Source organism: Myotis nattereri (genome assembly GCF_964212035.1).
Source record: "Myotis nattereri genome assembly, chromosome: 6".
NCBI lineage: Eukaryota > Metazoa > Chordata > Mammalia > Chiroptera > Vespertilionidae > Myotis > Myotis nattereri.
Genome location: NC_138081.1, coordinates 3,280,293 through 3,406,543, shown reverse-complemented (window position 1 = coordinate 3,406,543; position 126,251 = coordinate 3,280,293). Strand labels below are relative to the sequence as shown.

Sequence of the window (126,251 nt, the reverse complement as noted above, 5' to 3'; positions counted from 1 at the left end):
AAAGCCTTGGTAACATAACCACTTTCCAAACGTGTCCTCTGACAAGGAGAACAGGTTTTTATTAACGTACGCAAATAGCAATGTTGCCATGAAAATAAGAATACTCACTGTGATTTCTGAATCCTGGAGGAATCAAGTAGGTAGAAAAAGGTCAATGTTTCAATTCTGCTTACAAAGGTATAATTGCTCTAATTCACAGGTTGCTAAAGGAAAAATGTTTATGTCTAGAAAAACAGAAAAAATAAAGAAGCAGCAATATTTCAAATAAGTCATAAAAATTGTAATCATCCTCATCAATTCATTCAGTCCCAGGTTATTAATTCTTGTTGGTTTTGCTCTTTTTGTTAACTTTGAGGAATCCAGTTTTTCTTTAAAAAAATATTTTTATTGATTTCAGAGAGGAAGGGAGAGGGAGAGAGAGATAGAAACATCAATGATGATGGAGAATCATTGATCAGTTGCCTCCTGCAGGCCCCCCACTGGGGACCGAGCCTGAATCCCAGGTGTGTGCCCTTGACGGAATTGAACCCGGGACCCTTCAGTCTGCAGGCTATGCTCTGTCCATTGAGCCACATTGGCTAGAGCTCCAGTTTTTCTTTACAGTTCTGCAAATCCTCATCTAGTCCTAAGGTATAATCTAACAGTTAAACAGAAATATGTATTTTAGAGTAAGTGTCAGAGTCCTCAACATGAATCTCTCTGAAGATGAAACATATTTGCAAAAAAAATCAGAATAAGACAGTGACTCCATAAATGACAGAATGATGTGGTTAAAGATCTGATCACAATGCAATTGACAAATTTGCTTTTCTCTGCAACACACAACATTTTGAGATAAGTAGAATTACATTATACATTATAATTACATGAAAACATATCAGGATATTGTAGATTCCTAGAATTTTAATACAATTTAGAACATTTATTTTAATAATGATATTACACACAAGTATAACACAATTATTGTTTCTTATTTGACAATGCTTCCCATGTAGTTTTAGCAACTCAAATAGAACTAACTCGCTTGTTTTCCTCCTTTTTTTGTTTTTAAATATATTTTTATTGACTTCAGAGAGAAGAAGGGAGAGAGACATCAAAGATGAGAATCACTGACCAGTTGCCTCCTGCAGGCCCCCACTGGGGATTGAGCCCCCACCCTGGGCGAGTGCCCTGACCTCCTGGCTCCTGGGTGACACTCAGCACTGAGCCACCCGGCCGGCTGTTTTCCTCCTTTTATAGAGAGAGAATTCTGAGCATCCTTTAAAATGCGTCATGGATTCTTCTTAAAAATCTCAAAAGTTATCTTTAGGTTAGGAAAGAAAGGGCTCCAATTTTTTAATTTTGGGAAGTTTGTTGAACATTTCAAAAGTTTAAAAGTAACTGGCCAGCTTTCTGAGGGGTCGCGGGCCGGCACTGGGTCCCGCTCACCGCTGGTGTTGGCCTCCGTCGGACTCGGGGCTCCCCGGGAGGGCCCAGGCTGGAGGCAGAGGGACAAGTCTCCGCCTGACAGACAGACAGACAGACAGACAGACAGCCGGCCGGGGCGGCTCTGGCGGGCCGGCCCCTCAGGTCACTGCAGCGGCGCCTTTGCCCAAACCGTGCGGTGTCCTGGGCCCCGCGCTCGCCACCGGGCCGAGAGCCTGGCGCTGCGCTGCGCGCCGCTTGGGCCATGGCGCCGGCCCAGGGGAGGCGGTGGTGGCGACCAGAGGCCACGAGGCAGGAGGGAGAGAGCCCCAACCCGCGCGCTCACCCCCCCTGGCCCAGCGGCGGAGGGAAGCCCCTGCGGCGGGGCCACCGCCGGTCCCGGGCTCGGGCTCCCGGGTGTGCAGCCCGCTGGGATGATCCCGAACGCGTCCGCGCTGCGTGTCTTGTCCCTGCTGTTCGTTCCCTAAGAGGCCTTCAGTTTGCACCCCAGGTCTCCGGCCGTGTGACCCTCACGGGGGGCGGGACCTGTTGTCACGGTGTGCAAAGCCCCGAAGGAGCCGCTCCCGCAGGAAAGCCGCAGGCTGGCCAGCCCGCAGCTGCCTCTGTGCTGAGTAACACTGGCTAGTCGTCACATGCTCATCTATCACAGCTTTGGTTGTTAATGTAAAACCACAAAAATATTAAAATGATTCTTTAAAGTAATAAATAAATAATAAACATAATGGTCAAATAGGATCATAGGTCCCTGTCAAGCAATACCTGGTTACGTTTAATCATTGTGCCGATTAAAGACTTCACAGGCAAATGCAGAAAGTTAAATATTTGTAAACAAAATTTAGCTCTTTTGATATTAAGAAGACTATCTACCTATGCAATTAAAGACCTAATGGTACAGAGAACATAAAATAATTTTAATAAAACACAGAATATTTGCTTTCTCTTTATAATTTACTAGAGTCCATTGCATGAAGCAATTCATGCAATTGGCCTTCCCTTCCCCCGGCTGCCGGCACCCGGGACCCAGGCCTTTGCTCCACCGAAGCCTTCAGTCTTCGCAGCTCCCGCTCCGCCTACGTATGAGAATTAACCGCCATCTTTGTTGGATTAATTTGTATACTCTCCTGATTAGCTGGTGAGCGTAGCAGAGTGACAGTCAGTTTACATGTTTGTCTATCATTAGGTAAGATTAAGAATATACCAATATCCAGACTGATGTCTCTCAGTGGTTGAGCATCAACCCATGAACCAGGAGGTCACGGTTCAGTTCCGGTCAGGGCACATGCCCGGGTTGTGGGGGGCATGGCATGCAGAAGACAGCCAATCAATGATTCTCTCTCATATTGATGTTTCTGTCTCTCTCCCTCACCCTTCCTCTCTGAATCAATAAAAAGAAAATTTAAGAAAGAGTATACCAATAGTATAGAAAAACTTGCTCCTTTTTTTCATTTTTTAAATTTCTTTATTTGATTAATTACATATATGTTCTTATCCCCACATTACCCCCCATCCCCCCCCACTCATGCCGTCACCCCCCCCCCCCCCATTGGTTAGGCCTATATGCATGCATATAAGTCCTTTGATTGATCTCTCCCCCTTACCCCACCCTCCCCTACCTTCCCTCTGAGGTTTGACGGTCTCTCTGTCTCTGGATCTGTTTTTGTTCATCAGTGTATGTTGTTCATTATATTGCATAAATGAGTGAGATCATGTGATATTTATCTTTCTCTGACTGGCTTATTTCACTTAGCATAATGCTCTCCAGTTCCATCCATGCTGTTGCAAATGGTAAGAACTCCTTTTTTACAGCAGCCTAATATTCCATTGTGTAGATGTACCACCGTTTTTTAATCCACTCATCTGCTGATGGGCACGTAGGCTGTTTCCAAATCTTAGCTATGGTGAATTGAAAACTTTGTCCTTTTAACAGATAAAACTACATTTTAATTTTTGATATTTAAATTTATTTACTTAATTAAACTCTTTTTTTGTTGTTGTTAATCCTCACCCGAGGAAATTTTTTTATTGACTTTTTATTTTTTATTTTATTTTATTTTTATTTTTTATTCACAGCAGCTTTATTGGTAATAGCCCAAAACTGGAAGCAACCCAAATATTCACTAACAGCTGAGTGGACAGAAAGCAACTGCAGTATCTCCATACAATGGAATAGCACCCAACAATACAAATGAATAAGCTATTGGTACATGTAACAAGATGGGTTAATCTGAAAACAATTATGATTAATGAAAAAAGCCAGGGCCCCACTCCCCAAGAAGCATAATAATCTAGAAAATGCTTGCTGTTGTTTGCAAATCGTGGGAAAGGGGTTTGAAAGGACTGGGAGGAAAGGGCCCTAAAGGAGCCCCTTGTGCTTTGCTGGACATGTTCACTGTCGTGATTCCGGTTATGGCTCCTCAGGCGTGTGCACGTGCCGAACGTGTCACACTCCTCATATGTGCAGTCTTTTCATGTCAATCACACCTCGATAGAAAACACACGTATTCGCCCTCTCTCTTGCCAGGCCACATCTGCCAGCTATTCCGGTGCTACCATACCCCTCGCCCCATGATTTAAAGGGGGAGCCCTGAAGCGAGGAATGAAGTCCATTCATTTCCAGGGCACACACAGGCATACGGTGCCCTCTCGTCAGCGCTGGTGCAGTGATGGCCATACCTTCAGCAGCCCCGGGAGGAGGAACGCACGAACCTTTACTCCGACAGTGGCCCTGGCCACAGGAGATGCAGATGTCTGAAGGTCCTGAGAATTTCTATACACGGGCATTTGTAGACGACCCCTTTATAACAGACACAGAACCTCTCATTTCCAGTCAGCCCGGCGCAGTGGTCTAAGTATTGCTACACAAAGCATGATTCACACCTTGCCCTGCAGGCCTTCTAGGCGCTGACACCTGCCCACGGATCCTGGACACCAGGGACTGGCTCCCGTAGATCCAGGGGACAGAAAGTCCCCAAACGTGCTGGGGAGGATGGGGCGTCTCCTACGAAAAAGGGACCCAACTCACGGTGTTTCCAGAAGCACTGGCGGTTTCTCAGCATGAACTCTGGCCTCCGGAGAGCCTGGACATCCAGGCGCAGGATCAGGCACACGACCATCTCAGTCGTTTCCCCGCAAGCCTCGGACCGTCATGCAGACCAGGCCCAACTGGACTGAGGTCTGCTCTCTGCCCTCCTGCTGTCCCTTCTCAGGCATATGAAGTTGGTACCAACAAAGGTGTTCCTCTCTTCATGTTGGCAGAACCCAGGTTCCTCTCAATCCATGTCCCAGAGGGAGCAGCCCTCCCGGAGTCGCCATGACGCCCCGCAGGCCTGCACAGCAGCGGACGGAGCGGCGGGCAGCAGTTCCGCTGGTGGGGGACTGGAAGAGGACCGATGCCTTAGCGTCCAGGCTGCTGGAAGGGAGGCCTGCGTGGGAATGCCCAGCAGACTCCCGCTCAGATCCTGTGGCCAGAGCTCGACCACGTCCTCTCAGAACCCCTCAGGGGAAGTGAGGACCTTCCATGGCTCGGAGCACGCGGATCCCTGCCAGGGAATGAGCGCGTGTGCGGGGTCTGCCTTCCCTGAGCTACTGGAGTGATTGACTCGCAGGGGGACCCACAGCTGGAGGCAGCGATGGCTTCTGCCAAAGGCACTGACACTGACAAAACCGTCAAGAGCTCTAGGCAGCTCGGAAAGTGCAGCGTCGCTCATGAAGACTCCCAGCTCCCGGCACTCACGGGAGCGTCCCCCGCGGGCGCACGCCTGTAGGAGGCTCGCCTGCGGGCCGTGCTCCCTCGGTGCCAGGTGCTCACAGAGCTTCCTCCGGTGTGAGGCTGAGGGCGAACACGGAGAGGCACATACCCCGCATTCACAGGCCCTTCTCCAGTGTGAGCCTCCTGGGGCTGCACCAGTCTCAGCGACGCAGCCAAAGGGCCCCCGAAACTGCCGCGGTCGTGAGGCCTCGCTCCAGCGTGAACCTTCTGGTGCCGAGCCAGAGGGGAGCTCCTGCTGTGGGCTTTCCCGCACTCGCCGCGCTGGGGCGGCCGCTCCCGGAGTGAAATCTCTGGTGCTGGGCGAGGGTGTCCTTGCGGCTGAAGGCCTTGCCACAGTCGCTGCACGTGTAGTGCCTTTTCCCGGGTGCAGTGTCCGGTGCACCTTTAGGTGGGACAGGTGATCAAAGGCCTCCCCACACTCCTCACACACAGGGGCTGCTTCCCCGCTGTGAGTGTTGGGGGGGAATGAGAGCCAGTTTCTCCTGGGACACACTTCCGCGGGGCGGGCATCCGACGGCCCCCCTTCCGTGTGTCACCCGCTTGTCCAGCGACGGGAAGGTGCTCAGGAAGGCGTCCGGTCGTCACTGTGGCTGAAGAGCACCCGTGCCTTGCGGTGCCCCTGGTGGCGCCCGGCGCTGGCACGGTGTGGGGAAGACTCTCAGAGCCCAGTCCTCTCGCGTGGGCTCAGCCCACAGTGAGCCGGCCGGTGCCGGAAGAGGCCAGAGCTGCCCAGCAGGTCCATCCCACCCTCCCTGCAGGGACAGGGTCTCCCCAATGTGTGGGCGGCACAGCTCTTCCCCGAGGCCCACCGAGGCCCGCTGCGGGGCGCTCTGCACTGTGCTGCTCCTCGTGCTGGTCAGAGTCTGCACGGCCCGAGGGTCCTCTCCCGCCGGGGCCACGTGTGCACGGCTCCTGCGTGGGGTGTGACCCCTGGAGACCACCCAGGGGCACAGCGTCTTTCCGGAGGGGGTCCCACGCCTCCCACGCGTGGGCTGGCTGGAGCATCGGACCTCGCTCGGGGGGCCCGGCCCGCGACTCGTCTGCAGAGGCGCTCAGCTCGGAAGGGCCGCCTCGAGGTCGGCGTCGCCAGCAACCCAGGGAGGACACGAGGGCGAAGTTCTCCAGCATCAGGCCGCGGTACCAGCATCGCTGGGCCTCGTCCAGGCGCCCCCACTCCTCCCGGGAGAAGTTCACGAGCACGTCCTTGAAGGTCACACAGCCCGCAGTCGGTCCGTCCACGCCGCGGCCGCCATCGGGTCCCCCGCGCAGGCCCGGAGCCGCACCCTCCCCGCGTCCCGGGACCACGGCCCGTCCCTCACGCTCCGCTCCGGGGAGAAGGCTCACCGGGCTCAGGGAGCCCCGAGCCGCCGCCGGGACCGACCCGGACACCTCGGGGCAGGGCCGCCGACGGGGACCCGGCACGTCCCCAGACGCCCCCGCAACCGTCCTTCTCGGCTCCAGTCCAAGGTTGCGCCCCGAAACCCAGCCTCCACGGCCGGAGTGGACGGACAGGCCCGGGCTAAGTCATCATGGCCCTTTTCCATTGATTATTAGAGAGAGTGGGAGGGAGGGGGGAGGCATGGGGAGAGTCAGAGAAACATCCACGGAAGAGAGACACATCGAGAGACACATCGATAGGTTGCCTCCCTCGAGTGCCCTGAGCCTGCAGCTGAAGTCTGTGCCCTTGACCAGAATCGAACCCATGACCCTTCAGTCCATGGGCCAATATTCTAACCACTGGGAAAACCGGCTAGGGCTTAATTAACCTAATTTTAATCTTTTTCTTTATAAAGTGGTTATATATATATATATATATATATATATATATATATACACATAATTGATTTTTTACAGAGAGGAAGGGAGAGGGATAGAGAGTTAGAAACATCGATGAGGAGAAACCAAGATGGCGGCATAGGTAAACACCAGAGTTTGCTGCCTCGAACAACCACTCCAAAAATACAACTAAAAGACAGAATGGACATCATCCAGAACCACAGGAAGGCTGGCTGAGTGGAAATTCCACAACTAGAAGGAAATAGAAAAGCAATACCGAGACTCAGAGGAGGCACAGTGCGGAAGTAAAATACTAAGGTGCAGAGGTGCATGCCGAGAGGGCTGGTGGCTGAGGGCGCGGTTGTCGTTTTCAATCTGGAGGGAGTCTCAGGCTCTGAGCTCCAGTTCCGGGAGAGTCTCTGGGGACCCAGACTCATACGGGAGAAGTGGGACTGTCTGGCATCTGTTGGAATTGGAGGGCAGCTTTCTCTCGGAGGGGCTTGCAGCGATTACCGGGACACTGAGAAGCAAAGCCTCTGAGGGCAAGACTGAGAGCAGCCATAACTGCTAGCCCCACCCTGTTGATGCCGTGGGACCCACCCTGCCCAAGCCCTGCAGGGAGGCTTTTGCTGGATAGCCTAAGGCAGAGGCTAGATTAGCACCTCCCTAGAGATCCAGGAGCCAGGAGCCACCCAGAGGTCAGAGTGGGACCATCCAGTTTGCAGCTCCGTGGAACCATAAAGGACACACTCAGCGGGCTGACTCAGTGAGCACCAAAGCCCCATTGAAGCAAGTCTTGCCCCAAAGGGGTGTCTCCAGCACAGAAGTTCTCCCACTGCAGACACAGCTGATTCTCATAGCCAATTGGCCTGAGGTCAATTCCTCCCAGTGATAACTACAACAATCAAGGCATAACTACAACAAGACTGTGCACAAAGCCCACAAGGGGGTGCACCAAGAGTGTCCTCCTCAGGTAATTGGGGAGGCTGAACCACTGGGCCCTAGAGGACACTTAGCACAGAAAACTACTTTATCAACACAGGGAAGCATAAAAAATGCGGAGACAAAGAAAAAGGACACAAATGACAGAAATGGAGGAAAGCAAACTACTGGATATAGAGCTCAAAACCACACTTTTAAGATTTTTCAAGAATTTTCTAGAAACTGCCGATAAACTTAATGAGACCTACAAGAAATCTAATGAGACCCTCGAGGTTGTGATAAAGGGCCAACTAGAAATTAAGCATACACTGACTGAAATAAAGAATATTATACAGAATCCCAACAGCAGACCAGAGGATCGCAAGAATCAAGTCAAAGATTTGAAATATGAAGAAGCAAAAAACACCCAACTGGAAAAGCAAAATGAAAAAAGAATCTGAGCCAAACCGGATTGGCTCTGTGGATAGAGCGTCGGCCTGCAGACTGGAGGATCCCAGGTTCGATTCCAGTCAAGGGCATGTGCCTTGGTTGAGGGCACATCCCCAGTGGGAGGTGTGCAGGAGGCAGCTGGTCGATGTTTCTCTCTCATCGAAGTTTCTGGCTCTCTATCCCTCTCCCTTCCTCTCTGTAAAAAATCAATAAAATATATTAAAAAAAAAAAAGAAAGAAAGAAAGAAAAAAGAATCTGAAAATAAGAAGATAGTGTAAGGAGCCTCTGGGACAGCTTCAAGCATACCAACATCCGAATTATAGGGGTGCCAGAAGAAGAGAGAGAGCAAGATATTGAAAACCTATTTGAATAAATAATGACAGAAAACTTCCCCTACCTGGTAAAAGAAAGAGACTTACAAGTCCAGGAAGTACAGAGAACCCCAAACAAAAGGAATCCAAAGAGGACCACACCAAGACACATCATAATTAAAATGCCAAGAGCAAAAGACAAAGAAAGAATCTTAAAAGCAGCAAGAGAAAGAAACTCAGTTACCTACAAGGGAGTACCCATATGACTGTCAGCTGATTTCTCAACAGAAACTTTGCAGGCCAGAAGGGAGTGGCAAGAAATACTCAAAGTGATGAATGCCAAGAACCTACAACCAAGACTACTTTATCCAGCAAAGCTATCATTCAGAATTGAAGGTCAGATAAAGAGCTTCACAGATAAGGAAAAGCTAAAGGAGTTCATCACCACCAAACCAGTATTACATGAAATGCTGAAAGGTATCCTTTAAGAAGAGGAAGAAGAAGCAAAAGGTAAAGATACAAATTAGGAACAACAAATACACATCTATCAACAGGTGAATCTGAAAATCAAGTGAATAATCTGATGAACAGAATGAACTGGTGATTATAATAGAATCAGGGGCATAGAAAGGGAGTGGACTGACTATTCTTGGGGGGGAAAGGGGAAAGGGGGATGCGGGAAGAGACTGGACAATAATCGTGCACCTATGGATGAGGACAGTGGGTGGGGAGTGAGGGAGGAGGGTGGGGTGGGAACTGGGTGGAGGGGAGTTATGGGGGGAAAAAAGAGGAACAAATGTAATAATCTGAACAATAAAGATTTAATTAATAATAAAAAAAAGAAACATCAATGAGAGAGAAACATCAATCAGCTGCCTCCTGCACACCCCCTACTGGGGATGTGTCCTCAACCAAGGTATATGCCCTTGACCAGAATCGAACCTGGGACCTTTCAGTCTGCAGGCCAATGCTCTATCCCAGGGGTCCTCAAACTTTTTAAACAGGGGGCCAGTTCACTGTCCCTCAGACTGTTGGAGGGCCGGACTATAGTTTAAAAAAAAAACAACTATGAACAAATTCCTATGCACACTGCACATATCTTATTCTGAAGTAAAAAAAACAAAACTTCAAAAAAAAGGCTCTCCTAACTTCAAAAAGAAAAGGCCCTACTAACTGCCAAATTAAAAAAAAAATAGACCTCTTAACTTCAAAAAAAAAAAATAAATCCTAACTTGTTCTTACCTCGGTCCTCAGGCAGCAGCAGGCTCTGCACAGGCAAGCTCGTGACTTGTCCGATCACACCCGAGACTGAGAGGAGGAGTCGAGAGACAGAGAGAAGGAGGGGAGTTGGAGAGCGCGGCGCACATTCCACACATGCGCACTGCGGGCCCAGGACGAGTCAGCTGCTAAGCAACAGGCAGCAGCGGCAAAAACACCCGGCGGGCCGGATAAATGTTTTCAGCGGGGCCACATGTGGCCCGCCATAGTTTGAGGATCCCTGCTCTATCCACTGAGCAAAACTGGCTAGTGCCCTAATTTTAATCTTATTTAGCTTGACCACACATAAAATTCTTTTCTCAAGATTCCTTTTTCACAAACCTTTCACAACTTTCCTGTCCCTCTTAATTTGTCTCTTCTCACTTATTCAGAAATAACTAACTTGTTTTACTTTTTAAACTTTTTAAAAAATATATTCTTAGTGATTTTAGAGAGGAAGGGAGAGGGAGAGAGAGATAGAAACATCATTGATCAGCTCTCTCCTTCACACCCCCTACTGGGCATTGAGCCTTCAACCAGGCATGTGCCCTTGATCGGAATCGAACTGGGACCCTTAGTCCGCAGGCCAACACTCTATCCACTGAGCCAAACTGGCTAGGGCTAACCAGCTTATTTTAGGAAAAGCCATTTTCTTTTCTTTCTTTCTTTTTTTAAAATTTCTTAAAGTATTACAAAGAGTATTACACATGTCTCCCCCCCTCCTTGACATTCCCCTGGCTTCCCCCACCCCCCAGTGTCTTGTGTCCATTAGTTATTTTCATATGCATGCATATAAGTCCTTTGGTTGATCTCCTACCCCCCCAACCCTCCCCAGGGTTCCCACTGTGGTTTGACATTCTGCTCAATGCTGCTCTGCCTCTGTATCCATTTTTGTTCATCAGTCTATAATGGTCCTTATTATCCATAAATGAGTGAGTTCGTGTGGTATTTTTCTCAGCTTCCCAGGGGCCATCTCAGTTTCACAGGGGCCATCTCAGCCTCACAGGGGCCGTTTCAGCCTCACAAGGGCCGTCTCAGCCTCACAGGGGCTGTATCAGCCTCACAGGGGCCGCCTCAACCTCACAGGGGCCATCTCAACCTCACTGGGGCCGTTTCAGCCTCACTGGGGTTGTTTCAGCCTCACTGGGTCCGATTCAGCCTCACTGGGGCCGTTGCAAGCTCACTGGGGCCATCTCAACCTCACCGGGGCCGTCTCAACCTCACTGGGACCGTTTCAGCCTCACCAGGTCCGATTCAACCTCACCGGGGCTGTTTCAACCTCACCAGTGCTGTCTCAACCTCACCGGGGCCGATTCAACCTCACCGGAGCCGTCTCAGCCTCACCAGGGCCGTCCCAGCCTCACAGGGGCCGTCTCAACCTCACCAGGGCCGTCGCAGCCTCACCGGGGCCATTTCTATCTCACCGGGGCCGTCTTGACCTCACTGGGGCTGTCTCAACCTCACTGGGGCTGTCTCAACCTCACCAGTGCCGTCTCAACCTCACTGGGGCCGATTCAACCTCACTGGGGCTGTCTCAACCTCACAGGGGCTGTTTCAACCTCACTGGGGCTGTTTCAACCTCACTGGGGCCATTGCAACCCCACCAGGGCCATTTCGATCTCACCGGGGCCGTCTCGACCTCACTGGGGCTGTCTCGACCTCACCAGTGCCGTCTCAACCTCACCGGGGCTTATTCAACCTCACCGGGGCCTTCCCAGCCTCACTGGGGTTGTCTCAGCCTCACAGGGGCCGTCTCAGCCTCACAGGGGCCATCTCAACCTCACCGGGGCCGTCGCAGCCTCACCTGGGCTGATTTCAACCTCACCGGGGCTGTTTCAACCTCACCGGGGCCATCTCAATCCCCCCGGGGCTGTCCCACCCCCACCGGGGCCGTCCCAGCTTCACAAGGGCCGTCTCAACCTCACCGGGGCCGTCACAACCTCACCGGGGCCGTTACAGCCTCACAGGGCCCTCTCAACCTCACTGGGGCCATCACAGCCTCACCAGGGCCGTTTCAGCCTCACCAGGCCCCTTTCAGCCTCACCTGGGCTGATTTCAACCTCACCGGGGCCGTCCCACCCCCACCGGGGCCGTCCCAGGCTCACCCGGGCTGTCTCAGCCTCACAGGGGCCATCACAGCCTCTCAGGGGCCGCCTCAGCCCTACAGGGACTGCCTCGGCCTCACGGGGGCCGTCTCAGCAACACGAAGTTTGGCTTTCTGTCCTTCGTTGGGCGGCTCCTTGCTGGACAAAATCTCCAGGCATTCCTGGTGGCTGAATATCTGGTATGCTTGCTTGGATTTCATTTTCTACCAAGTGCACAGATTGCCTGTCTGCCGTCTCCCAGCGTCCCATGTGAGACTGGATCTGGTGGACCCGCCTGTGCGTTTGCTGGTACAGCGGTTCCACGTCGCTGGCTCAGCTGGGTCTGGCTCTGGCTCTGGCTTCCTCCGAACCTGATTCTGCTTCTTGAGTGTGTCCCTTATGTATTCGAGGAGTTGAAATCTGCATTCTGCTGGACTGGGCTGCAAAAGCACTGGTGGTTCTCTTTGTGCCTCTACCACAGCTTGGGTGGGGATGTAAATTGAGTAGGGCGGGGTCCCTGGGACTCACCAGGGTGGAACAAGGGCCAATGGCGTCTCCGACTCCTTGCCTCTCTGCGACTCTGCATCTCACGTCTCCGAGTGATGGCGAGCAGCTCCGTGAAACAGCCACCCTCACTCTCCGGCCCCTTGCAAGGCCATCCCGCCTCTCCCCGTAGGGGTCTGGGACCTCAGGATCCCGCCCTAAACGAGCTCAGTGGATTTGAGAGTCTGCATCCCCTTCTGATTGAAAAAAAACCGTGCATCCAGTTGCAGCCAGCCTGGTGCACAACTCCGCACCTCTATTCTTGGCAAATCACCTGGGCGGGGCCAAGGGCAATGGCATCTCTGTGACTCCTTGCCTCTCCGTGACTCCGCGTCTCGGGTCCCCGAGTGCTGGCGAGCAGCTCCTCGAGACAGCCACTCTCACTCTCTGTCCCATTGCAAGGCTGTCCCGCCTCTCCCCGTAGGGGTTTGGGACCTCAGAATTCCTCCCCAAACAAGCTCAGTGGACTCGAGAGTCTGCAACCCCTTCCGATTGAAAAAAAACACGCATCCAGTTGCAGTCTGCCTGGCGCGCGACTCCGTACCTCCGTTCTTGGTGTCTCTGCACAACCTACTCAGTCTCAATACTCTTCTTTCTTTCCTTCCAGTTGTAGAGCTTCCACTGGGCCAGCTTTCCCATGGTTCTGGATGATAGCTGTTTGTCCTATAGTTGGTAGTCTCGATGTTGTTGTGGGAGGCAGCACGAACAGGTCTGTACCTTACGCCGCCATCTTGGTCCTCCCAAGCCATTTTCTTTTAATTTTCTCAAAAATGCATTTCCAGCCCTGGCAGGTTTTCTCACTGGTTAGAACTTTGGCCCTCGGACCCAAGGGTCTCTCTTTGATTCCAGATCAAGGGCACCTACCTGGGTTACAGGTTCCATCCTGGGCAGTTGGGGTGCATGCAGGAGGCAACCAATTGATGTGATCAATGTTTCTCTCTTTTTCTCTTCCTTCCCTCCCTCCCTCCCTCCCTCCCTCCCTCCCTCCCCCTCTCTCTCCCTCCCCCTCTCTCTCCCTTCCACTCTCTTTTAAAAATCAATGGGAAAAATATCCTTGGGAGAGGTTTAAGGAACAAAGTGCATTTCCATACTTTATATCTTCTTTTCCTGAAAACACATATTATTTCCTTCCATATTCATTAGAATCCTTTTATTTTCTTTAAAAAAATCTTTATTGTTGAAAGTATTACATATATCCCCTTTCACCCCCCCATTGACCTCATATTAATTTGAATTCTTAACCCTTAGAAACTTTAATTTCTAATGACAACTGAAAAGTAAGCAATTAGCACACTTTAGATTGGCAAATTTATGAATATATTTCATAACCTCTAGAAACATAGTTTCTTTTACTGGCAAATATATTTCATAATTTTTAGGTTTGTTTTTTTTAAATTGATTTTTAGAAAGAGGGAGGGAGGGAGACAGAGAGACAGAAACACCCATATCAGAAACACTGATGGGCTGTCTCCCACACGCACCCTGACCAGGGATCAAACCACCACCTTTTGGTGTACCCACAATGCTCCAACTGAGCCACACTGACCAGGCCTATATTTCATAATTTTTAGATACATATGCTTCCTCAAGTATGAAACATGTTCATTAACAGATCCAAATTTATGTTTTAGTTTATCTGTAATAAGAAGTCAAAAGTAGATAAACTTAGACTTAATAATTGATGTTTTAGTATTTTTTTTTTAAATGATGTAGATATTCAATGACTTTAACCTAACTCACCATTTAACTTAACTTGGCAAAACTCTGGGATACAAGTTACTAAAAGATTTTTTTTAAAAAAATATATATACTTTTTATTGAATTTTTAGAGGGAGAGGAAGGTAGAAGGATAGAGAGATAGAAACATCGATGAGAGAGAAACATCATCCATCTGCTGCCTCCTGCACGCACCCCCACCCCAACCCAGGGGATTGAGCCCAAGAGCTGGGCATGGGCCTGACCAGGAATTGAACCCTCGGCCTCTTGGTTCCCGGCTCAGTGCTGAACCTCTGAGCTACACCAGCCAGGCCCAAAAGACCTTGATAAACTATTTAAGTAAACATACCATAAAGCATAAGTATTGCTTAAGACTTTAATTTTACTACTCTCAGTAATAATGTTTAGGGTACCTAAGAACATTTATTATACCAAGTTGTTTTTCTTGCTGGCAGATTTTGCAACAGATATAGCAGGGACTTATCCTGACCTGGCGAGAGCTTGCTGACTAGTAAACCCAGGTAGATGAAAGGGTTACATACAACCCTAAGGATCCGCCGATGTAACCAAACCAAACTGAAACCAGCTCGCCTATAAAATATGCTCCAGATCCCTTGGTTCTGAGGAAGCATTTGGATTAGTTCCTATTATATTTTTGAGAAATTTTATGTAAGTACTTAATTTCTTTCAGCCAATTAAACAGACTTTTCCAAATTAGCAATATTATCTGGGGGTAGAAACTAGCACACAGCATACATGGACACACAGACAGATGCAAACAGAGACCTGGTAGTTTTGTTTTTAAAATTTCAGCCATGAGTTAGCAAAATAAGGCAAACCCCCACGAATTTATAAGTTAAGTTTATTGAGTCAGATGGCCAAGGCCTTTTCTTATTATATTTCTGAATGAGACAGTTAAGACTTGTATTTGTCCTTGGCAAGGAATCTTGGAGTCAGAGCATCAGTTTGTGCTTTTAGAAAATGCTCATTTCCCTTCTTCTTCCTTCAGCCTTAGGAATCAGAGGTAGAGACAGGTGGGCGCTGACCTGCTTCTAGAGCTGCATTTCTGGTTTCCCAAAGATTTGTAAGATGAGGACAGTTGCTCTCAGTACCCCGAAGAGTTGGGTTTTAACTTATGTGGCACCATAGGTTGATCTACCCATCCACATACATCATTCCTAATTTGCTTCTTTCCCTCTGGGCATGTGGTTTTATTTCTGTTTAGGGGAGGAGGCTTTTAAAAAATTCCCAAGAAGGTTTGAATCTTTAGCTTCCAATTTTGCCAGATTTCTGACCATAGACTCATTAAGTTCTTTGAAATATCAGGTTTCCAGGGATGAGGGGAGGCGGGGAAGTCGGGGAGGAGGGAGTGGGTAGAATCAGGAAGAAAAGTTAAAGTACCTGCATAGATGGCCAAAGGTTCCTCAGGACCCTTCTAGAACCGCTTTTAAAATCAACTTGTCTTTTATTTTTTTAATTAAATCTTTATTGTTCAGATTATTACATTTGTTCCTCTTTTTCCCCCCCATAACTCCCCTCCTCCCAGTTCCCACCCCACCCTCCGCCTTCACTCCCCACCCACTGTCCTCATCCATAGGTGCACGATTATTGTCCAATTTCTTCCCTCACCCCACACCCCTTTCCCCCCCAAGAATAGTCAGTCCATTCCCTTTCTATGCCCCTGATTCTATTACAATCACCAGTTCATACTGTTCATCAGATTATTTATTCACTTGATTTTTAGATTCACCTGTTGATAGATGTGTATTTGTTGTTCCTAATTTGTATCTTTACCTTTTGCTTCTTCTTCCTCTTCTTAAAGGATACCTTTCAGCATTTCATATAATCCTGGTTTGGTGGTGATGAACTCCTTCAGCTTTTCCTTATCTGTGAAGCTCTTTATCTGGCCTTCAATTCTGAATGATAGCTTTGCTGGATAAAGTAGTCTTGGTTGTAGGTTCTTGGCATTCATCACTTTGAGTATTTCTTGCCACTCCCTTCTGGCCTGCAAAGTTTCTGTTGAGAAATCAGCTGACAGTCGTATGGGTATTCCCTTGTAGATAACTGACTTTTTTTCTCTTGCTGCTTTTAAGATTCTCTCTTTGTCTTTTGCTCTTGGCATTTTAATTATGATGTGTCTTGGTGTGGTCCTCTTTGGATTCCTTTTGTTTGGGGTTCTCTGCGCTTCCTGGACTTGTAAGTCTCTTTCTTTTACCAGGTAGGGGAAGTTTTCTGTCATTATTTCTTTTTTGTTAATCCTTACCTAAGGATATTTTTTTCATTGATTTTTAGAGAGATTGGAAGGAAAGGAGGGAGGGGGGAGAGAGAGACTTAATTGGTTGCCTCCTGCACGAACCTGGACCAACCCAGGTATGTGCCCTTGACCAGGAATCGAACCCGTGACCCTTCAGTGTGTGGGCTGACTCTCTAATCACTGAACACACCATCCAGGGCAAAATCAATTTGTCTCTTATTTATTTTTTAAAATATATTTTTATTGATTTCAGAGAGGAAGGGAGAGGGAGAGAGATAGAAACATCATTGATGAGAGAGAATCATGGATCGGCCGCCTCTGGCACACCTCCTAGTGGGGATCGAGCCTGCGACCCAGGCATGTGCCTTTGATCAGAAACAAACCAGGGACCCTTCAGTCCACAGGCCGAGGCTCAATCCACTGAGCTGAACCGGCCAGGGCTCAATTTGTCTTTTAGATTAGAAGCTTCTGCATATCAATCAAAGAATTCATTCCAATACCCCCAAGAGATTTGAAATTCTCTCTTTAAGGGAGCGGCCTTGAGGTGGACTTAAAGTTTTCTCTTAATGGCTATTAGAATTTTAAGTTATTTTGGCTAAGTTGGTCTATTTTGTGCCAAAAGGCACATGAGGAGGAACAAAAATGTTTGTATATCTAACTGGCTAGCTAGAGATCCTGGGAGAGAAGCTTTTGGGAATTTTTTAGGGGTCCCATGTTAAAGGTAAGTTCCTCTGAAAGCCGGGTCCAGTTCAGCCTCAAGGTTAGACAATATATAAGACAAGGAGATGTTGTCTATCTTTGAATCATTTCATTTCTTTTCTTTTTTTAAACTATGTATTTTATTTATTATTTTTTTACAGAGAGGAAGAGATAGGGATAGAGAGTCAGAAACATCGATGAGAGAGAAACATCAATCTGCTGCTTCCTGCACACCTCCTACTGGGGATGTGCCCACAACCAAGGTACACGCCCTTGACAGGAATCGAACCTGGGACCCTTCAGTCTGCAGGCTCTATCCACTGAGCCAAACCGGTTAGAGCGAATCATTTCATTTCTTAAAGGCCTCTAAATTCCGACCGAAAAATGCTTCTCATCCAGGTTGTTTAACATCCTAAGATGTAACTAATTTTGGAATTTCAAAAGATCTCTAAAGTGGCCACTGCAGTTCTAGGTTGTGCTTGAGGTCCTTTGGGATAATGATTTGATAGAGAATAAATCCTAAGTTTTGAACATGTAGACAGCTGGTGTTCCAGACGGGGTTGTCTTCTGTAGCAGATTTAGACAGAGGACATCCCATCACAGACACCAGTGTCAGGGAACCCAAGAGTAAAAGTTCTGAACCTCAACCAAAGGGAGTGACTCTGTTATAACAACCTGGTTATTATTAACCGGAACGGAGTAAAGGGAAGACCAAGACATACCATGAACACAGTTTTGCCAGGAAGCTGTAGTTGAACGCTCTCCAAGTCTGCTCCCCATGGTGGCGGAGAAGGGACTGGACACATGCCCAGTAAGGTCTGAGTGTTGTGGGAAGGTGCTGACTTGTCTGTCAGCCGCACCAGGGAACAGGTGATTGGCTGGAATAAGCATGGCCACTGCAAGGTTGAGAAATCTGAATATTTAAATTTCTGAACAAAGGGTGTTCTCTCTCTTGGCTCTTGGTCTTTGGCCCTCAGGCCCTCTTGGGACGCCTGCATTCACCCGCCGGGCCTACCACCATGTGGACTCTGCACAACGGAGGAATGGACTTTAATGAGCTTGAGGCTGAGCTGGACCCGGCTGCAACGTGGACGGAAGCTCTGGACACTGGGCCTCCTCTCGGCTCCGCCGGATCCCCAGCGCACCTCTTTCAGGACTGGGGTAAGGACAGGGACTTTACAACCTGAGAAATGTAACTCCACGCCAGTGAAAACCACCATTCTCCCATGCAAATCTTAGAAAGTTCTAGAGATATTGTAAGAACCCCACTCCCACAAGCGAGGAAGAAATTTGATTCTCTGGTAACAGAAGGAGATTCATAACCTGGAGGACTCACCACTGGAATCCCGGGGCTGCCATGGAGACAACACAGCACAAAGGGCTCGAGCACACACCTTGCTCAGCCCAAGGGGGCAGCCCCGGAGCTGAGGCAGAGGCAGAGTGTCCTTCGGGTCCACGGCTGCCACCGTAACGCTGCCCGAGCGCAGCTGGAGCACGAGGCTTTGGCTAGTAATCACCGGTGAGGATTTATTCCAGGGGCCTAGGAGGTTTACAAACTGGAAACACCGCTAGGCCAGATGCAGAGCGTTCAGAGGAAGAAAGAAGCTGAGGGCTCTTAGAGGAAACAGTACTTTCTTGGGAAGAAACAGCTGTGCATGCTGAGCCTCTGGGTTGGTTCCCGATAGTAATTCTCGAAATGATGGGCAGGCAGTCTGTTCGCTGGATGCCAGGCGGTCTGGCTACATGGACATTCGTCCCTTCGTCCTTCAGGGGCTCAACAGAAGGTTATCAGGTGGTTTGATGTACATCTAGATATTGACACAGGACTGGAAAGTTCAAAAGGTTAAGTTCCAAGACTGGTTAAAGCAAGAATAAAATCGTTTCCTCTGGCCTCAACCTACTTGATTTTAGTAATTTAGCTGCTTGGCTATAGTGACATTTTATTTCTTTGTGCTATTCCTCTGTGGCAAGGAGGAAACCCAACTTCTGAGCCCAGTGAGAGCTCATATTCTCTGCGCCTCCATTTTTTACTTCATATTTGTTTGTGACTCTGTGTCCAGAAGAGCCTCTGGGGGTAGGGGGTGCTTTTCTCTTTCCAAGTCACCCACCTCACATCCCTCCCCTCATCATTTGCCAAAAAATTCAGGGAGACCAAGCTGCCGTGGGCCCTTCCCCCACACCTTATTGCTAGCTTTTTCTTTTCTTCTATCGCATCAGTCCTACCCACTGAGAGGTGGAGGGGATAGAACGGCTGGGACTGGAGAAAGGAGAAAAGTCAGGGTTCACCGAGTGCCCGAGTCACGTGCTGTGCTGGGCACCGCGGCTTTTCTCTGGTGGCTGAGTCTGTGGTGGGCATTCCTCTCTCCATTTGACAGGTGAGGTGCAGTGCTGGTTCCAGTGGGCCAGGTGGGCTGGAGGCCCCCAGGGGGATTTGGAGTCCAGATGGAGCCTGAATGTCTGGGAGCCCTGGGCTGTGGCTCAGGTGCCAGAGAACGTGGCTCCTCCCGGTTCTCTCTCACAACAGCCAGAAATCCCACCTGAGCACCTGAGCGGCAGGACTTCCCCTCTCCCGCTGGAATTCCCAGAGTTGGAAATTCCCACGCCCGAGGCGGAGGTAATTAGGCTGGGCTGCACGTTCCTCTGGGTGGGGCTGTCTGGCTGAGCTCTGTCTCCTGTGGGGTCTCCTTAGGACGGGGTCCAGGTACCCCAAGCCCTGCGGACAGAGGACTCCAGGGAGCAGACCGCACGAACGATGCAGAGTTAATGCCAAGAGACCGAGCTGCTTTTCTAAGCCACTTTATTTCTCGCCACTGACCAATAGGGCGGTTACAGGCACGGCTCCCCTGGGGAGCAGAGGTTCAGCGATGTAGCGACAGTCAGTCACTAAATCAACATTAGTCAGACACCTTGATCAGATAAATATTTTTAAAAACATAAGCAAGGGGAGACACGGAGACCAGGAGGCCAGGTGGGAAGGGCCTAGCGTTCAGCTCCATTTTCACGGAAAACACGTCTGAGCCAAGGCAGCCCTTGCGCTGGGTCTCCCTGGACACCTGACCCCCTGAATAAATACTTTTATTAGCAAATAAATAAATAATAAATAAATAATAAATAATCACAAGTGCAAACATAAATAGAGGAGCGGGCCCTCTGGGCGCTCTGTCTCAGGGAAGCTTCCGGGAACATTTGCAGAAAGGGAGGTAAGATCTTCTCACGGGATGCCCTGAGGTGTCTGGCCAGAACGAAAGGTTCCCCGGCCCCCACACCCGGGTGTCCCGGCTGCATTCAGGCGTTTGAACGCTTGGCAGTGGCCGGGCCCGCTGTCCAGGCCACACCACAGTGCGTTTCTAAGTGTTGTTTGAAGTTTTAAGCTCGGAGCCCAGCCCTGAGCCCCTAATCCCCGTGCTAGCCCAGAGGGGATGGAGCGGTCTGAAGGAGTGGGGAGCACAGGGGCGGAGGTGGACGAGAATGGACACCCTGCTCCCTCAAAGGGCAACGATCCCAAAGTAGACCTGCCCAGACTCCGCAAAATCGAGATAGTCCGGCAGGTTGATCTCGGCGCTGAGCCGGTCACCCTTCTCCAGCCGGAAGACTCCGCCCAGGTAGATGGGCTCGTACCAGGGCATGGCCTCAGCCCCCTCCGGGGTCTCCCGCTGGCAGGGGCTCTTGATGGCAGAGAGAAGATGGATCTTGTCCTTGTAGGAGACAGCAAAGCGGCTGACGGTGTGAGTGAGCAGCAGGGGGGTGTGAGGGCAGCCTTGGCCCTTGAAGAGGACCTGGGAGTAGATCAGGTACAGCCCATTCAATGGCACCACCAGCTGGTTGTCTATCAGGTTGACACCATTGGCCAGGAGTGCGTTGGCCACCTTGTTCTGCCACAGCAGCTGCCCCATAGTTTGCTGGTTTGCTGGAGGGAGGGAGAGGGGAGTCAGGGTGACCCTGTCAGTTCCACTCCCACATGCTGGCCCCTGAGTCCTGCCCACCCTCCACATCCTGTTCCTGTCCCCTCTGTCTGTCTTCCCATATCCCATCTGCCCACGGAGCTCTGAGTATCCCCCCCGAGGCTGTGGTGCTTCTCCTCCCTCCCCTTGAATTCTGTGAGTTCTTCTCACAGGGTCTCCAAGGACTGTCTGCCCTCAGCCTGGGCTCAGCTCCCAAACCCTAGCCCTCCGCAGCCCACCTGCTTCTACGCCCCCAGACCATCTTCAGAGCTCTTACCTACAACATGGGCCACGGGCTTGTCACCTGGGGTTCGAGAAGATAACCCTGAGGAAAGAGGAAAGAAAAAGGTGAGACCCTTAAGTTTCCCCCCAAAATAGCCTGCTACTTTGACCTCCGTTCCTCATCCCTCCACCCCCAGGTGTAAATGTCCCCGCTGCTACCATCCCCGGACTAACACCAACTCGACCCAAACCCGGAAGCAGGCAGGAGGCTTAGGCGACACTCACCGAGGGTGTGGGCCAGCGGGAGGCTGCCCATCTGGAACTGCTGGGGAGAATGAGGGAGCTGCTGGGGAGAAGGAAGAGGATTAGCGTCAGAGCAGTCCCCCGGGGAGAAAGAGCTGGCTGCTTAGGTGGTGTGTCCTCTCTGCCTGATGTGCCTAGTTTTCTCTCGAGCCACAATTTCACTCACTCACCGTCTATGCGACAATCTTTGTTGAGAGCTTTCCAGGAGGCAGACGCCCTATCTTCATTCTGTATTTCTCCTTCCTCCACCTCATTCCTTCATCTCTGCTCATCTCAGCATCTTCATTCATAGCACCTGTTTTCTCCCTAGCTCTCTACTCATGCCCCACAGCTCTCTACACATCTCTCGATATGTGCTTGTCCGCTTGCTCATTCATTCACTCAACACATGTTTAGTGAGCACCTTCTAGGTGACAGGTCCTCTCTCTCCAACCTTCTCTCTCGCTGATCTCTCCACTTCCCTTTCTGCCTCCCCGTCTTTCTCCAGTGTTCCCTCCCCACCTCTCACCCTCTTTCTCCCCATTTCTCTCTTGGTGGTGGGGGGAGCTGAGGCTGGCGAGGCACTCACCTCTTCCCTCTGGGGGCCGATCACCCCCAAGTGCAGCAGGCAGAAGAGTGTGGTCGCTCCTGCCACGAGGAGGAAGGAGAAGAGGCTGAGGTACAAGCACCGCCTGGAGCCCTGGGGGCCCCCTGCCTTCTTGGGGAGCGCCTCCTCCGCCAGCTCCACGTCCCGGATCATGCTTTCAGTGCTCATGCTGTGTCCCAGCGATGCACAGGGCGGCTGCGGCTGAGAGGGTGGAGAGGGTGTCCGCGGGAGAGAGCTGCCTGGCGCTTCTCTGGGGCTGTGTCGCTGAGAGGTCACTTCCCGAGGGTCTGGAGCTGGTCTCTCTCCCGTGTCCTCGCTGAGCAGCTTCTGTTGGCTGCCCGTGCCAGCAGCTGCCTTTATAGCCTGGGGGGTGGAGGGCGGGGAGAGCTCTCATTCAACCAGCGGAAAACTTCCTTGGTGGAGAAACCCATGAGCTCATCTGGAGGAAGCGGTAGTGGGCCCTGCACCTTCAGTCTCGGTTTGGTTTCTTCTCCATTGCGGGGGTGGGGATTTGGAAAGTTGGGGACACCCAGGCATCAAGGATACTGGCTGCCCTCCCTGCCTGGATTTGGAGGTGGCCTTGCTGGGCCAGTCAGTGTTGTGAATGTAGGACCTTAAAGGCTGGACCCCAGTTCCCCTCTGCCCCCCAATTCCCATGGTCTCCATTCCTTTTGGGGACCAGGGCTGTGGCCTGTTTCCCTCTAATTTGCAGGCAGGACTCACATAGGGGCAGCGCTGGAAACGGGAGGGGTTTCAGAGAGCTGAGTCCCGGACAGGAAGAAAAAGGGGAAACCTGCTGGGGGGCTGGGTCTCTGGGAGAGGAGGGGATGGGGCCCCTGGAGGCCTGGGGGAAGAGCAGGGGCAAGCCTGGGCAACCCAGAGAGAGCGAGGCAGCCTGGGAATCCCGAACCCACAGGCAGGCCTTCCCCGTTGGCTCTGACCTCACAGTGCTGTTTCAGTCTTGGCTCCAAAGGCACCCGAGGCTCTGATTTTCGTATGAAGCCCAGTGTGTGGCCACGTGACCCCAAAGAACGCCTGCTCCCTCGGGTCCCTGGAAAGGGCCTAGTTCCAGAGCCCCTGGGCGTGACTACCTCCCTCAAATGTCCCCTGTGTTCCCAGCCCCTCACCTTGGAGGCTTTCAGGGGACCCCATGCTCCGCCCCATAGTCCTGAAGACCCTTCGGTGGGGTCACTTCTCTCTGGAAGCTCCCTGTAACCCCACTCCCCACAGCCTCCACCTGTGGCCATATCTGCCAGGCTCCCCACTCCAGACCTGAACCCACACTATTCCTTTGCCTTCTTAGCTAACCCTTTGGTTCCCTCCCCCACAGCAGGTCCCTGCCTCTCTGTGTGCCCCCAGCTCCCCCCTCCAAGACCTCTATCCTCCCTCCATTCCTTAAACAGCCCTGAGACATCCTTCCCTCCCAGACAGACAGACAGAACCAGAGCATCTCGCAGAAAAAGGTTTATTGGGCCTCAGGGAGGTGCCAATGTCTCCTGGCAGGTGTTGGGCGATGGGGCTCTTCTCCTAGGGCCTGGCTGCGACCACCTGGCCCCTCCAGGGCATCCCGAGATGTCCCCCGCCCCATCGGGTGGGCACACTTATCTGTCTCCTCTCATGTCCCCTATTTCTCCCTTCCCTCCATCCTCCATAAATAAATAACTTATTTTTTTCTCCTTATAAATAATCCCCCTCCCTGCCTCCAGACAGCCACCTGCTCCGGCCGTGTCTGCTCCCCGCCCTCCCTGTCCCCGAGGCCGGGTGCACAGAGCAGAGCTCTGGGTGGGAGCGTCCAGGCGCCCTGAGCGCAGTGGGATCTGGGCGGCTGGGGAGGGGACTCTGGGTGCCCAGGGTGCCTTCTTTGAAGCTCCAGGTGACATGAGCAGGGAGACTTGAGACTGCTGGAATGGTCACAGGCAAGGTGACCTTTGAGATGGTCAGGGTGGAGGCAAGATGGGGAGAAGGCCTTGAAACCAATTTTTTTTCTTTCTGGAATTTTCTACAGTGCGAAAGCTCCAAAGAAGACAGTACTGGGCCCGAGGAGCAGGTGGTCGATGCCGTCGGTGCTGGTGGAGAGCCGGTCGCCCCGGGTGAGCAGGAACACCGCGCCCTGGTACACCGAGCGCACCCAGGGCCCCTGCGGCCCGGGGCTCACGGACTTCTGAGCGCTGAGGAGGGACACGTGGGAGCGGTACTGGGCGGAGAAGAGCTGCACCTCGTGCGCCAGGTAGATGGGGGCGGGGCTGGCCGCGGGGCAGCAGCCCTGCCCCGAGAAGACCACCTGGGAGTAGATGAAGTAGAGGCCGCTGGCGGGGACCAGCAGCGAGTTGTTGCGCAGGGCGAAGCCGTGGCGGAGGAAGGCGCGGTCCGTGCTCGCTCTCCAGCGCAGCGCGTGCCGCGCGCTGGGGTCTCCTAGGAAGAGCCAGAGGTGGGGGTCAGGGCCTTGGGCCCCGAGGTCTCAATCCCTGAAGAAGCAGGTGCCGGCCCAGGTTCCGGGGTGGTTGGGAGGACAGGGAGTGGGAGCCTGTTGGGGGGCTGGGGGAGGTGGAGTGGAAGCTGTTTGGCCCTGAAGGGGGCAGCAGGAGGGCCAGGGGCTGTCTGGGGGGACAGGGGCGGGGGTGTTTACCAACAAGGTGAGCGGCAGGTTTGAGGGTGCCTTGTGCGAAGTGCTTCTGGGGGTGCTGATGGGCAGTCTGCGCAGCTGAGAGGCCAACATCAGGGAGCCCCTAGGGGAGAGCAGAGTTGGGGGCTCTGGGGCCCAAGGTTCGGCTAGGCCACCCCTGCACCCCCTTCTCCTGCTGTCTCACCTGGGCGGCAGGTGGCAGGGCCAGCAGCAGCCCCAGGAGGAGGAGGGGGGCGCCACGCCCCCTCCGCAGGGAGAGGTGTCCCGGTGGTGGCATGGGAGGCCTGCAGGGGGGAGACGTGAGCGGGCAGGCGGGCGCACTGCCAAGCCGGCCTCCTCCCTAGGCGACAGCCGCCAGGAGACAGGGTGACAGGCAGAGACGCAGTTGGGAGCCGAGGTGAGCGAGCAGGAGAGACAGAGACACGGGAGGGAGGTGGGGAGCAGAGCGGGCTGGAGGCAGAAACAGAGGCTGTGACAGACAGAGACGAGAGAGAGAGGAACAAACCACAGCCCCAGGGCCCAGGCCCAGGCAGGAGGCGCAGGCGGCGCTGGGGAGAGGCACGGAGGGGCGCGGGGAGATGGGGTGGCAGAGGCTCACCTGCTGTGCGCCCGGGGGGCCTTTATAGAGGAAGCGGCAGCGGCAGGCGGTTCTAGGCCTGCTGGGCCGGGGAAGCCCCCAGGGCTCAGAGGTGCTGCCGTTCAGCCGAAGGCAGGAAGGCTGAGGCCCCAGGGAACCGCAGGCTGCGCGGACGGCTGGGTTCTGGGAAAGGGTGTGGGGTTAGGGGACTTGTGGGCCGGGAGGGCCAGGGAGTGGGGTCAGGCTTAGGAGTTCCAGAAAAGGACGGTGAATTCGGGGAGCCCAGGGCAGCAGCTGGGTGTGGGCTGGAGGCCTGGCTGCCTGGAGAGCGGTTCCGTGTAACAGCTCGGCCTCTCTGGCTGCAGGCTTCTCTCTGGGCCCACCCCTCCTCTTGCAGCCTGTCTGTCCCAAATGGCCCAGTCCCGTTGTCCCAGTGTGAGCTTTCATGTCACGTTTCCTATCAAGGAGCCTGGGACCCTTGTCCGCTGTCCTGGGAGACATGCACGGTCCCCACCCACACACGATGCCGCATCGCACACCCGGCCTTCCCTTCGGCCCCCGCAGATCGGGTCTCCAGAACCCCCCCACACCCCACGCGGGATGGAGGGGTGTGGCAGCCGAGCCACCAGCCTGGAGGCTGCACTGGAGAGCCGGCCGCTGGCTCAGTGTGAGGACCCGGCGTCTCGGTGTTAGTATGTGAGGGGCTGCTCTCAGACAGCAGCCTGGCAGGCCTCCCGCCTGTTTGCAGCCACGCAGCACCACCCTCACACATTCCCAGGTCCCTCCGTTAGGGCCTCCGAGGACAGCAGCCACTGTGACCTCTCGCCATCGATCAGTTCTTCCTGCTTGTGAACGGCAGATAAATGAAACCACAAGGAGTGCGCTCACTTGTGTGTGGTTTCTTCCGGCACCGCTGCGTGCGAGCGTCAGGACGGCGGTGAGGAGATGTCTGTTGTGTGAATAGACTCTAATTGATTTATCCATGCTGCGGAGGGGCCTTTGGGCTGTTCCTGGAATTGGCCAGCATGAAAAACATTGAACACTCTTGAACATGAGCCAGTTTTCACTTAGCTTGTAAGCTGCAGGTTTTTAAAAAAGCGAGGTTTCTAAAGATGATTTTACTCATGTTTCCTGAGACTGAGAACACAATCTCACTCTCACTAATGTCGTAGGTTTGCATTCGGAGATTTTGGAGGGACTGGCGCTGAGGGTGGGTGATGGCGGCGCAGCCCTCCTCCCTGGGCGCTGGGCGCTCTCCCCGGCACTGAGCCCCGGGGCGGGGTCCTGAGCTCGGTGATCTCCAGGGTGTGCACAGGGTGCTTTCCGCTCCCGCTGCAGCCTGCAGCGCTGCCTTTCCTGCCGTACAGTCTCATCAATTATTTCTTTTTGTTCTCATCCCATATACTTAGTGTTTTCTCTGTCCCACTAACATTTACTGAGCATCTTGCACAAGACCTTGAGAATACAGATGCGAAAGACCTGACCTCCGGGACCTCAAAATCCAGAGTGGGAGACAGGGAAGTAACTGGGACATGACAGTAGGTGTGACAGATCCATGATGGGGCGCTCACGGCAGCCCGCAGAAAAGCATGGCGCTTGGGGAGTGGGCTTCAGGCACTAGGCATCGAGGCAGAGAAGATGGCGAGGGGAGTTCAGACGGAGGGAACCATGTGTGCAGAAGGCAGGGCGTGTGCAGACGCGGTGCGACTGGGCCGGCGGCAGGGGAAGGGAGCGTGGCACGTAGCTGAGAGCTATCCTGCGGTCTGAGACCACGGGAAGGTCTGCATTCCACTGTGATTGTGATGAGCCACCCAAACTGCTAAGTGAGCAGGACACGCCCAGGTTGTACATTAGAAAGTCGAGTCTGGCAGCTCCTTGGAAGTGGATTGGGGTGCGGGAGCTGGAGGGCTGGAGGGGAAACCGGAGTGTGCAGACCAGTCAGGAGGGTTCGCAGTGACCCAGCAAGTGGGTGACAGGAGCCTGATTTCTACAGAGGCTGCAGCAGGAGAAAGGAGGAGAGATTCTAGCAAAACCTCCAGGCCCTGGTGGCTGAGCATGTGTGATGGAGGAAGAGCAGTGGTCACAGACGCGCCTCTACGTGTCGTGGTCTGCATTGCTGGATTCTGCTCTTTTAACCGCACTGTCTTGGGTCACGGTTGGTTCCCCTGGGCTCCTGCCCCTTTCCTTTGCTCTGTGCCCAGCTTTCTCTGGAGTCCGTCCTTCTTCCTGGTGTCTCTCTGCCTCTCTGATGGCAGGGGCTGATGGACAGAGACCGCCGCTCTAGAAAAGTATAAAAGGGCCTCGCAATTACCAGTGAGAAAGAGAAACTGTGAGGTCAGAGAGAAGGCCCGAGCACTGATGGACAGAAAGGGGAAGGTGAGGCGTGGTGGGGAGGCGAGGGGGCAGAAAGGAGGCAAGGCCGCGAGGCCGTCATGGGGCGCTGTGCGGAAGGCACCTCTTCAGATGGGCCAATCTTGGTTTCGATCTTAGTTTCGAGGGAGGTTGTGTGAAATTTGGTTTCTTTCTTGGGGTGGCCAGCAGCTGGCCCGGGGCTTTCCCGAGGGGAGTGCTGGTGCCTGGAGCCTGTGCCCCCGCTCGGGCGTCTCACCGTGGTCTCCGCAGAGGCCAGGGGACTCTCCAAGGCTTCCAACCTGGCCGATGCGGCGCTCGCCTCAAACCTAAACTTGGCCTCAAATCAAAATGGGGATTTAATACCGACTTTGACTCTAACCCAAATTTAACCTCAACCTAAATCACAGCTCAAACCCAACCCTAACATCAAATCTAAACACATCTCAGTAAGTGAACCCCAAACAAACTGATTCTCTAAACTAACCCCACCTGGTCTCTAGAGCTAATCTTGAAACCAGCTGCCACCATGCCCAGCCCTATGGGTAAGCCTGACTCTAAGCGCAGACACAGCCTGCGCCACAAGCTAGAGGGAGGTTTAGCCTGCTTCCCGTGGTTCCTCCCTCCTCCATGGAGTGGGCGCTGCTGCGGGCGAGCGGGAGGGGCGCAGTGGCAGCCAGTCAGACAGGGGGCTCCCGAGCGCACAGCCCAGTGAGGGAGGCGCAGGACGCGCCGAGGCCAGGAGCACTGTGAGAGGCGGCCAGCGGCTGATCAGGGGCAGGGAGCTCCGCTAGACAAGTCGGGAAGGGCCTCTCTGTAGGTGGCATTTAAGCTGAGGCCCAAATGCCAAGAGTGACCAGGTGAAGTTTGGAGGAAAAGCATTCCAGGCAAAGGGGCCAGCTTCTGCAAAGTCCAGGAGGTGGGCGCCGGAGGGTGCGGAGGAACAGAAGGGAGCTGGTGTGGCTGGAGCAGAGAGGAAGGGGAGGGGCTGGGAGATGCAGTGGGAGGGAGGGGAGAGCGTCCCAGATCACGCACAGGGGGCAGGCGAGCAGGTGAAGCATCTGGGTTTAGTCAACCTTGGGACGCTTTGGAAGATTCAGTGTGTGTGTGCGAGACACAGAGAGACAGAGAAAGGCGCAGTGAGGTGTGAGGTGGAGGTGACTGGACTTATGTTTTTAAAAGATCCCTGTGGCCCCTCGGTGTAGACTGGATCGCAGGAGGCAGCACTGAGAGCAGGAACACCGGTTAGGAGGCAATTGCTGCAATCCTGGAGAGAAGATGGTGGCAGCCATGAAGATGGAGAAAAGCAGGCAAATTTGGGATATATTTCAGGGATAGAATTGACAGGATGGATCAGATGGATGGCCAGGTGGGGGTGACGATGGGGACACTGGGAGAGTGTAGGCTCCTGAGGTGGGAGGACCTGGAGCTTGAGGTTGGATCTGTCTGAATCGATTGGACAGACGTCCAAGTGGAGATGTCACTTGGCAGCTGCTATGATCCTGGGCCGCACAGGCCAGGTCAGAGGCAGAGGCAGCACTGGGCACTGTCCCGTGAGGCCAGTGTGCCCTGTGCATCCCAGACCCATCGGAGTGTTTGTCTCATGCACTGTGCACCTTCCACTTCAATCACAAGCAGCAACCTCCTGCTTCCAGAGGCAAAGCCGTCCAGACTCGTCCCTGAATGCTCACCCACTCCACGAGGACGCGTCCACCGACCATCTCATTGTTCTGTGGGCTCCGTGTGTTCCAATCCTCTCTTTTGTTTCTGAAAGCGTCCTCTGGCACTTGCAACCTGGGTTTCTCCTACCAATGCTCCTTCTCTCATTGGTGAAGCCTGCCCTTTCTTCTACCCGTCACCAGGGGCAGGGGCTGGTTCAGGGTCAGGATCCAGGGCTGGGCCTGTCCACACGGCAGTCGTCCTCACCAACATCTCCACCATGCTCCTAACAACTGGTATGCCCAGCTGTTTTCCTCCATCTCACCCCCCACCACCATCATAGAGACTTCAAAGCCACAAAGAGGAGGCTTGCACTCCGACCTCCGTGCTTCAGCTCTGGAATCACTCCCTACCTGATGTTCTACTAAGAAGACCTGGACGTCGTCATTTGGGTAAACATAATGGTCTCCCTCCCGAGTCTTTCTCCTCCACAGCCAGGCGTGCAGGAGTCGTGCCTCCTGCCCCTGCCCCCCGGGCCTTCTGGCCTTCTCGGTTGGCCCGTCCACTGCAGGGATGTGGTCTCCGTGCTCCCACCGCCTCTTTGCGCTCACTTGGTGATGCCCTCACGCTTTCTGTTTTTACTCCTCACCCGAGGACATTTCCCATTGATTTCTAGAGAGTGGAAGAGGGGGAGGGGCAGAGAGAAACATCGATGTGAAAGGGACACATTGATTGGCTGCCTCTTGCATGCGCCCCAACCAGGGCCTGGGCAGGGGAGGAGCCTGCAACCGAGTACATGCCCTTGACGGGATCGAACCCGGGCCCTTTGGTCCGGAGGCTGCCGCTCTGTGCACGGAGCCAAACCGCCAGGGCGTGCTGTCATCCATGGTGCTGAGCGAAGGCCACCGGACGCAGGCTCCTGGCTGCTCCCTCTTCCCTTCACTGCGCTTGGCCTTCCCTTTCTCCCGACTCAGGGAAGCGCTCCTCCTGCCAAGGGGACCCTTCGGCTCTGCCTCCCACTTCCTCTCACTGGACCCTTTCTCCCTCTTACTTTTCTCTTTTCTTGCTCCTCTTCATTTCACAAATTCATTTTTTTTTCTTGAAAATAAAAAAAAAATCCTTCCCGACTCTCTTTCTCCCTTCCATCTCTCACCTTCCTTTTCTGTGTCACTGAGACATCTCACCACCCTAACCAGCCCCTTTTTCGGGAACTGGTAGCATTTCCCTCATCTGTAAAACCTGTGGGTTGAACTAGAGACAATTCTTAGTTTCTTCCGTATTCACCATTCTCTGACTTTGTACCCACTGCCTCCCTTTCCTCACCTCCTACTCATGCCTCGGCCCATGTAAGGTGACTTCTGCCCCTCTGGCAAGTGGAAACTACCTTCTCAAAATCTGTAATCACCTCGTCCCTGAGCCTAAACCATCTTCTCAGCCCTCCCGGCCCGGCCTCTTTGAAGCACCAGAGGCGCCTCTCTCCCGCCGCTCCTCTCTGATCGTCCTCAGGCTCGGCTGCTCGCCCTCTCTTTGGGGATCCTGTCCACTCAGAGGAGTGACCCCCAAATCGATTCCTCTGGCCCAACGCCCGGGGCTGCATCCCTGCTGGCGGCAAACCTCCACCTGCCGGGCCAGCGCCTCCCCCCGCACTCCCCAGTCCACGCCGCGCACCTCCCATGACTGCGTGGTTGTCCCGTGTACACGTGTAGTGTGTGTTTCAGCAGATGGCACGTGCTGAGGGCAGTGACTTTATCTCACTTATGCCCACTGTCTAGCGGAGCAGCTGGCTCCCATCGGCAGCTGGATAAAAATGTACTGATTGTGTCTGAAATGGACTCGCCTTTCCCCACGGCCACGCATCTCCTTTGTTCAGGACATTATCACCTTTCCGATTCCCTAAGCTCAACAATTGGAGTCATCTAAGCCTCCTCTTCCCTCACTGGTACCACCCAATCTGTGTCTTGTCTTGACATCCTCTTGAAGTTTATAAAGTCTGTTCCCTCTTTTGATACCACCTGCAGTATCGGGACCTACGGAGTAAGTACACGGAGCAAGTGAGCCTGATGAGGGTCCCACTGCTCCTCAGCTGTGTGGCCCAAGCGCGTCACTGACGTTGATGAGCTCATCTGCACATGGAGACCCACCCGCCCACTGGACGGCCGCTGGCAGGATTGCCGGAGTTAGGAAAGGGACCTGGTCATACATGGTAGGTGTTCCAACATCACCTTCTTCCCGTGGCGTGTGCACAGCAGGTCGCAGTGCCGCTGCCCCGGACGCAGCCCAGCCCTCTGCTGGCATCTCGGCATCCAGCGCCGCGCCCGCTGCCCACGCCTGCTCCCTCGCACCCGGGCTTCCTCGCCCGCACGCTCTTTTCCTCCACATACTCTGCTCTGGACGCCCGCCTCTGCTCAAGCCATTTCCCTGACCTCTGGTGCCCCCACTCGCCGCACACGGAAACGCTACCCATTGGCCAGCGCCAGCTCACACGTCCGCCCTCCTCAGGGTGCTTTTCTGCACCCACCCGCCGCCTTCCCCACGGCTCACACTGCCGCCACTGGCGTCTCTCAGGCTACTTGCTGTGCGGCTGGGCAGTCCTTCAGGCCCTTTTCCTAACAACCCAGACCTGACTGGACCCCAAACCCCAAACAGACCTTCTTCCACCTCACCAGTCTCGTTCCCAACCCTCTTTCTCTGACTGAAACCCAGACACCTTCCCCGAGAACCGATTCCTGGCCCGTCTCCGGGGGACACGCGCTCTCCTGCTTCACGGGAGGCAGATCACCCCGGGATGCCTGGGCCCCTCCCCGCCCCCACCTGGTGGACAGGAAGCCGCTGCCTGGCCCAGGAGGTCAGAGGAAGCAGGGCCTCTGAGGCTCAGTATTTTTATCAGCCTAGGAAAAAGAGACACTGAAGCGGAAACCATGTGGTCAGAGAAAGTGAACAGCCCTCATCTCAGGGGAACCCCCAACAGGGCTGGGGGCCAGACACCAGGGAGGGACACTGGAAAGAGGGGGGCCGGGAACAGGCCGTGTTGTGCTGTGGTTTATGTAACTTTTGCAAAGGGCCAGCGATGTGCTTAAAACCCGGAGGAAACCTGGATGGAGGAGCAGACTTGGACACCAGTTTCCTGACGCTCACCTGTCAGCTCCCAGTCGGACCGTCACCCCACCCGCCCCGCACCAACCTGAGCTCTTTGCATGCCACTTCCGAAGCCCCCAGCTGTGAGCGGAACCGGACGCCTGGGTTGCTCACAGCCCGTCTCTTCTCTGAATCACAGCAGCTTCCTCTCACAGCCCTTCCTCTTCCTGCCCCAACATCTGGCCGGTGCCTCAAGGCCTTGGGCCTCTTGGCTCTGTCTCCCCGGGGTCTCGTGCTCACCCCACATTCCCATGCCACGTTCAGAGGCTGCCCCTTCCCTCTCCAAGGCTTCCCCTTCTACTCCGGGCTTCTCCCGCCCGCGCCCACGGAGACTGGGCTCCCAACCTGAGAGAGAAGCTTGATGCATCAGCGCCCTGCAGCAGACAAGTGCCCATGGCACTGGCCACCCTGCCCTTTCGTCTCACTTCACTGCTGTGCCTGGGGTGGGGGTGAGGGGGTGGGGGTGCCATGGGGTCGGTGCTGTCTAGTACCACACCAGTCCAGGGGCTGAAAGCCGAGCATGAACAGCGGAAGGGGTGGCGCCCCGTCCTCCGCGGAACCCCAGGCCTTCTCCCTCCACCCTCAGATGTTTCTCTGGAGGCCAGGCCTGGCTGCCCAGCGATGGAACCCAGGCTTCATGGGGGCAGAAGCTATGGAGGGAGCTGAGGCTTGAGCTGTCGAACTAACTCAACGTGTTTGGAGGCTTTGGCTAGAAATACACGATAAAGATTTATTCACAGGTTTGCAAACTGGAAGCATAACAAGAAGTGTTTCCGAGTAAGAAGGAAGTTAAGGGTCCTCCTGGTAGGAGTGCACTCTGGAGAATGGTCGGTCCTGCAGGCTTAGCCAGGACCCACCGTCCGGGAGGGCGCCGTCAGACCCAGGTGGTCTGGTCACACCGTGTCTGGGTGATGGATGTCAGGTCAAGGCGTAGTGAGGCCTCCAGGGGTCATCGGGGGTATTAGGAGGCGCTGACACAGGCCGGGAAAATTCCGAAGTTTACGCTCCCAGACTGGTTAAAATGAGCACAGAATCGTTGCCTCAGGCCTCAGCCAACTTGGCTTTAGTGACTGAGCAGCTTGACTAGAGTGAGTCCATGTTACTTCTTCACTCTCTGCGGGTGTGGGTCCCTGGTTGCCCAAGAACAGACAACCCAGGTTACATAATTTGGCTCTTTCCGCCTACTTCCCCTGGTCCTAATTTTAGCAACCGAAATTCCACTCCCACACAGGGCTCCTCCTGCATCCTGCTCCTGTCCCGACCTCTCACAACCTCCCCGTGGCCCCCAGCTCCGCTGCCCCCCTTGGACCATTCAGTGACTCAGCAAAGGGAAAGCCCTGTCTGCTGGGGAGGCAGTGAGTGGGGAGGAGGATGTGGTTCTGCGGGGGGCTGGGGGGGAGGGAAACTAGTTTTGTTCCCTTTTTTGGCGGGTGTTCACATTCATCTCTTGGGCCCCCCAATTACCGAGGGGAGCCCGGCATAGGGAGAGAGTGAGACCGGAGGGCGCACTGGCCTGCTCAGGGCCAGCCTGGGAATGGGCCGGCAGGCCTCTAGCGTCCAGTGCAGGCGCGGCCGTGTGCGTGCGGGTCACAGGTGTATAGAGCTGTGGGTTCGGCAGATGGGCGGGAAAGATGTCATGGGCGATGAAAACCACCGCAGTGGAAAAAGGCAGGGCCCTGGGAGTGAGACGTGGAACCAGGTCTTATTAGGAAGTGGCAGAGTCAAGGAGCAGTGCCGGTGGCTGCCCTCCCACCCCCGCTCATCACAAGTTTCGCTCCCACCCCACATCCTCTGCTGCACAGTGCCTGGTCCTGCCTCGTCCTCGCCACCCCCACCTCTGATCATGCCTTCCTGCCGCCCTGTCTCGAAGGCTGCGTTCCCTGCAGCTCCTCATGATGTCCCTGGGCTCACTTGAGGGCCTCTGCACGGCGATTCAGGGCCTGAGAAAGGGCTGTCACCGCTCCCATCACGCGGCCTAGCTCCCAGGTCTCAATCTGGCTCCCAAACCGCTGCAGGAAGCGGTCCGGGTGCCAGCGAACCTGCTGGACCCTCAAGTACCTCCTCAGAGCCTCTTGCTCCTCCAAGGGGGGACCCCTGGCCACCAGGGCTGCGGCCATGGCCTCCGGGTCCCCCCCCCCAGGGCAGGGCCAGGGCACGTCATTGAAGCGCCAGAGGTTGCCCCTCCCTGCTCCCCTGGGGGGCTGGGCCCTGTGAGCCTCCTGCGCCTGCTCCTGCGCCCGCCTGGCTCTGCTCTCCCGCAGTTCCTCCTCCTTGGCCCTGGCCCGCTCTTGGAAGAGTCTCCGCTCCTCCTCCTGCCGCCGCCAGCTGAGACTGGAGCCCTCAGTCCCGGCGGGCCGGCGGGCTCCCTTTGCCTTGCGCTGCTGCTGGCACTTCTGGGCATGCTCCCGGGCCAGGCGATCTGACCAGGCGGAGAAGGACTCGGGTTCCTGGGCCTCATAGTCTGTTTGAGGGGGGGGGTGGTCGGGGAGAGGCCATGAGAAGGTCACAGGGCAAGAGAAGCGGGTGGCACAGGGGACGGGGTGCGGGGGGGGGGGGGTTGGGGGGGGGGCGGGTGCAGGCAAAGCAGCAGCTGGGAAGGGCAGCTGTTGGGGAACGGACTCCTTACCTTCCAGCCGGCCAGTGACCTCCTGCCACTCGTCCTCCAGCTCTCCCAGCAGCTTCTGCCTCCACTGGTGCTCCCTGGACGCCTCGTCTTCCCCCTCCTCTTCGGCAGAATCCCAGGGGGGTCCCCAGCCCAGAATTTGCCCGGGGGTCTCCCCATCCTTGTTCTTTATTCCCATGGCAAAGGGACAGCGGCGCAGCAGCGGCAGGAAGAAGTCCGTGTAGGCTGTTGGTGGGAGGGCAGGGGGTTAGCTGGGCCTCCTTGGCAGGGCGCATCTGGGGTCCTGCCGGCCACGCACACCCTTGTCTGCCCACCTAGACCTGACACACACTTACTGACAGTTTACCGCAGTTTAAAATATTCTGACCCGTGTCCCCATGAACTACTTCATGTTTTCCAGTCTGCCTCCAGCCACCGGGCACCGTCAGAAACCTGACTATGGATTCCAGTTTTGGCTGGAAAATATTGTCACGGCAGCCCAGCCGGCGTGGCTCAGTGGTTGAGTGCCGACCTATGAACCATGTGCCCAGTCAGGGCACATGCCCAGGTGATCCGCAGTGTGAGGCGTGCAGGAGGCAGCGACCAACGATCCTCTCATCACTGATGTCTCTCTCTCTGAGATAAAAGGAAATATTGTCACCTAATGCCTCTTCCTGTGTTTCTCACCCCACATTATGCTTCAGATTGGTACGATATCTGAACATTCTGCTCTACCATTATAAATATGCAAATATCAAACAGGTATCTTTTTATATTACTTTTCAATAAACTGGATAAAATAAATGTTTTGGGGGGAATTTCCCTCAGCCAGCCTTCCCCAGAGCATGCTGGGAGGGGTGGAGGTCGAGGGCCAGATAAGCAGAGTTTGAACCAGAGAAATGCTCCAAGCAACCAGCAAGCTCTTTCCAATGACTGCTGGCCTGGTGGGGGGGTGGGGAGAGGGCTGAGAGGGGGTTCCACCCAGGAACCCCCCTTCCTGAGTCCTGACTTCGCTGCACTGGCTCCAGAGTGGCCATGTGCCAGGGCCGTGCCGCTCACTTCACTGCTCACCCAGGCCCCCAAGCACCTCGCTCCTGGGACCAGGCGCGTGCATGAGGTGCTCTCTCGCTGTGGCCTGCTTCCTCTCGCCAGGGCAGGAGGAGGCGGCTGGCGGCCCTTCCATCTTTATCTGTGGCACTGGCTATCTAGGAAAAGCATGGGTGAGGAGAAGGGGTGTTCCCATTGCCAGGGCGGCAGGGAGACAGGACGGGCCCAGCCTTGGCCAGCCAAGGCCCGCGGCCCCCACGCATCTCCTGGCACACTCGAGTACCCCCGACTCCAGACCCCGTCAGGACCAGGTCTCATGGCAGGGGGAGGGTGGCAGGTGCTCAGGCTAGGACGGGAAGGTTTTAAGGAGTAAGGCTTCCAACCATAAAATATAAGTAAAATGTGACACAGGATATTAACTAGTAACTAAGCATGATGTTTGTATGTGGAAAGCTGGCTACAAAACTGTACATGGGACCGGACTGCAATGGTGTGAAAAGAGAGCAAGTGCTCTGGCTGGAGAAGGTGTAGAAATATAAGGCTCTGGCCTCGGGGTGGAAGGACTGTGGGTGGCTCCCCCACTCCTACTTGACATTTTAAAGTGCATGGATGTAACTAACTAACGGTAAATCCCCTTTCCTCTTAAAGAATGAAGAATAAATGTAATCGCTCTTCCCACTTTGCACTGTCTTTTCCAGCCCCACCTGGGTGATGTAAACGCACAGAGCTGACAATTTCTGCCAGCGATACATGACCGCACTGTACGTATTATTTGGCAACTTGCTCTCTTCACTTAGCGTCTACTTATATTTTCCACAGGAGTGACACGCTGGCCTTTTTCATGACTGCGCGGTGTTTCACTGTGCGCGGAACAAACTCACCCCTCCCCGCAGGCGACAGACTTTGTTTCCAAACTGTTTGGCTTCCTACATGTCTCTGTGGGCTCGCTGTGGTATTTCTGCGGGGTTGCTTCTCAGAAGTGGAATCTCTGAGTCAAAGAACATGTGAGGTTTTGCCAAACAGCTCTCTTCTGTGCCAACACACAACCCTATGGAAATCTGCGTCGTCCTTTACCAAAATTTAGTCTCATCAACCTTTTAATTTGGCTCATCTGACAGATTAAAAAAAGATTTTAATTATAAAATTTTCTTTTTCATATGCTTTTTGGCTCTTTGTGTTTCTGTTGTGAATGACCTGTTCTTATTCATCTACATTTCCCTCGGAAACGATAATGTAGAGACGACAGCCCTTTATATAGTACAGAGATCAACCCTGTGTCTGTGTTACATGTATTGTAGGTATTTTCTCCCATTCCAACAAGTTTTTGCCAGGGTGCTAAGTGGTTGGGTGCCGACCTATGAACTAGGAGGTCATGGTTCGATTCCTGGTCAGGGCACATGCCTTGGTTGTAGGCTGGATCTCCAGTGGCAAGGGGGAGGGGGAGATGTGAAGGAGGAAGCCGATGGATGATTCTCTCATTATTGATGTTTCGACCTCTCTTTCCCTCTCCCTTCCTCTCTGAAATCAATAAAAATATATTTGTAAAAAACGTTTGTAGTTAAATCTGCATCAATAGCTTTTGACTTTATTTCATTAGGAAGGTTTTCTTCACTCCAAGATTATAAAATGATTCCCCTGTGTTTTTCTACTATATTTACTTTTATTTTTAGAAACCTAAAAAATTCAAAAAATGTAGAAAGTATAGTACAATAAACACCTCTATTCCTATCACAGGGTATGTTAACATATTGTCATTTTTGCAACATCATTTCGTTTTAAAGAAATAAAACCACCATGGATAAATTTTTCTTCAATGCTGCCTTCTAAGTTTTATTCCCCCAGGAAACCCCTCCTATGAATTTGGTATGTGCCCTTCCTGCCATATCTAGGTGAGCTGCGGGTCCCTCACTAACTTACTTTTAAGTCAGGAATGGGGGAGGACTCTGCTGTTCCCTGGATGAAGCAAACGCTCCGGTATCCCTGGTTAAACAGCTCGCCTTCCTCCGGTGACCGGAGTGCCAGCGTTACCGCCAGTGAGCACAGGACCAACTTTCCCCAGTGTGCTTCTCTACTGGGGAATAGGTATGAAACCATTCTGGAGTAAAAACAGACTTTGTCTTAGTGATGACAGCACTGCTTTTCTCCTCCCCATAAGATGATTTCTACCTTAAAGCAAAGCTCACACTGACTGGCACAACTCACTGAAGAAACACCAGTATCAGAAGCTTATGTTGAGGACAACTGACCGAGGAAGGCACAGAGGAAGAAAAGGTCGTCGTGGGCAGGGTGCTCCAAGAGGGCTTCCAGGCGGAGGTGGCTTATGTTGGCCTGGGAAGGGAGAGTAATTTAGCAAAGCAGAAATCAGGCAGACGGGAAAGCAACAGGCAAGAGAGAGGCGGGCTGGTGGAAAACATGCTGGGGGACACTGAGGACAGAGCCTCGCGGGGAGCTGCAGCTTTGGGGTGAGCCGTGGGAGGTCAGGCTGGAAAGGCAAATGGAACACAGACCCATGGCTCAGCCACCTGTAAACAGGGCCACAGCCTACTTCTGCGGTGCAGATCGAGTGGTAACGGACAGCGAATGTCTGGCACACAGAAGTGCAGTGAATGTCATATTAAAAATAATATATCCGAAAAAATATCAGGATGGCTCTCAATTTTATTCTTTTTGCAAAGACTGTGAGAAAAACAACCCCATTTCTCAGTGTTCGATTATTCTTGCTGTAGAATGGTTACTTGCAGAGAATGGTTACTGTCAGACTGAGGTGTGTGTACACAGGGGTCTCTGACAGCTGAGATAACTTCCCCACGAGGTGATGGGTCCGAAGAGAAGATACCAAAAGCCCAAGGTAGGGGCCATTTACCAGCATGTCACTGGGTGTGACAACCCAGCCCAGCCAAACCCAGCAGAACAGGCAAATCCATCGGGCCTGGGCCTGCCTGGGAGCTGAGGGGAATGCACCTCCTCAGGGATCCAAGATCATTTCATCAGCTCAAAGAGAACATTTGCATTTAAGGCACAGTGGTTTCTAAAGCAGCTGGAGACGAAGGAGACCCGCCTTCCTACCCAGGAGTTAGAAGGCCCCCTGGTGGCGACTGGCAGGGACTGGGAGGAAGGAAGGGCTTGGGTGTGACCTGAGTGTGGATCCCCCTTGGGAAGAAAGTTCCTGAACCACCGGGAAGGTGGGGTTCAGTGGTTGAGGGTCCACCTATGAACCAGGAGGTCCTGGTTCGATTCCCAGTCAGGGCACATGCCCAGGTTGCGGGCTCGACCCCCAGTGTGGGGTGTGCAGAAAGCAGTAGATCAATGGTTCTTTCTCATCACTGATGTTTCTCTCTCTCTCTCTCCTTTCCACTCTGAAATCAATAAAAATATATTAAAAAAAATAAAGCTCCTGAACTTTCTAGGCCCTCTTTTCCTCACCTGTGAGATAATAATATCAATCCTGCCGGCTTCTTGGGATTTAATACAATGAAGAAAGCACTTACCATGAAGAATATTTTTATTACTCAAATAGCCTTAAGTAATATCAGAATAGAACACTACTCCTCATTGAGTTAGTGCTAGACTGTCCCAAGTGCCTGCCCCTTCACTCTCACACCTGCATTTTAGAGGCACATCAGGCTCACGTCCCTCACCCAGCCCAGCCCAGGACCCCAGTGGCCAGGCCGGAACCTGGGTCAGGGCTCAGCTTTTGCCACCGGCAATGTCAGTTGTTCAGTCAGCCACCTGCACTTTGCAAACCTCCTTTCTTTGTTTTTAAGTTTACAACCTCCCCATATGCCGGCCTATCTCACTTATATTAAGAAACATTAAAGAAAGGGGTAACTTCTTTACTATTAGGGAAGGTGTGGGGGTGGAGATGGGTTCCTATGCTTGGGGCACTGGGGGAGCAATCAAACTGAATGAAGGGTGCTCATCCCAACCTAGAGGTCTCCTCAGATGTTCTTACTCTCGAAGCAAAATCTCCTGAGGGCAAATCTAGACAGCTGCCTCCACTGCCCACAGGGTCAGCAGGTCCGCGTGGGAAAGCACAGCGGCCAAGGCTTTGCAAATGTTCTGGGGTTTGAGAGCTGATCTGAAAGTACACGCATGTACTGCGTAGCCCGGGCAGCCCCCGGGGCCGGACACGCGAAAGCTTCTGAATTTTGACATCAGCACGAGAAAAACAAATGGTAGATGGCCTCACTGCAGTCAGGTTAGGCTCTGCCACAGAATGAGTTGGGTGGCAGGCTGATGTAAATGCTCACCTCTCAGTGTTTCTGTTTCAGAGTCGTTGGTAGGGAGTATGGATATGCTGACAACAGGCAGAACAGCGGTGAGTACCTACCGAGGGCTGGCCATGTGTACTGCTTCGTAGAGTCTTAGCACTCGCCCCAGCATGGGGTGCTGAGCACAGGCACCATCACAGTGTATTTCTGCAGCAATTCTGTACCTGTCACAGGACAGCGCCCTGGCCGGGCTGCCTGGGTTACAATCACTGCTGCACTATTTTGGCAAATTACTTCTCTGTTAGTACTGACACGGTTGTTGTGAGGATTCAACGAGTTACTTTGTGAGAAGTGCCTGCACATAGCAAGGGTTGTTATGATTTAATTTTGCACGTGGGTAAATGAAGTTTGGGACCTTGCCCAAGAAGTTCCAGCTATTAAGAGCGCGGCTGGGATCTGAACCCAGGCACCAGCTCTAAAGCCTGCCCTCTGTGCTACCTTCTGCACTTCAGGCAAACCACCACTCGAGAGGCAAAGGAGCTACTAATCTAGAAAGCTGTGACCCCGAGTGTTGGGCTCCGCAGACAATGGCAGTTCGGTACGGTAACGGCACAGGTGACAGCCAACGCCAACTTGTCATCTACGCCCTAGGTCCCAGGACGCTCCGTGCTCATGAGCTGTCCGGCGGGCACACTCACCCCCAGGCCCCCGGCGGGCGGCAGCGTGCAGCGCCGTGTTTCCGTGGCGGTCCCGGCGGGCAGGGTCAGCCCCGAGCCGAAGCAGCAGGCACAGGGCGGGGGCATCGTGGCGGGCACAGGCCCGGTGCAGTGGCGGGGGCCGCCCAGCATCGACATCCAGGCCGGGGTGCCGCTGGAGGAGGGCCTGGGCCCGGGCCAGCCGGTCCGCAGACAAGTACCGCCGGAAGCGACGCTCTCGGCGCCGGCGGCGGGCCGCGGAGGCCATGGGACTCCGGCTGAGGAAGGAAAAGAGGCATCAGAGGGCCAGCCTCGCCGGCCCGCCCGCCAGCCCGGCCAGCCCGCCCGCCAGCCCGGCCAGCCCGCCCTCCCTTCGGCCGGGTTCTCACATCACATTGCGGCTCATTAGCAGCGCTAAATCTTAAATAAAGAACTTTGAAAAGGGGGGAAAGGGGCTGATAGGGGAAATGTTTATCAACAGATATTAGAATTTTAAAGTCATGGACAATTTCAAGTAGTGGTCTAGAAATTGAATATAATGCACCCGCCCTGTCGAAAGATGCAAAATAAAGGCTTCTCCCTCTGGACGGGGGGGGGGGGGGTAGGGGGGGGCCCTACTCATCAGACCTGCCCCGGCCCCCCGAGGAACCAGTCGCTCGGAGCGAGGGACGCAGGAAGGCGGAGACACTCTAGACTGGCAGAAACGGCGCAACTGAGACGCAGCCGGTAAAGGGCGGAAATGACCTAAGGCGCATTACCGGATGTCGTTCCTCCCCGAGGACGCGCGGTGGTGGGGGGCGGGGAGGTGTGTTTCCGCGATCTGGCCTCCGGGGGGAAACTAGAGAACTTAAGATAAAGGGTCTACCTGGAACCGGGAAACTGGAGGGTAGGCGCAGAAAAAGGAGGGCGGCCTGGAGGTTTACCCCGACTCCCCAACTGGGAAGAGAGAGTAGTGGTTCCGAGATAGATGAAAAGATGAGAAAAGAGAGAAAACAGGAGAGATAAGGGAATAAAAATCACAGTGAAAAAGAAAAACAAAACCACATTGAGGCTGAGAACAGGGGCAGATCAAAAAGAGAAAAACAGGCATGAAAACACATAAAAGGCAGGTGAGATGGGTGCAGAAGTTTGGACTTGGAAAAGATAGAGAAGAAATGGAAACGGGTGGGAGAGAAAAGGGAGGAGATATTGGCCGAATTCAGAAGTCCAACGTACTCTTCCCAACGCACCACGGACGGTGACTTCCTTACTTTCTCACGCAGTCTCAACCCCTCGCGCCTCCTCCTCTCCTCTCAGCCCCGGCCCCCATTCCTCGACCTCCCGACTGGGCCGCTTTGGGCCTGGTCTCTGCTGCCCCCGAGAGGTCCTCCTCGGTACTGCCAGATGGAGAGGTGGCAGAGAGGACCGGCCACCACCGAACGGGAGGATCAGTTTGGGGGAGACACCGGTGCAGGCTAAGCGAAAGGGGGAGCACTAAGACCCAGGGATAGTGGCGGACTGCAGCAACGAGCTGGAAGAGAAGTAGGCGGTGGGTGGGGGCTGGGAGCCATCTGGTGCCTTGGTAGCATCCGAAACAGAATCTGCCATAAGGACAGAAATGGCCAGTCAATCCCAGGGTATCCAGCAGCTCCTGCAAGCAGAGAAACGGGCGGCTGAGAAGGTGGCAGATGCCAGAAAGAGTGAGTCTCCCCCTTCCTCTCTTAGAAGTCTGGAAAGAAAATTGGGGGGGGGGGAGGGGGCGGGGCGGTGTGGACAGCAAACATTTGAGTCCTGAGGTACCCAAGCCTCCTGGGGAGAGAGCTGGGGTTGGGGTGGCTAATTGGAAGGGAAGAAATGGGTGAGTGTTAGAATCTAGCACCTGGTTGGCTGAGCGCAGAATAACTTTCTGGAAAGGACTGACCCCCACTATCACATTTTGTGTCGGGTTCGCCCACCCCCATCCTTCTTTTGCTTCCAGGGAAGGCGCGGCGTCTGAAGCAGGCAAAGGAAGAGGCACAGATGGAAGTGGAACAGTACCGGCGGGAGCGGGAGCTGGAATTCCAGAGCAAACAGCAGGCGGTGAGTCTGGGGAGGACTGGGGATGGCCCCCCAGAGTACAGGTTGCATCTGGTGAGGGTGATTCTACGATAAAATAAGATGGTCAAGGACAGAAGGGGATCCTGGTGGGGACCATGTGACATTGGCCAAGCTTTGTGATATTTAAGAGTCTGGGCATTTTGAAGGCCTTGAGCAGCTTGTGGAGGAGTTGCCACAGTCTGTCTGGAGTATGATGACATTTGGGTGGAGGGCAGAGTTCAGTGGTCATGGGTGGTGAGTGTGGGGGTTGTACAGTCTGATGTTGCATGCCAGGTCTTGGAGGAAAGGGGTTGTGCCGCTGTCCTGGTGTCCGGCTGTTTCCGCGGGATGGGCGGGTTGGAGGGCCTTTCTCTCTGGCCTTGCTCTAGGATCTTTTCCTCCACATGCCTGGACCCTCTTTTCTCTGTCTCTTCCGTTTTCTCTTCTACCCCTTCCTCACCCTCCAGGCCATGGGCTCCCAGGGAAACCTGTCTGCAGAAGTGGAGCAGGCTACCAGGCGCCAGGTGCAGGGCATGCAGAGCTCCCAGCAGAAAAATCGAGAACTCGTCCTGGCCCAGCTTCTTGGCATGGTCTGCGATGTCAGGCCCCAGGTCCACCCCAACTACAGGATTGCTGCCTAGGACAAACCCTAGCGCCTAACTCCTCCTCAAAAGAAATCCCCAAATCAGAATCGCCTCCCATCCTAATCCTACTCTCCTTTTCCATTCCCTAGAAATTCTAGGAGGCAGGACCCAATAATTCTCCTGTGAAATATAGATGTCCTGCTCAGACCCGAATCTCCTTATTGTTTTTTAACCTTCATTGAGACCTTATAAACTCCCAAGTCACCCTCACCCAACCCCTCTGTGAAATTTGTAGCATGAAAAAGCAGGGATGTAGGAAACATCCTCACTCCAGAGCCCAGCAGGCTTAGATCCCTCTCCTGACCCTGCTACTAGTTGACAGGCAACCAGAACAAGCTGCTTAACCCGTAGCCTCACTGCCTCCCCTGGAACAACAATGCCCACCTTTCAGTGTTGCAGCAGTAATTAGGCATCATTCTGTCCAGAGCCTGGCATGGTTGCTGGCACGTAATAGTTATGATTTGATTAATGGCAACCCCGTGATATTATGTCCACCTGCCAAAACCTAGACACAGCTGTTTCCTCACTTCTGTCTGTGGCCCTAACTCTACTCATTGATTCTGTGACCCTAGTAATTCTCTGAAGAATTGGTCCTTCCCACCTCTCTTTTCCCAGGCCTTATGACCCCTGAAAAGATAAAATGATGATTTCATTTCGCCCCTTTACTGTAGTTCCAGAAAGATGGTGCATTTTTTACCCTCTCCTTCATCTCTCTTAAGTTGGTCTTTCTCTTTATTGGTTTTCTCCCATTTCTTATTCCCCCAAAGACCTAGCGGATGATCGCTGCTTCCTGAGAGTGAAAGTGAAGCTTGTCACCGTGTATGCATGGACTTCCTTTGTAACAATAAAAACTCTCAATAAAATGATTATGGGCAAATCCTTTTGTTTCATCATTTCTCATTTAGCCCCTCTCTTGTGTCTTGTTTCTATATTCTCCAAACACCCAAAAGGGATGCCCTTTGAAACTTGTTGGAGAAACATAGCAAATAACATATTATTATTGCCTAGCCGATGTGGCTCAGTGGTTGAGCGTTGATCTAAGAAACAGAAGGTCACAGTTTGATTCCCTGTCAGGGCACATGCCTGGGTTGCTGGCTCGATCCCAAGTAGGGGGCATGCAGAAGGCAGCTGATCAATGATTCCCTCTCATCAGTATTATATTTCCCTCTCTCTTCCTCTCCCTGAAATCAATAAACATATATTTTTTAAAAAGAAAACCCTAAAAAATCATATTTCTCTAAAGTGAGAAACATAAGCGATTCCTAGTTTGGGAAAATGAAGGTTTTAGATGGCGACTGTAGAGAAAGCTGAGGTGTAGGAACAAGCATTTTGCCCCTTCATTAACCGAAGAGGCTCAGGCTATAATGAGAACAAAAGACAATTATTTGAACAAAATGACTGCACTACCATGATGCAGATTCAGGTAACTACTCAAACTTCTCTCTGAGAGAACAAAGAAAGGCAGGATTTATAAAAGCAAAAACCACGAAGTGCAATTCTTTCATGTAAATGAGGGCTCACTGGCTAGGGATTGGTTGGTTCTAACATGCAAATAAGGGAGGCAAAAACTATGAGGAGCAGGTAAAGTCCATGTGTCCCTGAAGCAGTTGTTCCAAAATGTTTATGACTCAGCCTTGAACTGAGTTGTGAGCAACTTCATAGCAGCTCCGAGCACTGCTGCTTCCCCAATGGCCTCTGACTCTATGTAAGGTGATTCTCTTAGCAGTGCCTGTTCCATTTTATTTTTTCCATTATCATCTGGCTTTATTTTTCTTCATAGCACTTACTACTACTTGACATATTTGTTTGTGCATTGTCTCTCCTGTTAGTGAACTCTGTAATGACAGGGCCATTCACTGCTATGTCCCCAGATCCTAGAATAGCACTTGGGACAGAGTATGAAAGATAAATACTGTTGAATAAATTGATACATAGGGTTGGAAAAACTGCCCTTCTATAACACCATCCTGGGATCCTTGGATGGATCACTTACTGCATTTTTCTTGGCCACAGAAAACAAGCCTCTTAACCAGACTCTCTAAGCAGGGCGGCAGGATACATCCTCCTGTATAATAAAAGACTAATATGCAAATTGACTGAACGGTGGAATTGCTGGGATCCAACCACAGCAGGTCCAGGGGTCCCCAAAGGTGTGGACGGAGTCAGCAAAGAAGGAATGACATGGAGACAGCGTTCAGTTGATCAGCAGCCTAGCCAGGATCTCCAGTGAAGTTCTGGTTAGGATCTCCAGCCAGGTTCTGTGTCCATGTTCTCTTGCTAGGTTCTCCAGCCAGGTTCTCTAGGTTCTCCAGCCAGGTTCAGTCACCAGGTTCTAGTCAGGTTCTCTTGCCATGTTCTATCCAGGTTCTGTAGCCAGGTTCTGTCTCTAGGTTCTTCAGCCAGGTTCTCTCGCTAGGTTCTGTCTCTAGGTTCTGTTGCCAGTTTCTGTCCAGGATCTTTTGCCATGTTCTCTCCAGCGAAGTTCTTCTGTCTCTCGGTTCTGTCTTATAGGTTCTGTGTGGGTTCTGTCTTCTAAGTTCTGTCTTGTTACATCTGTATTTATACCAGTTGATTCCAATCCTATCAATCTCTATTCCAAAGGTTAGGGCGTTTCTTATCTCCATTCCAGGGAGTAAAGATTATGTAGCTTAAGCATGATTGTTCATAGTTAAAGTGATTAATTACCCGCCTGGCACTTAGTTAAGAGGTTTTATTCCCTCCCTAACTTCAGGGGAAAATCCCTACCCGGGGAAACAACCTTTCTCAGAGACCTTGGTTAAAACACATAGTGCCAAGGTGAGCAAACATATTAAGAACAGTATGCCATATATGCCAGGTCCCTTGAAACAGCAAGGATGGACCGGCTCCCGGCATGGAATGACTGGTACTATGATGCACACTGACCACCAAGTGGCAGACGCACAATGCAGGAGCTGCCCCCTGGTGGTCGGTATGCTCCCATAGTGGGAGCACTGCTCAGCCAGAAGCCCTGAGCCAGGTTCACGGCTGGCCAGCACAGTAGTGATGGCGGGAGCACTAAGGATGTCAGACTGTCAGCTTATGCCCCGAAGGCTCCCCGACTGTGAGAGGGATGGGCTGAGGGACTGCTTCCCGCCCCCCCCCCCCCAGCAGGAATTCATGCACCGGGCCTCTAGTAGAGAATAAGAGGTGTTCACATCCTGGCTCTGTCACCTTACTAGCTGCACTACTTCCCACATGTTGCTTTATTCTCTTCACTCTGGGCTTGTTAATAGAATAGGAATAATGGTCTCCACTCCTTAGTGTTAAATGATTAATAAAAATTACAGGGCCAAACGTTTGTTGTCATTTTTGGCAAGCAGCAGACATCAATCCTGGTTTCTATAGCATATCAAAGACAGGGCTATCCGATGCTTCATTCACGAAAAAATCCAGGCTGGACAATGGGGCTGTTGGGGTGGGGCTCAGAACATTGTAGTCGCATTAACAGTGCTTAAGGAATGTTGCATAACCCTCAAGCCCTATCACTTAACACTGGGGCCCAATCTAGACCCCGCTCCACTCTGAGTTCAGAGCGCCTTGACTCGCAGCCCCTGCCCACCAGCTTAGGCCCCTGGGACATGTGCTATATGGGCCAACACTACTTTTGGGCAAATGTCAGGCCCCGGTCCCCACGGCTGCCTAGCTCCAGCGCGGACGCCCCGGGTCACCTTGACTACCGGGCCAAGGACCCCGTGGGAACCCGCAGCCTCGCCAGCCTCGCTCGCCACAGAGGGGTGCCCAGAGAGAAGGCCTGCGTGGCAAGAACCTAAACGAGGAGGCGCGGGGCGTGGAGAAAAGTGGAACAAGAGAAAGGGGATGCTAGTGGAAGGGGATGTAGTTTCCTTTATGTCTTTTGCTACTGGCAGTAGCGAAGGAGTTAGAAGTGACTTTTTTAAAAAAAAACTTCAGACAGGCAGTTTCTAAAGGCAACCCCGGAGCCCCCGGAACTACAGAACCACGGAAGGTCCTTCTTCCGGTCCCTTGAGCCTGACGCTAGCAGCCGAGAAGGCGGGGGGCCGGGGTAGAGGGAAACTGGGAACCGGAAGTGAAGGCAGATTGCCTCCTTCGTCGCTGTTGCTGCCGCCATACGCGTTCGCCTTGCTCAGGTAAGATTTGGCCTTCGGTACCATCCATTTCCATCTGCGTCTCCGTGCAGCCATCCTACTGAATGGAGCCCTGATACCCCTTCCACAGGCGATGGCCTGGTCGCTTGGGCCTCGTTGGGTCGTTATTTTCATCACTTGCATCCTTTTCGAGAGCAAAGAGCTCCCGCGGGGAGGTAGGGAACTAAAAAGGCTCAATCCAAGATGGTGGCCTCGCGCCATTGTGTCCTCTTAGTTCTCTGCTCCTCCGGCGGCCTCGTTTCCTAGAGGCCCCAGCGATGGGGAGAGCCCCCGCCCTCGTTTCTGGGTCCTCTCGGCCGGCGTGGGACTCGGAGGAGCCCGCTCTGGGCCTTGCGGGCCTCCCCCGACTGGCCCGCGTTCACTTGGAGCGCTTTGCCAGTGCTTGCGGGAGCGCTCGGCTGAGGGTGAGCGGCGGCGGCGGAGGCGCGCGGCCAAGGCTCACCCGCCGGCCGCGCCGTCCTCCCGCCTCCGACGCGGTGTGTGATGGAGAGATGGTGTTGCTTTCGGCCGAGCCACCCGCCATCGGTTAACCGCGCGGAGTTTGAAGCCGCAGGTGGGGTGGCTGAGCGGGGGTGGGCGGCAGCCACATGATGCTTCCGCTCTGGAGGTGAGCGCTCTGCGCAGTGATGACCTTCATCTATCACCCTGGACTGATGGCTGCTGCGCCGGGAGCGCGGGGCCCGGGAGGGTTTCGGCCGCCTCGCCCTCGCCCTCTCCGCTCCGAGGGCGTCTGCCGCTCCTCCCCGGGCCGCTCCTCGCTGCTGGCGGAGCTCCTCAGCTGCTCTCCCGGCTGACCCTGGCCTTGCTGGGCCCGTGCCCTGACCACCCCCCCGGGAGCCCCTCGGCCCCTGGCTCGTGCCTGTGTGTGTTACCTTCCCACCCAGGGAAAGGTTGCCTAGTTTGGGGGAAGTGGGCGGGGCGTGGGGATGGAACAGAAGTGGCGAAGGCTGCCCATGACTGATGTCCTTTTTTTCTGTTTCTGTTTCTGTTTGTGTTTTTTTGTTGTTGTTTTCCTAGCTCTCTGTCAGAAACTAGTGTGTCTTCTGTTCCTTAAGCCCCCACTTTCCTCCTTTGTTTTCACTTAATCTGCGTGAACCCGTTCCGAGACCCTCCCCCCTCCCCGGCCGGCCCAGCTATGGCGGAGAACGATGTGGACAACGAGCTCTTGGACTATGAAGATGACGAGGTGGAGACCGCAGCCGGGGGAGACGGGGCCGAGGCCCCTGCCAAGAAGGATGTGAAGGGCTCCTACGTCTCCATCCATAGCTCTGGCTTTCGGGACTTCCTGCTCAAGCCAGAGCTGCTCCGAGCCATTGTTGACTGTGGCTTTGAGCATCCATCAGAAGGTAAATTCCTCTTGGGCTTAGGGTACTCATGAGGCCCTTTAATGATCCTGAAACAGATGTTCCTGGTCCCTCAGTGGTACAGACCTGTATTTAGGATAGACCAGGGAGTAAGGAAGTACCCCGAGTCCCAGAAACTATTAGCATTGGAAGAGGTTTGTATAGGTTCTCTTTTATTTGTGACTAGAGGCCTGATGCACAAAATTCATGCCCCGGTGGGGGGGGGGGGGGCTCCTCAGCCCTGCCTGCAGAGCCCCCGGGGGATGTCGGACTGCTGCAGAGGCGGGAAGGCTCCTGCCACTGCTATTGCTGCTGCTGTCCTCACTGGTCAGCCCTGAGCCCGGCTTCTGGCTGAGTGGTGCTCCCTCTAGTGGTCAGTGCACATCATAGTGACCGGTTGTTCCACCATTCAGTCGATTTGCATATTAGCCTTTTATTATATAGGATAGGATAGCATGAAACAAAGCAATTTACTGGTCTGCTGTTCATTTTTGTGACTGTGTTTTCCCCTTGTCTTCTAGTTTTGGATTTTGTCACTTTAACTTGTAATTTTAAATTTTCAGAGAGGAGTTGGTTGTACTTTTAGTTCTCTTTTGGACCAGGCCAACTCTGGTCTCTGGAAACCTTTATGGCTGTTCTAAAGGTGGTTGGCTTGTGGGTCAGGTACCAAGTCCTTCATTTAGTGCAAGTTGCAGGGTTACATGATCCAAAGGATGGCAATCTAAGCAGGAGAAATGGCCCGCAGCGGGCACACAAATGCCATGGGTTGTTTAAGATGAAGGAAAATAAGGGCAGCCAGAAGCACCAAAGTTGGGCTGTTGGTAGATGCAAATGGGTGGTTAGGAGGGTGGCGTGGGAGGGGGCTTGATTGGTGCTGAAGGAAGCTGAAGTTAGAAGGGACTAGGAGGGTCTGATTTGGAGATGAATTTGAAGGAGCATAGAGGTAGAAAGTGTGTAGAAATTGACAAAACCCACTTAATTTGGTGGCATGAAATGGGTGTGGGTGGTGAAAAATGTTATCTGGAGACTGAAGCCCAATTTATCTTTTTTCTTCTGTATTTAGTTCAGCATGAGTGCATCCCTCAGGCCATTCTGGGAATGGACGTCTTATGCCAGGCCAAGTCGGGCATGGGAAAGACGGCAGTGTTTGTGCTGGCCACACTGCAGCAGCTGGAGCCAGTTACTGGGCAGGTACAGTTGGGGAGAGTGTTGGGGAGGGCGTTTGGGTTAGGAATGTTGGGGCAGAGTGTTTTTAGCTCAGCTACATGATGTATTCACAACCATGGGTGCTTGTTGCTCAGATGACCTCTGTCGCCCTTGAGGCCATGGGGAATATTTTGTAGTAATCCTGGGGTTAATGATTTAGATCTCAGAATTGAAGTAATTTATGATCTGCCAGGTATGTTTTTGTGATAGGCACTTCCCCAGAGGGGTAGTGAAGGGATACACTGTCTTTCTATCTACTTACCCCTTAAGGTGTCTGTGCTGGTGATGTGTCACACCCGGGAGCTGGCTTTTCAGATCAGCAAGGAGTATGAGCGCTTCTCTAAGTACATGCCCAATGTCAAGGTAAGTCAGGGTCAAGAGCCCGGGGAGCCTGAGGGTGTGGCTAGTTGGAGGCATTTGGGACTTACAGGCCAGCAGTCTTCATGTCCCACAGATGTTAAGTTCCAATACCTATATGTGAACCTCAGTGACATCTAATAATAAGTTCCTGCAAACTTTTATTTTTATTGATTTCAGAGAGGAAGGGATGGGGGAGAGAGATAGAAACATCAATGATGAGAGAGAATCATTGATTGGCTGCCCCCTGCACACCCCGTACTGGGGATCAAACTCTCAACCCAGGCATGTGCCCTGATGAATTGAACTGTGACCTCCTAGTTCATGGGTCAACTTTCAACCACTGAGCAACACCAGCTGGGTTCCCCTTGTTTTACTTTGTAACACAGTGTGTAAATACGCTTGTGCATTAGGAGACTGGGTGGTTGGGCTGTGGAGGAAGTTTCCACAGGACCACCCTTTTGCTTACTGCTTTCTTAAGCTCACGCTTTGGATCATTTCAGTGTGCTTTGGGTGACAGTTTGAGAATTTGGGGGTGTATGGCAAGAGAATGTGGAAACTCCAAAATGGCCCTAGTATGATGGGAATTTTGAGAATTATTTAAAAGTGGCAGAAAATTAAAAGATGTCTGGGGGCCATAACAAAGTTGGCTTAAGTTGCTCTCCATGGTATAACCTTGATGTTTATAACCTCCAATCTTCCTGGTTAGGATGGTGTGAAGAATAGTATATTTTCCTCAAAAAATTAAATGTGGAACTGCCATTTACCCAGTGATCCCACTTCTAGGAATATATCCTAAGAAACCCGAAACACCAATCTGAAAAAATGTGTGCACCCCTATGTTCACAGCAGCACAATTTACATTAGCTAAGATCTGGAAACAGCCCAGGTGCCCATCAGGAGATGAGTGGATAAAAAGCTGCGGTATACCTACACCATGGGATACTCTGCAGCTGTAAAAGAGAATCTGCTACCCTTTGAGACAGCATGGAGGGTGCTGAGTGAAAGAAGTCAGAGAAAGACACGTACCACATGATCTCACTCATATGTGGAGTCTAAGTAACAAACTGATGAGCAGAGTGGATACAGAGACATGGAAGAGAGTGGGGAATCTCAGGGGAAAGGGGTAGACAATAAATAGGGTGATGAAAGCCTGGGGTGGGGGGTGGGGGTGGGGTTAGCCTGGGGGGGGGGGTCAATGGGGGAAAAGGGGAACATATATAATATTTTTAACAATAAAGAATTATTTAAAAAATTATATCAGTACTAATAAACATACTGAGAGAAGCTTAAAAAGAGAAAAAAACTATGTTTGAAAAATGAAAGCTGCCTTGGTCTGGGTTGCGGGCTGGATCCCCAGTAGGTGGTGTGCAGGAGGCAGCTGATGAGCGATTCTGTCTCATCGATCTTCCTGCCTCTCTCCCTCTCCCTTCCTCTCTTTGAAATCAACAAAAATAAAACACAAAACAAAAGAATACTTTTGTTCAGATTGTTACAATTTTTCTTGTTACATATACGCGTTTTTAATTGATCTTTTTTTGAGAGAGAAACATTGATCAGCTGCCTCTTACATGCCCTTTACCAGGGATAGAGCCCGCAACCCTGTTACTATAATTTAAAAATAACTGTAGCAACTTAAGTGTGGTGCTGGTGGTAGCTGCATGGCGAGAATGCCGCAGGGATCTGCAAGGCCTCGCAGTGAGAGGGTTTGTGTTCTCCCGCCTCTGACCCTGCTGCACAGAAGTGAATCATTGTTGCCCTTTTTTGAAAATTCTGCTGGTTCTGTAACAGGAAGTGTTAAGCACTGTTTCCTCAATTTGCCAATTTATAGGCCTTTTTTACTCAGCTCACTTACATTGGTTTTTTTTGGAACATGAATGCTAATTTTCTAAGTATGTTCTGAATGCTGTATGTATGTAGGTGTCCATATGATGTATGCCTCTGTGTTTACACCGTCTGTGTCAATAGCATTGACTTTCTGTCCTTTCTCCAAGCAGTCTTGTCTAGGTTGATTCTAAAACTTGGAAACTAGGAACGAGCTTCCATTGTTATAACTGTAGGAGCGTTTAACTGAGCTCTGTGGTGAGCTAGGATTGCACTTCTCCTAGCCACTTGATTAGGTGTATAGGTCCAACTCATCACCTTTGTGCCTATATTCTTGGTATCCAGATCAAATACAAATTGTCATGACACTTTCTTTTGCCCAAAATTACGCTACAGTGACTTGAAGAGGCTGGGCCAGTTCTACAGAATGTCCTACCTCTGGATTCCTCTGGTTAACTCTTTTAAGTCCTCACCTGAGGTTATGTTTTTCATTGATGTTTTTATTTTTTTGAGAGAGAGGAGGGGGGGAGAGAGAAACATTGATGTGAGAGAGACAGCCATCCGTTGTCTCCTCTATGCGCCCTGACCGTAATCGAGCTCGCAGCCTTCTTGGTGTATAAGACGGTGCTCCAGCCAACTGAGCCCTCTGCCAGGGCTTGTCTCCTGACTCCTTATGGTAGTTAGCTTGTACTTTTCTCCCAACATTTCCTGTAAATAAAGTTTTGGGCAAGAATTCTTCATGGGTATCCTGTGTACCTCCTGCTTTGTTGTAAACCTGGGTGTCCCACATTTAGTGACTTTAGATTTACTATAGGACAAGGGTTATGATAGCCTGATTCCTTGATTGACCTTCCCCCCTTGAAACTAGAAAGCAGTTTTTGGTGTTGTGTTGTACTAAGTCCCAGATCCTCAGTAGCCATTCCCCTAATGGTGTTAATAAGGAGTGATGCGGTTCGCCTGAATCAGCCATTTCATAGGCTTGTACAAAGGGGTTTAGGGTGAGTTAGGGAACCTTGATGTTCCCTGAGCTTTGTGGTGGCCCTTGACCTGGTGATTCCGGCTGTTCTCGTTCTTGGAGCGAAGCCTGGTCGGAGTCCTGGGAAGGAAGCGGCTAGGGTAAGGCGGGGGGCTGGGGGCCTGTCCTGACTGCCCGGGTCAGCCCTGCAGCCTCAGGCAAGTCATGGTGTCTCCCTCAGTGTGTGGGGAGATAGTAATTTTAGGTTAGACGGCCCTTCATGTTCCTTTTAGCTCTGAAATGTTCAGAAGTGGTGTAGGTGAAGCTGCGAGAGTGGGACCTGTGGCGACTGGAGCCATTGCTTCATTGTGAGACGCTCTCCCCCGCTGGCAGGTGGCAGTGTTTTTTGGAGGTCTGTCCATCAAGAAGGATGAAGAGGTGCTGAAGAAGAACTGCCCGCATATCGTCGTGGGGACCCCTGGCCGCATCCTAGCCTTAGCTCGAAATAAGAGCCTCAACCTCAAACACATTAAACACTTTATCTTGGATGAATGCGATAAGATGCTTGAACAACTCGGTGAGTGGCAGTGCTGGGCCTGGGCCTGAACCAAGTGCTGTTTGGTGATACAGGACACTGTCGTGCAGGACGACCCTGCATCTGCCGCCCTCACGATGGCGCTGGCTCCCTTGGTTGGCCTTTATCACGCTCTTCAAGCAGCCCTCGTGCTCAGGGAGGAGGGTGTCCTGTTCCGTTCTGTGCTGGGGTTTCTTTATCTTGGAGGGGAGGGACCTGGCTGGCAGAGGGCCTCCGTTACATCACCCTTTCCTTGACAGATCCCTCTACTGGGTGTCTTAGGGGAGATGCCCAACTGGAGGAGGGGGCGGTCTACCCTCTGACATCCTCGCACAGCATATATCATGAGACTTTCTAGCTGAATAAATATGTAGACTTAAGTTCTAGGGTTAATATGTAGGGTGTTGCTGGGCATTTGTGTGGCTTGGTATTCTAGTGTGCTAAGTGGGGTCACAGAACATATTCTCTAAGAACTCAAATTTGGTGAACGGGAGGCGACGGGTGGACATAGCCTTAGGGGTGAGTCATTCCAAATGATCTTTGGCTGTTCTGGATGGCAAGCTATGAGGTGGGCTCCAGGTAGAGATGTCACATTTCCTGACTGGTAGGAAAGTGTGAGCCAGAGGAAGCAGGGAGCACTCTGACAGCTGGAATATCACAGGTGTGCCCCAAACGCAGGTAGGCGGGGCTTGGGGAGGGGCAGGGAGAAAGGACTTGTAAAGTGTTCTCACAGGTCTCATCCTTGGGGCCTTGGTGGTGGGCTCTCCCTGTTCCTTAGTTGTAGGCTCTGGGGCTTCATCATATTTCTTGCCCGCTTAAGACACACACACACCTGGATTCCGATCCCAAATCTTGATTCCAAATTCATTGCTTTTTCTAATGTAGTAGTATTATTACTATGGATGTGATTTTGTGAGGGTTAGAGGAAATAGAGTAGAGAGAGACCTGAGGCAAATCTTTGCTTGAATGGACCCTGCTTACCCGTTCCCAATGGTCTCGACCTCATTGGGAGGTCTTCATGACACATGCTGCTTTTTCCTTCCTGTAGACATGCGTCGGGATGTCCAGGAAATTTTTCGCATGACCCCCCACGAGAAGCAGGTCATGATGTTCAGTGCCACCTTGAGCAAAGAGATCCGCCCCGTCTGCCGCAAGTTCATGCAAGACGTAAATACCTTCTCCCTTCTCTCCCTCCACTCCCGCCCACTGCCTCCTCCCCTGCGGGCCCGCTCCCTCCAGACTCCCTGTCCTTCAAGCACCAAGAAGGGCACGCGCCCATCTGGGAGTGACGGCTCCTTGAAGAGACGCACAGAGGCAGAGACAGCTAGCGTTAGGGTCTGCGCGGGTGCCAGGGAAATTCCGGAAGACTTGGTCGGGTTAACGTGAGAGCGGGTAGTGTTCGACTTTTTTTTTTAAATCACAGCATTTTTGAACCTCTTCTCCCTTTTGGGGGAGGGCAGGGTTTTCTGCCCTACCACCCACCCGTCGTCTCCTACACATCCCCTACAGCCACGCACCCTCAAGGTGGCATCGAGCATACAACTGGAGCTTTCTGCTCCCCAAAACTCGTAACCTCCCGGTGGCAGGAGAGCAAGAGAGGGACAGACAGATGGCAAGGCATGTGCAAACGAAGAGCAAACAGCACAAATGAATCCGCCCCCTCCCCACCTCCAGGGGTGGGGGCCTTTGGCACCTCAATCCCCGATCCCCTACGCCTTCCCACCCGAACCTCCTCGCACCCACGTGGAACCTCGGTTGATGTGAGCCATGAGCCAGCAGCAGAGAGAAGCACTGTGGCGCAGCGGGGGAATTCAGACGGCACCGGCGTGGATGGCGGCAGCGGAGGCCGCGGGGAAACCTGACCAGGAAGCTGAGGACCAAACCAGCCTCTTTTTCTGTTCCCGGTTTTTTTCCTGAACCAAGGCGTGCCGTGCTCCTTGTTTCCCCCATACGTGTGGGGTGGGGAGGAGTGTCCTGGATGGGGTGGTAGATTTTCCCCCTTCCATGTAATGCTCGGGAGAGGGGAAGGGTACAGTGAGGCGCTCCACTTGATGTAACCAGGCGGGTTAGGGGTTGGGTAGGCGGCCCGCCGTGCACGCAGGGGAGTGTGTCCTTTGCCTCCCTGCTCTGCTCCTCCCGTGGGATGAGAGCTCCGTGTCTGTAGCTGGACTTGGGCTGCAGTGAGTTTGGAGACCACAGAACCTCTTTTTGGAAAGCCTCCCTCTGCGACTGGCTTCTGGCTGTCTCCTGTGACGCACACCCTTTCCCAGCATCTTGGCCCCTGGGTCTTAATGTTTATGCTCCCAAGGTAGTGAAGAGTGCTAGGAAATTTGGGCTCTAGAGTTGGGTTTTGTCTCAATTTCTATCTTTAAAATTTTTTTTATTTTATTTTAAAAAATTGTCTTTTTTAATGTTATCTTCCTCCCCTTCAAGGGTAAAAACATAAGTGCATATCTGCAGCTCTGAATTTCTTTTAAAAAATATTTTTTTGATTTCAGAGAGAGAGAGAAACATTAATGATGAGAGAGAATCATTGATCAGCTGTCCGGGGATTAAGCCTGCAACCCCAGGCATGTGCCCTGACCGGGAATCGAACGTCGACCTCCTGGTTCGTAGGTCAACACTCAACCCCTGAGCCAGGCAACTCTGATTTCTTGGCACCACTTACTGGTGCCTTCCTGTGACACTGCCGATGGCTGAGTCTTTGCTCAGAGACCAGGCTCCTCGGGAGCTGTGCCCTTGTGGTTGAGGGCAAGTGGTTTCTCAGTTTGAATCGTTGCTTCTCCTTTCACGGCATGTTGCTCATGTCCATCGAGGGTTCCCATCCTCTTTACGAGGATGTGACTCCCAGCGGAGGGAGCACTCATGGAGCAGTCCTTGTCCTCCCCGCATTCTTACACTGGCTTGGATGGAATTCTGACGTCCAGTCAGTGTTTCCCTGCTTTCCCAGGTGTTAGGATTGTGTTTCCCTTCGAGAATCTACTGACTTTTCTTTCCCCGCCTCCATTTGAGGTCATGGCATCTTGCCGTGGGGTGGTTTCTCTGCTCCTTTCCCTCCCTGCAAAGTTCTTCCTCTGCCAGTTTTCAGTTGGGCATTGCTAGAACTCCATTGATAGGGAGGAAATTAGGTGAAAGGTGGAAGAGACCATGTGAAAACGGGCATGTTTTTGGGAGCGGGGTGAAGTTTTCAGTCTTCTCTTCTCCCCATTCCCCCCATGGGGTGTATTGGAGATCAACTTCCTCCACCCCCCCAGGTTTAACCCCCCCACTCTGCCCTCCTCCCGTTCCCCACCCCTCCCTCCCCCCTCCCCCTCAGCCAATGGAGATCTTCGTGGATGATGAGACGAAGCTGACGCTGCACGGGTTGCAGCAGTACTACGTGAAACTGAAGGACAACGAGAAGAACCGGAAGCTCTTTGACCTTCTGGATGTCCTTGAGTTCAACCAGGTCAGTTGTTCCAGGTCCAGTGGGAGGATGAGCACGTCTCCAGCTGTAGCCGAGATCTGTGTTCAGTCCCCGGTTGTAGGGGAAACCACATAGGTGATGCAAGAGGATGGGGGAGACTTTCTCTCAAGTGAAATCTTTTAAGTCTTTACCTGAGGATATTTTCGTTGACTAGAGAGAGAGAGACATCAATTTGTTGCCTCGCTGTGTGCGCTGCAACCAGGGATCCTACCTGTAACCTACCTGGGAATCGAATCACAACCTTTCTTTTGGCGTACTGGACAACGCTCCAACCGACTGAGCCTCCAGGCCAGGGCTTAAGTGAAAAAAAATTTTTTTTAAATATATTTTTATTGATTTCAGAGAGGAAGGGAGAGGGATAGAGAGGAACATCAGTGATGAGAGAATCATGGATGGGCTTTCTCCTGCACCCTCAACACTGAGGATTGAGCCCGCAACCTGGGCATGTGCCCTGACCGAGAATCAAACTGTGACCACCTGGTTCATAGGTCAATGCTCAACCACTGAGCCATGCTGGCTGGGCATGAAATTCTTTTAAAGATAAATGTCTTGGGGCTGAGCACAGGCAAGGTGGGAACTGCTGTTCTGTTCCATTGCTGGCACAGACAGGTACTCAGTACATAAAAGCAAACCTCAAAATAAAATCCTTAAAGGGTCTTAATAAGGTTGTAATGGTTCCGAAATGTCTTGATCATCCTTTTAGGTTTTTAAATTTGTTTTTCGTGTACTATTTACTGAGGAGATGTGTTTCATCACTTTACCTCTATGTAGGATATTTTTGTGTGTGTGGTTTTTTTTTTATTTCGGAGAGGGAGAGAGAGAAATAGTGATGAGAATCATTGATTGGCTGCCTCCTGCACGCCCCACACTGGGGATAAAGCCCGCAACCCAGACATATGCCCTTGACCAGGATCGAGCCCAGGACCCTTCAGTCCACAGGCCGATACTATCCACTGAGCCAAACCGGCCAGGGCTATTAGTTTATTTGCAATAAAATTTATCTAGACTTGGGGTACGTTACATTTAGAGCAGGAGAGGAAACATGCTAGGGACTGAGGAATTCCTTTACAAGAGTAATGACTGAAAACTCCTTTTTCATAACAACATCACACTCGCATGGACCTACATCACACACACGCACACACAGGTGGTGATCTTTGTGAAGTCTGTGCAGCGCTGCATCGCCCTGGCCCAGCTCCTGGTGGAGCAGAACTTCCCAGCCATCGCCATCCACCGCGGGATGCCCCAGGAGGAGAGGTGAGTTGGAAATGGGGAAGATATTTTGTGCTCTCGGGAGGAAGAGACTTGAGAGAAAGGATTCATCGTTTTCTAATTTCCTTTCTCACAAAGGCTTTCTCGGTATCAACAATTTAAAGATTTTCAACGACGAATTCTTGTGGCTACCAACCTGTTTGGCCGAGGCATGGACATCGAGAGGGTGAACATTGCCTTTAATTACGACATGCCTGAGGACTCCGACACCTACCTGCATCGGGTAAGCCCCGCACCCTCTGGCCATTCAGTGACCTCGCCCGCCCCTTATTTCCTGTCTTCATGGCATACATCTTCATCCCCCTTGGGTGTTGTCTTCTTTTGGATCCTCCTGTCCTACCTTCTGTCTCCTTCCAGGTGGCCAGAGCAGGCCGGTTTGGTACCAAGGGTTTGGCCATCACGTTTGTGTCAGATGAGAATGATGCCAAGATCCTCAATGATGTGCAGGATCGCTTTGAGGTCAATATTAGTGAGCTGCCTGATGAGATAGACATCTCCTCCTACAGTGAGTACTGATCACACTGACCAGCCCCCCCACCACGTGTAATTCTCCTTGTGCCTTACTGTGTTTGGCTTAAGTCCCATCATGTGGGCAAAGCCCCTACATAATGGGCACCTGACTAGCTCATGCCCCCTGAACACGACGCCCTGTTGGGATGTTTAGTTCACGTCTGCTTGGGATCTCTTCACGCCCCCAAGTCTGCCCTTTAGACCAGACACTGCACAGACACCTGCATGTATGAGCATGTGTTTCTGCCAACCTCACCTTCTCTTTCTCGTGTGTTACTCTCTCTTTTTTTAGAGAGAGAGAAACATCAGTGATGAGAGAGAATCATTCATAGGCTGCCTCCTGCACCCCTCACACTGGGGATCTGCAACCCCAGTGCTGACTGGAAATCGAACTGTGACCTCCGGGTTCATATGTCTGTGCTCCACCACTGAGCCACACCAGCTGGGCTCTCCTGTCGTATTCTAACCGCCACATCTTCTTTTCAGTTGAACAGACACGATAGAGGACACGTCGCCTGTTCTGGAATGTGATAGTCTGTCCCTCTTCAGGAGATGACACCAGGCGTGGGGGTGAAGGAGACACTACTGCCCCTACCCCTGACAGCCCAGCCCCACCCCATGCCTTCCCTCTTTTGCATCACCACTTCTAAATCCGTTTCCTTATTTGTGAGAACTTTTTTTAACAAAACAAAAAACATGCGTCTGTGGTGTCTAAGTGCTCCTTTTATTGAATTTGGGGTGAGGTTATGTGGGGCCAAGGTTGTCAGCAGGAGGGGTCACGGTGGGGGCACGTGGCTCAGGCGACTGCAGAGGTCATGGTTCCCGCTGCTTTCCAGTCTGGCCCTCTGGAGGGGTCTTCTGTTTTTCTTAGTGGCCCGAGGGAGGCTGGTGTGTTTCCAACCGCCTCCAGGCAGGTGGTGTGCAGTGTTGCCCGTGTTGGAGGTGAAGTGGGCACCAGAGCAGCCTAGGTTCCTCCTCCCAGGCTCTCTCGGAGTCTCCTCATCTGCTCCTTCAGCTTCTGGGTCTTGAGCACCAGGGCCTGGGCCTCCCAGGCCCCCTCCTGCCCTTCCTGCAGGGCCTGGGCCAGCTCCAGCTGCTGCTCCAGCAGCTCCTCCGCCTGGGCTAGCTCAGCAGGGAGCCCAGGACCCTAGGGGAGGGATGTGAGGAGGGTGACATCAGCCACGGCAGGGGGCTGAGGCTGGCTGGGAGTCCAGTTTTTGACACCATTCGTTGAAGAGTCGCTTCCTGTCTTAGCCATAGGCCTCTTGGTAAGCACGAGGTAGGGCAGATAGAGATCACTGGCTCAGGGGCTCTAAGGACTCAGGAGGAAAGACTGCCTGCCCCTTCCCCCACCACCCAGAAATCATTAACTTAATGAGGGGAAATGCCTGCTCAAGGACAGTGGACTGCAAGCTGGGAGTAAGCCCTGAGGTCTGGAGGAGTGGGGGTGGGGAGCATACTGGGAAGCTGAGAATTGGAACTGGGCAACGGACTTGAGGGGTCTGGGTTGGTGTCTGCTCTAGGCCTGTGGTACAGGATGGGATTGGGGATTCCCCCAGCACACATCTCCCCCACACCTCCCACCCTCACTCTTGGTGCCACTTACTGCGGTGGGGGACCTCTTCCCGCTGCCGGTGGAGCTGGCCTGCTCCTTTGTGCTTGGCTTGGATCTCTGGGAGCAGCATCTCTGGGAGCTGCCAGGGGCCAGCAGCCTGGAAGGCAGGAGGAGGCAACGACCGCAACACCGCGAGAGCCAGGGCAGAGGGAGGACCATGGCGGGTGAGGCCGGGAGCTGCCAGCTGCCCAACTGCCACCAGGAACTGGCTTCTACCGGGCCTTTGCCTTTGCCTTCGTCTTGCTTCAGTGCTTGGCCCTGCCCCTGCGCTCACCTCCCTCCCAACCTGGCCCTAGACAGGCTCCTGTTCCTGATGTGAAAATACTGCAGCTTAGGCAGAGCTGGCTTTAGAACACATGCCCAGCCTACCATGCCTCGTGTCTGTTTCCTTAGCTCTGGCTTTTCTTGCTTCCTCTCCATTCCGTAAGTAAGGAAGTACAGTCAAACCTCGGTTCTCTGTCTCCAATCTAGACCAGGTCACAGAACAAGCTTTGGTTTTCAACCTGACAACCCGTTTATACTGATATAGTGGCTTGGTGCACAAAATCCGTGCTTACATTAAAAGGGGATTAATTAGAGGAAATACTTTAATATTGCTATTTGCCCTTTATAATAGAAGTGTCAGAGGTGAAAGAGAATTAGTAAAATATATATGAAAATCTTCCTCCTGTCAGAGTTGGGCACACCACAGGACTCGAGTCAAGTCCCCACCCACCCACATGTGCCTTGGAATTGCACGAAACCCAGCCCCCCCCCACATTGGGCTAGATCCAGACCCGGGTGGTCTCACCCTTGTTAAGTCCCACTGGGCAGGGGACGTGGCCTGAGGTCCCCCGTCAAGCCCCGCCAGGCGGGGGATGCAGCCTCAGGTCCCGTGGCCTGGCACTGGGAGGGGGCACAGCCTCAGGTCCCCTGTCAAGCCCCACTGGGGGGATGTGGCCTGAGGTCCCCTGGCCCAGCACTAGGGCAAGGGGGTGCACTTTGAGGTCCCCCGTCAAGCCCCGCAGGGGCAGGGGTTGGGGTCGCAGCTTCAGGTCCCTGCTGATCGCTCATTAAGGCTCATTATGGGAAATTAGCCTCCACTGTGGGTGCAGCCATCTTGTGTTATGGAAACCCCGCCTCTGCTGTGGGTGCGGCCATCTTTGTGGCAGAGTGTCAATTTGCATATTCCCTCTTTATTATATAGGACTAGAGGCATGGTGCACAAAATTTGTGTGCTGGGGGTGGTGGATGTGAGGTGTGTGGGAGAGGTGTCCCTCAGCCTGGCCTGCACCCTCTCCAATCTGGGACTCCCTGGATGATGTCCAACTCACCACCTGGGACTGCTGGCTCCTAACTGCTCACCTGCCCGATTGCCCCTAACTGCTTCTGCCTGCCAGCCTGATTACCCCCTAACTGGTCCCCTGCTGGTCTGATTGATGCCTCACTGCTCCCCTGCCTGGCCAATTGCCCCCAACTGACCTCCCCTGCCAGCCTGGTGGCCCCCAACTGCCCTCCCCTGCTGGCCTGATGACCCCCAACTGTCCTTTGCTGGCCTGGTTGACCCTAACTGCCCTCCCCTGCCGTCCCGGTTGCACCCAACTGCCTGGCCCTGTTGACCTGGTCCCCTGCAACTGCCCTCCCCTGCAGGCCTTGTTGCCCGTAACTGCCCTTCCCTGCAGGCCTGGTCCCCCCCAACTGCCCTCCCCTGCAGGCCTGATCACCCACAACTGCCCTCTCCTGCCGGCCATCTTGTGGTGGCCATCTTGTGATGACATCGCACGAGGGCGTCTCGCGACACCACCTAGGCTTTTATTATATAAGATGTCAGCATGGCAAAAATCTCAGGCCACAAAAAATACACCGATGTGAGTCAGTTTACCATGCTAACATTTCAGGAAATTGTGCTGTGAATATTTTTTTGTGTGTGTGTTTATTGCTGACAATATGGATGATTAGCACAATTTTAAAGCAAAGAGGCCATCAAGAGGGCTAATGTTGCTAACGTGTGAAAGAAACTGGTCACAGGCGATTTGGTTAGCAGGTGACAGCAAGTGGAGATGCCCCACACTGAGCAGAAAGACACCCTGGACCAAGTGCTGAAAGTGTCTCTTGAGGCTAGTAGGGGTGGGTCGATACATTTAAGAAGTGTTTGTTTATAGATTAGACAGCACATTTGGCATACACTGTACATAAGAAAGATTAAAATGGAATCATTTGGGGGTCTGGAATGAATTCATTTTACATTATTTCTAAAGGAAATGGTTTTCAAACAGATCGCTCTTGAACAGCCTTCCAGAACGAATTAAGTTGGAGAACTGAGGTTCCACTGTGTCTGGTTTTGCGGGGAGGAAGCTGGCTTGGAGGGTTTCATTCAGCACTCATGTATCCAGCAGGTGTCTGTGGTGCACTCCAGGCCCCACAGCTGGAGGGTTCATACCTAGGTCTACCTGACTTGAAAACGACCCATTGACCTGGCTTTAGTCTTAATTTCCCCTTAATTTTCCTTTCCTCTTGCTGGCCCAGTATGACCTTTCTTGTCCCTGTTGCATATGATATTGTGGGGGTTTGCCTTTGGTAGGTCTCGGCACTGTGGTTACCACTTTAAAAAAATGTTTTTATTGATTTCAGAGAGAGGAAGGGAGAGGGAGAGGTAGAAACATCAATGATGAGAATCATTGATCAGCTGCCTCCTCACGCCCCCTACTGTGGATTGAGCCCACAACCCAGGCACGTGCCCTGATTGGGAATCGAACCGTGACCTGGGCCACACCAGCTGGGTTACTAACACATTTTTAATATATTTCTGTGTTTACTGTCTGTACCTCCTTGAGATTATAAGCTTTGTGGCCAAGGACAGGGACTCTATTTTCACAGCTCCATTTCCATTGTCCCAAAAGGGCCTGGTTGTTGATTTTAAAGCATCTGTTGAGTGAATGCATGAGTGAAGGCACCCCCAGACTGCCCCACCAACACAGACACTGCACCCACAGGGACACACCCACATACACACACTGACATACTGACACACATTCTCACACACACACTGCTACACCCCAATACACAGATACCATACCCATGGAGACTCATACACACACACGTTCTCAAATGCTCACACTAATATACATTCTGACACACACTAATATTCTCATACACTCACTAATACACATTCTCACACTGACACATATTCAGACACACACACACACACACACACACAAATACAAATAATTAAAGCCTACTTTTCATTGAACATTATCTTGTGAATGTTTCCCATGTCATTGTGCATTATTATTTAAAAATTTTTCTCCAAATTATTGTGAAAAATTTCGGATACTTAAAGTGTGAAAGAAGAACACAATGGTCACCCTGGTTTAATCATTTTAATATTTTGCCATATTTTCTTTATGTAATTATTAGAGGCCTGGTGCACGAATTCATGCACCAGTGGGGTCCCTCAGTCTGGCCTGTGGGATCGGCCCCAAACCGGCTCTCCAACATCCCCTGAGGGGTCCTGGATTGCGAGAGGGCGCAGGCCAGGCTGAGGGACCCCACCAGTGCATGATCCTGGGGAGGGATGTGGGAGGTTGGCCAGCTGGGGAGGGACCCCTGCGGGAGGACTCCAGGGTGTGTCCGGCCCATCTCACTCAGTCCTGATCGGCTGGACCCCAGCAGCAAGCTAACCTACCAGTTGGAGTGTCTGCCCTCTGGTGGACAGCGTACGTCATAGCGAGTGGTTGAACAGCCTTAGCATATCAGTAGCATATGATCCTTTAATTGGTTGAACGGACGACTGGACACTTAGCATATTAGGTTTTATTATATAGAATTTCTATAATTTTGGCTAAAATATTTGAAAATCACTTGCCAACATCATGACCTTTACCCCTACACATTTCAGTATTTGTCTCTTTAAAAATAACTTTTTTTCTTCCAACACTATTATTAGAGTGAAGAAGATAGTGGCAATTCCCTAGTGTTATAAAATTCCAGTGACATAAGACTGTGTCATCCTGCGCCGCCACTGTTCATTTGCAGTAGAGCGGCACTCCAAGAGCCCTTCCGCTCAGGGTCCCAGCCCTCCCGGCAACCCCTCCCTCCATCCCCTCATGGCAACACCTCGGGGGGCTGAAGAGTAGAAACATTTTCTTCTGCTCCCTATTTCTGTGATTTAACTCAGGCTTTGAAATAAGATCCTCTTATTTGGAAACAGCATCTCCCTGTCCACACAATATCCCACAGTGTGGGCAGGCACTGGGCTCCCCGGCCTCTGTTCCCACAGCAGGACAAGAGGGTCCCATGCAGGGTCACTCCTGGTGCCCCAAGGTCACACCACTGACACCAGGTGCCATACTGACCTGGTGTGAGCACAGTCCCCCACCCTCGGGGGTAAGAGTGGGCTATGCACATCCGCGAAGACCCCTCTGTCCCAGGCACTGCACCCCATAGCGAGGGGTCAAGAAAGGCTCCACACACAGGAACTAAGATGCGACCACCCAAACCTCATTCCCATTGCCAGAGCCCAGTGACAGCCCCAGCCCCCTACTCGTCCCACCCCCTCACACACCACCATCTGCCCTGAATCCACCAGGACTGACCTCATTCTGTCCTTTTCCCTCTTTGTCTGTCATCCCCGGTCCCCAAACACCCTGCACACTCATCTCCACAGGCCCACACATCCCTCCTCTGCCTTCTCTTCTGGCCCCTCCCACTGCACCCCCAGAATTCTCAGCTCAGGATCAGCCAAACCTGCCCAGCCCTCCCCAGGAGGTCGCTGCACTCGCAGCTCTGACAGACCCGGCCTCCCTGAGGGCACCCTTCCTCTGAGGTACTCCCATGGGGTCTCCTCTCCCTCTGTCCTTGTGCCGTGGGGCCTGCGGTGGGTGGGGTGCTTGCTCCTCAGCTGCTTTGACCCTCCCTCTTCCCTAACACCCCCTAATCCATCGTCAGATTGGAGCCCCACCCCCTCATTGCAGGGACCCCATTCCTTTTAGCTCCCGCCGCTGTCACTCTCCCCAGGGTGCTCCCTCCTCGGTCCGATCCTCGGTGCTTTCAGCACAAGCAGACGCGGGAGGCCGGACAGACGTCCAGCCCAGTCCTTGGAGCCGGCGGGCAGGGTCCTCACACGCAGAGACTGGGCGGTGCATGGCGGTTCAGGACCTTGGACAGGGAGCGCCGGGCGAGTGGGCCGCAGGCACCACCGGAACCCGGAAAGCAGAGCAGTTCCTCCGGCTGCAGTGGGAGATGCTGCAGGAGAGATGGGGGGCAGGAGGTCAGGGGGGTCCACGGGGGAAGGATCGGTGCCGCCGGGCCACGCTCCAGGGCCCAAGCCGTCCTCGAGGAGCTCGGGGGGCTGCAGCTGACAGCCAGCAAGGAAAGGGGACCTCAGTCCAGCTCCGCAGGAATCTGCATTCAGACAACCAAGCGACGGGCTGGGCAGTGGTGCCTCCAGAGCCCCGTGAGGAGCGGGGACCTGCCGCGCCTAGTTCTGGCCCCGTGAGGGCCGGGGCTGTGTAGCCTGCAGCCGCGAGATAATGAATGGCCGCGTGTAAAGCCACTCGGGTGGCGGTGATTTTACAACAGGGACAGGGCACGCCCAGCGGAAAGGGTGCTCTCAGCCTGCGGCTCCCGGCCCTGAGCTCCGCTCCTCCCTGACCTTCCGCTCGGCTCTCCCGGCCCCACTCCCTTGCCGGCCCCTCGCCCTGGTCATTGCCAACAGCCCGCCCCTCCACCGCCCGCATTTCCGCTCCCACGCTCTGCCACCACCTCCCCAGCATCCCCCTGGGCGGCCTAAGCTCTGGAAACCGGTGCGATGGGGGATCGGGTCTGGTAATGTAGTATCGGCAACCCATTCATCACATGTGCCTGCTTCCCAGGCCAGAGTCCATCCTGTGCTACACTAACCCCAACAATCCTTTGACCCCACGGGATCCCCACTTATTATCCTGCCATCCATTCTCTGTCCTCACCCCTGGGTGTCCTCTCCTCATTCCTTAAATTCCATGATGTACCATTTCAAGCCCTCCCGTGGCTCTCCCGTGCTTTGCCACCCACTTGGAAAAACTACACAGCCGGTGACTTCTACCTCTGCCTGGCCTGCACCTGCCCCACGAGCTACGAGAGGCGGAGAACCACACAGCCACGCCGACGCTGCCATGTTCACATCCTGACCCAGACCCCCCGGGGGCCACACTGCTGCCCACAGTCATCCTGGCCCTGCAGGCTCCCTCAGTCTCCCCCATCCTCCGCTGGACAGCCACCCTCCTTCCCATCTCTTACTGCTGGTGCCCTTGTGCCTGCTTCACTGACACAACTAAGCACATTAGAAGGCAATTATTACAGAAATCTCCAACACCGTCTATTTGGAGACCTTCCCCACAGGCCGCTGTCCACACTCCTAGCCTGAGCCAGTCCCTGCTGGTGGCCAGGCCTCATCCCTCTCCTATACTGAGAGGTGTTGGTCCAGCAGTTCTTCCTCTTGGCTGTCCTTTATTATTACTTTTTTGTTGTTGTTGTTAATCCTCACCTGAGGATATTTTTCTTTCTTTTTTTATTAAATATTTATTCAGTTTTATTAAGTTATAAAATATATCAATATTCTGAAATTCATATCTATCTATTATCTACCTATCTATCTATGGATCTACCTATCTATGGAAAAACAGCAGGTACCCAAAGTGGCACCAGCACTCCCAGCATCTCTTACATCACATAGCCATAGTACAGACTGAGGATATTTTTCCATTGATTTTTAGGGAGAGTGGAAGAGAGAGGGAAAGACAGAGAGAAGCATTAGTGTGAGAGAAACACACCGATTGGTTGCCTCCTGCATAAGCCCAGACTAGGGCCCAGGCCGGGGAAGAGCCTGCAACCAAGGTATGTGCCCTTGACCAGAATCAAACCTGGGACCCTTTGGTTGGCAGGCCGACACTCTATCCACTGAGCAACACCGGCCAGGGCTATCATCCTTTTTTATTCTTAAATAGATGCACATGGACACCATGAGAATGCACACCCCAGTCCTTAGGTAGAGGAAGCATAATTGACTGATGGTTTCAGCTGGGACCGTCCGAATTCTATTGCCATATTTATGCTGAGGCCACACCTCCATTGGCTGATCTGGCCAGTGAGTGAGAGCAGCAGGGAAGCTAAGGCAGGTCCATTGCTCCTCTGAGGCCTGAGTTGGGCTCCAGGCTCCCTGACACGCTCTCTGAACTTTCCTTACTCTGCCCTGGGTCCAGGACGCCTCCAGCCCACCTTCCTCCTTTCTCTCCTCCACTCGGATGCAGACTTGCATTGAGATTTGATGGTTTCCCCCAACCTTTCTGGCTCCCTCCCATTTTCTCTTGCAGGTGTTTTCTCTAATAATATCGCACACATTTAATACTATATTAGTGTCTGCTCTTTGCACTAACACAGTGGTGTCAGGAGTGGTCCAATAACACAGGCCAAAGACGGGGATTGGAGCTTATTTCTCCCACTGCCCGCAGGCCAAGAAGGTGTCGTCCAATTGGTAGGTGGGGCACATGATGGCAGCTGAACAGCTAGCTGTCACTGGTGGTGAGCGAGGAAATGTCTTGGTTCGGGGGAATGCTCTGGAAAGTGTTTATGATAGAAGGGTTTGTCAATAATGAGAGTGAGGCAGTGGAATGCCTGCTAAGACAGCAGAGTTGGCTGGTTACTGCGAGCTGTACTGATGCCCTAGGAAGGAGGATGAGAATCTGAAGATTGTTAACAGATCATTACTGGTGAGTGTGAGAGCTTCTGCAGCAGTTTATAGAGAAGCCTTTATCGCATGTACAGGGCAGCAGGTAGAGTTGAATGGCAGCTGAGTACATGATTCATACACTCTAGATCAGGGGTGGGCAAACTTTTTGACTCGAGGGCCACAATGGGTTCTTAAACTGGACCGGAGGGCCGGAACAAAAGCATGGATGGAGTGTTTGTGTGAACTAATATAAATTCAAAGTAAACATCATTACATAAAAGGGTACGGTCTTTTTTTTCAATAGTTTTATTCATTTCAAACGGGCCGGATCCGGCCTGCGGGCCATAGTTTGCCCACAGCTGCTCTAGATGTTTGGACACTCAGCCACGTCAGGTTCATCAGGTAAAAGTCAGGGCCTTCGATTCTACAGATTGGAACAGGTGATTCTGATGGATGCTTTCTGGACCTCCTGGGCTTTTTCATGATTGCCCTTCTCTAGGAATGCTTAGCTCTTCCACTCTGCGGGCAGATACTGCAGCAGCCTCACCTCTGTGGATATCCCACTCACTAGCTGCCCCCCTCTCCTTAGCCCAATAACTAGGGCTAAAACCCCAGCATCATCCAACAGGGACATAGTAGAGTTAGTAAGGGGGGAAAGAGGCTTTACCTATAACTAATTGCAAGAACTTAGCCAGCATGTACATGTAGGAGCCCAAGGAACACTTCGAGGTTGGATTTTGAAAGGCCGGTATACCAGCTAGAGAAACAAAATTTGATTGGCTTTCTCAAGGCATGGGTTTATGAAGTACTCCAGGGAAGGAGGCTGGGGTGGCTCTATGTAGACTAAAAAAACAATGTCCAACTCTCAATAAAGTAGACATGACTTAATTGCCCTGGTAGCTGGTAGAGCAGAGGATAGAGCCTGGGGGAAGCTTGCCTATGAAGTGGGCCATCGGGTCATGCTCCACAAGAGGGCCCAGAGGACACCTTTTTCACTAAAGGTATCAGGAATGTGCTGGTGAGAGGCACTGGCATCACCAGGAAGGTTGGTAGTGTTGTGCTCTGAAGGCCCGGGATGATGGTAAGAAAGTGGTCATAGAGGTGGGCTCATTAATATTGGTGGGAAAGGTATGACCCTGAAGAATTCAAGGCTGAGTGGTGGGTTGGTTTTGTCTATTATCTCCATTAATGCCTAGAATTCAGGAGGCCACAGTAAGTATAACAACTCTGGAGGAGTAGCCTCGAGAGCCTGACTTGCAGGCACTTGTGGAGGAGACTTGTAGAGCATGGTGTCCCAAGTGTCCAAACCCTGGGGTAGTTGATGTTGAGGGATAGTCAATATGGTTGCTGCTTAACGTCTACAATTTTAAAAATCAAGAATTGGCCGAAGCCGGTTTGGCTCAGTGGATAGAGCGTCGGCCTGCGGACTGAAGGGTCCCAGGTTCGATTCCGGTCAAGGGCATGTGCCTGGGTTGTGGGCACATCCCCAGTGGGGGATGTGCAGGAGGCAGCTAGTCGATGTTTCTCTCTCATCGATGTTTCTGGCTCTCTGTCTCTCTCCCTTCCTCTCTGTAAAAAATCAATAAAATATATTTTAAAAAAAAATCTAGAATTGAGGAAAAGGAGGCTGCAGATTGTTGCATCCATAAAATATCATGATCCCTTTCTCAGTTGCCAGAACTGAGCCAATTTTCATATTCAAAGTCCATTGATTGAAGAGATATTCATATCCCCTAGAGGAAGGAATTGGAGCACCATGAAGTATATATTATGACAGTTTCCCCAGTCCTTGTGGGAAAGAGCTTAGCACCATTTACTCAGGTGACTGTACCCTGGAGAAAGGAGAATAACCATAAATTTCAAGGCCTATAAGACATTATATTTAATTGACATTGACATCCACAGCATCAATCAAGTCCCACTATTATAATGGGGGATTTCAGAGGTCAGGTAATAATGGAGTCCCGATCAAGTTCCAGCTCAAAAACAGACCACGTTTCAGAACCTCCTAGTACATAAGTAGGCATATTAAGTACCTTGAGTCATCTTTCCATTCCCTGAGTAGATAATTGCATTGATATACTTTGCAGTTTGAGTAACCTTCATATTGGGTCCCTGGTCTGTGGAGTAAGGACTCTAACAAATGGAAGGGCTAAGAGGAAGCTTTGAAACTGGCCCCACCCTGCTCAAATCAGAAACAACAGTGTTTCAGGAGGTGGATCTTGTGAAAACTAGGCTCAACGTTGGAGACACGATGCAGGGTGGTGTTGGGTTTGCCTATTATTGCCATTTCATTAAGCAATCTGTCTCTGTAGAATCCTGATGAATCCTAACAATGAATGAGATCACTTTAGACTTAACCAAGCAGAAGCACCGATTACAGCTGCTGTGCTGGGTGTGCTACCACAGCTGGAGCAGACCAGAAGGCCTAGCATACAGTAAGCAGCTGCGCAGTTGGTGAATATATTCTTTTACATTTCAATTAGAAAAGTGCATGTGGGGTGATTATATTCATGTGGGACAAACCACAGTATGTATTTATAGCTTATCTCAGTGCCATTTAAAACATAGTCCTTGGAGATAGGGTCCATCTGAACACCTGCAGAATATTACATCAGTTCATTACATTGACATCACATTGATTGAATTGGGTGAGCAAGAGGTGGAAAGTATGGCGGAGGCCTTGGTAAAAAAACCTGCATTCCAGAACGTGGAATATAAAGCTGGCAAAGATTCAGGGTGCAGGAGAGGAGTTTTGGAAGATGGCAGAGTAGGATATGCCAGGAATCCTGTCTACACATCTAGACAGCAATTGTACTGGCAGAATTTGTTTGATGTAACTAATTTGGGACTGTGTAGTCTATGAGAAGACATGTAACTTCCATGGAAAGGTTTGAACAATATGTCATGGTCAATTCCAGCTCTTTGTGTGGCAGATGGTACCACCCACCACCCACCAGCCTATGGCAGGCAGCCCTGCTCAAGTTCTTGGAGCAGCTTGCAGATGCAGGAGCTAAGGGAGGCCATAAGGACCCTATCTTTCAAAATAAGGGCTCTATGTGCTGACATATGATTACTGATTTGATTGCAGAGGTGTAGACACTGAGGTGGGCTACTACTCTTGCAACCCTCACTGATGCTGTTCAAGTCCATCCTCTCTAGCAATTTTCAGGGAAATGAAAAGGCCAGAAATTGTCCCTTTTGGGAGCCAGACATTTAAGGACTGGAACATTAAAAAGCAAATGCATACGTGGTGGAATTTAGAAAGTCATTACCCACATTCAGAACTTAGGGGAAGGCCTCAGTTCAGCAAAGACACGAGAAGGAGCAGGTTTACACTTCAGGCTGGCTCCTAGCACATAGCCTACAACAATAAAATGCAAATGTCCAGTTTTCAATAAAAATTACAAGATGTACAGAGGAACAGGAATATATGGCCCATTCACAGGGAAAAGAAAATAGAAACTCTTCCTGTGAAAGAGCAGATGATTGACTTAGTAGGTGACATTTAAAACAACTCTCCAAGAGATGCTCAAAGAGTTAAAAAAGAAATGGAGAAAAATCAAGAAAATAATATATGAACAAAATTAAAATATTAATAAAGTGATAACAAAAATATACAAAGAAACCAAAAAGAAATTCTGGTGCTGAAATGAAAAATTCATTAGAGGGTTTTAAAATTAGCTTTGAATAGAAGAAAGAATTGGTGAACTTGAAGATAGCACAATTGAAATGATCAAGTCTGAGAAAGAGAAAAAAAATTAAAGACAGATGAACAGAGCCTAAGGGAGCTATGGGACACCATGACAGCCATGCTGTCTTCCTCTCCTTCTGCCTCCCCACCAATCTTGGTGCCTCCCCATGTGGCCCTGTGTGGTGTGCTGGCCCCTTCCTCTTGGGAAATGTGGTAAGACAATCTTCTGTCGATGGCATTAGTCTCTCCCAGCATCACTCAATCACCTTTATAAATAAAGGCCCCGCATAGATCATACATGGTACCAAATTATACTCCTATGTGCTTCTTTGGACTGAAGGTGTCTAAGACTCACACAAACTCGGCTCCAAATAAATAGTTTTAAAATACAAAAACCTGGAGTCTTGGTTTGGGAACGTGAAACTTAAGAGCTTTGTTTAGTCATTGCAGAGCTATTTAGACACGTTTATATGTGAAGGGTAAAACCACAGCTTTACAGATTAGCTTGTGTTCCCCACTGCAGTTCATAGACAAGGGGTTTCTAAAGGTGCCCTCTGGCACTGGTGCCCCTCAGGCATGGCTGCCCAAGGTTTACTGTTTCTTCACTGACTTTCCCAAGGCCAGCTTCGTATTGGCATCATATTCCCTGGGAGTGAGTGTTCTTCCACGAGGGTGCAGGGGGAGTGCCGGAGGCCGGTCCATCCTTGTTGCTTGACACAGTTGCTCCAGGGAAGAAACATCTGCACAGAATATGTTTCAAGGGACCTGGCATACTGTCCTTAATATGTTTGCTCCCCTTCTTAGCCCTATGAGGGCCACCTCCCCGAGAAAGGTTGTTTCCCCAGGTGGGGATGTTTCCCTGGAGTTAGGGATTAACAGGACTAAGGAAGGGAATAAATCAGTAAAACCCCTTAACTAAGTGCCAGGCGGGTAGTTAATCACCTTAACTATGAACAATCACGCTTAAGCTACATAATCTTTACTTAGGATAATCTCCTTCAGTTACTTCCTTGTAGCTTAACAGAACAGTAGAGTAGTGACCTTGGAATGGAGAGAACAAACTAGCCCTAACCTTTGGAATAGAATGGATAGGATTAAACTCAACAGAACTAGATGGAAATGGGATTTTTGGCAAGGTTCAGATAAACTATGGACATGAAACAAGGAATTACAGAAGGTCAAGGGAGGACCCAAAACATACCATGATGTGACTATAGAGGCATGCTTATAAGATCAAATGGTATAAATACAGATGTAACAGGAGAATAAAGAGAGAACCTGGCTATGCTGATCATCTGAACACTGTCTCCGTGTCCTTCATTCTTCCCCGACTCCGTCCACACCTTTGGGAACCCCTGGACCGCTGGGGCTGGACTCTGGCAGGGGAAAGTTCAGGAGTAGGAGTACAGCTCAGGTAGAGGGAATCCAGAGAGAGAAGGGGAGGAAAAGGGGCTGGGCTCAGCCTGGGGGTTTCTCCCTGGTTTCCTCAGGCAGCCCCTCAGCCAGGACTCAGGGAGACAAGGCAACAGAGAGCTCTCCGTGTGGGAAGTGGGGGGGAGGGGAGGGCCAAGTCCCAGGTTTCCAGGCCTGGCTCTCAGGGTCTCTGCCCGAGGGCGGAGAAACTAAGTGTTGGGGAGTCCCATCTCCTGGGGTTTTACTTCTTTCTCTCACAACTTGTGTGGGGTCCTCCTTCCTGGATACTCATGATGGGGGCTGTTCTCACTCCCATTGGGTGTCAGGTTTCTATTGAAGCTGATCAGCGGTTCTGTGTGGTAAAGTCCTCACCAACTACTGGAACTCATTCTCCTCAGACCCTCAGGATCTGGGTCATGGGACCCCGAACCCTCCTCCTGCTGCTCTGGGGGGCCCTGATCCTGACCGACCCTAAGCAGGTGAGTGCTGGGTCGGGAGGGAATGGCCTCTGTGGGGAGGAGTGAGGGGTCCCGGTGGGGGCGCCGGACCAGGGAAGGCACTTCTCTAGTCTCCACCTGCCTGGGTCCAGACCACAGAAGCCATCCTCCCCCTGCCCCCGCCCTGTCCTCTCAACCACCAGCCCTTTCCATCTCCCGGGCCACTTCCCCCATCCCTTCCACTGTTATGGGTTCACTCAGCGAGATAGACCACTGACTCAGAATTTAAATTTAAGAGCCTTTATTAAGCTGGCCAGCTGACCACAGTCACAGCAACCTGCCGAAGCAAAGGCTGAACTACAGCCCTGACTGCCAGAGGTACGGCATTTTTATTTGCAAAAACCACAACGTTACAAAGCCTTGTTTACACAATTAGTTCCAGACACAGTATAGCATCATAACCTTCCTATCTATGTGTTTTAGGAACAGAGAGTACAGCATATGGAGAAGGGGCCATGAGACCATATCTCAAGGCTTGACCTGATGTCAGTACCTTCCTATCTATGTGTTTTAGATAGGAAGCGCGCCCCGTCTGGCCGAAGTGCCAGATATGCAGCCCAGTACATTCCCTACTGGTCTTATTGGGAATCAAATCTTTGATTCAGCGTCCTCCTCTAAGATTCTGGAGTTACATTTTATTCACCACGGTGGGCCCAGGGAAATGAATTAAATTCTAAGCAAAGCCACAAGCAGAACTTCCCTTTCTATGGAAGAGCCAGCCCTTTGTGCGCTTGGTGGTGGTGGCCTTGAAAATTACACAGTTCTATCCAATCAAAAATGCCCCTGGCATGGCATTTGGTGTATCTAGTCTCTGACCTACAAGGCCAGACGGCCAAGTCTATCTTCCCCATTATTCAAGCAGGCTAAAACGGGCTAGGAAGCAAACTTATCTTCTAGAATAAGGGGCCATCCAAAGAACAGCAGAGAACTCCAAACAGTAGTCCTACAGAATACGGGTTTTCCTTTACATTCCCCCGCCTTGTTCCACAAGCTTTTCAGCCTTGTGGTACAACAACCATGGAATGTTACGTTGAACAGGGGTGTCGATCGATCTTTTACTACTTCCTGCTGGAAAGGGATGACGTCCAAGGGGTTAACATCCCGTTTCTTCCTCTTGGAGAGGTTTGTAGGGAATTTTGTCTTATTCATCTTGTTCCTCTTTAGTGTAGGAAGCAGTAATTTTATGGTGCTTCTGTATTCCAGCAAGGGCAGAAGAGTTCTCCTCCTGGGACTAGGCTCGGGTTCCTGTGGCACTCATAAAAAGACAAAATGAGAATTACTAAAAAGATAAAAACAATGATTATCCAGAAATACCAGAGCATCTTGCCTTTAAGAGAAGATAAGAAAGAAAGTGTAAGGAAGAATTCAGCAAGGCGTTCTCTGAATTCTTTGGAGTAGGTTGATTGGCCAGGTCCGCTGTCTTCTTGAGGGTGATCTGCAGCGGGTGTGTCTGGTCAGAGGTCACCTTCCACTCAGGCTCCCTGCTGTCCTGGGCATAGAAGGAGGTGGGCTTGTGACCTGGCAGAGACAAATTGTAACAGATTATCTGGTGGAAGGGAAGGAAAACATTTCAGTTTTAACAGTCTCTATTGAAATAGGATTTTTCTCCTTAAAATTCCTCTATGGTTATCAAAAAGCCAAATCAAGACCATTTTATCTACTGTATTCAACTTGGCCTGATCATTTGCATAAACACTACAAGAATGGTTACTGACTACCTTTGCTGGAATTTCATGATTGAATCTTAATGTGCCCGTAGGGCCAGGAAGCCAAGCCATCCAGCTGCCATCAGGCCTGCCGGCAGTATCTGCTGAGTTAGGTGAATCCCTCACCTGTAGCAACACCACCTGAGCCCACGCTCTAGGCTTTAAGGCCCATCTCAGTAGCCCTCCTACTCGTTGCGGCCCAGAGTGAGTGGGGGTTTACTGCTCCCCTTCTGCTCTGACCAACCGCCAGTGATGGGAGGGCATGGGCCTGACACTCCAGTGCCAGCTATCTTCAGGGCTCCCAAGCAGGAAACCAGGCTTTTCCCGTGGCACTCTTATTGGCTTCAAGTCTTCAGAGTCTAGACAGGTCTCTTTAAAACGTGATACTCCAGTCAAAGTTTTCCATTAATAAAACCACTATTAGGAACCAGTCTTATTGAATATATGCAAAGAAATGTATTGCCATGATTTATTAAGCATTGCCAAATTTCAGAGGAATTATATAAGGAGAAAAACATACTGACCTGCTCTAAGATTTTCTGATTTTCCTTGCCAGTCCCTTTTCATGGACTCTTCAGAGTTATAACAAAACAGTAACTGTTGGATTTCTTTTATCAGTCCCCCCTAAGTACTTTGGCATAACTATTTACCCTCTGTTTAGGAGTCAGGATATAAATTATTTACTTACTCTGGCTTACTGGCCTGTACTACTTGATTAATTTCCTTTTAACATTTCTCTTCTCATCCTTATTACATACATTCTAAATTTTATACTTTCAAATTAGCCTTTAAACCTTCTTTCCATGTTCTTTAAAAATGCATAACCATGCCTCAGACCTTCTATTCCAAACAGGCCTTTCCCAGCTCTCTACAGCCGAGGTTTGTACCACCCCTGACATGGGCATGGTCACACAGGCCCGCAAGACAGTACACAGGCTGCCAACTGTCAACTGTCTCTCAATAGAGACCAAAACCTGATGGGTATTCTTCTTTGCCCAGTTGGGCACCTGCCCTCTTGTCAGCTAGACACCCTTTACTTTTGGGGTTCATCCCACATAGCCTCCTTCCAGGACAGCTAACACATAGCTATAACAATGTCCCTCAGTGTGGGAGACTGGACACTTGTCAGTTACTCCCAAAGACTACCAAGGACTGTAGACCATCACCAGTCTACAGCAGCTGCTGTCAGTTACAGCTACATTCAAACCTGTAAGAGAATTAAAGGTTAATATAACATATTAATACAATGAAACATAATATTGGCACTATGGCCGCTTCAGGCAGCTAAATCTTCTGCTACTAAACATGAGATATGGTAGGGCTATACAAACATCTTAGGGAGGTGACTAAAGTCTACTCTTGACTTTTCTATACAAGGCAAAGTTGTCCTTGTCTCTCTGGAGCCATGTCCATGAAGATGCAGGCACCATCTAAGTTTATTATACAGTTTTCTGCAGGCCACTGTCAGGGCTGTGCATTGGGCCAGTTCTTCTTTTTAGCTATAAACACAGTCTGTCAAATTTCTTTAAAATGTATTCTGGCACAGGAGAAGTTGTTTTGCTGTACACAGGCAGCTTAACCCCTATACAACTGGGCTTGGACCTCTGCCTAGCAAACCGCAGTCTATAAGTTCAATATGCAGCCTCCGGTTCTCCTAACCCAACGAGGTTTCGGCCAGTCTCTGAGTCAGACTCCTCCTCTCTTGGAGAATTTCAAAGTCCTGATGGCTCCCAGGTCTAGGGAGAGTGCCCTTTTGTTAACCCTGTTTATCAGTTACAGGGTCCCGCTTTTTCTGCCTTCCCACCAGTTCCCTTTGTGGCAGAGCCGCAATCAGGCCTCTTCCAAGGGAGTGCAATGGAAGAGGATATCAGCCCCTCCTCTTCCAGCAGCAACAGGTACTGAACCCTTTCAGTACATTTGCAAACAGGGAGCTTTTGTTAGCTCTATCTGCAGCTTTCCGTACTTCTCTTGCTGCTGCTTCTTCTTTCAGGGCCGCAGCGGGCAGCTCAGGCATCCAGCCCCCCTTCTTTGACCTGGCTCTCAGGGGCTGAGTCTGCCTAGCAAACAGTTCTAAATCACCAGGGTGGCTGCGGACTTCAGCTTTGTTTCTCCTCCGCTTTTCTCCTGGGAGTTTAGTTGTTTTTTTTGTGTGTGTGTTTTTTTAATGTATTAGAATTCTTTATTCTTAGAAACCTTAATCTTTTAATGATTACTAAAAGTGAACATTCAGCATTGGTGCTCACAAAAAAACTTGTGACCTTGAAGTTTGTTGATAAGGCACCTGCTAGCGGTCTACAGCCAGTAACATAACTGCTAACACCCCCACCCCTCTTCTCTCAGCTCAGGCCAGTTGCTTTTCCTCACAGATTTTTTTCCTCTTTACTCTTGATCTCTCCGACCAATTCTCCCGTCCCCCAGTACAGGTGCTTGTCTCCCTTTAAAAAATGGGAGTTTCGAAGAAAACCACAGACTGCTCCTATAGTAGCCCTCCCTCCCGGAGGCTGGGGTCCGACCTGTGGGGAAACATGACTCTTAGTTGGCCTGGAAAGATAACGGGTGCATAGGGAGGTTTTTTTTGCAGACAGAAAGCCTGGAGACCACCTGAAATCCAGTTACAGATACTTTCAGAATCAAGATGAGGGAGGAAGGGAAAGACCAGGTTATGTCCTCTATGAGGATTCTAATAAATAATTGAAAACAGCAAGTCAAACAAAACACGTCACAGGCAGGGTTAGGGCCAGTAAATCTCTCCTCCCTGCGGATCTGTAAGCTCTTTGTGTCCACCAAAGAGATAAGAAAACCATAAATAGCAAGTTCTTTGAAATTTTGTTAATTTGCTAAGCAAACAGTTAACTTGAAAAGACTTCTCTCTTGCCTTTATACATATATATATATATATATATATATATATATATATATATATATATAAGCAATCTCAGAACCAAGCAATCTTGGAACCTAGCCAGCCTTTATTTTAGCCTTTAAATCTATCCTAGAACTTCAAAATTTCAATTTAATACAGCGAATTTACAACCCAGGTAAGAGCAACTGATAGAAATTTATATTAACTAAGTGGGTTGATTCCCCTTTAATAGTGAGCAAAAGACTCTGAGAAAAAATAATTCTCACAGCTGCTAAGAGATTTTGCAGACTATTTCGGGGTCTAGCCCAAATGTTCAGCCAAGCGTATCAACAGAAAGCAGAATAAATCAAAGTAGCTTTTACTTCACACAGACCAGTAATGATTTACACTTTCTTAGTAGACTAGCCCAGGCTGGAGCTGTATCCAGTCCCCCTTCTCTGTAGTAAATTGGCTAGTCCCACACAAGCAAACTTTGTCCCGACCCCATGATGATCGGTGACGAGAGACAGACAAGGGAGGGGGTGACCTGTTTTCACAGATCCTCACTCAGATGCCCGCCTGGCCGCATCCCTTGGGAGCTTAGATTCGTCTTAGCTAAGGTGCACCCGTATAAACCCCGGGCCTGGTCACCTCCATGTAGGGGTGAGTCACCATTATGCCATATGAGGAATCGCGGAACCGCAGGTTGGGGCCCACTCGGACTCCATAACCGAAGTCATGGAGCCACACAAAGGAAAGGAGAGGGCAGGCCCTCTCCCTCCACACTCACACTTTCACCAGACATTCACTCAGAGTTTAAACAATCCACCCAATTCCTAACAATTTCCCAATTCCTGAGGGAGCTCTATAGCTTCCCAGGAGGTGATCAAGCTCCCCTTCCACTCACCCGGAGTGGGCCTGACTGATAGGGGGTCGACGAAAATGACTGACCCTATCCCATTTGACAAAGACAAAGACAACAAAGAACAAAGACAAAACAAATCAGCCAAATGCAACCTAAGGTTGCCGGGAACCTGCAGCTCGCTCCTTGAAGTCCTGAAAATTCTTCAAAAAACATTGCAGCGGGAAGCACACAGAAGCAGACGACGACTGCCCCATTTTGACAACAAACACCAAACAACAAATACCAGACAGACAAACACTAGACAGACAAACCCGATGCAGCCTAGAGCCGCACAAACCAGGACCCCGGCCACCTCGTGGCCGCGGGTCAGGACCAGGAGTACCGCTGCGTCCAGCCCTCCGTATAGGTCCTTCCGTGGGACGTCCCAATTCCTATTTAATGACCGGTCCTTACCTCTCTCGAGAGTCCAGGTGGCTCAGTTTCCAAATTGAAAGTTTTTGGGTGGACTGGAGGCCTCCTTGGTAGTCATTCCCCACAGGGATGTGGGGTATCTCACTGCGTGCCGGGTGATAAATGGGGGAGAGCCTCCTGCCTTAAATAGGGGGTCCCTCTCACCCCTGCCGGGTATCTTGCTGCGGCCTCCAAATGTTATGGGTTCACTCAGGAGGTAGACCACCGACTCAGAATTTAAATTTAAGAGCCTTTATTAAGCTGGCCAGCTGACCACAGTCACAGCACCCTGCTGAAGCAAAGGCTGAACTGCAGCCCTGACTGCCAGAGGTACAGCATTTTTATTTGCAAAAACCACAACGTTACAAAGCCTTGTTTACACAATTAGTTCCAGACACAGTATAGCATCATAACCTTCCTATCTATGTGTTTTAGGAACAGAGAGTACAGCATATGGAGAAGGGGCCATGAGACCATATCTCAAGGCTTGACCTGATGTCAGTACCTTCCTATCTATGTGTTTTAGGAACAGACAGCACAGCGCGCCCCATCTGGCCGAAGTGCCAGATATGCAGCCCAGTACACCACCAGAGGAGGAGGGCCGCAGGGTCTCAGCCCTTTAAGCCCCAGGCCCACACTTCCTGAGATATCCCCCCTCCACGCTCCACACTCCCTGAGATATTCCCCCCCCCCCACCCACACTCCCTGAGATATTCCCCTACTATAACTGCATTGCTGTCAATCTCTCCCTTGATATCCTCCAGAAGTTTTTTTATGTATTTGGGTGCTCCTGTATTGGGTGCATATATGTTTATCAGAGTTATAGCTTCTTCTTGAATTGCTCCCTTTAGTATTATGAAGTGACCTTCCTTATCTCTTGTTATGGCCTTCACTTTGAGATCTAATTTGTCTGATATAAGTATTGCTACCCCAGCTTTTTTATTTTCATTTCCATTTGCCTGAAAAACCTTTTTCCATCCCTTCAACATCAGTCTGTGTGAGTCCTTTGTTCTAAGGCGGGTTTCCTGTAGAAAGCAGATACATAGGTCATCCACTCAGCTACCCTATATCTTTTGATTGGGGCATTTAATCCATTTACATTTAAAGTTATTATTAATAAGTACTTGTTTGTCGCCATTTTTATTCTTTATGCCTGTGTTCCTTCTTCCCTTCCTATTTCTTCTTTTTATAGCAGACTCTTTAGCATTTCTTGCATTGCTGGTTTGGTGGTAATAAACTCCTTTAGTCCTTTTTTGTCTGTGAAGCTCCTGATTTCACACTCAATTTTGATTGATAGCCTTGCTGGGTACAGTATTTTTGTATTCAGACCCTTGCTTTGCATGACTTTGTATATTTCATTCCATTCCCTTCTGGCCTGATGTATTTCTGTTGAGAAATCAGTTGATAGTCTGATGGGAGATCCTTTGTAGGTAACTTTCTCTCTCTCTCTCTGGAAGCCTTTAAGATTCTTACTTTGTTATTGGTGTTTGCCAATTTATTATAATGTGTCTTGGTGTTGATTTTTTTGGGTTCATCTTGTTGGGGACTCTGTGAGATTCTTGGACTTGTGTGAGTTTTTTCTTCCCTATATCAGGGAAGTTTTCTGTCATTATTTCTTCAAACAGGTTTTCTATTCCTTGCTCAGTTCCCTCTCTTTCTGGCACCCCTATTATGTGGATCTTGCTTCATTTCATGTTGTCCCAACTTTCCCTTAGGCTCTCCTCCTGTTTTTTAAGTTTGTTTTTTTTTTTCTAGATGCTGCTCTGCTTGGGTATTTTTTCCTACCTTGTCTTCTAGCTCACTGATGCTTCTTCTAGTCTACTGTTGATGCTTTCTATTGAGTTCTTTATTGCAGCGATGTCATCTTTCATTTCCTCTTGGCTCTTACACATATTGTTGAATTTGTCTTCCATCCTTTTCAGTGACCTTATGACCATTGCTCTGAATTCTTTCTCTTTCATATTGCTTGCCTCCATTTCATTTACTGCCTTTTCTGGTGAGTCCTCCTTTTCTTTTGTATGCGGGCTGTTTTTTGTCTTCCCATGATCACTCCTCTCAGGGTTTCTGGTTATGTAGCCCACTCTCTCCTGCATTGACTTAAAGGTATAAAATACAACACAACAAGACACAATGTACAGGGCACCAAACATAAATGCATTCATAATACTAATGCCCCTAAATAAAGGTGACCACCAGAGAAAAGAGAATTGGGGAATAGAGAAGAGTGCAAAAATGATATTGAGAATAGGAAAAAAATGTAAGAGAGAGAAGAAAAAAAGGGGGAAAAAATATGTATACCAGGAGAAAACTCCAATAAAACAACTAATCCAAAAAATGCAAACAACAAACACCTAGAGATGAATGCAAACTAATAAAAAAAAATGCAAACAACAAACCTCCAAACAACTAATAACCAGATGAATCTGAGGAGGCAGAGCTTATTTCCAGGAGGTAAGGTCAAAGAATTGAATGAATGGGGAAATAGCCATAATTCAGTATAGAGGAGGTAGAAAGAGAATGGGTGTATAAGAAGAAAAATAAAACACTAAATACAAAAAAAAGAAAAAATATATATTGAAATATATATAAAAGAAAACTTATATATATAAATATAATTTTCTTCCTTCTTTTATCTATCTATCTATCTATCTATCTATCTATCTATCTATCTATTTGTTTGCTATTGGAAAAGGAGGGTAGAGAGTAGATAGGCCTGAGTTGGTGATTGGAATTAGTAGAAGAAGAGAACAAGCAAGGAGAGGAAAAACAGAAGCAAAAAACAACTAACAAACAAACAAAAAAAACTAACCAATAATCAAACAAACAACAACAAGACAGAAAGAAAAAAAAAGGCAAAAAAAGAAAAAGAATTTGGATAGTGAAGAAAGTGAAGAGAGAAGTGTGTATGGGTTTGGAGCAGGGGAGAGGAAGTTAGATGTATGAGTAAGGTCAATTTTTAACAGGGAGTAAAAAGAAAGGGTAGAGAAAAACTAAAGCAGGAACAGGGTAAGAGAAACAGGACTAAAAAAGGGGCAAAGTGGTGAAGAGAGTGTTGGCATAAAGGAAAAATTGAGATAGAGTAAAATAATGCTACAGGGAAAATCAAAATAGAATATATAACACTAATCCCAAAATAAAGTAAAACAAAGAAAAATAACATAAAATAAAACTTTTTAAAAAGGATAAAATAGCCGAAACCGGTTTGGCTCAGTGGATAGAGCGTCGGCCTGCAGACTAAAAGGTCCCAGGTTCGATTCCGGTCAAGGGCATGTACCTGGGTTGCGGGCACATCCCCAGTAGGAGATGTGCAGGAGGCAGCTGATGGATGTTTCTCTCTCATTGATGTTTCTAACTCTCTATCTCTCTCCCTTCCTCTCTGTAAAAAATCAATAAAATATATTTTAAAAAAAAGGATAAAATAATAGTATTAATACTAATAGATAAAATATAATAAAAATAAGGTAAAATCAAGTGAGAGGAAAAATTAGTTTCTTAAGTAAAAGATAAAAAATAAAAATGTGAAGTAGTGAAGGTCGTTCACTTCCTCCACTGTTCTGCTTGGCACATCTGTTTCCTTGCAGGTAGTCAGCACAGTATTGAAGTTCCCTGCGATCCACTGCTCCTCTGTGTTGTAAGCCACAATCCTATTTCAAGCAGGCGGGATCTCTCTGCTCTCTTTGGTTCTCAGCCTGTCTTCAGTTGTATTTACACACAAGAGTCAATTTCTGCTACAGCCCCTGGGTGGCAGTGTTTCTGTCTTAATATCCGGGGCTAAAAATCCTCTCTACTCTGGCTCTGCACCAATTCTGTGCGCAACTCTGTGTATGACTCTGCACAGCGGGTATGGTACTTCAGGCTGCCCTTCTGGGTCCAGTCCAGCTGTGGGTTAACATTCAGAATCCCCTTCTGCCAGCAGCCCTGTGGACACCCTTCCACATTCGAGGACTACACTGACCCCAACAGCCACAAATTTTGTGAGGGGCAGTCTTTCTCTGAGGCTCCAGTTCCCACTGCGTGCATTTCTCCCTCCAGCCTTGATCCCAAATATCACCTTTCTTTAGGCAATGCCAGCTGTGTTCAATTCGCCAGTTCCGGATGGGTGCTCTTTGATTCAGCTGTTCCTTCTGCTCTGTGAGAAGGCGCAGGGCCCATCTGTGAATTCGCACGTTTTTCTCCCTCTGAGCAGACTTCCTAGGCGCCTATAGTCAGGAAGGTTGGAGTTCTGGTGTTTGTGGATTCGCAGCTGAGGTAACTGGTCGCTGGGCATTGTGGTTGTAAGGTCCTGGGAGGTATCCGAGATCTCCCGGTTTGAAGGTAAGGCTGGGGTTCCGACCACAGTCAGTCTCCGATCACAGCCGTCTCCCCTTCAAGATGGCACGGCCTCTGTGGCAGAGCAGGCCCCTCCAGGAGAGATTCCAGCCGCAGTAGAGGCTGCCCAGTCATGGGGGGCCAGTCCACCAGTCCCCAACACTTCCTTGGAGTATAGCTGTCCCTCACTCACAAATACTGACACTCCCCGCACGTCCACGCACTCTCCCCTCTTCCCTCACTCTCACACCATCTAGCAGCCTGCAGTCCCGTCGGCAGCCATCTTCCTCTCCTCTCTCTATTTTTCAATGATGGTTGACATGCAATATTGTTCCTGGGAAACCCCTGGTTGGGCTTGGGCTGCCTGTCACTGTGTCCAATAACGAAGGCAGGGTTGAATCATATTAGGCGTTTACTGAGAAGGCCAGCCCACCAAGAGGACAGGGGCTTACAGGCATCAAATCCTGTTTTCCAGTAGGTGTAGGGGACAGGATTAGAAAAAGGGGCTAAGGTGAGGAGTGCAGCTATGCCTGGGGGTCTGCAGACGTCAGCTATTGTCCTTAGTCATCAGGTGATGAGATGATGTTGACGAGATGATGTTTTGACTCCTGGTGGGTTGACCTAACCATGTTTATTGGATCTGCTTGCTAGATTCACAGCTGAGTCACCTTCTCAATTGCTTTGCACAGGCCTTGAAAAGGAAACTTTAAGAAAAATCTAACCCCCTATTCATACATAAGAAACTTGAGCCTCTACCTCTATTCATGTAAGTATATGTGTTCTAAGATTTAAAATAATAGAATTATTTTTCATATTAATTCAGGTGCTCTATCAGATTATAAGCCCCCCCCCATCAATATTATACTAGTTTCAGGTGTACAGCATAGTGGTTAGACATTTATATAAGTTACAGAGTGATCCCTCCAATAAGCCCAGTACCCACCTGACACCATACATAGTTATTACAATACTAGAGGTCCGGTTCACAAAATTCATGCACAGGTAGGGTCCCTAGGCCTGGCCCGCGATCAGGGCTGATATGTGGGGTGACCGGCAGGGCGATCGGGGGGTCCTGCTCACACCTGCCTTGGCTGGCCCAGGGCCTACGGGCTGGGGGAAGCTCCTGAGTTGAGTGTCTGCTCCCTGGTGGTCAGTGCACGTCACAGCAACCGGTCATTCCACTGGTCGTTCTGCCATTTGGTTGATTTGCATATTAGACTTTTATTATATAGGACTAGAGACCTGGTGCACGAAATTTGTGCACTGGGGGGCGGTCCCTCAGCCAGTCTGCCCATCTGGGAGCCCTCGGTGGATGTCTTACTGACATCCACAGCCTGGCAGCAGAGGCTCGGAGCAGGCACCGTGTGTGTGTGTGTGTGTGTGTGTGTGTCCACTGGGGCCTGCCCCCAGCCACACCACATAGGCTAGAGCAGTTGCCCTGTATGTGTGTGTGTGTGTGTGTGTGTGTGTGTGTCCGCTGGGGGCCTGCTCCCAGCTGTGTCGGAGGCTCAGAGCAGGTGCCGTGTGTGTGTGTGTATGTGTGTGTGTGTGTGTGTGTATGCTGGGGCCTGCCCCAGCCACACCACGTAGGCTCAGAGCAGGTGTCGTGTGTGTGTGTGTGTGTGTGTGTGTGTGTGTGTGTGTCTGTGTCGGTGTCCACTGGGGCCTTCCCCCAGCCACACCACAGAGGCTCGGAGCAGTTGCCCCGTGTGTGTGTGTGTGTGTGAGTGTGTGTCCCCACTGGGGGCCTGCCCCCAGCCACACCGCAGAGGCTCGGAGCAGGCACCCCTCTGTGTTGATCTCTCAGGCTCTTGGCCGCGCCTGTGTGTTGTTCTCTCCCTTGAGCGGCAGCCAGGGCGGGCTGGAAGCTTGGCTTCCTCCATCACCGGGGGCAACACAAGCCTCCAGCTCCGTGGCCACCGCTCAAGGGAGACAACAACACGCAATAGGCCTTCCTTCCCCTGGCTGCCGGCACTGGTCTTCCTCCGGCGCCTGGGACCCAGGCCTCTGGTCTGGCCGCAGCGGAGAAGCCAAGCCTCTTCCGTCTTCAGTCTTCCGTCTTCAGTCTTCACTCCGGCTGGAGCCTTCAGTCTCCACTCCGCACCTGCACATGCAAATTAACCATCATCTTTGTTGGGTTAATTTGCATACTCATCCGATTGGCTGGTGGGCGTAGTGGAGCGACACCAATTTGCATGTTTCTCTTTTATTAGTGTAGATTATTGACTATTTTCCCTATACTGTTACTTCACATCCTGAGACTATTTTGTAACTAACCAATCAGTGCATCCTTTAAAAATATATTTTTTAATTGGTTTTAGAGAGGGAGGGAAAGAGCATCATTGATCAGCTGCCTCCTGCATGACCCCTACTGTGCATTAAGCCCGCAACCTGGGCTTGTACCCTGACTGGGAATTGAATCCTGACCTCATGGTTTATAAGTGGATGCTCAACCACTGAGCCACACCAGCTGGGCAGTACATCTTTTGTTTGTTTGTTTTTTAGTTGTCTTTTGTTGTTCTTTTTTTTAAAAACCTTTATCATTGAAAGTATTAGATATGTCCCCTTTTTTCTGCCATTGACCCCCTCCAGCCTGCTCCTCACCACCCTATGTCTGTGTCCATGGGTTATGCATATATGCATACAAAGCCTTTGGTTGATTATTTCCCATCCACCTGCCCTCCACTACCTTTCCTCTGAGATTCTGCACTCTGTTCCATGCTTCCATGTCTCTGGATCCACTCTGTTCATCAGTTTATTCTGTTCATTAGATTCCACACATGAGTGAGATCATGTGGTGCTTGTCTTTCTCTGACTGACTTCTTTCACTCAGCGTGATACTCTCCAGGTCCCTCCATGCTGTCTCAAAGGGTAAGAGATCCTTCTGTTTACTGCTGCATAGTATTCCATGGTATAAATGTCCCAGAGATTTTTTATCCACTCATCTCCTGATGGGCACTTGGGCTGTTTCCAGATCTTAGCTATTGTAAATTGTGCTGCTGTGGACATAGGGTTACATACATTCTTTCTGATTGGTGTTTCTGATTTCTTGGGATATATTCCTAGAAGTGGGATTACTGGGTGAAATGGCAGTTCCATATTTAATTTTTTGAGGAAACTCCATACTGTTTTTCATAGTGGCTGTACCAGTCTGCATTCCCATCAGCAGTGCACTAGGGCTCCCTTTCTCCACACCCGTGGCAGTTGTATAGGGCTGCTTACTTGACTTCTTTGATAAAGGTGCATGTTTAATTGCTTTAATAAATTGGCTTTTCACAACACAGTCAAGGTCTCTCATATAAACTCATTTATATGAGCCTGGCTGGTGTGGCTCAGTGGTTGAGCCAAGAGGTCATGGCTCCATTCCTGGTCAGGGCACATACCCGGGTTGTGGGCTCAATCCCCAGTGTGGGTTATGTAGGAGACAGCCAATCAATGATTCTCTGTCATCATTGATGTTTCTCTCTCTCTCTCTCCCTCTCCCTTTCTTTCTGAAATCAATAAAAACTATATCTTAAAGATAAATAAATACAATTCATTTATATGAGAAGACAAGGATCAAGGTTGGGGACGGCCTTCTCCCGCTGCCTCAGGGGGCTGCCCTGTCCAGTAACGCCTTTCTGGGGTCAGTGAGAAGTGCCTATACATTTGGTGCCATGACTCGGATCCAAGAGCGTGCTTAGGTCAGAGGCGGGCTGCACAGCGGTCTTTGCAGATGGGTCTAGCGAGCTCAGTTACTTGGGGATCTCTTCTTCTGTTTTGCCACTGGGGTTAGGGGGCTGCAGTGTGACAAAAACTTGCAAAACATACGAGGACTGTGCTGCGGGGCAGAACATTGAGACTAGAATCAAATGAGTGCTTGGGCCCCACCCAAGCTCCGAAGATCAAAGAGGCAAATTCCTCCCTCTGGCTTGAGAATGTCCTTATGTGAGTAAGGACCTTGCAGAGGTGTCTGGGGTTGCATCCTAAGATGTAGGGGGCCTCACAGGGACTCCAGAACACAACGGCAACTAAGCTCTGACCGTCCGAGGGTGCACAGAAGGGCTGGGCCCCCAGCACCCTGGGTCCTCATGGCTGTTCTCGCCGGCTGGGGAGAGGAACTCCGGCCGGTAAAAGGGGTGGAGGTGACCCGCGGCTCACCTTGACCCACAACATCAAACCCTCAGCTTTCCTGCCCTGGAGCAAGGCCAGGAGAAAAGTAATGAACTCACAGTCGGCTGTCGGCTGCTGCACCCCTCTGCCCTCCTTGGCTCTATTTCCGTCTGCGCCCCCTCGTAGAAGACGCAGACAGGGAGAGCGTGGCATCTGTGGGGCCGCAAGAGAAGAATCAAGGGGGACCCCTCAAGTCTCGGGGCTGTTATTTAAAACCCAGAGGAAGTTTCTCCCTTTGGCTGCCTTACAGACATGGTCAGAAAAGGGCCCGGGGCGCGGCTGTCCAGGGAGACGCTAGTACGTAACAAAGGCTTTGATGAGACGCTCTAGTTAGAAACATGGAGGCTAAGGTCCTAAAACTGGTCGCCAGCTGACTAGGGCTCTTCACTAAGCAGGCACTGGTTCCATGCCAGCCGTGGGCTGTGGAATAAAGGGACCTTCCTCACGCGTGCACTCGGGCTCTGACACTCAAAACCAGTTTGTGACGCGTCTTGAAGATGCTGACAGGCACAGCAGGGAATGCGATGCCAGTAAACCACCTGCTTAGACACAGACAAGGAAAGTATTACCACTCCGATCAGGCCCCTGTACGCAGAGCTCCACGGGACCCATGAGGCAGGGGCGTGGACAGGGGCGGCGGGTTTTTCCAGACACTCCGGCAGACAGATATGCTAAATAGCAAACCTTCCGAGGGAATGAAAACAGTACAAGCATGTGGAGGAGTGCTGTCTTTACAACAGCTCGCGGGGTAGCGATACTGCAATTCTTTTTTTTTTTTAAATATATTTTATTGATTTTTTACAGAGAGGAAGGGAGAGAGATAGAGAGTTAGAAACATCGATGAGAGAGAAACATCGATCAGCTGCCTCCTGCACATCTCCTACTGGGGATGTGCCCGCAACCCAGGCACATGCCCTTGACTGGAATCGAACCTGGGACCTTTCAGTCCGCAGGCTGACGCTCTATCCACTGAGCCAAACCGGTTTTGGCAATACTGCAATTCTTAACTCCAGCAGGGCCTCTGGCAGGAGATCAGCATAACTGCCTGCATAGAATAGGAGTGCACCCAGGGTCTGAGGCCTCCCCTGCCACAAAGGGAAGGAGTGTGGAGGCAGAGGAGGCTTTAAATCAAGGAGAATAGAGACACCAGGGGGCACTACACCAGAAGCACTAGTTAAGCCTGGAAACCCAGGGAGTTACATAGTAAGGACTAGTTAAGCCTGGAAGACCAGGGGTTACACAGTGGGGACTGGTTAAGCCTGGAAGGGCCGCTTTCTCCAGGAGTAACATTCCCTCCTATGATCTCTTCCTTTTTCTTCAGATGGAAACAACATTCAGCATCACAAGTTCCTCCTGTGACTGCAGCCTAAAGAGCTGGGACAGCTTTGACCCTCAGACCTAAGGAGAAAAAGATTGGTTTTCTTTTGCAACACAGCTTGGCCCCAGTTTAAATGAGGAGATGGGGAAGTGCAGCCTGTAGATGGGAGCCTAAATTATAACACAATCTTGCAATTGGACGCGTTCTGTCGAAGGCAGGGCAAGGGAACTGAAATACCTATGGCCCTGAGAAATAATTCCAGTTATACCAGAGCTGCAAGGTAGATCCTGACTCTCGCAGCCATAGTGAAGGACTACATCTTGAGAGCGAATGCCTGACTCCACCCATGGAGCCCCAACAACCAGTCAGCTGAGAACTAGCGCCACCCTATGCTGAACCGACTGATTGGGAGGAGGATAAAGCAGGAAACACAAAATGAAAACAAAAAATACCACTTCAACTTTTCCCTTGAGGGCAGCCCCAGGCGCAGGAGTGGGGGGGAATAAGAATTCAGGTTCCATTGAGCATCCGTGACTTCATGGGCATAAGGACAGGCTGGGGTTCGCAGATGACCCTGGTAAATTTACCCAAGAGTGGCGGAAGCTCACCTTAAGGCAGTGGTTCTCAACCTTCTGGCCCTTTAAATACAGTTCCTCATGTTGTGACCCAACCATAAAATTGTTTTCGTTGCTACTTCATAACTGTCATGTTGCTACTGTTATGAATCGTCATGTGAATACCTGATATGCAGGATGGTCTTAGGCGACCCCTGTGAAAGGGTCGTTCGACTGCCAAAGGGGTCGTGACCCACAGGTTGAGAACCGCTGCCTTAAGGTGTGACTTGTCTCGGAGGGGCATTAATCTAACCCTCCAAGGAGCCCCGGCCACCGCAGGAAGCCACAGTATTAAGGGGAGGCATTAGCCGGTGCATATGAACCCCACACACGGAGGGTTAAGTACCCACCGGCGAGGAGGCCATCGCGCTCTGATCCGACTTGGGACTACGGTTCAGACGATGGGAGATGGGACTGTCTCCTGCAGGGAATGAAACCTCCCAAGGGACCTGCTAGTTGCAATAGGCTAGCAGCCATTGACCAGGGTCCCCAAGAACACCCACTCCTTCACGGGAAGGCTCAGCTCCATCAGATCCCCTCTGGACCCTGACGACCCCGCTGGAGCGCCGGTCGGGAACGGTACTGCTTGGCCCAGCCGGCCCGGGCAGGAGGGGGGAGCTACAGAGGTTAGGGCGGGGCCGCCGCCCGCGGGAGGGCCGGATCTTACTGCAGGGTGCAGAGGAGGGGGCGGGGGAGCCCGCGGAGAAAAGGCGGGCGCAGGGGCCGAAGCCCAGGAGCCGCGAGGAGGGGAGCCTCGGAGCACCCCGCCCAGCACAGGCGACGCGCGGGCAGCCCGGACGCTGGAGACAGGAACGCCCTAGGCGGGGGGCGCCCCTTCTGCAAAAGCCTGGCCGCAGGGGCGGGGCCTCGGACCAGAACCTGCGCGCAATGGCTCCAGCCGGTCCGCCCAGAGCTCAGGCGCCGTCACCCAGGGGCCGGAGCCGCGGGTGGCCCCTGAAGTGGCAGGGAGGCCGCTGGCTTTCTTTCAGACACGGAGCCGCCTTCTGGGTGCTAGCCTCCTCCCCTCCTCCCAGGACCGCTCTTCCGCCAGCAGCTGTGCGCAAGGGGGGACGGAAACCCCAGGCCAAGCGCTTCACCCCGCCTTTCCCTCGCCTGCGGGGGGGCGGGCACTGGCCCCCCATCTTCAGGGAGAGAGAGTCTAAGCGAAGTCAAAACCTCACGGAGTTTCTCAGCAGACACGGAGGGTCCCATTCCAATGATGACGGTACTTGGAACAAGAGGGGCAGCTGAAATACAAGCCAGGAACCTCACCCCCAGGTCTGGGCACGCGAACGCCAGAACGAGCCCATAGATCACCTGCTATGATCAAACTACAGGACCCAAATCCATGCCAAACAAGCGGCCATGCCCTAGGAATCTAGAAGCCGGGGAGGGCCTGCAACGGTTATGACAACGTTCCTTGGTCTCGGCTGCTGGTTCCTAGTGATTCCCCCGGAACACCCCGCTCACCCACCAGGAAAAAGGACGGATCATAGAGATTAGTCTAAGATTTACAGGCCATCAGCGAGGCTGTAATTCCTACACACCCCGTTGTACCAAATCCATGTACAATTGGAGGGGAAACTCCCTCTCAGACTCAGTGGTTTTCAGTATTAGACTCGAAAGATGCTTTCTTTTGTATCCGATTAGACCCAAACTGTCGGTTTTTGTTTGCCTTTAACCGGGTAGACTCCCAGGGACTCCTTCTCACAGTCCCTCACACTGCTGCCCCTCCCAAAGGCAGGGCAGCCGCTTTCTCAGCTCACCCCTCCGCAGAGCAGCGGCTGCAAACCCTTTCTTTGCTACAAAACTGCAGACACTCGTTTGCAGAACTGCAGGCACTCACCTAAACAGCCCGGCCACTACCAGGAGCCGAGCTCATTATCGCCCGAACCCTAGCGCACTCTCTCTAAGGAAAGTGAAAACCAGGGAGCCTGTGACGGGAGTTGCTCAGGTGTGCTAAGGGCCCAGCGCTTCGGGATGCATTTTATCCAGCAGACAGCCCGGGCATTGGGAAGTTACCAAAAACTAGCCTTAGGGCCCCAGACCCCACTGAGCAACTGGGAGAAATAACTTGCAGTGTTTTTAACTCCTGAGAAGGGGCAGAGGAAGAGCAAGAAAGCCATCCCATAGGAACAAATGCTCAGCTTTAAGCCAGGCGTCACCTCAAGGGCCCTGCCCCCTCTGTCAAAGGTTTGGCCACTGGAAGAGGGACTGTCCCCGGGGCTGGAGGGCCCCCGGAGCAGAACCTACCCACACGATGGCCTTGAACTGACGGGCCCAGTGCTCCAGGCGGCCCCCACTGAGGGCACCATCTGGGAAGGGGTGGAGCCAGGACAGGTCAGCCCACTGCCCGGGCTGCTTGCTGCCACTCACCAGGGCCTCTTCCAAAACCTGTGTGATCACCGCGGGAGTGGCATCCTCAGCGCCACTCTGCCCCCAGGCTGTAGCCTTGGGAACCTCACTCCCAGTCATGACTTCTCATAGCTCCAAGGTGCCCCCTCCCTTATTAGGGAGGACACCTCACCTGGTCTAAGTGGGGGGCACTCCTCTCTCCTCCCCTTGTAAAAGGAAAAGTAAAAAAAGAAAAGGCGCTTTTAAACCAAGGCCTCTAAAATGCCCAAGCCAAGTGTTTGAAAAAGAAACAAGCCAAGAGGGACTACACACATTGCAGAGGGTTTGCACAAGTCACAGAAAGTCCATGTAAGTCACAGAAGGTCGTGCAAATTTAATAAAGGGACAAATGGAAAGGCAAAAAGCTCTCTTTAATTTTTTTCAAAACCAGCTGTTACTGCCCCACAAAAGCCCGGGTATGTGGCCCTTTACAAAGAAAACCTCGGTTGGTTTTCTGAGAACTCTAGTAAATTCACAGGGGCTTAGTCACTGACACTGACTTGTAACTTAGAATAATTTATAAATCGTTCTCTTCCACTGCTGCACTACAGATAAAAATCAACGCATCCTACAAGTTATAAGGGTTTATGCTAATAAAGTAACTGGTCATCATAGTCAACATCACAGTTACAGATCAGGGGGAGATACAATCCCAAATCAGAACCTTAATTAAGTTGATCAAACTAAGCAAATGAGGACAAAGGAAAGGAGCCGAGGGACCCAATGAATTAAGGAAAGGACTCCTGCCAGCCTCTGCCCCAACCCTCAAGGGCCTGGGTGTCCGTTACCCACCTGTCTCACAAGAATAAAAACAACACCTAAAGGGGAAGTTCCTACCTCACCTCTCTCACATTAACCCTATTTCCTGTGAGTCCCCACAGCAACCTCAAGCTCCTAGCTCCTTTTCAAGAAACAAAACCCAGTTACAGTCAGTAATATAATGGCTGGGCCTTCATGTAATTGTCCACTAACCTTCTTACCAAGTTCGTCACCTCTAGTAAACCACACCTCCAGTCACAACAATGATGCCGAGCGGGTCCCAGCCCATCCCCACTGTGGGAGAATCGGAGGGCCTCTCTGTTCCAGGCTCGGATCCCACCCCCGTTCCAGGCTCGGATCCCACCCCAGTTCCAGGCTCGGATCCCATCCCCGTTCCAGGTTTGGATCCCATCCCCGCTCCAGGCTCGGATCCCACCCCCGTTCCCGGGTCTCCCTTGGGTCAGACAGGAAGAGCTTCTCCACCCTAACGCAGGCAGGGTCTACACCCCTAACAGCATGGAGTAAGAAGGGAAGACAGACTTTCCTCCCTCATCAACCCTAAAAGATTCTAGGGACGGACGTCTCTGAGGGGGAATGTTACAGGATTCCAGGACAGGAGGAAGGGGGACACTGAGACAGGAAAGTTAAAACAAGGCCACGCAGCCCTAGCCAGTTTGGCTCAGTGGCTGGAGCATCAGCCTGTGGACTAAAGGGTTCCAGGTTCGATTCTGGCCAAGGGCACATGTCGGGGGTTGCAGGCTCCATCCCTGGTAGGGGGCGTGCAGGAGGCAGCCGATCAATGGTTCTCTCTCATCATTGATGTTTCTGTCTCTCTCCCTCTCCCTTCCTCGCTGAAATCAATAAAGATATATATTTAAAAATAAAATAAATAAAAATGTAAACTAAAAACCCCCCCACAAAAAAAAACAAAAACCAAGACCAAGCAGTGTGGGCAATTTGCAGCCATCTTGTGACTAACCGACCAAGGAGCAAATGGTTAAAACCTCCCTGCGGAGAGAATGCGGAAAGGGAGGGGGAGGGAAGCGCTAAGCCAGTGGTTCTCAACCTTCCTAATGCCTCGACCCTTTAATACATTCCTCATGTTGTGACCCAACCATAAAATCATTTTCATTGCTACTTCATAACTGTAATTTTGCTACTGTTATGAATCGTCATGTAAATATCTGATATGCAGGATGGTCTTAGGCGACCCCTGTGAAAGGATCGTTTGACCGCCAAAGGGGTCGCGACCCACAAGTTGAGAACCGCTGCCCTAAGCAGGGAAGCCGGCAGCCTCAGGTTTGTCAGGATAAAGTTGCCAGGTGTTACTCATGAATTCTGGGAAGGCCACAACAAAGTCAAAAGGGACCTTGAGAATTACTCTGCACCAAAATAGTCCCCAGGGGATTTTGAGACCTGTAGACAGGAGGGTGTGTAACGCCCCACCCAACTCGATCTTCAGGTCAGCTGAGCGCCCGGCTGTGCTGCGTAAGCCAGATGCACAGGCTCACGCTTTACTCGCTTTAATACCTTGGCCTTTCACAATACAGGCAAGGTCTGCCGTGTGAATTCATCTACAGGAGAACACAAGGATCGAGGTTGGGGACAGCGTCTCCCACGGCCTCGGTGGGCTGTCCTGCCCCTAACACCTCTCTGGTGCCGGTGAGCGGTGCCTATAGCAGTTTGATATTAGGTAGCATGGTTCCTCCCACTTTGTTCTTCTCAGGATGGCTGTGGTTGTTTGAGGTCTTCTGTGGTAGCATATAAATTTTTGGAATATCTAGTTCTGTGAAATCCACCATTGTTTATCTGGAAAGAAATCACATTGAATCACACATTGCTTTAGGTAGTGTGGATATTTTAATAATGTTAATTCTTTCTATTTATGAGCACAGTGTAGCTTCCATTTATTTGTATCTTCAATTTCTTTCTTTTGTATCTTATACTTTTTTTATAGGTTTTTTACCTTCTTGGTTAAATTTTTTCCTAGGTAACTTTTTTTATGCCTTTGTAAATGGGAATGTTTTCTCAGTTGCCCTTTGTGATAGTTCCTTATCTACGCTAATAAAAGAGAAACATGCAAATTAACCATCCCTTTGAGATGCCCACAAGCCACACCCACCAGCCAATCAGGAGTGAGTATGCAAATTAGTGGGACAAAGATGGTGGCAGCCACGGAGCCAGCCAGAGCAGGCAGGAGGCTTGGGTCGCCCAGGCGACAAAGGAAGCCAAGCTTCCTGCCTGGGCCAGCACCAAGGAGGGGCCTGTGGGCAGCAGCCATGGAGCAGGCCAGAGTTCGGGGAGGCTTGGGGCAACTCAACCTTCCCTCCCACCCTGGCTGGGGCTGAAGAAGGGGCCTGTGGGCATGGGAGGCTTGGGTCGCCAGGGCTGGCTGCTGAGGGAGGGGCCTGCAAATGGCCCTCAGCCCTCACCCAGGCTGGCCAGGCACCCCAGTGGGAACCCCCACCCTGAAGGGGGTATGGCCAGCCTGAAAATGGCCCTCAGCCCCTCACCCAGGCTGGCTAGGCCCCCGTAGGGTGAGGGTCCCTGCTGGGGGGTGTGGCCAGCCTGCAAACAGCCATCAGCCCCTCACCCAGGCTGGCCAGGCCCCCCAGCGGGGACCCGCATCCCATGGGGGCGTGACTGGCCTGAAAACTGCCGCAGCCCCTCGCCAAGGCCGGGACCATCCCCAGTGGGGACCCCCACCCAAATGGGGGCATTGCCAGCCTGAAAACCACCACAGGGCCCTTGCCCAGGCCACCCTGATCCAGGACACCCTTCAGGACAAACCAGCCACCCCTCACCCGTGCACCAAGCCTCTATCTATGCTAATAAAAGGGTAATATGGTAATTAGACTGGGAGACCTTCCAGGAGACCTTCTGGACAAAGCCATGGTCACAGGGCTGAGGTAGAGATGATTAGGGGCCAAGAGGGGAGGGCAGTTGTGGGTGCTCAGGCCAGGATGAGACAGCAGTTGTCTGTGATCAGGCTGGTGGGGGGGGGGGGCATTGCGGGTGATCAGGCCGGGGGGGGGGCATTGTGTGTGAGCAGGCCAGCCGGGGGGGGGGCAGTTGGGGGCAAGCAGGCTGGAAGGCAGAGTAGTTAGGGACAATCAGGCAGGCAGGTGAGCGGTTAGGAGCCAGCAGTCCCAGATTGCAAGAGGGATGTCCACAGGGATTGGGCCTGAACCGGTAGTCGGACATCCCTCGAGGTCCCAGATTGGAGAGGGTGCAGGCTGGGCTGAGGGACCAACCCCCCCATGCACGAATTTTGTGCACAGGGCCACCAGTTGGTGTATAAAAATGCAACTGATGCCCTAGCCAGTTTGGCTCAGTGGTTAGAGCGTCAGCCTGTGGACCAAAGAGTCCCAGGTTCAATTCCAATTAAGGACATGTACCTCGGTTTCAGGCTCCTCCCTGGACCGGGCTCTGGTCAGGGCGTGTGCAGGAGGCAACCAGTCAATGTGTTTCTCTCACATCGATGTTTCTTTCTGTCGTTCTCTCCCCCTTCCACTCTCTCTAAAATCAATGGAAAAATATCCTTGGTGAGGATAAAAAAAAGTAATTGCCTTAACCGGTTTGGCTCAGTGGATAGAGCATCAGCCTGTGGACTGAAAGGTCCCAGGTTTGATTCCAGTCAAGGGCATGTACCTTGATTGTGGGCACATCCCCAGTGGGGGTGTGTGCAGAAGGCAGCTGATCGGTGTTTCTCTCTCATCGATGTTTCTAACTCTTTATCCCTCTCCCTTCCTCTCTGTAAAAAATCAATTTTATATACATATATATACATATATATACACATATATATATGCAATTGATTTTTGAATATTTATTTTGTATCTTGCTACTTTACTGAATTTATTTATCAGTGTTAGTAGTTTTCTGGTGGAATCTTTAGGATTCTTTTATTTTATTTGTTTTTTAAATACATTTTTATTGATTTCAGAGAGGAAGAGAGAGGGAGGGAGAGATAGAAACATCAATGATGAAAGAGAATCATGAATCAGCTGCCTCCTGCAGGACCCCCACTGGGGATCGAGCCCGTAACTGGGGCATGTGCCATGATCAGGAATTGAACTGTGACCTCCTGGTTCATAGGTCAACGCCCAACCACTGAGTCATGACGGCTGGGCCACTGTGCTAATATTTTGTTGAGGATTTTTGCATCCATGTTCATCAGGAATATTGGCTGATAATGTTCTTTCTTTGCAGTATCTGTATGTGGTTATGAAATTAGCATAACGTTGGCCTCTTCAAAAGAGCTTGGGAGTCTTCCCTCCTCTTGAACTTTTTGGGACAATTTGAGAAGTATTGGTGTTAATTCTTTTCTGAATGTTTGGTAAGATGCACTTGTGAAGTCATTTGGTCCAGGACTCTTGTTTGTTAGTAATTTTTTGAAGGAAAAATTAAACCTTATTTTTTTAAACCAGACCATTAGGGAAATACATTACAGTCCGGAAACAGCAGCCAGACAGGCCCTCTTATCATTTCAAGTAATAAGTGGGTAAAAGGGCAAAGTCTTGTCAACAGTGGGAGGAGCCAGAGCTGCAGGGGCACTGCCATTGCCAAGGCCTCAGGCAAAGTGGTATTCGCTCCTGGGGGGCTGCCCCTCTTTTGCTCTAAAAGAGCCAGAGCTCCCCCAGGTTGCTTACTTCTCCCCCCCAACCCCCCACCCCTCCTTCCTGTTGCCATGGGATTGTCTCCATTGGGCCCGGTGATTTCACGGGCTGAGCCAGCGGCACTGGGTTAGGTTTCATTTCTGAAAACCAGGTTTTCCCCAGCGTGGTGCTTCCCGCTCTCTCAGTTACGCAGCCAACAGTTCCTCTTTCACTTCATTCCTGGATACGGGTATACAGAGCAGTCAAGGCCCCTTTGCTTCGCGGGAGGGCGCCAGGCAAGGCTGTCCTATCTCTTTCCCTTGGAGGGAGGGCGCCAGGCAAGGCCGTCTGTCACTCTGCTGTGCACAGGCTCAGGCCCTGCTTCCGTACCCGGTGTGACATCACCTGTCCTGTGACGGAGGGTCTCAGGGCTTAATGATGTAACGTGTGAGACTCAAGAAATGCACATCCCCGTCCCAATGAAACTGTCAAAGTTCTCACCCAAACGACCTCTCCCAGCTCCACATCTTAAATCAACTTCGCGCTCCTGTACGTAGAACAAAACCAGCCAAACACCCGGAAACCGTCTTCCCTTCTCAGTAGTGACCTCATAGATTTTGTTGTACAGCCTTTGGGAACGGTGTGACAGTGCCTCTGGTGAGCAGGAGCTGGCAGCACACACAAACCTCCCCCCTCCCCACGGCACCGGCAGGGTTGGAGCCAGCCAGCCTGCCAGGACCTCAGGGGGCTCTGGCTGGGTCTGAGCGAGCTGCCTGGTGCCAAGACAAGCTCTTGCCACATAACACTTAGGCTCTCAAAAGTCTATGACCCAAATTTTAGCACCAATATTTTTCTGTTTCACTTCCTAGGATTAAAACACAGGGAACCAGAGTCCAGAGGAAAGTGACATATGCTTTAAATTTGCTGCCATCCTCTATCTCCTCATTCATAAACCCCGCTTAAAAGACCAAAATTCTCGTTCTTCTTTTTAAATAGTTTCCTGCCCGCAGTCCCAATGGCCAATGGCAAAGGCTTCTGCTTCTGAAGGAAGGGGGAGATGCCTTCATCTCTGGTCACGGTTGGAAGGAGGTTCGTGTGGGCATCCGCACACTTGGTCACACAGCTGCCTCCCCTGGCTCTACTCCCAGCATCTATTGAACCTTTGGCTTTGTCGATGCCAAACAGGGCACCATGCACCAGGCCGGGAGGTCCTGCCTCTTCTCCAGCTCACCAGTCACCAGGGCCTGGGCTTGAGCCAGAAGCGCGGCAGCACCCAATGCAGTTTGTCCTCACAACAGCCGTGCTGCAGTGGAACATGGGCCTGCCGATGTCCTCTTTATGGAGTCCACTGCCTCCTGCACCGGAGCTGCTGCAGGTCTGCCACGGCGGCTCCAGGCTGTACCACCTGGCACTAGTGCCCACCTGTGGGAGGTTTTTGATTACTGCTTTGATTTCATTAGTTGTAATTGGTCCGTTCAGATTTTCTGTTTCTTCTTGATTCAGTTTTGGAAGATTATATGTTCCTAGGAGTATATCCATTACTTTCAGATTGTCCAATTTGTTAGCATATAGATGTCCATAATATCCTATCTAATAAAAGAGAAACATGGTAATTAGAGTAGGACCCTTCCCATTGGCTAATCAGGGCAATATGCAAATTAACTGCCAACAAAGATGGTGGTTAACCACCAACAAAGATGGCGGTTAATTTGCATATGTAGGTGCAATTCTGGGAGGTGAAAGGGGAAGAAGCCGCCTGCCACACGGTGATTGGAAACCAAAGTGGCAGCTAAGAGCCGGGTGGCAAGGCAAAAGTGGCCCTGGGGCTCAAACAGAAGGAGGCGATGGTGGGGCCCCGCCCCCTGTGCAGCCAGGCCATCGGTGCGGAGATCAGGGGGAAAGCCGCAAAGGCGGGTCCCCGCCCGTGTGCAGCCCGCTCTGTGTGCGGCCAGGCCATCGGTGGAGCTCAGGCTGAACAAGGGGATAACAGGGACCCCCGCTCCGTGTGCAGCCGGCTCCGTGTGCAGCCCTTCCTGAGTGCAGCCCCAGCCATCCGCCGGGCTCAGAGGGAACATGGCGTCGGCGGTGGCCCCGCCCCTGTGCGCCCAGGCCGTGGGCGGTGGGCTCAGGAGGCTCCACCAGCCAAGCGGGACTGTGCATTGGGAATGGGCACAAGGCAGACCTCCTGGTCCTTCCCCTCAGCTGGCAGGTCCTATCAATCTTCAGTTTCTCCTGAAAGGAATGTGGCGCCTCCACTGCGCAGCCTCCCAGGACTCGGACTCGCAGGCTCCGAGTGGAGACTTCAACAAGGACTTCAGCGCCTGCTCAGGGGAAAACCGCCACCGCCCTACTCCACAGCTGCTCTGTGTCTGCAAGAAGTGCGCATGCTCCTCCTGTGACATGGGCGGGGCCAGAGCCTGAGTTGAGGGGTTCCACCATAGCATAGCAGCTGGACCAGTGCAGGGATGGAGGGAGGGGGGGCGGGAAGTAGCAAGGGGGAAGCCTGGTCCCCTGCTCCTCCTCCCACAGGCATGGCCCTTGCTGCTGTTATGATAAGAGGAGTTGTGTTTTTCTAACTGTCTGGGTAAAGGAAACAAGTGTCTGTGGATTTCTGATCTTATTCTCAGAGCTGCCAGTTAATCCCTCTGGATGCATCATATCCAACCTCCATAGGATCCGAGGGGCAGGATCAACCTTCGTTCTGAAAGGCCCACCTCTCAGGCGGTGCGGGAGGAGGAGTCTGGCCGCTGGGCTCTGAAATCCCTCCGCGCCCGCCGTAGGGCCTGGCCTCCCCGAGGGGGTCCGAGTCCAGACCGGCTGCGTGGTGGCCAGCGGCGGGCCCAGGGGTGGGGCCAGGCGGCGATCGACCACGGGGGGAGGTCATGGGAGCGGAGGGCCTCACCGCCTGGCTCTTTCCTCCCTTCCCTCATGGTCGGCTCCCCGCTTGCCCGCGCTGGGGCCGGGGTCCCTGCGGCCCTTGGGGCCCAGTGGGGGGGACCGGGGCCTGCGTGGGCCGACCGCCGGGCCCCATGGGGGGGGCACTGGCTCCCGGGCCCGGCACGGGCTGCCACCCGCCCGCTGCCCCCCGACCCGGCCCAGTGCAGCAGCATGGCGGCCTCGGGGCACCCCGTTTGCTGGGCCTGTGCCGCCCAGACGCGCTGGAGTCCCGGTCTGCCCGCGGGCCAGCTGCGGGTGCTGTGCGGGAGGGCCATCCTGCCTTGTGGTGAGTTCGAGCGGCAGCAGCAGGAGCTGGACAAGGACTGCGCCCTCCATCTTGCCTTGGGTCCTCCATCTTGGGACAGAGCCATGTGCGCCCTCCATCTTGCCTTGGGTCCTCCATTTTGGGACGGTGCATGTGCTTCCTCACGGGAAGAAGCCGCTGCTAGCCACACCCAGGATTTCTCTGGACTAACCAATAATAATCAAGGGAAGTGCGCGCCATCACTATGACCACATCCTGTACCGACTGGCGCTTGGCCAATCGGCGGGGCCCACAGTCCCCTCTCCTGCCCTCACTCCACCCCCCTTTAAAACCCCCTGTCCCATCAGGCCTCTCTCTCTCGGCCACTGGAGCTTACCGTTGCATCAGTGAGTGTGGCAGGGGAGCCAAACCTAGGTTTGAAATAAATGACTCTTTGCTTTTGCATCAGACTGACTGGCTCCCTGGAGGTCTTGGGAACTTGGAAATCTGGGCACAACAGTTCCATAGTTGGGGAAATTGTCCAATAAACACAGGTGTCTCATGCCTCAGTGTTAACTACCACAGAAATCTCCGAGTAGTGACTCAGATTCTATATCTAAGGGTATATTTTCTTCTGTTTTCATGTTTAATTCAGCCCCAAGAATCAAATAATACAATAAAGAATAAAATGAGTTCAGAGGGCTCAGCATTGTATTCCCAGGGCCTTTGGTCCCACACAAACTGCAGAGCTCAGTTATCCTGAGATGAAAGGAAAGGAAAGAGAAACATGAAAGGTTTCCCAGCTCAGTCACAGAGACATCTCATAACCACATATTAAGAACACGGCATTAACCTAGGGGTGGAAAGGACACAAATGGAATAGAAGATGGAGCCACTTGGAGTGAGCAGGCCAGCAGGGGGTGGGGGCAGTTAGGGGCAAGCAGGCCAGCAGGGGGGGTAGTTGGGGTGAGCACACTGGTACAGGGGGAAGTTGGGGCTGATCAGGCTGGGCGGGGGGTGGGGGGGGCGGCATTTGGGGGTGAGTAGGCTGGTGGCGGGGGAAGTTGGGGGCAAGCAGGCTGGCAGGCAGAGTGGTTAGGGGCACCAGGCAGGCAGGCAGGTGAGTGGTTAGGAGCCAGCAGTCCCAGATTGTGAGAGGGATGTCCGACTGCCAGTTTAGGCCCAATCCCTGTAAACCAGCAGTAGGACATCCTTCCAGGGGTCCCAGATTGGAGAGGGTGTAGGCTGGGCTGAGGGACACTCCCCCCAGCCCCCGAGCGCACAAATTTTTGTGCACCGGGCCACTAGTCTATATTTATAAAAGCCAACCAACCGGAACAACAGAACGACCGGATGACCGGTTGTTATGATGCGCACTGCAGTGGCCACTGGCCCAATTGGCACCGATTGGCCCCCTGCAACCTCCCGCAGCCCCTCCCCCTGGCTGGCCCCACCCCTGATGAGCCCCCATCGGGGTGGGCCAGCCAGGCCCCACCTGTGCACAAATTCGTGCACCAGGCCTCTAGTTTTCTTGTTTCTGTGGTGTTAGTTGTTACTTTTCCCCTTTCATTTCTGATTTTACTTGTTTTTTTGATGTGTCTGATTAAAGGTTTGTCAATCTTGCTTATTTTTATTAATAACCAGCTCCTGGTTTCATTGATCTTTTGTATTTTTTAAGGCTCTATTTTGTTTATTGTTGCTTTGATATTTGATCTTTATTATCTCCTTCCTTCTTCTCACTTTGGGCTTTGTTGTTCTTTTTCTAGTTCCTCTAGGTCAGTGGTCGGCAAACCGCAGCTGGCGAGCCACATGCAGCCCTTGAGTGTGGCTCTTCCACAAAATACCACATGCAGGCACGCATGTACAATGTGATTGAAACTTCATGGCCCATGCGCAGAAGTCAGTTTTCGGCCTGGGCGAGTCTATTTTGAAGTGGCATTAGAAGAAGTGGTGGGTGTTGGTTGGTCGACAATGGGAGATGCAGCGCAGGCGGCCACGGGATACGCAGCGCGGGGGAGGCGCTTGCGATTCATGCACCAGTTGAGTGAGCCAGTCAGTCCGCAGTCTCATGTGCAGTGGTTAGTGCTAGTCACATCCCCAAATCACTCGCATGTGACAAAAGTACCTACTTGAAGCATAAAGTTACCTGTATTTTTTCAACCAGCTGCAAATCCTACAGGTATTTTTGTCATCAATTTAAGAATTGTAATTATTTTGTGTTGGTGGCTTTATTATTATTTTAGCAAAGGCCAGTTATGAGTACCCTAATTAAGTTAATAACAATGTACCTACCTATATAGTTTAAGTTTAAAAAATTTGGCTCTCAAAAGAAATTTCAATCGTTGTACTGTTGATATTTGGCTCTGTTGATTAATGAGTTTGCCGACCACTGCTCTAGGTGTAAGTTTAGATTGTTTGAGAATTTTCTTGTTTTTTGAGGTGGCCTGTACTGCTCTAACCATGGCCCATAGATTTTGTGTTTATTTTCCTTTGTCTCAAGGTATCTTTTGATTTCTTCCTTGGTCTCATTGTTAACCCATTTGTTGTTTAGTAACAAGTTATTTAGCCTCGATGTGTTGGTGTTTTCTTCAGTTTTTTAAAAAAATTCATTTCTAGTGTCATACCACTGTGGTCAGAGAAGATGCTTGATATTATTTTAATCTATAAAAGCCCAGCGACTGGAACGGTGGAACGACCAGAACAACTGGTGGCTATAACACACACTGCAGCAGCCAATCAACCTGATCCGGGCCCCCATCGGCACCCCCGCCCCCTCTGCTGGCCCAGCCCCAAATCAACCCTCAAAACTACAACTGGGAGCAGGGCCGGCCTGCCAAATGCCCACAGCCCTTCTTCCCCAACTGGCCCTGCCCAATGTGCCCCCATTGGGGCGGGCCGGCCAGACCCCACCCATGCACAAATTTGTGCACTGGGCCTCTAGTATTTTATAATTTATTGACACTAATGTTTTGTGTCCTAACATGTACACTTAAAAAGAATGCATATTCTGCTGCTTTGGGGTAAAATGCTCTGAAAATATCAATAAAATCCATCTTGTCTAGTGTGCCATTTAAGGCCATGATTTCCTTGTTGATTTTCTGTCTGGAAGATCTATACATTGATGTCAGTGGGGTGATAAAATTCCCTAATAGGGCTGAAACCGGTTTGCCTCAGTGGATAGAGCGTCGGCCTGCGGACTGAAAGGTCCCAGGTTCGATTCCGGTCAAGGGCATGTACCTGGGTTGTGGGCACATCCCCAGTAGGAGATGTGCAGGAGGCGGCTGATTGATGTTTCTCTCCCATCAATGTTTCTAACTCTCTATCTCTCTCTCCCTTCCTCTCTGTAAAAAATCAATAAAATATATTTTTAAAAAAATTCCCTAATAGGACTCTACTACTGTTGATCTCTCCGTTTATGTCCAACAGAATTTGCTTTATATATTTAGGTGCTCCTATGTTGGGTACATAAATGTTTACAATCCTCTTGTTGGATTGATCCCTTTATCATCGTATAATATCCTCCTTTGTCTCTTATTATAGCCCCTGTTTTAAAGTCTAGTTTTGTCTGATATAAGTATTGCTACCCAGCTTTTTTTTCTGCTTCCATTTGCATGAAATATCTTTTCCATCCCTTTACTTTCAGCCTGTATGTACCTTTCATTCTGAGGTGGGTCTTTTGTCCTATCTCAAACATTAAAAATTTTTTTTTAGCTATACTTTATATATTTTTATTTTATTAAAAAAATATTTATTGTTGCCCTAGCTGGTTTGGCTTAGTGGATAGAGCGTTGGCCTGCAGTCGGAAGGGTCCCAGGTTCGATTCCAGTCAAGGGCACATGCCCGAGTTGCAGGCTCTATCCCCGGTAGGCAGGAGGCAGCCAATCAATGATCATCTCTCATCATTGATGTTTCTATCTATCTCTCCCCTTGCTCCCTTCTTCTCTGCAATAATGTGTCAGCATTTTGAAAAACCCTAACTTAACTCTGGTGCCGTGTCACATATAGAAATTTTTTTTTGATATTTGCAACCATAGTAAAACAAAGACTTATATTTTTGATATTTATTTTATATATTTAAATGCCATTTAACAAAGAAAAATCAACCCAAAAAATGAGTTCGCGTGTCAGAGGTGTCATAGGTTCGCCATCACTGCCCTATGCCCTCCACTTTCCCCATCCTCCTCCACCTGCAATCACTACACTTGTCCATGAGTTCTCCCCCCCGCCCCCGCCTTTTTTCCTTTTTTCTCAATCACTTCACATCTGGCGTCTCCCAAACGCCTGCCCCACAGCTGTCAGTGAGCTATGACTCCGTCTCTCTTGCTTGTTAGTCCATTTTGCACGGTGTTGCTGCCAACCCAGCAGGGTCCTGGACTGCCTTTCAGCCAATAGGACTGAAGCTTTCCTCATCCAATAGGAGGTGCACAACTCCGACCAACCAGAGGGCTCTGTTCTGCTCAGCCAACATGGGAGGGTTTGGAGTTCTCATTTGCATGAGGACAGACCAATCAGGGACCAAGGATGGGGACTTCTGTCCTTGTAGGCCAGCTTCTCTCTCCAGGGAGACTAAGTCTCACTAGAGCAGAGCCACGCCACTGCGCAGGCCAGAGTAGAATGGTCACAACTGAGCTGTTTTGTGCTGAAAGTTTCTTTCTTCACGGTGCCCCCAAAGTGGGGTTTCCTGTTGGTGTTAAAGTTGCGCCAGCGACCTGGGGAAGCGAATGCCAAGGGGTTGAGCCCAGCTGGGCTCTCTGGCTGGTTTGCGCAGACACGCGACTCCGGGAGACACGCGACAAGAGCTCCCCTCGCAGGAGGGGTCCGGGCCCAGTCCAGGGGCCCAGGGGCCCTCAGCGGCTCAGCGGCTCAGTGCGATGGAGTCTGGGCCTGGAAAGTCCCTACCGTTTCACTTCCTCTCACAACCTGTGTCGCGTCCTCCTCTCTGGAAACTCATGACGCCGTCCCCCGCGCTCACTCCCATTGGGCGCCTGTGTGTACAGAGGCGGCCTCACCGCGATTCCGGTTACTGCGCGCCGCGGGCCGCCCGGACTAGAGCCTCCCAGACCCGGAGGATGTGGACCCAGAGGCCCCACACCCCGCTCCTGCTGCTCTCGGGGGCCCTGGTCCTGTCCAAGACCTGGGCGGGTGAGTGCGGGTCGGGAGGGGCCGCCTCTGCGGGGAGGAGGAGGGGCTCGGCTGGGCGCTGGACCCGGGTAAGGCGCGTGCCCACCTGGCACCGCCCAGACCCGATGCCCCAGCTTGAGCCCCGCCCACGCCCCCTCTCCTCTGCCCCGCCCCTTTCCGCCTCGCGGACCCCTCGCCCCCCGCCCAGGCCCTCACTCCCCGAAGTCTTCCCACCCCCAGGCCCGCACTTCCTCAGGTACTTCTACACCGCCGTGTCCCGGCCCGGCCGCGGGGAGCCCCGCTTCATCGCCGTCGGCTACGTGGACGACACGCAGTTCGTGCGGTTCGACAGCGACGCCGCGAGCCCGAGGATGGAGCCGCGGGCGCCGTGGATGCAGCAGCCGTGGGTGGAGCAGGAGGACCCGCGGTATTGGGACGTAGAGACGGAGAACATCAAGGAAACCGCACAGGCTTTCCGCGCGAACCTGAGGAACCTGCGCGGCTACTACAACCAGAGCGTGGACGGTGAGCACGCGGCTGCCCCCACCCATCCCCTCCGACGGGCCGGGGTCGCCCCGAGTCGGGGTCCGAGCTTCACCCGGAGGCTGCGGGGCCCGCCCATCCCCCAGACCCCACCCGGATGAGCCTAGGGGGAATTTGACCCGATTTCACTTCCAGTTTAGGTTTAATCCCCAAGGGGCGGGGCTGACCGCGGGGGCGGGGCTGACCGCGGGGGCGGGGCTTTGGGCGGGGCTGACCGCGGGGCGGGGCTGACCGCGGGGGCGGGGTCAGGGTCTCACACCTTCCAGTGGATGTATGGCTGCGAAATGGGGTCAGATGGGAGCTTCCTCCGCGGCTATGACCAGTTTGCTTACGACGGCGCCGACTACATCACCCTGAACGAGGACCTGCGCTCCTGGACCGCGGCCAGCGAGGCGGCTCAGCTCTCCCGGCGCAGATACGAGGCTGTGGATGAGGCGGAGGTGCAGAGGAACTACCTGGAGAGGGTGTGCATGGAGTGGCTCCGCAGATACCTGGAGAAAGGAAGGGCCATTCTGCAGCGCGCAGGTACCAGGGGTACCGGGGCGAAGGGCCTCCCTCTCCCCTCGGGCTGGGCCTGCAAAGAGGAGAGGAGGAAATGCGGGCAGCCTCCAAACAAGGCCTCCTTGCGTGGGGAGACCGGAGATCCGGCAGCGGGAGCTCCCACCCTTCTCTCCCCGACAGTTAGGGTACGGCCTCTCCGGGAAGGAGGGGGACCACCCCTGAAATAATCGGTCAGGCTTCCCATGGGCCCTGCGGGGGCTCTGGGACCCTCGGGGGCCTTCTCTCTCAGACCTTGCTGGCTGCCCCTCGCCCACTGTGTCCGAGGTCTGACCTCGGCTTTTCTGAGTCATGTGGCCTCCACCCAGGTCAGGACCAGAAATCCCTTTTCTCCCCTCAGAGCCCTGCCTCCTGCCCTGGGCTGTGTCACTGATTCCAGAGCTTTCTGAAGACTAGGAGATCACTCCAGCTGCCTCAGTCCAGGCTGGTGTGTGCTCCCTTCCCCACCCCAGGTGTCCTGTCCACTCTCAGGATGGTCACATGAGCGCTGCCGGAGTGTCCCATGGCAGATGCAAAGTTCCTGCATTTTCTCCTCTCCGCTCAGATCCTCCAAAGGCACATGTGACCCGCCACCCCGTCTCTGCCCGGGAGGTCACCCTGAGGTGCTGGGCGCTGGGCTTCTACCCTGCGGAGATCACCCTGAGCTGGCAGCGTGACGGGGAGGACCAGACCCAGGACTTGGAGCTGGTGGAGACCAGGCCGGCGGGGGACGGGACCTTCCAGAAGTGGGCGGCCGTGGGGGTGCCCCCTGGAGAGGAGCAGAGATACACGTGCCATGTGCAGCACGAGGGGCTGCCCGAGCCCCTGACCCTGAGATGGGGTGAGGAGGGGCGTGGGCACAGAGCGTCTTCTCAGAGAAGCAGGGGCCCTGAGGGACCTCAGTGGGGTAGGGGCTGAGGCCTGGGGTCAGGGCCCTCACCTCCCCTTCCCTTCTCCTCCCAGAGCCGCCTCCTCAGACCTTCATCTTCATCATCATGTGCATCTCTGTGGTCCTGGTTCTGCTGGGAGCTGTGGCTGGAGCTGTGATGTGGGAGAGGAGGCGCTCAGGTGAGGAAGGGGTGGGTCTGAGTCTCTTGTCCCAGTGAGGGGTTCAAGCCCAGGAAGACGTGTGTCCCACTTCATTCATGGGAAGCACCAGCCCCACACATGTGGGGCCCTGTTGGCTCACACTAACTCCTTAGTGAGGCCCGTGTGAAAATGAGGCACCGATTCCTCACCTGGTGATTCCCAGGAGGTCAGAGTGGAAGGTCCCTGCAGAGGACAGACCTCCAGGAGGGCAGTTGGTTCAGTCCCCACATGTGTACTTTCCTCAGGTTTCCTGATCCTGCCCTGGGTCTGTGGTCACAGTTCTGGAAACCTCTCTGGGGCCCAGGACTAGGGCTTCCTTTAGGACCTCATGGCCCTGCCTCCTCCCTGGTCTCACAGGGTGTTTGCTTCCCGCAGGTGGAAAAGGAGGGAGCTACGCTCAGACTGCCAGTGAGTATGGAGAGGTGACCCCTGAGACCCTGTGACAGTGCAGACCGGAGCCCGTGTGGGACCTCACCCCCATAGTTCCTCCGTAGTCTCCTGTCTTGGGGGCTCTGACTACATCCTGTCTTGTTCTACCCCAGGAGGTGACAGTTCCTGGGGCTCTGATGTGCTTCTCAAGGCTTCTAAAGGTGAGACCCTGATGTGGGGAGGGTTTGGACAGAGAGGGAGGCTGGGTAATAGGATTTCTCTGGGACATTTTGAGCATGAAGTGGACTTTGGAGAATGTCACCAGTTACAGCAACTGACCTGAATCTGGTCATGATTATATTCTTCTACAGCGTGAGGCATGTGCCTGTGGGGACTGAGTGATGGAAGATTTGCCCAGGCCCCACTTCCTGCCTCAAGAACCTCTGCTTAACCCTGGCCAGTTTGGCTCAGTGGAGAGAGTGTCGGTCTGCAGACTGAAAGGTCCCAGGTTCGATTCCAGTCAAGGGCATGTACCTTGGTTGCATGCACATCCCCAGTAGGAGGCCGCTGATTCATGTTTCTCTCTATTCTCCCTTCCTCTCTTTAAAAAATCAATAAAGTATATTAAAAAAAAAAAAAAAAGAACCTCTGCTTAGCCCTAGCTAGTTTGGCTCAGTGGATAGAGCGTCGGTCTGCAGACTGAAGGGTTCCGGGTTCCATTCCTGTCAAGGGCACATGCCTGGGTTACAGGATCGATCCCCAGTATAAATGGAATCTAAACAACAAACTGTACTGACAAACAATAAGGCCAGAGGTATGGAAGCAAGGAACAGAATAACATCTCAGGAGGGGTTAGGGGGAGAGGGGACATGGACACAGACAATAGCATGGGCAAGACCTGGAGTAGGATGGAGGTTGTGTGGATGGGGACAAAAAGAGAGAAAACGGGAGACATCTGTAATATTGTCAACAATAAAATAATACTTAAAATTAAAAAAAATTTGTTGAACCAGGAGGCCAGAGTTCAATTCCTGGTCAGGGCACATGCCCAGGTTGCAGACTTGATCCTCAGTGGGGGGCCTGCAGGAGGCAGCAGGTCAATGATTCTCTCTCATCATTGATGCTTCTATCTCACCTCCCTCTCCCTGTCTGAAATCAATCTCTATATGTAATAGGCTAATATGCTAAGTGTCCTTCCCACTGTCTGCGCAGCGACCACCAGGGAGCAGATGCTCAACGCAGGAGCTGCCGAGCGGCAGTGACTTGGCAGCGGTGGTTCTCAGGTGATGCACCCTGAAACCAGAGAGGAGGGAGGTGGATTCCTCCCAGGGCTGCAAGATTCCACCTTCGGCCGTGGGTTATGTTGTTGCTGGGGCACTGTCGACCTGAATCTGGTTACTGCACACTTGTGTTTGCCTTCCACACCCTGTACGACAGCAACTGTGCAGAGTGCCCTCTCGCACTCTGGGACCCCTCAGGGGATATTGGAGAGCTGGTTTCAGCCTGATCCCCACAGACCAGGCCGAGGGACCCCACCTGCTGGAGGGACCCCACTCACTCCACAGCTGCCTTTTGAGCCACGGAACCACCCCAGGTGTGGCTGGCCTGGGAGGGACCATGGGAGGTTGGCTCCAGGTGTGTCCCGCCCATCTCCCAGTCCTGTGTCAGCCACCTTCTAATTAATTTCCTTTCCACGTGCACAGATTCATGCATCCCCCCATAGTTCCTCCTTTAGTCTCCTGTCTATGGGGGCTACTAGTATGCATATAAAGAACCTCTAATTGGGAGGCTGGCACACCTGTGGCCCCGCGCCTCCTCTCCACACTTTTCTGTCCAGCAGAGGCCAGGCTGGGCCCTCCACATCCCTGTCTTGACTTCCTGGTGCTCTGAGCTGCAACTTCTTACTCCCGTATTAAAGTGAGACTCTGGATGTGACTTTGTTCACTTTGTCATGAAGGGTTGATGGGGCTGTTGGACTGGGAACCACTGAGGTCAGTGACAGCTTGGGGCGGGGGGGTGGGGGTGGGGGTGTGTGTGTGTCTCAAATCCACATTTAAAGGCCTATTCCTCAGAAAGAAAAGGGAAGACGTACATTGTCAACTATGAGACATGGAGTTGGTATTACATGCCATTCTCACTGTGGGGCAGAGTTAGGGGGCAGACTGCAAGCGGGCTGTGGGTCAGCGCAGTGAGATTGCGGAGTGTCTGCTCTCTGGAACTGCTCCCCAGGCTGGTTTCTTGGTGCCAACACTGCAATCCCATTTTTTTCTAGTTTAGACATGGAGTACCATAGACATGATATTGTGTCTGACGGTGTTTGGGGGAAAGCCACAGGCCAGGCTTGAGACTGCGCAGCCAGTAAGGGGTTTGCAGTGCAGCCCAGGTCAGGCCCACACGGCCACTGCCCGCTGCTGGCACAGGCGCCACTGCTCACACTGCCGATACCCCTGACCTGACCCTGGGCCCAGGGCTAGGACTGTGCCTCTGCTGCTCCCGCCTCCCCTGCCAGTGAACTCTGCAAGGCCCCAGCCCCTCTGTGCCACCACGTCCTGAGCCAGAGTTCGGCATGTGGTCGCCTGACTGGTGGAGCCGCGTGCCCTGTGCAGATGCAGGAATGTTGGGGGACGTGGGTTTCCCTCTTTTATGGAGGGGCGTGGTCTCCCACCAGAGCTCGACGCATGGAATTCTCATGTAGAAAGAGAGTCGGGTACTGCGGTGAGGGATGGGAAAGAAGACCAATTTCAACTCTCGGACACAGATTGAGCGGACCTGTCTCAGGACTTGGCAGGCGCTCAGGTTTGGTGGGAAGAACAGGGAGTAATAAATGACATCTTTCAGCTCATTCCCTTGAGTCTATGTCCTGAATCCAGCTTTTCTCTACTCCAGTTTCTACTCTCAGGAAAGAGGGTGGGGTCATGAAGTGGTTACTCAAACACCTTCCCCCTGCCTTTGTCTCTTACTGGGGTAGAGCACCCAGGTCAGGGAGACCGCAGCAGCTCTCTGTGCACCGATGTCATCATATTTATATCTCCTTGTATATGCAAATGTTTCTGGGGAGAAACTCTCTCACATCACTTCTTATTGGACTGGCTCAAAGGACTAAACACCAAAACCTAAAACATGTTCCTTGTTTCAACATAGTTGTACTCAACGTCTGGACCATGATCAGCTTGGAGGCCCAAGGACAAGGTATAAATGCTTGTATCTGGATCTTGTGCTCTGGGATGAGATGAGGTAGAGCGGTACTTGCTCTCTTTCTCAGTTTCTGTTGGGGACCTTTCCAAACAAGTCTGTGCTGTGCAGACCCTCGGGTATTTACTGGAATCCTTATGCTTACTCCCTGGATGCCCTGCCTAGAGGACAATGTAAACATGCGTGCCCCTGAGATTACTCACCTGGCTGATTGTATCTGAAGATAAAAATTCCAATAAAAGCCTAACGAGGCAGGCAATTGAGGCTGCCTGGTTGCTATCAGCCAGGCTGTCCCTTAGCCGTCTCCCCCACCGTGAAACTGTGTCTGAGTAATCTGTTCATCCATCGTTCAGGGGCTGCTGGTCAGCCCCGGCAAGTTTATCTGTGGGATGGTGAGGGATGCTTTCCTCCACCCAACCAGTTCTCTGCTCCTCTGACACCAGCTGGGTGTCCTGCAACACAGGGTCAGGGCTCCGTCCCACTTAGGGTACAAGCCACAGCTTCAGGTCCTCATGGTACCAGCACTTGTGTCTGACTTTGGTACTGAGTTGGGGATTCCCCCTCTCCCAAGTTCATTAATTTACTGGAACAACTTGCAGAACTCAGGAAAATGATGTGCTTAGTGTTACAATTTACCATAAAAGATGCAGGTGTGCAGCCAGATGAAGAGGGATCTGGGTGAGGTGGGGAGGGCCCCGAGCCCAGGAGCCTCTGACGCGTGGCATTGAGTGTGTCCCGACCCCCAGCGTGTGGGTGTGGGCTGTGCTTCAGAGGCCCTCTGAGCCGGTTACTGGGGGTTTACTATGGAAGGTTCACGGTGCAGGCAGTGTTGATGAATCACTGGCCATTGGTGAGGAACTCTGCTGCTCTCCCGGAGGGTGGGAGTGAGGCTGAATGTTCCAGCCCTCTGCTCAAGCTTGGCCTCTGGTGCCAGTCCCAGTTGGAAGGAACCAGGACCCTCAGCCAAGAGCCATCTCATTAACATCCCAAAGGCCCTCTTCCACTCAGGAGAGTCCCAGGGTTTCAGGAGCTCTGTGCCAGTGACAGGGACAAAGACTTGATATTCTCTGTTATGCCATAGGGCTTTACCACAGAGCCACTAATAGCAAAAGTGTCATAACTGTGTACAGATGCTCCAACAAACAGGATGATGCACCAACAAGTGGAGTCACACCAGAGAGGGCCACTTTATTTTTTTGGCACCTGCTGTTGAAGGAAACCTATGTAAAACTTCGAGCTGACCACTGAGCTGATGCAACAGAGATTTTAGTTACCAAGCATGACAAAGGCAGTCTTTAAAATACTAGCTAAGATAGGTCACTGAGCACAGAAACAACTATAACCCACAACAAACAGCAAGAAGAGTCTCTGGGAGAGGAAGCAATGAGATTTTCAGTTACCACATTATAATATTCCAAGTGTCCAGTTTACAACAACAAATTATTAGGTTTACAAAGAAATAAGACAGCATCTCATTAACAGGAAAAAGTAAATAGACTCTGTCCCTGAGGAAGTCAAGATATTGGATGTATTAGACAAAGACTTTATATCAATAATCATAACTTTCAAAGAGCTAAAGGAAACCAAGAGAGCAATATCTCACCAAACAAAAACTATCAAATGAGATACAAACAACAATAGGAAACTGATAGAAGTTTTAGAACTGAAAAGTATAATAAATAAAATTTATAACTCACTAGAGGGGTTCAACATATTCAAAGTCAGAAGAAAGATTCAGTGAACTAGAAGATGGCTGATTTAAATTGCCAAGTCTGAGGAGCAAAGAAGAAAATTTTTTTTTAAGTGAACAGAACCTGCCCTCTCTGATAGCTCAGTTGGTTGGAGTGTCATCCTGTGCACCAATGGTTGTGGGTTTGATCCCAGGTTGGGGTGCATACAGGAGGCAACTGATCGATGTTTCTCTCTCACATTAATGTTTCTCTCTCTCTTTTCTCTCCCTCCCACTCTCTCTGAAAGCAATGGAAAAAAATATCCTCTGGTGTACATATGGGACATCACACAGGCTAAGGTACATATGGGACATCACACAGGCTAATACAGGTGGAATTTATCAGGGAGAAGAATCAGTGAATCAAAGATAGGTCAATTAAAATTTTCCACTAAGCATAAGAAATGAAAAGGAATGGAGACAACGGGATTGGGGGGGGCGGATAAATGGGGAGGGGGGGGGAAGAGTGGAAGAGGGACATCTGTAATACTTTCAACAATAAAGATAAATTTTTTAAAAAAGAATGGAGACAAATCCTATGAAACCTTTGGGCACCATAAAATATATATAAAGGCTAATATGCTAAGTGTCCGACCATCTGACCAATCACTATGTTGCACACTGACCACCAGAGGGCAGATGCTCAATGCAGGAGCTGCCATGATGCCCACTGGCCATTTACAGAGAAATGGCACCCCAGAACTGGCACCCACAAAACAACACTCAGCTTCCCCCAAGTGGGACATAGGCCCCGCCATCACCCCAGAGTGACACCCCACCAAATTGCAGCCAACACTGCCAAAACCCCATGGTGCAAAATGCGGCCCACAGCCCAGCCCAGCCTGGAAATGGTTTCTGTGGGCTCCGGGTAATAATGTCACATAGCAATGCCCGGCTCCCTCTTCCTAGCAACTAGCCTCCTTGGAGTTTCTTCATCCCAGGAACACAATTTGCTTTATAGCCAGGTGCAAACATTTTACACTTTAACCAAATGTCTGTGAAGTGTTTTCCCATGCCTCATCTTATTTGATCCTCACAGAAGTCCTGGAGTAGGTAGATAGGAGACTCGGTGGAACCCTATTTTCTTTTCATTAACCGGAAAATGGAGATTTAGAAAGCTTAGAAATTTGACCCGACTGAAAAGAAGTAAGAAATGGTGGGCCCTGAAAATGACTTCAGGCTTTCTCACTGTGCAGAATATAGTCAAACACTGCTGCAGTTAAATATTTTACCCGTGCTGAAGCCGGTTTGGCTCAGTGGATAGAGCGTCGGCCTGCAGACTGAAGGGTCGCGGGTTTGATTCCGGTCAAGGGCATGTACCTTGGTTGCGGGCACATTCCCAGTGGGAGATGTGCAGGAGGCAGCTGATGGATATTTCTCTCTCATCGATGTTTCTAACTCTTTATCTCTCTCCCTTCCTCTCTGTAAAAAATCAATAAAATATATTTTAAAAATTACGTAAATTTATTAAAAAAATAAATAAATATTTTACCCTTTGTCCTCTCTGCCTGATCTACAATAATAATCTGCTTCATGTTGATATTTACTGCTGTGTTGCTGACAATTACCTGAAAGAGAAGTTGGGGTGCTTCACTGGGCTGGAAACAGTTTAACTAAATCAGAAACAGGTCTAATTAAGCAAGTTTATCTATATATCCTATCTAATAATAGACAAACATGGTAAGTGACCATACCTTCACTATGCCACCCATTGGCTAATTAGCGAGATATGCAAATTAACCGCCAACAAAGATGGCGGTTAATTTGCATACATAGGTGTGAAGTGGCGAGCAAAGACTGAAGGCAGCTCCGGTGGGGGTGTGGCCAGCCTGGGTGATGGGCTGATGGTTAATTTGTGCACCAGAGAATCATGCAAATTAACCATCACTCTGCTACACTCAAGCCATGTCCACAAGCCACGCCCACAAGCCAATCAGGAGCAAGTATGCAAATTAACCCAACTAAGATGGCGGCAACCACAGAGCTGGAGCAAGCAGGAGGCTTGGGTTGCCCCCAGCGATGGAGGAAGCCAAGCTTCCTGCCTGCCCTGGCCGGCCCTGGGCTATGCTCAAGGCTACAAAGTTTCAACTATAGAAGATAAATAAATCCCAGATACCTGCTTCCAGCCTCTGCTCGAGGAGCGGCTGGGAGCCTGGGTTGCTGGACCTGGGCTCCACTCAAGGATACAAAATTTCAATTATAGAAGATAAATAAATCCCAGGGGGAAAAAAAGAAAGAAAAAAAAAAGGAGAGGCTGGGAGCTTGGGTCACTGGGGGGCATGGCCAGCCTGAAAATGGCCATCAGCCCATCACCCAGGCTGGCCACACCCCCATGGGGTGAGGATCTCCTCTGGAGGGCTTGGTCAGCCTGCAAACAGCCCTCAGCCCCTCACCGAGGCTGGCCAGGCACCCACCCTGATCTGGGATACCCTTCAGGGCAAACCAGCTGGCCCCCACCTGTGCACCAGGCCTCTATTCTATATAATAAAAGGATAATATGCAAATTGACCCTAACAGCAGAACGACTAGGAATGACTGGTCACTATGGCACACACTGACCACCAGGGGGCAGACGGTCAATGCAGGAGCTGCCCCCTGCTGGTCAGTGCTCTCCCACAGGGGGAACTCTGCTCAGCCACAAGCCAGGCTGATGGCTGCCAGCACAGCAGTGGTGGTGGGAGCCTCTCCAGCCTCCTCAGCAGTGCTAAGGATGTCCGACTGCAGCTTAGGCCTGCTCCCCGGTGGCAAGTGGACATCCTCCGAGGGCTCCTGGGCTGCCAGAGGGATGTCTGACTGCCAGCTTAGGCCCGATCCCCCGGGGAGCAGGCCTAAGCCAGCAGGTGGACATCCCCCGAGGGGTCCCAGACTGCAAGAGGGCACAGGCCAGGCTGAGGGACCCCCCCCCCCCCCGAGTGCACAAATTTTTGTGCACTGGGCTATATATATATATATATATAATCACTGGCACCAATCACACGCGTGTGGTTTGATCTGCCATTGTTTATTGTGAATTTGATTGACACTTCTACTATAGAGAAAGGACGAATAGTGATATTAAAATATTTCCTCTAATTAGTTTCCTTTCAATGTGTATGAATTCGTGCACTGGGCCACTAGTAATAATATATGTATAATAAGAATCCCCAAAGAAGAGGAGGAAATAATAATATTTGAAGAAATAATGAGTGCAAACTTCCTAAATTTGATAAAAGACATGAATCTAAACATTGAAGAAGCACAGTAAACTTCAAGAAGAATACATTCAAAGAAATCTACACCAAGACACAATATTCACATTGTTGAAAGAGAAAGACAGAATCTTGATAGCAGCAAGTGGGAAACAACTCATCATCTAACATGAAACTATCCTTAAGATTAACAGCTGAGCCCTAACTGGTTTGGCTCAGTGGATGGAGTGTCGGCCTGCAGACTCAAGGGTCCCAGGATCGATTCTGGTCAAGGGCATGTACCTTGGTTGTGGGCACATACCCAGTGGGGAGTGTGCAGGAGGCAGCTGATTGATGTTTCTGTCTCATTGATGTTTCTAACTCTCTATCCCTCTCCCTTTCTCTCTGTAAAAACAAAAAACAGGCTCTCTCTGCCACTTGCTTCGGCATCAGTAAGGAGGGTAGGGGAGCCAAGCCCGGGCTTGAATAAACACTCTTATGCTTTTGCATCAGACACGGCTGGCTCCCTGGTGTGGTTTCTTGGGGATCCTGAAATCTGGGCATAACATTTTGGGGCTCGTACAGGATCCCAAGACCCTCGAGGGACCCCCGATCCGGAGAGTCTTACTGACCACGGTAGGTGTCTGTGTGTTGTGTATTCTGTTCTGTGTATTATATGTTCTGTCCTGTGTTGTGTGTTCTGTCCTGTGTGAGCTCACTTCTGAAATTCTGTAGTTCCTGAAACGGTCTAGGTAGACACACTGGGGGACCACAGGCGGGGGGAGTCGGGGGACGCAACGATCCTCCATCTGGAGGGGTGCAGAAACCCCTCAATCTGAGACGAGATGGGTCACTCCCACCAGTTGGCGCATGGCCATCGTCTAATCTGTAGTTTTGCTTCCGCAGAGTTGAAAGACTGTATTTGTCTGTGTTTGTGTTTTTTTTCTGTTTTCTGTGGACTTACTGAACGGATGTTATGGGACAGACTCAAACTACTCCTTTAAGCATTATGGTCATTTTAAAGTCAAGGGCTGGGCCAAACCTGCTTGCCAGCCTCAGGTGTGGTTCTCCAGGGCCGCTGTGGTGAGCTTTGAAGCCTAGGGCGCGGGCCCGGCTGGAACCGCCGCAAGTGCAGATCTTGGTGGTAGTAGCAGATAATTTAAAGTCCTTCTTGTAATTGAAAAGCTTTACAAAATTTAAAAATGCGTCTGGGATTTCTGTGCACGTGTAAGGAGAAAAGCTGGCTTAAAACTAATGCGCGCATAGTCCGATTTTGGATAGAGTTTTGAGCTGGAGTCTCTTTGCAAATGTGCAGGATGGAGCCCAAGACTGATTATTTACCCAAAGGAAAAAAGATGCTAGCTAGATTCTAGCAGAAAGATTGGCATTTCCATAATAAAGAACAGTTTTTAAATGCTAACGAAGGGCGTTAAGGCTGGCTTCCCATTTCTAATGAAGGAAGTGGCTAGTCTCTTCCCACCTGTAGCAAAATCTTAAAAGAAAGAATGTGGTCAATTTACATCTGAAAAGACCAGGTAGGCCAGAACCTGTTTTGCAAGGCTCAAATGTGGTTTTCCAGAGCCGCTTGAAAGTAAAAAGTAAAGTTTACTCTAATTTGCCTCATGAGAAATCCAGAGGACAGAATTAAATCTGTTGATTAAGTATGCCTTGCATTTTTAAAGTTTATTCTTAAAGATGTTACTGATTGAGAAATGCTGAACATTTGACTTGCCAGCTAAAAGTTTAAGGTTCGGATTGAATTGGGAAAAATTGTATAGTTGTGGTAACTAAATGCCTTTGCTTATTGGTCTGATTGAGAAGGGAGGATTGATTTTGTGACCTCAACTGAAGATTTTTGATGCAAGGACCAGCTTAAATTTAATTGATATTCTTTTTTTTTAATTTTTTTTATTTTTTTAAAATATATTTTATTGATTTTTCACAGAGAGGAAGGGAGAGAGATAGAGAGAGTTAGAAACATCGATGAGAGAGAAACATTGATCAGCTGCCTCTTGCACATCTCCCACCGGGGATGTGCCTGCAACCCAGGTACATGCCCTTGACCAGAATCGAACCCGGGACCCCTCAGTCCGCAGGCTGACGCTCTATCCACTGAGCCAAACGGTTTCAGCTAATTGATATTCTTTAAGATAATTATAAAAGGTATAAACAGCTAATGAGATTTCAGCTTATCTGCAATATAATGTTGGCCATCTATCTTTTAGGAATCCTGATTTGCAAAAAAACCAGTGTAGACAGCCACCATTTTGGGCTGCATGACTTGGCAGCTGCCATGTCAGCCACATAGCTTGCTGCTCCCCTGGGGGCCACCATCTTGAAACAGCAAAGGCCCCTCTCTCTGATTTATTCAATCAGTGTCTGCTCACTGAGGCAGGCTGGGGTTTCAGGGGTGGAGTTTTCAGGCGGAGCTTTACTGCTAATCTCTTAAATCTAGAAAACCCTGCTTTCCTTAAACTAAGGACAATTAAGGGTTATGTCAAGGTCTTTAAAAGGGACTGATAGCAGTAATCCAATTTCTAAAGTAAAGTATGATGACAATTATTTCAGGTAGAAACTGTGGTTTAGATAACATGCCTAAGTTTAACCTAGGTTACCCAAGGACTCTAGATAATGTGTTTCCCCAAAACTGTAATTTAGATTGCATGCTGTCTCTGCTTCTGTAAATTGCTTTTTTTGAAAACTAGGTTCCTCATTCCGAACCTTGGGGTGTGGTCAATACCTTTGTGATTTTTTGACTGCCTCTGTTCAGGGACTTGTTGTGATTCAAAGTTTTTAATGGGAAATGTTATTTGTCTTTATTGCTTAAATATATATATATCTTTGTTGTTTAAAATTGTTTAGCTAGTAAAATTTCGATTTGTGTGTCTTAAAAATATGCATGTATTGCTAATTTGAGGCTATTTGTTCATGTAAATGTGGAAATCTGCAGAAGAAAAAAAAAACCACACGCTTGATTTCTTTAAGGCTGAGTGCTCTGACCGATAGCAAAAAACCCTGAGCGGCCGCTGGGTTCTTTCCCCAAGGGTGCTTGCTCTCTGTCAGAGGTGGAATCAGCCCGCCTAACTAGTAAACATTTCCGTCTCTTTGTTTGCTGGAAACTTTGATTTGCTATGTGATATTCTGTGCTGGGTTGGGATTTTGGAATTCTGGGGTAGATTTAAAAGGTATTTGTGGCTTTTCTAGTCTGATTGGGACATTTAAGGGTGGGGCTCACAGTTCCTCAGGGCAGAGATTTCATGGGCCCTTCCCCCTGCCTGTGCTGAATTAAACAATACAGGCCAGTGTCATTTGGCTTGCTGGTTAAAGGAAGGCAATGGGCCCTAGAATCTGTAAAAATAGCTGGGAATAAAGCTGTTTAAATGTATTGAAAGGGTTTGATACCTGTTGCTGCTAGCAAAGGAGGGGCTGATATCCCCTTCTAGCACACTCCCTTGAAAGAAGCCTGGTTGCTGCTCTGCCACAAAGGGAACTGGTAGAAAGGCAAGAAAGCAGAGCCCTGTAACTAACAAACAGGTTTCACAAAAGGGCACTCTCCCTGGACCTAGAAGCCATCAGGACATTGAAGTTCTCCAAGAGAGGAGGAATCTGACTCAGAGACTGGCCGAAACCTCATTGGGTTAGGAGAACCGGAGGCTATAATAGGGTCCGACAATGGACCAGCCTTTATTTCACAAGTAATGCAGGTAGTAACCAGGGCTATTGGGGCAAATTGGAAATTACATTGTGCTTATAGGCCCCAGAGTTCAGGGCAGGTAGAAAGGAACCATGGAGACTGGCGGGGACTGGGTGGCTCTCCTACTGTATGCCCTTTACCGGGTAAGGAACTCCCCTTACATCCTGGGATGAAATCATGTTTGGCAGGCCACCCCCTATCATTCCTAACCTTAAAGCTGACTTTCTTGCTGAATTTGAAAATCAAGCTTTCCTTGAGAGGGCTCCAGAGGGTGCACGAGGACATTTGGACGCGCCTCCGCGCCATCTACGAGACCAGCCCAACCCCAATTCCTCACCAGCACAGACCAGGAGATTGGGTCTATGTCAGAAGGCACCACCAGGAGACCCTCGAGCCACATTGGAAGGGTCCCTACACTGTGGTGCTGACGGCCTCCACCGCTCTCAAGGAAGATGGCATCACAACCTGGGTCCATCACACTCACGTCCGGTCAGCGGACCTATCCGTGATCCAGGAAGACTTTGTCACCAAACGGAGCGTTGATCGAGATCAATGCCACCCTCTCAAGCTCAAGCTACGGCATGCTTGACCTGCCTGATGCTGGTAACATTGCTCACGATCACTCCTGCTACCGGGAACCCCCACAATACCTTATAATAGACTTAGATGATGCCTGCATCTTCATGGACATGGCTCCAAAGAGACAAGGACAATTTATAGGAAGGTCAAGAATAGACTTTAGTCATTGTATTGATATTGACCTTTGATTCTCTTGCAGGTTTGAATGTATGTTGCCTATTCTGGAAGGGGACTGTGTGGGGTGAACCTCAAAAGTAAAGGGTGTCTAGCTGCCAAGAGGGCAGGGGCCCAACTGGGCAGGGAAGAGTGCCCATCAGGTTTTTGTCTCTGTTGAGAGACAGTTGGCAGTTGGCAGCCTGTATACTGTCTTGCAGGCCTGCGTAACCATGCCTATGTCAGGGGTAGTACAAACCTCAACTGTAGAAAGCAGGAAAAGGCCTGTTTGGAATAGAAGTTCTGAGGTTATGCATAGAAAGAAGGTTTAATGCCAACAGTTACTGTTTTGTTATAACTCTGAAGAATCCATGAAAAGGAATTGGCAAGGAAAGTCAGAAAATCTTAGAGCAGATCAGTATGTTTTTCTCCTTATATAATTCCTCTGAAATATTGGCAATGCTAAATGAGTCTGGCAATACATTTCTTTGCATGTATTCAATAAGACTGGTTCCTAATAGAGGTTTTATTTAAGGAAAACTTTGACTGGAGTATCATGTTTTAAAGAGACCTGTCTGAGCTCTAAAGACTTGAAGCCAATAAGAGTGCCACAGGAAAGCCTGGTATCCTGCTTGGGAGCCCTGAAGATGGCTGGCACTGGAGCGTCAGGCCCATGCCCTACCATCACTGGCAGTTGGTAAGAGTAGAAGGGGAGCAATAAGGATGCCTCTACATCCCTGCGGAACCCCCACTCACTCTGGGCTGCAACGAGTAGGAGGGCTACTGAGATGGGCCTTAAAGCCTGGAGTGTGGGCTCAGGTGGAATTGCTACAGGTGAGGGATTCACCTAACTCAGCAGATACTGCAGGCAGGACTGATGGCAGCTGGATGGCTTGGCTTCCTGGCTCTACGGGGCACATTAAGATTCAACCATGAGATTCCAGCAAAGGTGGTCGGTTACCATTCTTATTGTGTTTATGCAAACATCAGGCCAAATTGAATACAGTAGATAAATTAATCTTAATTTGGTTTTTTGATAGCCATGGAGGAATTTTAAGAAAAATCCTATTTCAATAGAAGTTGTTAAAGCTAAAATGGTTTCTTTCCCTTCCACCGGACCATTTGTTAAGAATATAGGGATAGTTCAGTTGATAGTTCTGTGCACCCAGTACGGGCCTCTAGCAACAGTGGAATAGAAATGCAGTCCATCTCATGATTGAGCCAGAAGTTCCAAGACAAAGGGGGGAATGAAAGGGCGAGGACTACGCCCTCCATCTTGCCCCAGGGTAAGGGCTATGCCCTCCATCTTACCTTGGATCCTCCACTTTTGGGCAGCCATGTACTCAGCAAGGCTTCTTCCCGGAAGCCCAAGCCTCTGTTAGCCACACCCAGGACTTCTTTAAACTAACCAATGACAATCAAGGGAAGTGCGCGCCATAGATATGACCACATCCTGTGTAACAAGACACTGACTTGCGCCTGGCCAATCGGCAGGGCCCACAGTCCTTTCTCCTCCCCTTACTCCAACCCCCCTATAAAACCCCTCTTCCCACAGGGCTAGCTCTCTCTCTGCTACTTGCTGCTGTGTCAGTAAGGGGGGTAGGGGAGCCAAGCCCGGGCTTGAATAAAGACTCTTATGCTTTTGCATCGGAAAAAAATCACAAAACATTAGCAGCTGATTTCTCTTCAGAAACCATTGAGGTGGTGGACAAAATTGGTAAAGTGGTAAAAGGGCACAAAATTCCAGTTATGAAATAAATAAGTCCTGGGAATATAATGTGCAGAATAGCGACTATAGTTAATAATACTATACTGTATATTTAAACGTTGCTAAGAGAGTAGATCTTAAAAGTTCTCATCACGAGAAAAATAATTGTAACTGTGTTGTGATGGTAACTAGGCTTATTACAGTGATCATTTTGCAATATATACAAATATCAAATTATTATATTGTACAACTGAAACTAATGTGATGTTATATGTCAATTATGTGTAAAAGAAAGGAACCACTGAGGCAAGAAGGCAGCTAGATAACATCTTTAAAGTGCCAAAAGAATAATACTGTCAACCGAAACTTCTAGTTCTGGAAAAACCTATCCTTCAAAAAGGAAAAAGATATATAGCTTCATATTTGCAAAACAAAATAATTCTGGGAAGAGAATGCTGTGCAATTTAAAAAGTATAAATTTTTAAGGTTAATGGTCAAGATGGTGGAGTAGGTGACCACTGTGCTTGCCTCCTCCCATGACCACATCAAAATTGAAAGTAAATGATACAACAATCAACCTGGAGAACTATCTGAAGACTAGCTGAACAGAACTCCTATAATTTAGGGTATAAAGAAGCCATAAAGATTGGTAGCAAAAACAAAGATGCAAAATGAGCTGGCCCCACATTCAGGTGTGGTGGTTGAGAATCAAGAGGGGTATCTCGACTGCAGAGGTCCCGACAGAGACCTGGTGTGGGTCCAAGCCCCACACAGGCCTCTCCAGCCCAGAGCACCAGTGCCAGGAAGAGAAGACACCAACAACATCTGGCTGTGAAAATCAGTAAGGATTTCATCTGTCCAGGTGAGATGAAAGGCTGCTAGAAACCCAGGCATCCTCTTAAAGAGCCCACACACAGACTCACTCGAAATCTGGATGTGCATTAAGAAAGTGAACATCACTCACTACCCTGGTGAGTCTCTGATACCAAACCTTACCCAACTCACGTAACACCTGAGGCTCTGTAGTGGCCTACAGGCAGCCAGCATGTGGTGGCAGGCTTAGGAGGACCCTGTGCCTTTTGCTGAGCTGCCCCAGGCCTGGTAGTGGTGGCGGCCAGTCTCGGTTAACAGCATAGCCTCTCCCACATGTCCCCAGGTCCAGCACAGACAGCTGCCAACCATGAATCGCTATGTACCTTCTACCATGTCACCCCAGGCCAGCCACAAGTAATGACTGAACTTTATCTACTCTGGAGGCCCCCTGAAGAGGTGCCAGAAACAACACACCAGTGGTCAGTTTCAGACCACAACAGAGCACAACCTGATTAACGCCACAAGTGGTATCCAAAAGGTGGTCTTGGTAGGCACCAGAGCACACTGGGGCAAACCCGACTTCAAGGGTCAGCCCCCATAAGGTAGCTCATGTGCTGTGATTCCGACCAATTTTCACTCAGCAGTCAAACTGAAGGTCAACCCCACCCACTGAAGTGCCAACAGCAATCAAGGCTCAACTACAACAGGGAGCAGACACAATCCACAGAAGGGACACCCCTGGAGCTCCTGTCTCAAGTGATCAGAGAGTTTGAACCACTGGGCCCCACAGAACTTCTACTATATAAGGCCTCTCTGCCAAGACTGGAGACATCCCAGACCTCTCTAATAAACAGAAACAAACACAGAAAGGCAGCCAAAATGGGAAAATGAAGAAACATGTCTCAAATGAAAGAACAAAAGAACTCCCCAGAAAAAGAACTAAATAAAATAGAAGTAAGCAATTTACCAGATACAGAGTTCAAAGCACTGGTTATAAGGATTTTCAAAGAACTTAGTGATAACTTCAATAAAGAGATAGTAAGGCCAAAGCCGGTTTGGCTCAGCGGATAGAGCGTCGGCCTGCGGACTGAAAGGTCCCAGGTTCGATTCCGGTCAAGGGCATGTACCTGGGTTGCAGGCACTTCCCCTGTGGGGTATGTGCAGGAGGCAGCTGATCGATGTTTCTCTCTCATCGATGTTTCTAACTCTCTATCTCTCTCCCTTCCTCTCTGTAAAAAATCAATAAAATATATTAAAAAAAAAAGAGAGAGATAGTAAGGTTAAAATAGAACAAAGAAACTATATAAAAAAAGAATAAGTCAGACTGAAGAATATAAAACTTAAATAAAAAATACATTGGAAGGGCCCTGGCTGGTGTGGCTCAATTGGTTGGAGCATTGTACCATTCACCAAAAGGTTGCAGGTTCGATTCCTGGTCAGGGCACATATCGAGGTCTCTGGTTGGGTATCTGTTTGGGGCTTGTATGAGAGGCAGCCTGTTGGGTCCAGCCCCAGCAGGTCCAGGGGTTCCCAAAGGTGTGGACAGAGTCGGCGAAGAATGAATGACATGGAGGCAGCGTTCAGTTGATCAGCATAGCTAGGTTCTCCAGCCAGGTTCCCTAGCCAGGTTCTCTCTTCATTCTCCTGTTACATCTATATTTATACCATTTGATTTTAATCCTATCCATTCTATTCCAAAGGTTAGAGCGTTTGTTATCTCCATTCCAAGGTCATTACTCTACTATTTCTGTTAAGCTACAAGGAAGTAACTGAAGGAGATTATTCTTAAGTAAAGATTATGTAGTTTAAGCGTGATTGTTCATAGTTAAGGAGATTAACTACCCACCTGGCACTTAGTTAAGGGGTTTTACTGATTTATTCCTTTCCTTAGTCCTGTTAATCCCTAACTCCAGGGGAAAATCCCCACCTGGGGAAACAACCTTTCTCGGAGAGGTGATCC

General features: G+C 51.1%; 7 protein-coding genes across 13 annotated transcripts; 3 read left to right on the top strand and 4 right to left on the bottom strand.

Moving 5' to 3' along the window:
• Window positions 1-20,691: 20,691 nt before the first annotated feature.
• TNF (tumor necrosis factor) lies at window positions 20,692-22,426 on the bottom strand (the record flags this gene model as incomplete). Its single annotated transcript, XM_081093587.1, has 4 exons — window positions 20,692-21,113; window positions 21,425-21,472; window positions 21,655-21,712; window positions 22,241-22,426. 4 exons carry the CDS (start codon window positions 22,424-22,426, stop codon window positions 20,692-20,694), a joined length of 714 nt encoding a protein of 237 aa, XP_080949713.1.
• A 1,282-nt stretch (window positions 22,427-23,708) lies between these two features.
• LTA (lymphotoxin alpha) lies at window positions 23,709-25,158 on the bottom strand (the record flags this gene model as incomplete). The annotated part of the gene is made up of 3 exons (XM_081094287.1): window positions 23,709-24,670; window positions 24,885-24,984; window positions 25,066-25,158. 3 exons carry the CDS (start codon window positions 25,156-25,158, stop codon window positions 24,258-24,260), a joined length of 606 nt encoding a protein of 201 aa, XP_080950413.1. The 3' UTR covers window positions 23,709-24,257.
• Window positions 25,159-33,311: 8,153 nt separating this feature from the next.
• On the bottom strand, window positions 33,312-42,572 carry NFKBIL1 (NFKB inhibitor like 1). 4 transcript variants are annotated; one of them, XM_081094284.1, is made up of 4 exons: window positions 42,372-42,572; window positions 41,160-41,434; window positions 35,228-35,449; window positions 33,312-35,062 (listed from the first exon to the last, which is right to left on the bottom strand). In XM_081094284.1, the coding sequence occupies exons 2-4, from the start codon at window positions 41,422-41,424 to the stop codon at window positions 34,509-34,511; spliced, it is 1,041 nt and encodes a 346-aa protein (XP_080950410.1). In that variant the 5' UTR covers window positions 41,425-41,434; window positions 42,372-42,572; the 3' UTR covers window positions 33,312-34,508. The 4 variants fall into 4 exon arrangements, with proteins under 4 accessions (XP_080950410.1, XP_080950411.1, XP_080950409.1 ...); XM_081094285.1 differs by having other exon boundaries at window positions 42,407-42,482; XM_081094283.1 differs by lacking the exon at window positions 42,372-42,572 and adding an exon at window positions 41,784-41,875.
• Window positions 41,933-44,734, top strand: ATP6V1G2 (ATPase H+ transporting V1 subunit G2). The gene is made up of 3 exons (XM_081094286.1): window positions 41,933-42,835; window positions 43,114-43,214; window positions 43,679-44,734. The coding sequence occupies exons 1-3, from the start codon at window positions 42,754-42,756 to the stop codon at window positions 43,850-43,852; spliced, it is 357 nt and encodes a 118-aa protein (XP_080950412.1). The 5' UTR covers window positions 41,933-42,753; the 3' UTR covers window positions 43,853-44,734.
• Window positions 44,735-47,890: 3,156 nt separating this feature from the next.
• On the top strand, window positions 47,891-60,206 carry DDX39B (DExD-box helicase 39B). 4 transcript variants are annotated; one of them, XM_081093727.1, is made up of 11 exons: window positions 47,891-47,982; window positions 49,018-49,346; window positions 50,407-50,534; window positions 50,820-50,912; window positions 54,079-54,262; window positions 55,308-55,426; window positions 57,576-57,707; window positions 58,873-58,982; window positions 59,076-59,220; window positions 59,355-59,502; window positions 59,994-60,206. In XM_081093727.1, the coding sequence occupies exons 2-11, from the start codon at window positions 49,136-49,138 to the stop codon at window positions 60,008-60,010; spliced, it is 1,287 nt and encodes a 428-aa protein (XP_080949853.1). In that variant the 5' UTR covers window positions 47,891-47,982; window positions 49,018-49,135; the 3' UTR covers window positions 60,011-60,206. The 4 variants fall into 4 exon arrangements, with proteins under 4 accessions (XP_080949853.1, XP_080949856.1, XP_080949855.1 ...); XM_081093730.1 differs by having other exon boundaries at window positions 47,972-48,155; XM_081093729.1 differs by lacking the exon at window positions 47,891-47,982 and adding an exon at window positions 48,148-48,553.
• A 7-nt stretch (window positions 60,207-60,213) lies between these two features.
• On the bottom strand, window positions 60,214-61,316 carry MCCD1 (mitochondrial coiled-coil domain 1). The gene is made up of 2 exons (XM_081093731.1): window positions 61,114-61,316; window positions 60,214-60,654 (listed from the first exon to the last, which is right to left on the bottom strand). The coding sequence occupies exons 1-2, from the start codon at window positions 61,279-61,281 to the stop codon at window positions 60,472-60,474; spliced, it is 351 nt and encodes a 116-aa protein (XP_080949857.1). The 5' UTR covers window positions 61,282-61,316; the 3' UTR covers window positions 60,214-60,471.
• Window positions 61,317-106,156: 44,840 nt separating this feature from the next.
• Window positions 106,157-109,911, top strand: LOC308520995 (saoe class I histocompatibility antigen, A alpha chain-like). Its single transcript, XM_081093726.1, has 8 exons — window positions 106,157-106,739; window positions 106,959-107,243; window positions 107,511-107,786; window positions 108,364-108,639; window positions 108,762-108,866; window positions 109,263-109,295; window positions 109,430-109,477; window positions 109,628-109,911. The coding sequence occupies exons 1-8, from the start codon at window positions 106,469-106,471 to the stop codon at window positions 109,630-109,632; spliced, it is 1,299 nt and encodes a 432-aa protein (XP_080949852.1). The 5' UTR covers window positions 106,157-106,468; the 3' UTR covers window positions 109,633-109,911.
• The last annotated feature ends 16,340 nt before the right edge of the window (window positions 109,912-126,251 follow it).

Bases quoted from the DNA above. Each gene is read 5' to 3' on its own strand.
- NFKBIL1 (XM_081094282.1), bottom strand. The intron at 35,450-41,159 runs GTGAGTGTGCCC...TCCCACCAACAG, and splicing joins CGCCCGCCGGGGGCCTGGGG to CCTACACGGACTTCTTCCTG. The intron at 35,063-35,227 runs GTAAGGAGTCCG...CCCCTCAAACAG, and splicing joins GGTCACTGGCCGGCTGGAAG to ACTATGAGGCCCAGGAACCC.
- LOC308520995 (XM_081093726.1), top strand. From the start codon at position 106,469: ATGGAGTCTGGGCCTGGAAAGTCCCTACCGTTTCACTTCCTCTCACAA. The intron at 108,640-108,761 runs GTGAGGAGGGGC...TTCTCCTCCCAG, and splicing joins GCCCCTGACCCTGAGATGGG to AGCCGCCTCCTCAGACCTTC. The intron at 108,867-109,262 runs GTGAGGAAGGGG...TGCTTCCCGCAG, and splicing joins GTGGGAGAGGAGGCGCTCAG to GTGGAAAAGGAGGGAGCTAC.
- DDX39B (XM_081093727.1), top strand. From the start codon at position 49,136: ATGGCGGAGAACGATGTGGACAACGAGCTCTTGGACTATGAAGATGAC. The intron at 54,263-55,307 runs GTGAGTGGCAGT...TCCTTCCTGTAG, and splicing joins TAAGATGCTTGAACAACTCG to ACATGCGTCGGGATGTCCAG. The intron at 55,427-57,575 runs GTAAATACCTTC...CCTCCCCCTCAG, and splicing joins GCCGCAAGTTCATGCAAGAC to CCAATGGAGATCTTCGTGGA.
- MCCD1 (XM_081093731.1), bottom strand. From the start codon at position 61,281: ATGGTCCTCCCTCTGCCCTGGCTCTCGCGGTGTTGCGGTCGTTGCCTC. The intron at 60,655-61,113 runs GTAAGTGGCACC...TCCCTCCCCTAG, and splicing joins GGAAGAGGTCCCCCACCGCA to GGTCCTGGGCTCCCTGCTGA.
- ATP6V1G2 (XM_081094286.1), top strand. From the start codon at position 42,754: ATGGCCAGTCAATCCCAGGGTATCCAGCAGCTCCTGCAAGCAGAGAAA. The intron at 42,836-43,113 runs GTGAGTCTCCCC...TTTTGCTTCCAG, and splicing joins GGTGGCAGATGCCAGAAAGA to GGAAGGCGCGGCGTCTGAAG. The intron at 43,215-43,678 runs GTGAGTCTGGGG...CTCACCCTCCAG, and splicing joins TCCAGAGCAAACAGCAGGCG to GCCATGGGCTCCCAGGGAAA.